Source organism: Ranitomeya variabilis, chromosome 1, assembly GCF_051348905.1.
Source record: "Ranitomeya variabilis isolate aRanVar5 chromosome 1, aRanVar5.hap1, whole genome shotgun sequence".
In the NCBI taxonomy this organism is placed as follows: Eukaryota; Metazoa; Chordata; class Amphibia; order Anura; family Dendrobatidae; genus Ranitomeya; species Ranitomeya variabilis.
In genome coordinates, this window is record NC_135232.1 from 1000281217 (window position 1) to 1000425395 (window position 144179).

Consider the following 144179-nt stretch of genomic DNA (forward strand, 5'->3'; position numbering starts at 1 on the left):
CATATGGGGTTTCCATTCTCCATGTTTTTTTAATATATTTTTATTCGAGATGAGAATAAAGTTTAATGTTTTTACGTTTTTCTGCTTTGAAACTTTTATTCTTTGCTAAGTCTACTTGAGGAGATTCAAGCATCGCTGAAGGAGAGACAAATTGCATTTCTCTTTGTGGCAGTGATTAGTGATGGGCAAAGCCCTGGATGTTCAGTTCTGGTAAGTTCGGTCGAACATTTAGAAAATGTCTGGTTTATGTACCAGAACAATACCCGAACCCAGACCTCATTCAGATGAATGGGGGCCTGAACATCAGTTGTTTGCCATGCTGTCATCTGCATAACAGTGTTGCAAACGCTTCAACTGATTGGCACTGATGGGGGTATTAACCCCTTCCCGACCTTTGACGCATACGCTGCGTCATGAAAGTCGGTGCCAATCCGACCTGTGACGCACCGTATGCGTCATGGAGGGATCGCGTCCCTGCAGATCGGGTGAAAGGGTTAACTCCAATTTCACCCGATCTGCAGGGACAGGGGGAGTTGTACTTTAGCCCAGGGGGGGTTGCTTTGCCCCCACGTGGCTACGATCGCTCTGATTGGCTGTTGAAAGTGCAACAGACAATCAGAGCAATTTGCAATATTTCACCTATGAAAATGGTGAAATATTGCAATCCAGCCATGGCCGATGCTGCAATATCATCGGCCATGGCTGGAAATCCTGATCTGCCCCCCCCACTGCCACCGATCTGCTCCCCGGTCCCCCGTTCAGTTCGGTACTCCCCTGCGTCCGCCTGTCAGCTCCCCCGTCCTAGTGTCCGCTCCCCCCTGTGCTCCGATCCACCCCCCTGTGCTCCGATTCACCCCCCCACCACCCCTTCATACTTACCGAAAAAAATAGTAAATGAACACCCCCCTTTATCACCCCCATAGGTAGGGACAATAATAAAATAAAGAAAATATTTTTATTTTTTTTTCCACTAGGGTTAGGGTTAGGGGTAGGGTTAGGGGTAGGGTTAGGGTTAGGGGTAGAGTTAGGGTTAGGGTTAGGGGTAGACTTAGGGGTAGAGTTAGGGGTAGGGGTAGGGGTAGGGGTAGGGTTAGGGCTAGGGTAAGGCTATGTGCACACGTATTCTGGTACTCTGCGGATTTTTCCTCAGCGGATTTGATAAATCCGCAGTGCAAAACCGCTGCGGATTTACCGTGGATTTACCACGGTTTTTCTGCAGTTTTTCTGCAGATTTCACTGCGGTTTTACAACTGCGTTTTCTATTGGAACAGTTGTAAAACCGCTGCGGAATCTGCAGAAAGAAGTGCACAGCGTTTTTTGTTTCCCACAGCTTTACATTCAACTGTAAACTCATGGGAAACGCTGCTGCGGACCAGCAGCTGCGGAAACGCTGCTGCGGACCCGCAGCTGCGGAAACGCTGCTGCGGACCCGCAGCTGCGGAAACGCTGCAGCGGACCCGCAGCTGCGGAAATGCTGCTGCGGACCCGCAGCTGCGGAAACGCTGCTGCGGATCCGCAGCGTGTTCCGCAGCGTTTTCCGCAGCGTGTGCACATACCCTTAGAATTAGGCTATGTGCACATGGTGCGGATTTGGCTGCGGATACGCAGCGGATCGGCCATTGCAGATTCGTAGCAGTGTTCCATCAGGTTTACAGTACCATGTAAACCTATGGAAAACCAAATCCGCTGTGCCCATGGTGCGGAAAATACCACGCAGAAATGCTGCGTTGTATTTTCCGCAGCATGTCAATTCTTTGTGTGGATTCCGCAGCGTTTTACACCTGTTCCTCAATAGCAATCCACAGGTGTAATCCGCACAAAAAACACTGGAAATCTGCGGTAAATCTGCATGTAAAACGCAGTGCCTTTTACCTGCGGATTTTTCAAAAATGGTGCGAAAAAAATCTCACACGAATCCGCAACGTGGGCACATAGCCTTAGGGTTAGGGTTGGAACTAGAGTTAGGGTTGGAATTAGGGCTAGGGTTGGAAATAGGGTTAAGATTAGGCTTGTGGTTAGGGTTATGGTTAGGGGTGTGTTGGGGTTAGGGTTGTGGTTAGGGTTAGGATTAGCGTTAGGGTTGGGATTAGGGTTAGGGGTGTGTTGGGGTTAGGGTTGTGGTTAGGGGTGTGTTGGGGTTAGGGTTGTGATTAGGGTTATGGCTAGAGTTGGCATTAGGGTTAGGGGTGTGTTGGGGATAGAATTGAGGGGTTTCCACTGTTTAGGCACATCAGGGGTCTCCAAACGCAACATGGCGCCACCATTGATTCCAGCCAATCTTGCGTTCAAAAAGTCAAATGGTGCTCCCTCCCTTCCGGGCCCTGACGTGCGCCCAAACAGTGATTTACCCCAACATATGGGGTACCAGCATACTCAGGACAAACTGGGCAACAACTATTGGGGTCCAATTTCTCCTGTTACCCTTGTGAAAATAAACAATTGCGGGCTAAAAAATCATTTTTGAGGAAAGAAAAATGATTTTTTATTTTCACAGCTCTGCGTTGTAAACTTCTGTGAAGCACTTGGGGGTTCAAAGTGCTCACCACATATCTAGATAAGTTCCTTGGGGGGTCTAGTTTCCAAAATGGGGTCACTTGTGGGGGGTTTCTACTGTTTAGGCACATCAGGGGCTCTGCAAACGTAACATGATGCCCGCAGGCCATTCCATCAAAGTCTGCAATACAAAGCGTCACTACTTCCCTTCCGAGCCCCGGCATGTGCCCAAACAGTGGTTTTTCCCCACATTTGGGGTATCAGCGTACTCAGGAGAAACTGGACAACAACTTTTGGGGTCCAATTTCTCCTGTTACCCTTGGAAAAATAAAAAATTGTGGGCTAAAAAATCATTTTTGAGGAAAGTAAAATTATTTTTTATTTTCATGGCTCTGCGTTATAAATTTCTGTGAAGCACTTGGAGGTTCAAAGTGCTCACCACAGATCTAGATTAGTTACTTGGGAGGTCTAGTTTCCAAAATGGGGTCACTTGTCAGGGAGCTCCAATGTTTAGGCACACAGGGGCTCTACAAACGCGACATGGTGTCCGCTAACGATTGGAGCTAATTTTCCATTCAAAAAGTCAAATGGTGCACCTTCCCTTCCGAGCCTTACCGTGCACCCAAACAGTGGTTTACCCCCACATATGGGGTATCATCGTACTCAGGAGAAACTGTACAACAAATTTTGGGGTCCAATTTCTCCTGTTACCCTTGGGAAAATAAAAAATTCCGGGCTAAAAATCATTTTTGAGGAAAGAAAAATTATTTTTTATTTTCACGGCTCTGCGGTATAAACTTCGGTAAAGCACCTGGGGGATTAAAGTGCTCACTATGCATCTAGATAAGTTCCTTGGGGAGTCTAGTTTCCAAAATGGGCTCACTTGTGGGGGAGCTCCAATATTTAGGCACACAGGGGCTTTCCAAACGTGACATGGTGTCCGCTAACGATGGAGATAATTTTTCATTCAAAAATTCAAATGGCGCTCCTTCCCTTCCGAGCCTTACCATGTGCCCAAACAGTGGTTTACCCCCACATGTGAGATATAGGTGTACTCAGGAGAAATTGCCCAACAAATTTTAGGATCCATTTTATCCTGTTGCCCATGTGAAAATGAAAAAATTGAGGCTAAAATAATTTTTTTGTGGAAAAAAAAGTACTTTTTCATTTTTACAGATCAATTTGTGAAGCACCTGGGGGTTTAAAGTGCTCACTATGCCTCTAGATAAGTTCCTTGTGGGGTCTAGTTTCCAAAATGGGGTCACTTGTGGGGGAGCTCCAATGTTTAGGCACACGGGGGATCTCCAAACGCAACATGGTGTCCGCTAAAGATTGGAGCCAATTTTTCCTTCAAAAAGTCAAATGGCGCTCCTTCCCTTCCGAGCCCTGCCGTGAGCCCAAACAGTGGTTTACCCCCACATATGAGGTATCAGCGTACTCAGGACAAATTGGACAATAACCTTGGTGGTCCAGTTTCTCCTTTTACCCTTGGGAAAATAAAAAAAATTGTTTCTAAAAGATCATTTTTGTGACTAAAAATTTAAATGTTCATTTTTTCCTTCCATGTTGCTTCTGCTGCTGTGAAGCACCTGAAGGGTTAATAAACTTCTTGAATGTGGTTTTGAGCACCTTGAGGGGTGCAGTTTTTAGAGTGGTGTCACTTTTGGGTATTTTCAGCCATATAGAACCCTCAAACTGACTTCAAATGTGAAGTGGTCCCTAAAAAAAATGGTTTTGTAAATTTTGTTGTAAAAATGAGAAATCACTGGTCAAATTTTAACCCTTATAACTTCCTAGCAAAAAAAAAAATTTGTTTCCAAAATTGTGCTGATGTAAAGTAGACATGTGGGAAATGTTATTTATTAACTAATTTGTGTCACATAACTCTCTGGTTTAACAGGATAAAAATTCAAAATGTGAAAATTGCGAAATTTTCAACATTTTTGCCAAATTTCTGTTTTTTTCACAAATAAACTCAGAAATTATCGACCTAAATTTACCACTATCATGAATCCCAATATGTCACGAAAAAACAATCTCAGAACCGCTAGGATCCGTTGAAGCGTTCCTGAGTTATTACCTCATAAAGGGACACTGGTCAGAATTGCAAAAAACTGCCAGGTGATTAAGGTCAAAATAGGCTGGGTCATGAAGGGGTTAATTATCCAGCACCTGCTCTATAAATAAATACATTTAAAAAGAAAATGATGTGGGGTATGTTTTATTTTTGATAACCAGCATGGAAAAACTAACAGCTGTGGGCTGCAAGCACTAGCTGGCTGCTTTAGCTTGGCTAGTTAAAAATTTTTTAATTATTTATTTAAATAATTTTAAACAATTGTGTGGGGACCCCTATATTCCTGGTAGCAAGCCATGATAAAGCTGACAGTTGAGAGTTGCAGCCCGAACCTCTCAATTTTGCCAGGGTGGTTATAAAAATAGAACAAGACTCTATGTAATTTTTTTTAAATGTATTTATTTACAGCACAGGTGCTGGCTGATTAATACTCCTATCAGTGGCACCTGCACTTACTGTTATCAGTGACTGCAGGGGTAGGCTGATGGGAGTAGTTCTCAGATCAGCTGATGCCTCTGTGGCCAGCATTTAACTTTTTACTGCCAGTCACGGCTGCTGGCTCATCCTGTCATCTGACAGCATGGCAACTTTAGCTCTTTGACCAGTGGTAATAATTTTAATGCCAGTCAGAACCGCCAGTGTTTATTGCGCTGTCATGCAGATGACAACATGGGAAACACCCGATATTCGCGGTACGAAAAACGAACAGTAACAAGGACTTCCTTGAGAAGTCCATGTTCGGGGTCAGTGTCTGAACACTGTGTTCGTTATGGAACTTAAACTTAATTGTTCAGGTTCACCCATCACTAGCAGTGATATGATACTTCACTATTTTGCTATGTCTCTTCACGACATTGAGCACTCAGACAAGTCAAACTCAAAGTCTGATGTGTAATTATCTGTTCTGCTATGCAAGTGAAATTAAATGTCACATAATAAATAAGGTGTCAAATAGTGTCTAAACAAACTTTCAGAAGACAGACATTGTGACATTGTGAACTTAAGCATGCATGCAGAGAGGAGTTATGGTCCTTAACAGAGCAAAAATGTATTGACTATGGTGAAGAAGTACAGATTTCAGCACACATATTGCAATTAAAAAGATGCAAGGCGTACCGGACAGGGAATGGTAGTAGCAGAGGAATTCAAGACAAAAGCTGTAATGTAAGTATGTTTTTATTTATTATTTTTAACCTTTTAATGCCACTGTATTTTTTAGCAAAATGGCAGCCATCTAGCTGCCATTTTGCTGGCAACAGAGAGAAGAATTATAATTTAAAGAATTATATTTAGCCTACAAAGAAAATATAAAATCTTGGTGGGAAACAAAGGGGTTGGAGAACTACATAAAAAATAAGATTGTCCCTAAGTATACAACCTTCACCTAGGACAGCTAATCATCACCTTTTGGCAGCGTGGACAAAGGAATCTGCGCAGGCATTGGTGCGATTTATGCAACTTCTTCTCATAGAGGAGAAAAAATTGTTTGAGGAATCAACTAAGAAACTGAACAATCTGACTGAGAAAGTTCAGAAACATAAATCAGATCCAGATTTTGTTAGGCGTGAGAACATACTGCAAACCTCTGTAGAAAAGTTTCAATCTAACTTGAAGGACCGGAAACACACACAGTTTACACGAGACTTAAGTGAATTTAAAGAAAATAGAGCGTATGACTATCAGAGTAATGCTCCTTCTGAGGTGTCATCATCAGATATAGATACATCGGATACAGAAAGGACAGAGAATTTCACCACATTTAGAGGTAGAGGCAGACAGTTAAAATGGCGTATGCCAAGGTATCAACACAGACAAAGGGGGAGTGTGTTGTGAATTTGGATTCTGGGCTCCCCCGGTGGCTACTGGTGGAATTGAACTGGTGTCTTCATCTTCTCTGTTCACCTGTTCCCATCAAGATGTGGGAGTCGCTATATAACCTTGCTGCTTTGTTAGTTGCTTGCCGGTCAGCAATGTTATCAGAAGCCTCTCTGTGCTTGTTCCTGCTCCTAGACTACTACTAGATAAGTTGGACTCTTGTCCATGTTTGTTTTTGCATTTTTGTTCCAGTTCACAGCTGTAGTTTCGTTACTGTGTCTGGAAAGCTCTTGTGAACAGGAATTGCCACTCTGGTGTTATGAGTTAATGCCAGAGTTTTAAAGTAATTTCTGGATGGTGTTTTGATAGGGTTTTCAGCTGACCATGAAAGTGTTCTTTCTGTCTTCTGCTATGTAGTAAGTGGACCTCAAATTTGCTAAACCTATTTTCATACTACGTTTGTTATTTCATCTTTATTCACCGCCAATACATGTGGAGGCCTCTGTCTCCTTTCGGGGTATTTCTCTAGAGGTGAGCTAGGACTAATATTTTCCTCTGCTAGCATTATTTAGTCCTCCGGCTGGTGCTGGGCATCTAGAATCAACGTAGGCATGCTACCCGGCCACTGCTAGTTGTGTGTTAGGTTTAGTTCATGGTCAGCTCAGTTCCCATCTTCCAAGAGCTAGTTCCTATATATGCTGATGCTATGTTCTCTTGCCATTGAGATCATGACAGTTTGACCGGCCCACAAAGTGTTTATTGTTTGGGCTGAAGCAGGAGATAGAGAAGTGTTTAAGGGAAATTTTTTTTTTTTTTTTCCCTTCAGAGTTTTGCTGCCTAGCCCTTAATTGCTGTCTAGCTGCTTCTTACCTCCTCTTAACCCTTGAATGGCTCTGTGTCCACCTGTTTGTAATGGATCTTCAGAGTGTAACTGCAGGTTTGAATAATCTCGCCACGAAGGTACAAAATTTGCAAGATTTTGTTTGTTATGCACCTGTATCTGAGCCGAGAATTCCTTTGCCGGAATTTTTCTCGGGGAATAGATCTGGGTTTCAGAATTTTCGAAATAATTGCAAATTATTTTTGTCCCTGAAATCTCGCTCTGCCGGAGACCCTGCACAGCAGGTCAGGATTGTGATTTCCTTGCTCCGGGGCGACCCTCAAGACTGGGCTTTTTCATTGACACCAGGGGATCCTGCGTTGCTCAATGTGGATGCGTTTTTTCTGGCCTTGGGGTTGCTTTATGACGAACCTCATTTGGAGCTTCAGGCAGAAAAAACTTTGATGTCCCTATCTCAGGGGCAAGATGAAGCGGAAATTTACTGCCAAAGATTCCGTAAATGGTCCGTGCTTACTCAGTGGAATGAGTGCGCCCTGGCGGCGACTTTCAGAGAGGGTCTCTCTGATGCCATTAAGGATGTTATGGTGGGGTTCCCTGTGCCTGCGGGTCTGAATGAGTCCATGACAATGGCTATTCAGATCGATAGGCGTTTGCGGGAGCGCAAACCAGTGCACCATCTGGCGGTGTCCACTGAGAAGTCGCCAGAGAGTATGCAGTGTGATAGAATTCTGTCCCGAAGCGAGCGGCAGAATTTTAGACGGAAAAATGGGTTGTGTTTCTATTGTGGTGATTCTACTCATGTTGTATCAGCATGCTCTAAACGCACTAAAAAGCTTGGTAAATCTGTTTCCATTTGCACCTCACCGTCTAAGTTTATTCTATCTGTGACCCTGATTTGCTCTTTGTCATCTATTACCACGGACGCCTATGTCGACTCTGGCGCCGCTTTGAGTCTTATGGATTGGTCCTTTGCCAAACGCTGTGGGTATGATTTAGAGCCTTTGGAGACTCCTATTCCTCTGAAGGGGATTGACTCCACCCCATTGGCTAATAATAAACCACAATACTGGACACAAGTAACTATGCGTACTAATCCGGATCACCAGGAGATTATTCGCTTTCTGGTGCTGTATAATCTACATGATGATTTGGTGCTAGGATTGCCTTGGCTGCAATCTCACAACCCAGTCCTCGACTGGAGAGCTATGTCTGTGTTGAGCTGGGGATGTAAGGGGGCTCATGGGGATGTACCTGTGGTTTCCATTTCATCATCTATTCCCTCTGAAATTCCTGAGTTCCTGTCTGACTATCGTGACGTCTTTGAAGAATCCAAGCTTGGTTCGTTACCTCCGCACCGAGAGTGCGATTGTGCCATAGATTTAATCCCGGGTAGTAAATACCCAAAGGGTCGTTTATTTAATCTGTCTGTGCCTGAACATGCTGCTATGCGAGAATATATAAAGGAGTCCTTGGAAAAGGGACATATTCGTCCATCGTCATCTCCCTTAGGAGCCGGTTTTTTCTTTGTGTCAAAAAAAGACGGCTCTTTGAGACCATGTATTGATTATCGGCTTTTGAATAAAATCACTGTTAAATATCAATACCCATTGCCGTTGCTGACTGATTTGTTTGCTCGCATAAAGGGGGCCAAGTGGTTCTCTAAGATTGACCTTCGTGGGGCGTATAATTTGGTGCGAATCAGGCAGGGGGATGAGTGGAAAACCGCATTTAATACGCCCGAGGGCCACTTTGAGTATTTAGTGATGCCTTTTGGTCTTTCAAATGCTCCGTCAGTTTTCCAGTCCTTTATGCATGATATTTTTCGCGATTATTTGGATAAATTTATGATTGTGTATCTGGATGATATTCTGATTTTTTCGGATGACTGGGACTCTCATGTCCAGCAAGTCAGGAGGGTTTTTCAGGTTTTGCGGTCTAATTCTTTGTGTGTGAAGGGTTCTAAGTGTGTTTTTGGGGTACAGAGGATTTCCTTTTTGGGATATATTTTTTCCCCCTCTTCCATTGAAATGGATCCTGTCAAGGTTCAAGCTATTTGTGATTGGACGCAGCCCTCTTCTCTTAAGAGTCTTCAGAAATTTTTGGGCTTTGCTAACTTTTATCGTCGATTTATTGCTGGTTTTTCGGATATTGCTAAGCCATTGACCGATTTGACTAAGAAGGGTGCTGATGTTGCTGATTGGTCCCCTGATGCTGTGGAGGCCTTTCGGGAGCTTAAGCGCCGTTTTTCCTCTGCCCCTGTGTTGCGTCAGCCTGATGTTGCTCTACCTTTTCAGGTTGAGGTCGACGCTTCTGAGATCGGAGCTGGGGCAGTGTTGTCGCAGAAAAGTTCTGACTGCTCCGTGATGAGGCCTTGTGCCTTCTTTTCCCGTAAATTTTCGCCCGCTGAGCGGAATTATGATGTTGGGAATCGGGAGCTTTTGGCCATGAAGTGGGCTTTTGAGGAGTGGCGCCATTGGCTTGAGGGGGCCAGACATCAGGTGGTGGTATTGACGGACCACAAAAATTTGATTTATCTTGAGACCGCCAGGCGCCTGAATCCTAGACAGGCGCGCTGGTCATTATTTTTCTCTCGGTTTAATTTTGTGGTGTCATACCTACCGGGTTCTAAGAATGTTAAGGCGGATGCCCTTTCTAGGAGTTTTGAGCCTGACTCGCCTGGTAACTCTGAGCCCACAGGTATCCTTAAGGATGGAGTGGTATTGTCAGCCGTTTCTCCAGACCTGCTGCGGGCCTTGCAGGAGTTTCAGGCGGATAGACCTGATCGTTGCCCACCTGATAAACTGTTTGTTCCTGATGATTGGACCAGTAGAGTAATCTCTGGGGTTCATTCTTCTGCGTTGGCAGGTCATCCTGGCATTTTTGGTACCAGGGATTTGGTGGCAAGGTCCTTCTGGTGGCCTTCCCTGTCACGAGATGTGCGAGGCTTTGTGCAGTCTTGTGACGTTTGTGCTCGGGCTAAGCCTTGTTGTTCTCGGGCTAGTGGATTATTGTTGCCCTTGCCTATTCCTAAGAGGCCTTGGACGCACATCTCGATGGATTTTATTTCTGATCTGCCTGTTTCTCAGAAGATGTCTGTCATCTGGGTGGTGTGTGACCGTTTCTCTAAGATGGTCCATTTGGTTCCTCTGCCCAAGTTGCCTTCTTCTTCCGAGTTGGTTCCTCTGTTTTTTCAAAATGTTGTTCGTTTGCATGGTATTCCTGAGAATATCGTTTCTGACAGAGGGACTCAATTCGTGTCTAGATTTTGGCGGGCATTCTGTGCTAGGATGGGCATAGATTTATCTTTTTCGTCCGCTTTCCATCCTCAGACGAATGGCCAGACCGAGCGGATTAATCAGACCCTGGAGACATATCTGAGGTGTTTTGTGTCTGCTGACCAGGATGATTGGGTTGCTTTTTTGCCATTGGCGGAGTTCGCTCTCAATAATCGGGCCAGCTCTGCCACTTTGGTGTCCCCGTTTTTCTGTAATTCGGGGTTTCATCCTCGATTTTCCTCTGGTCAGGTGGAATCTTCGGATTGTCCTGGAGTGGATGCTGTGGTGGAGAGATTGCATCAGATCTGGGGGCAGGTGGTGGACAATTTGAGGTTGTCCCAGGAGAAGACTCAGTTTTTTGCCAACTGCCACCGTCGTGTTGGTCCTCGGCTTTGTGTTGGGGATTTGGTGTGGTTGTCTTCTCGTTTTGTCCCTATGAGGGTCTCTTCTCCTAAGTTTAAGCCTCGGTTCATCGGCCCGTATAAGATATTGGAGATTCTTAACCCTGTTTCCTTCCGTTTGGACCTCCCAGCATCCTTTTCTATTCATAACGTTTTTCATCGGTCATTGTTGCGCAGGTATGAGGTACCGGTTGTGCCTTCCGTTGAGCCTCCTGCTCCGGTGTTGGTTGAGGGTGAGTTGGAGTACGTTGTGGAGAAAATCTTGGACTCTCGTGTTTCCAGACGGAGACTCCAGTATCTGGTCAAGTGGAAGGGATACGGCCAGGAGGATAATTCTTGGGTGAATGCATCTGATGTTCATGCCTCTGATCTGGTTCGTGCCTTTCATAGGGCCCATCCTGATCGCCCTGGTGGTTCTGGTGAGGGTTCGGTGCCCCCTCCTTGAGGGGGGGGTACTGTTGTGAATTTGGATTCTGGGCTCCCCCGGTGGCTACTGGTGGAATTGAACTGGTGTCTTCATCTTCTCTGTTCACCTGTTCCCATCAAGATGTGGGAGTCGCTATATAACCTTGCTGCTTTGTTAGTTGCTTGCCGGTCAGCAATGTTATCAGAAGCCTCTCTGTGCTTGTTCCTGCTCCTAGACTACTACTAGATAAGTTGGACTCTTGTCCATGTTTGTTTTTGCATTTTTGTTCCAGTTCACAGCTGTAGTTTCGTTACTGTGTCTGGAAAGCTCTTGTGAACAGGAATTGCCACTCTGGTGTTATGAGTTAATGCCAGAGTTTTAAAGTAATTTCTGGATGGTGTTTTGATAGGGTTTTCAGCTGACCATGAAAGTGTTCTTTCTGTCTTCTGCTATGTAGTAAGTGGACCTCAAATTTGCTAAACCTATTTTCATACTACGTTTTGTTATTTCATCTTTATTCACCGCCAATACATGTGGGGGCCTCTGTCTCCTTTCGGGGTATTTCTCTAGAGGTGAGCTAGGACTAATATTTTCCTCTGCTAGCATTATTTAGTCCTCCGGCTGGTGCTGGGCATCTAGAATCAACGTAGGCATGCTACCCGGCCACTGCTAGTTGTGTGTTAGGTTTAGTTCATGGTCAGCTCAGTTCCCATCTTCCAAGAGCTAGTTCCTATATATGCTGATGCTATGTTCTCTTGCCATTGAGATCATGACAGGAGTGGCAGAGAGCTCAGATCAAATCAGGCTACACCTTTATCATCTACGTCCTCATTAGTGCCTCAATCATCTTTTTTAGACCGGGGTCCAACAGGGGGGTACGACCTCAGGAGAAAAGCGGTCTAGGACAAGGAGAAATTATCAATCTTTCATCCTATGTATTGACAGAGGATTACTCTCTCTTGGGAAGAGGTTTGAACTTTATTCCTACAGGTTCATATGACTGTTTTAGATGGGTGAAGGACTTGAATTTATTTGGACGGAACCTAAAATGGAAACTGTTTTTTCAGCAAAATGACATTGAGCACTGCAAGAGGCTGGGCGAATCGGAGGATGATATTGATAGCTGGCGTACCCTGACAGATCTACTGAATGAGAATGATCAGGTACGGGGAAGGGGCCCCTTTACGAATTTGAAAAATAAGAGTACTAGGATGTCACCCATAAATGATGTCACCAGCATAGATATTTTTATGAAGCTGGTGGAGGCTGATCTATCTGGGATCAAAAGTGAGAATCATGAGTGGGCATCTAATTTGACCTACGGTGAGAAAACATCTTTAAAAAGGCTTGAAAAAAACAAGGACATTATTATAAAGGCCTCAGACAAAGGGGGAAACCTTGTTATTATGAACCATTCGGTATATCTGGGTATGTGCCATGCCCTATTGTATGAGCATGATACATATGAGATCTTGTTGAAAGACCCCACAAATGAATATAGGAAGGAATTGGAGACCATTTTGCATCAGGCAAACAAAGGAGGTTTAATATATGATAGTGAGTATAAATTTATGCTACCTGAAAAATCCATGATTCCAACTATTTACGCCTTGCTTAAGGTGCACAAGGGTCTGTTGCCCTTGTAACGGCATCCCATAGTGTCAGGGATTGACTCACTGACACAGAATAGTAGGGTATACCTGGATAGGGTACTGAGACCGTTTGTCACATTGCTTCCATCTTATGTAAGAGACACGTCCCATCTATCATCAATGCTGGAGGGGATTACTTTGGGGAATTATACACTGATAGCGTCAATAGAGGTGTTGTACAGTAGCATCCCACGCGAGTATGGGAAGAAGGCTGTTGCCCATTTCCTAAGGACAAGAGCGGTGGAATGTGGTGAACATAATAATTTTGTCCGGAAACTGTTGTAGTTTGTCCTGACCCACAATTACTTCCTGTTTAGTGGGAAGTACTTCCACCAGCTCAGGGGTACAGCGATGGGGAGCCCCTGTGCCCCCACATATGCTAATATCTTCCTGGGCTGGTGGGAGGAAACCCTTATTTTTGGGGATGAGGAAGCATGGTGGAGCCCGTTTATAAGTTTATGGGCCAGATATATCGACAATATTCTGATATTTTGGTCTGGCCCTGCAAGTGAGTTCTGTAGATTTGTTGAGAGCATTAACTAATACTTTTAGCTTGAGATTTACATCCGAGTACCATGAGCGTAGTATAAATTTTCTGGATTTGACCATTTCAAAAAAGCAGGATGGGGGATTTGATTCATGTACTTTTTGGAAACCAACTGCGGCCAATAATTTACTAAGATGGACCAGTCATCACCCTGTACCTTTAAAAAAAGGAATACCAAAAGGGCAGTTCCTATGTATTGGGAGGAACTGCTCTGATGTGGGGCTGTTTAGAAAACAGGCAGAGGACCTATATGGTAGATTCAGGGCAAGAGGGTACCCTAAAAATGTGGTGGATGGTCCATTTAGGGAGGCACTAACAGCTAATAGACAGTCCCTCCTGGTAAAAAGGGATTGGGAGGAAACAGAAAAAATAATTAGAATGATTGGTACATATGATGGACAGTCTGAAAGGGTGTTTCAGGTTTTTTGGAAGCACTGGGGAATCCTGCTTGCAGACTCTAATTTAAATAATTTGGTATCCTCTAAACCGAGTATTACGTACAGGAGAAGGAGGACTATTGGGGACACTCTGGTCCACAGTCTCTATGAAAAACCCAAAAAGGAAGGCACATGGCTTGACAGAAAACCAAATGTTTTTTTCAAATGTGGGAACTGCTCTAGATGCATAATGATGACACAATGTAAGACCTTTTGCAGTGCGGCGAATGGTAGAATGTACTACATCAGAGATTTTGGGAACTGTAAATCCACCGGTGTGGTATACAAAGCCACGTGCACCTGCCCAAAAGATTACATTGGCAAAACAATCAGGGAGCTAAGGGTAAGGGTAGGTGAGCACGTGGGTGATATGAAAATAAAAGAGACACCCCGGTTGCCCGTCACATCAATGAAGTACATGGAGGCAACCTGAAGGAAATCACCTTTAATATGGTGGAAATGATTAGACCTGAAATAAGGGGGGAGATCCAGATAAAGCCATTCAACAAAAGGAAACGGAATGGATGTATAGATTGCAATCATTATCCCCAACGGGGCTTAATGAATATATTTCGTATACCTGCTTTATCTAATAGTTCCTTTTCTCTGATGGAAATGGGGAGGTCCAGTTAGTGTGCTCTATAGAGGGGTTTTGGGGATACTTTTTCTGTTAAAACTGCATGTTATAGCATGTTTGTACATTCACCACATACATTGGTGGGACTGTTTATTAAAATCTATGTGTTTGCATTGGATATTCAATTTTTATTATTGATATTGCCACTGTCCTTTGATATACAGAAGCCAGAAGGGGGTTATATATGTAAATATATATATATATATATATATATATATATATATATACAGGTCCTTCTCAAAAAATTAGCATATAGTGTTAAATTTCATTATTTACCATAATGTAATGATTACAATTAAACTTTCATATACTATAGATTCATTATCCACCAACTGAAATTTGTCAGGTCTTTTATTGTTTTAATACTGATGATTTTGGCATACAACTCCTGATAACCCAAAAAACCTGTCTCAATAAATTAGCATATTTCACCCGACCAATCAAATAAAAGTGTTTTTTAATACCAAACAAAAAAACCATCAAATAACAATGTTCAGTTATGCACTCAATACTTGGTCGGGAATCCTTTGGCAGAAATGACTGCTTCAATGCGGCGTGGCATGGAGGCAATCAGCCTGTGACACTGCTGAGATGTTATGGAGGCCCAGGATGCTTCAATAGCGGCCTTAAGCTCATCCAGAGTGTTGGGTCTTGCGTCTCTCAACTTTCTCTTCACAATATCCCACAGATTCTCTATGGGGTTCAGGTCAGGAGAGTTGGCAGGCCAATTGAGCACAGTAATACCATGGTCAGTAAACCATTTACCAGTGGTTTTGGCACTGTGAGCAGGTGCCAGGTCGTGCTGAAAAATGAAATCTTCATCTCCATAAAGCATTTCAGCCGATGGAAGCATGAAGTGCTCCAAAATCTCCTGATAGCTAGCTGCATTGACCCTGCCCTTGATGAAACACAGTGGACCAACACCAGCAGCTGACATGGCACCCCACACCATCACTGACTGTGGGTACTTGACACTGGACTTCAGGCATTTTGGCATTTCCTTCTCCTCAGTCTTCCTCCAGACTCTGGCACCTTGATTTCCGAATGACATGCAAAATTTGCTTTCATCAGAAAAAAGTACTTGGGACCACTTAGCAACAGTCCAGTGCTGCTTCTCTGTAGCCCAGGTCAGGCGCTTCTGCCGCTGTTTATGGTTCAAAAGTGGCTTTACCTGGGGAATGTGGCACCTGTAGCCCATTTCCTGCACACGCCTGTGCACGGTGGCTCTGGATGTTTCCACACCAGACTCAGTCCACTGCTTCCTCAGGTTCTGGTCACCTCTTCTCGTTGTACAGCGTTTTCTGCCACATTGTTTCCTTCCAACAGACTTACCATTGAGGTGCCTTGATACAGCACTCTGGGAACAGCCTATTTGTTGGGAAATTTCTTTCTGGGTCTTACCCTCTTGCTTGAGGGTGTCAATGATGGCCTTCTTGACATCTGTCAGGTCGCTAGTCTTACCCATGATGGGGGTTTTGAGTAATGAACCAGGCAGGGAGTTTTTAAAAGCCTCAGGTATCTTTTGCATGTGTTTAGAGTTAATTAGTTGATTCAGAAGATTAGGGTAATAGGTCATTTAGAGAACCTTTTCTTGATATGCTAATTTATTGAGACAGGTTTTTTGGGTTATCAGGAGTTGTATGCCAAAATCATCAGTATTAAAACAATAAAAGACCTGACAAATTTCAGTTGGTGGATAATGAATCTATAGTATATGAAAGTTTAATTGTAATCATTACATTATGGTAAATAATGAAATTTAACACTATATGCTAATTTTTTGAGAAGGACCTGTATATATATATATATATATATATATATATATATATATATATACACTCACTGGCCACTTTATTAGGTACACCTGTCCAACTTCTTGTTAACACTTAATTTCTAATCAGCCAATCACATGGCGGCAACTCAGTGCATTTTGGGCTGGTCTGAGTATTTCAGAAACTGCTGATCTACTGGGATTTTCACGCACAACCATCTCTAGGGTTTACTGAGAATGGTCCGAAAAAGAAAAAAAATCCAGTGAGCGGCAGTTCTGTGGGCGGAAATGCCTTGTTGATGCCAGAGGTCAGAGGAGAATGGGCAGACTGGTTCGAGCTGATAGAAAGGCAACAGTGACTCAAATCGCCACCCGTTACAACCAAGGTAGGCCTAAGAGCATCTCTGAACGCACAGTGCGTCGAACTTTGAGGCAGATGGGCTACAGCAGCAGAAGACCACACCGGGTACCACTCCTTTCAGCTAAGAACAGGAAACTGAGGCTACAATTTGTACAAGCTCATCGAAATTGGACAGTAGAAGATTGGAAAAACGTTGCTTGGTCTGATGAGTCTCGATTTCTGCTGCGACATTCGGATGGTAGGGTCAGAATTTGGCGTAAACAACATGAAAGCATGGATCCATCCTGCCTTGTATGGAGCATCTTTGGGATGTGCAGCCGACAAATCTGCGGCAACTGTGTGATGCCATCATGTCAATATGGACCAAAATCTCTGAGGAATGCTTCCAGCACCTTGTTGAATCTATGCCACGAAGAATTGAGGCAGTTCTGAAGGCAAAAGGGGGTCCAACCCGTTACTAGCACGGTGTACCTAATAAAGTGGCCGGTGAGTGTATATATGTATGTATATAAAAGAACTTTGTTTAATGAATAGGATTAGTCTTTTAAAAGGACATCCTTTGACTAGAGCATCTATTATATAATCTAATCCAGCGTTCAGACGGTTAATTAAATGTGCATCAATAAGTATATGTTCGGCATCTGAACTTAAACCTGGCATTTTGTATTACTAGATCGTCCGGGGACCTTTTTGAACCGGGCACACCGGAAGTAGGAAAGTAGCAGGTGGGTTTCAGTATCAAACACCCATGATGTCGCAAGCAGACGGAGAGGAGATATTACTTCTGGTCTTGCGCATTAGACTGGAACGCACGCTGCAGCATGGAACACTCTAGGGACCTGTATTAGACGGAGGTAAGACTTCCGTAAATGCGCAGTTCCCTGGGACCCACGCCATAACAAGACAATCGCTTGGGACTTGGCAAGTAAATAATTTATTACCCAGTTTCTTCTGCCATCACTGATTAGCGATGGCGCTGATTGGAGCAATTGTATTCATGGGGGTATATAACTCCGCCCGTTGTGGACTGCCGGTTATGCTATTCATCCATGGCATCTGGTATCTGGTATATATGACGGGCCTCCTGATGAACCGCACCACAGGGAAACGCGTTGATGCGCAGCATATCTTGATAAGTGCCATCCATCATTATTTCTACTAAGGACACATCCTATATTGATGATTGACATTGTGGGCCCCATCTAAGGGCATAGTCTACACTGACAGATGATATATATTTATTTTTATGTCAGCTAGATGTTACAGAGGATGTAATGTTGTGTGAGGTGGGCACCTGATTTTTCTGACATTGTTTGATGCTGAATTGCCATGCATATGTGGCATATCTTGCAGCATATCCACTGCAATCTAGCAGCAATTAGTAACTATTGTAGTGCAAGGGCTGGAACCCTGAGACAACTGCATTATTTGTCCTGCTCCTGTCTTTTTGCTTATTTTGATTATATTGTGTTTTTTGAATTTTTTGTGACCATTATTTTGCTTTTCTTCATCTCTGTTCTTATATTATTGTTTTCCCACCTTTATAATAGGGTGAGAGAGGGCAATGAGGGTTAGTCTACGTTGAATGGGGGCGCCAAAAAATCGTTATCAAGGGTGCCAACCTCCACAGCAATGCAGGTGACAGAGAAGGATATTGCAGGGTATGCGCTAGACCTTGGTCATTTTAGCTATTTTTGGCAGATCTTTTTTTCTGCAGGGAGATCACTGGGGTGGTGTTATTTTTAAATATTGGTAAATAAAATTTGTTTTAAGGGAATTCATGCTCACTAAAAGTCTTTAAAGTTCCCAGTATGATATACTTATAGTACAACAGAGAGAAGGGAATTCCAAAAAAATAAATTTTGGGAATGCAGGTCTTTTTGTTTAGTTCAAGTAGAATTAATTTGCTCTTGAATAAATTATCTCATCTCTACTGATCACAGAATTTGGTTTTTAATTTCACTGGTTAAATGTCTCTCAGAATTTGTGTAATCACTAAAGAAGAATGACCTAAGATTTATAGCTTTATAGTTATATTTTAATATGTAACTTCTATGAAGTTATGCAGTTTGGGATTACTCATTGGTTGAAATATTCTGCTACATATTGCATCACATAAGTAACACAGGTACAGACTAGTGGTCCTTAGGATTTGGGTGCTCAGTAGTGTTGAGCATTCCGATACTGCAAGTATCGGGTATCGGCCGATACTTGCTGTATCGGAATTCCGATACCGAGATCCGATATTTTTGTGATATCGGGTATCGGTATCGAAACAACATTAATGTAAAAATGTGTAAAAGAGAGAATTAAAATAAAAAATATTGCTATACTCACCTCTCCGACGCAGCCTGCACCTTACCGAGGGAAGCGGCAGCGTTCTTTGTTTAAAATTCGCGCTTTTCTTTCCTTTACGTGAGTCCCGGCTTGTGATTGGTTGCGTGCCGCCCATGTGACCGGGACGCAACCAATCACAGCAAGCCGTGATGTAATTTCAGGTCCTTCAGGATTTTAAAATTACGTTCCGGCGTTGTGATTGGTTGCGTCGCAGTCACATGGGAGACGCAACCAATCACAGCAAGCCGTGACGTAATTTCAGGTCCTTAAGGATTTTAAAATTACGTCCCGGCTTTGTGATTGGTCCGCGTCCCGGCAACATGGCCGCCATTAACCAATCACAAGCCGTGACGTCACGGGAGGCTGGACACGCGCGCTTTTTAAAATGGGCGCGTGTCCAGCCTCCCGTGACGTCCCGGCTTGTGATTGGTTGCGCCGCGGTCAACCAATCACAAGCCGGGAGGCTGGACACGCGCCCATTTTAAAATTTTAAAATGCGCGCGTGTCCAGCCTCCCGGCTTGTGATTGGTTGACCGCGGCGCAACCAATCACAAGCCGGGACGTCACGGGAGGCTGGACACGCGCCCATTTTAAAAAGCGCGCGTGTCCAGCCTCCCGTGACGTCACGGCTTGTGATTGGTTAATGGCGGCCATGTTGCCGGGACGCGGACCAATCACAGCAAGCCGTGACGTAATTTCGTCACGGCTTGCTGTGATTGGTCCGCGTCCCGGCAGCATGGCGCCGTGACCAATCATAAGCCGGGACGTCACTGGAGGCTGGACACGCGCGCTTTTTAAAATGGGCGCGTGTCCAGCCTCCCGTGACGTCCCGGCTTGTGATTGGTTAATGGCGGCCATGTTGCCGGGACGCGGACCAATCACAGCAAGCCGTGACGTAATTTCGTCACGGCTTGCTGTGATTGGTCCGCGTCCCGGCAACATGGCCGCCCTGACCAATCACAAGCCGGGACTTCACGTAACCAAGTAAAAGCGCGAATTTTAAACAAACAACGCTGCCGGTTCCCTCGCTGAGGTCCAGGCTGCGTCGGACAGGTGAGTATAGCGATATTTTTTATTTTAATTCTTTCTTTTACACATTTATATGGATCCCAGGGCCTGAAGGAGAGTTTCCTCTCCTTCAGACCCTGGGAACCATCAGGAATACCGTCCGATACTTGAGTCCCATTGACTTGTATTGGTATCGGGTATCGGTATCGGATTGGATCCGATACTTTGCCGGTATCGGCCGATACTTTCCGATACCGATACTTTCAAGTATCGGACGGTATCGCTCAACACTAGTGCTCAGATGAACTGCATTCATCTGCTGGTTCTACACAAAGCTATGTATTTATTGAGAAATAGATTATTCCTTCTTGATCAAACACTTAAAATATGCTTAGTCTAATGGGTACAGTATTGGGTTTCTTTCATGCTCAATGCCAGTTCACCCACCTGCAACTTTTTCTATGAAAGAGTAACCATGATCTAACTTATTTTCATATATCAATAGTGCAAGTGAACATAAAAAAATTAGAAATTCTTTATCAAAGACACATTTTCCCATTACTGCGATAATAGATGACAGTTGTTGCTCATAAAGTTCTATGGAGAAGAAAGATATGAGGAGGAGCTAAATAAAGAAATAGACATTCTTTTAGAAGTTTTCCAAAAACCAGTTACCCCTTAAAAAGTTATTTTAATTTTTATTTGATAAATCAGTAATACACATGAAAAAAAGAAAACTGCTTATTTATCTAACAAAATGATCATTTATTATCAAATATCTCAATTCTGAGGTAAAATCTGTATTAATTGAAGGCAGAATTTCCCATTACTGAGATAGCAGCTGCTACTGATGAGATTCTAACCAGATAGGAGGGGGAGGATGAGGGAGGAGCTCACCTCCCATCTATAAATACATGTATCTGTCGCAGCTGTCATCTCCTGTCATCTCCAGAAAAACATGACAATTTTTTCCATCCACAATTTGTCTGCAGAGTTTACAACAACTACACATTTGACTTCCCACATTTCCTTCTCCTATCTGTTTCCAACTTTGCCCCTTATATAGTAATAATGCCTCCTTTGTGTCCTCCAGATGGTAAAATATCCCACTAGAAAATATTAGTGCCATGTGCAAGTGCCCACATTTTGAACCCTAAAAAGTAATAATGACCCCGTGCACCTTTGACAGTCAGTGTACTCTGAGTGCCCCTATAAGAATCATGCTTCTTAAGTGCCCACTTAACATTTAACAATGTCCTGAGTCCTCAAATATCCAGCTACTCTATACACAGTGTAGCTTAAGACCCCTCTGTGAGCATTCCTTTGTTGTGATCCTTTTGTCTATACACAGTGTGGTGGGCCCACAGCTCTTCTATACACAGTATGATGGGCCACAGCTCCTTTATGCACACTATGAAGTCCCCACAGCTGCACAATACACAGTTTAATGTCCCCACTGGACCCTAAAGCACAGTATAATAACCCCCATAGTAGCCCCCACATTGTATATTGGCCCCCACAGTAGAACCCTCATTGTATAATGGTCCCCGCACTGTATAATGAACCCACACTATATAGTGAACGCTACAGTACTCCCCACACTTTACAATAGCCCACACTGTTGCCCTCAAACTGTATAATGGCCCCCGCATTACCTCCCACACTGTGTAAAAAACCCACATTAGATTCCATGCTGTATAAAGCACTCCCACTCTTTATGATGACCCCCAACAGATGTCCCTATAGTGTAAGAGGGTCATAATTACAGTATGAGAGCCCTCCACACTGTGTGAATGCCCCCACACTGCATGAGGGCTCCATAGTACTCCCAAACTGTATAATGACCCCACATTAGTCCCCAAACTGTATTATAGCCTCCACATTAGCTCCCAAACTGTGTAATGGCCCCCTCATTTGCTTCTACACTGTATAATGGCCCCCACATTAACCCCCAAATTATATAGCGGCTCCCACATTAGCCCCCAAACTATATAATGGCCCCTACATTAGCCACAAAACTGTGTAATGGCCCACACATTACCCCTCAAACTGTATAATAGCACCCATAATAAACCCCAAAACTGTATAATGGCCCCCTCTGCTGTGCTACTGCACGTAGCCTAACTTAGCAAATAGGTGCAGAAATTCTCCAGAAAATCTGTAACATCAAAAACTCAACAAATACTCATATTCCAAATATAGCTTTAATTCCTGGATTTTGGAGAATATTCTTTTGAATTAAAAACCATTAATTTCCTCTTAAAAAGAAGTTTTGCACATGAAATATGACTCAGAAGCAAAAGATTTGTGACCGATATTGATTTTAGATACTTTTCTCTGTGGCGTGTTGCCTTTATACAGTCCCTTAAATTTGACTAATAATACAAGACATTATGGTGAAACCTGAGCAATCACACATTAAGTTATTTGAGCCTTCTTTGGCAGATACAATCTTTGGCTATGGCATTTCTCTGTTTTTTCATGCAAATCGATTGCAGATTCTACCAATTTCCTGAGACTTGTGAAATTCATAACATAAATTCAATTCGATTTTTTTATCTCTTTTTAGAATACATAAAAGCACTAAAAGCCTTGCTAAGAAATCATGGTTGACTCTATTGTCTTTTGCCATGTGACCTTTGTAAAATCACATGTACTCATTACCAGTAGAGATGAGCGAAAATTTCAATGTTCAGTTCAGATTACGATCGCCGAATTTGCAATATTTGCCGATATATTCATCGAATATTTGCCAAACACAGCTGAATGCCATTTAAGTCAATAAGAAGCAAAGGCAAACACATGCACAACACTTTCTAATGCCCCAAAAACTGCCAAAACAGAACAAATGAGGGACAGACATCAGGAAAGTGCCCTCAATTCACCCACAGTACAAATTGTTGCATGACACTGCGGCAATCAGCCATGCATGAGGTATCATGGGCCAACATTTACAGCTTTCAATTGAACATCAAAGTAAGATGAGGTGGGTGAAGGATCGGTGTAGGCCTGCTGTGCTGGGAGCCCTGATACTACATACAACAGCTCAACCTTCTTTCATGGTGGCACAAATATCAGATGGCACAAATATCAGTTTTGTAGATTACCAATGTCAAAAAAATCTATGGATAGTAGTAACACAGGTAGTTGAGTCCAAGGAAGTGGAGGCCTGATGGTCTCAGAGGCCTACTGCTACAAGTAACATACATGAAGGAAACTAAACCAGGAATCTACACGTTTACAAAAATTATTGGCAGACACCACCAAAGTGGCATCCATTTCACCACAGTATAAACAGTAGAATAGGGACCGATGTTACACCCGGTCCTGTAAATTCACGGGGTCCCCGTCAGGACTCCCACTCTGTGCTGGTCCCACACAATCCTGCTTCAGCCTCTGCTTCCTCTCTTCCCCCTGCTTCCTGGTGAACGGCCAGCAGGTTCTCGGGTAGAGTGCTTAGGTTGTGCGCAGTCCTGCTCTCTTAAAGAGACAGGGCTCATTTTTCAAAAAGTACTTCTGACCAATGGCTTGTTAGTAATTACTATTTCTAGCCCCTCCGCCATAGGGAGGGTGCTGGAGAAACAAGTATCCTCTGTTGCTAGCTTCCGGTTTCGGCTAGTGTGTTCTTTAGCTTCTGAAGTGTTTTGCCAGTGCTCCACTTACATCTGTTACTCGGCTATCCTGGACAATGACCGTTCTTTCTATGCCAGTTCCGTCACATCTCGCCATTCAACTATCCATACTTCTGGACTATGCCAGTACTACCTGTGTAAGCTCCACAACATCTGTTAACTCTGCTTGTCCATCTGTCCCGCTGGGACAGCTGCCACATGTCCAGGGTCTAACTGGAGATAGCACCCATGTCCCCCAGGCATTCCATTCTGACCCTGTTCAAGGGGACGTACCTTGTCTGGGGCTCACGTAGTCACTCCCCCTTCAGAGCCCCCAGACCGTGGTCCCGAGGTTACGCGAAAATATCAATAAAAAACGAATGTGAACTTCACCACCTGTGCCTCCGCTTCCATTCGTTAAAGATTGCTCCAGCCATGTATCCCAGGTACCTCCGGCTGTGGAGCTATGTCAAGAGGTTACCCCTCTGAGAGATCAACAGGACAAGATCACAACCTATCTGCGCAACTTGTCTACTCGCATTGATTCCCTGATTTCTTCGACTGTACCCGTCTCTGCTACTGGCATCCAGGTACCTATTTGCACAGCAAGTAAAAGTCCTCACCTGATGGCCCCCACCCGCTTTTATGGTGACCCCATTTAGTGTGGGGGGTTCATTAACCAGTGCACGCTGAACTTTGAACTCCTGGGGTATATGTTTGCTTCTGATCGGGCCAAGGTGGGCTTCAATATGTCTCACCTTGCTGGAGAGGCCCTCGCCTGGCTGAATCTGCTGTGGGAGAGAGGGGCTCCTCTGGTTACTAATCTTCAATCTTTTCTAGAAGCATTCTGCAGGACTTTTGATGAAACTGGTCGTGTTACGTCGACAGCTTCAGTTTTTCTTTGGCTACGCCATGAGGCTCTCACAGTGGCTCAGTATGCTGTACGGTTCCGTCCGTACTCTTTCGTCTGAGTTATCCTGGAACACCGAGGCCTTGGTGGTCACCTTCTGGGAAGGTCTTTCGAGAAGAGTAAAGGATGAGCTGGTGGGACAAGACATGCCTACAACTCTGGATAACCTGATTTCCCTGGCAGTCTGGATAGACCTATGGTTTCAGGAACGTTCCAAGGAAATCAAACGTGATAAGAGGCCATACTGCCTGCTTTCTAATTCACCAAAATCTGCGGTCTCCCTGACTTCATCCTCCTCTCATGAGGCTATGTAAGTGGATCAAATAAGCTTGGCTGTTGTGAATTAGACTTTTTTGGCTCCCTCTAGTGGTTACTAGTGATATGACTCTGGGATTTCCTTCCCTCTGTCTGCACCCAGCTGGGTCGTTACTTCAGGGGTGTTGCTATATAAACCTCCTGGAACCTTAGTCCAGTGCCTGGCATCGGTGTTATCAGACACATTCTGTTTGCTCCTGTTTGCTGGTCCTGGTTCGTGTTAAATTAAGCTAAGTCTTGCTTCTTTGTTTTTTGGGTTATTTGTTTGCTATCATTTTTGTCCAGCTTGTACTAAATGTGATTCCTGACCTTGCTGGAAGCTCTAGGGGGCTGGTGTTCTCCCCCCGGGCCATTAGACGGTTCGGGGGTTCTTGAATTTCCAGTGTGGATATTTTTGATAGGATTTTTTGCTGACCATATAAGTTATCTTTCTAAATTCTGCTATTAGCTAGTGGGCCTCTCTTTGCTAAATTCCTAGCTTATTCTTATGTTTGTCTTTTCCTCTTACCTCACCGTTATTATTTGTGGGGGGCTTCTATCCAACTTTTTGGGGTATTACCTCTGGAGGCAAGAAAGGTCTTTCTTTTCCCTTCTAGGGGTAGTTAGCTCTCCGGCTGGCGCGAGACGTCTAGGATCAATGTAGGAACGTTCCCCGGCTGCTGGTATTTGTGGTGCTAGGATTAGTTATATGGTCAGCCCAGTTACCACTGCCCTATGAGCTGGTTTTCTGTATTTACTGACTTAGCATTATTTCTGAGACCCTCTGCCATTGGGGTCATAACAATATGCCAGGCCAATATTGAATGTTTAAAGCATTGCAGAAGTGGGATAATAAGAAAGGAAATTCTGAGGTTTTTTTTTCCTTCCTTCTCTTCCTCCCCTTTACCTTTGAGTGGCGTGTGCTTGCTGCAGACATGAATGTGCAGACCTTGATTACAAGTGTTGACCAGCTGGCAGCTCGTGTGCAGGGTATACAAGATTTTGTTACCAGTAGTCCTATGTCTGAACCTAAAATACCTATTCCGGAATTGTTTTCTGGAGATCGATTTAGGTTTAGGAATTTCAAGAATAATTGTAAATTGTTTCTTTCTCTGAGACCCCGTTCATCTGGAGATTCTGCTCAGCAAGTTAAAATTGTTATTTCTTTTTTATGGGGCGACCCTCAGGATTGGGCTTTCTCGCTAGCGCCAGGAGATGCGGCATTGGCGAATATTGATGCGTTTTTTCTGGCCCTCGATTGCTTTACGAGGAACCCAATCTTGAAATTCAGGCAGAAAAAGCCTTGCTGGCTATTTCTCAGGGTCAGGATGAAGCTGAAGTGTATTGCCAAAAATTTCGGAAATGGTCCGTGCTTACTCAGTGGAATGAGTGTGCTCTGGCCGCAAATTTCAGAAATGGCCTTTCTGAAGCCATTAAGAATGTGTTGGTGGGTTTCCCCATTCCTACAAGTCTGAATGATTCTATGGCGCTTGCTATTCAAATTGACCGGCGTTTGCGGGAGCGCAAAACCGCTAATCCTCTGGTGGTGTTGTCTGAACAAACACCTGATTTAATGCAATGTGATAGAATTCAGACTAGAAATGAACGGAAAAATCATAGACGTCAGAATGGGTTGTGTTTTTACTGTGGTGATTCTACACATGTTATATCAGCATGCTCTAAACGCCTAACAAGGGTTGTTAGTCCTGTCGCCATTGGTAATTTGCAACCTAAATTTATTTTGTCTGTGACTTTAATTTGCTCTTTGTCTTCTTACCCTGTTATGGCGTTTGTGGATTCAGGTGCCGCCCTGAGTCTTATGGATCTGTCATTTGCCAAGCACTGTGGTTTTGTTCTTGAACCGTTAGTAAATCCTATTCCTCTTAGAGGTATTGATGCTACGCCATTGGCGGAAAATAAACCGCAGTTTTGGACGCAGGTGACCATGTGCATGACTCCTGAACATCGGGAGGTGATTCGTTTTCTTGTTCTGCATAAAATGCATGATTTGGTCGTTTTGGGTCTGCCATGGTTACAGACCCACAATCCAGTCCTGGATTGGAAGGCAATGTCTGTGTCAAGTTGGGGCTGTCAGGGAATTCATGCTGATTCCCCGCCGGTGTCTATTGCTTCCTCTACTCCTTCGGAAGTTCCTGAGTATTTGTCTGATTATCAGGATGTATTCAGCGAGCCAGATCCAGTGCTCTGCCTCCTCATAGGGACTGTGACTGCGCCATAGATTTGATTCCAGGTAGTAAATTTCCTAAGGCAAGATTATTTAATCTGTCAGTACCTGAGCATGCCGCAATGCGTTCATATATCAAGGAGTCTCTGGAGAAGGGGCATATCCGTCCATCCTCTTCCCCTCTTGGTGCGGGATTCTTTTTTGTGGCTAAGAAGGACGGATCTTTGAGACCTTGTATTGACTATCGGCTACTGAATAAAATCACTGTAAAATTTCAGTATCCTTTGCCTCTCTTGTCGGACTTGTTTGCCCGGATTAAGGGTGCTAAGTGGTTCACCAAGATAGATCTTCGTGGTGCATACAACCTTGTGCGCATTAAGCAAGGTGATGAATGGAAGACTGCATTTAATACGCCCGAAGGTCATTTTGAGTACTTGGTGATGCCTTTTGGGCTTTCTAATGCTCCCTCAGTATTTCAGTCCTTTATGCATGATATTTTCCGGAAGTATCTGGATAAATTTATGATTGTTTATCTGGACGATATTCTGGTTTTCTCTGAAGATTGGGACTCACATGTGGAGCAGGTCAGGATGGTGTTTCAGGTTTTGCGTGAGAATGCCTTGTTTGTTAAAGGCTCAAAGTGTCTCTTTGGAGTACAGAAAGTTCCCTTTTTGGGGTTTATTTTTTCCCCTTCTGCTGTGGAGATGGACCCAGTCAAGGTCCGAGCTATTCATGAGTGGACTCAACCCACGTCAGTTAAGAGTCTTCAGAAGTTCTTGGGTTTTGCTAACTTCTACCGTCGTTTTATCGCTAATTTTTCTAGCGTTGTTAAACCTTTGACGGATATGACCAAGAAAGGTTCTGATGTTGCTAATTGGGCTCCTGCAGCCGTGGAGGCGTTCCAGGAGTTGAAGCGCCAGTTTACTTCGGCGCCTGTTTTGTGCCAGCTTGATGTCTCACTTCCCTTTCAGGTCGAGGTGGATGCTTCTGAGATTGGGGCAGGGGCCGTTTTGTCACAGAGAGGCCCTGGTTGCTCGGTAATGAGACCATGTGCTTTCTTCTCTAGGACGTTTTCGCCTGCTGAGCGGAATTATGATGTGGGCAATCGGGAATTACTGGCCATGAAGTGGGCATTTGAGGAGTGGCGTCATTGGCTCGAGGGTGCTAAGCATCGTGTGGTGGTCTTGACTGATCACAAAAATTTGATGTATCTCGAGTCTGCTAAACGCTTGAATCCTAGACAGGCCCGCTGGTCATTGTTTTTCTCCCGTTTTGACTTTGTGGTCTCGTATTTACCAGGTTCAAAGAATGTGAAAGCTGATGCTCTTTCAAGGAGCTTTGTGCCTGACTCTCCTGGAGTCACAGAACCTGTTGGTATTCTTAAAGAAGGAGTTATTTTGTCAGCCATTTCTCCTGATTTGTGACGTGTGTTGCAGAGATTTCAAGCTGGTAGACCTGACTCTTGTCCACCTGACAGACTGTTTGTTCCTGATAAGTGGACCAGCAGAGTCATTTCCGAGGTTCATTCCTCGGTGTTGGCAGGTCATCCGGGAATTTTTGGCACCAGAGATCTGGTGGCTAGGTCATTTTGGTGGCCTTCCTTGTCACGGGATGTACGGTCATTTGTGCAGTCCTGTGGGACTTGTGCTCGAGCTAAGCCTTGCTGTTCCCGTGCCAGCGGGTTGCTCTTGCCCTTGCCTGTCCCGAAGAGGCCTTGGACACATATTTCCATGGATTTCATTTCTGATCTCCCGGTGTCTCAGGGTATGTCTGTCATCTGGGTGGTATGTGATCGCTTTTCAAAAATGGTCCATTTGGTGCCTTTGCCTAAGCTGCCTTCCTCTTCCGATCTGGTTCCTGTGTTCCTTCAGAATGTGGTTCGTTTACACGGCATTCCTGAGAATATTGTGTCTGACAGAGGATCCCAGTTTGTTTCCAGGTTCTGGCGATCCTTTTGTGCTAGGATGGGCATTGATTTATCGTTCTCGTCTGCCTTTCATCCTCAGACTAATGGACAAACTGAGCGAACTAATCAGACTCTGGAAGCTTACTTGAGGTGTTTTGTTTCGGCAGATCAGGATGATTGGGTGACCTTCTTGCCGTTGGCTGAGTTTGCCCTAAATAATCGGGCTAGTTCCGCTACTTTGGTTTCGCCATTTTTCTGCAACTCTGGTTTCCATCCTTGTTTTTCCTCGGGACATGTGGAGCCTTCTGACTCTCCTGGAGTAGATTCTGTGGTGGATAGGTTGCAGCAGATCTGGAATCATGTGGTGGACAACTTGAAGTTGTCACAGGAGAAGGCTCAGCGTTTTGCCAACCGCCGCCGCGGTGTGGGTCCCCGACTTCGTGTTGGGGATTTGGTGTGGCTGTCTTCTCGATTTGTTCCTATGAAGGTCTCCTCTCCTAAATTTAAGCCTCGCTTCATCGGTCCTTACAAGATATTGGAAATCCTTAATCCTGTGTCCTTTCGCTTGGATCTTCCGGTTTCGTTTGCCATTCACAACGTGTGCCATAGGTCTTTGTTACGACGCTACGTTGTGCCTGTGGTTCCTTCTGCTGAGCCTCCTGCTCCGGTGTTGGTTGAGGGCGAGTTGGAGTACGTGGTGGAGAAGATCTTGGATTCTCGTCTCTCCAGGCGGAGGCTTCAGTATTTGGTCAAGTGGAAAGGTTATGGTCAGGAGGATAATTCCTGGGTGGTTGCCTCTGATGTGCATGCGGCCGATTTGGTTCGTGCCTTTCACGCTGCTCATCCTGATCGCCCTGGTGGTCTTGGTGAGGGTTCGGTGACCCCTCCTTAAGGGGGGGTACTGTTGTGAATTAGACTTTTTTTGGCTCCCTCTAGTGGTTACTAGTGATATGACTCTGGGATTTCCTTCCCTCTGTCTGCACCCAGCTGGGTCGTTACTTCAGGGGTGTTGCTATATAAACCTCCTGGAACCTTAGTCCAGTGCCTGGCATCGGTGTTATCAGACACATTCTGTTTGCTCCTGTTTGCTGGTCCTGGTTCGTGTTAAATTAAGCTAAGTCTTGCTTCTTTGCTTTTTGGGTTATTTGTTTGCTATCATTTTTGTCCAGCTTGTACTAAATGTGATTCCTGACCTTGCTGGAAGCTCTAGGGGGCTGGTGTTCTCCCCCCGGGCCATTAGACGGTTCGGGGGTTCTTGAATTTCCAGTGTGGATATTTTTGATAGGATTTTTTGCTGACCATATAAGTTATCTTTCTAAATTCTGCTATTAGCTAGTGGGCCTCTCTTTGCTAAATTCCTAGCTTATTCTTATGTTTGTCTTTTCCTCTTACCTCACCGTTATTATTTGTGGGGGGCTTCTATCCAACTTTTTGGGGTATTACCTCTGGAGGCAAGAAAGGTCTTTCTTTTCCCTTCTAGGGGTAGTTAGCTCTCCGGCTGGCGCGAGACGTCTAGGATCAACGTAGGAACGTTCCCCGGCTGCTGGTATTTGTGGTGCTAGGATTAGTTATATGGTCAGCCCAGTTACCACTGCCCTATGAGCTGGTTTTCTGTATTTACTGACTTAGCATTATTCCTGAGACCCTCTGCCATTGGGGTCATAACACTTGGCCAATCACTTCCAGGAGGCGTGGCAGCTGGAGAGGAGCTGTTTCTACTTTGGTAGTTCTGAGTATCTGACCAACTCCTGCCCAAAGAAGTTGGGAAACTCCAGTGCCTACCCTAGATAAGAAACATCTCTCTCCTTCACTGCAAATAATGGTCTCCATGTCCTTCGGTACTGTAAAGTTTTCAGAACTCTGTCACCTGGACTCTGGAGCCACTGGGAATCTCATTCAGCAGGTGGTCATGGACTGATACCAGAAACCAGTCCAGCATCTTCCAGATCTGTTGCATGTGACATCCATGGATGGCAAACCCCTGACCGAGCCTGTTCGGTTCCAGACTGTGCCAGTGGAACTTCGGGTCGGTCTAATGCATATGGAAAGAATCAGCTTTTATGTGTTGCCTGGTTTGCCTCACCCCTTGCTTTTAGGTCTACCCTGGCTCTGGATGCATGAACCAGTCTGAAATTGGAAGACAGGAGAAGTTCTATACTGGGGGGACTCCTGCTCAGACTTGTGTATCATCCCTGTTCAACTTGTTCCACCTCCAGTCCAGCCAACAACCCTGCTGTGTCTACCTTCCTCTTACTGGGCCTCCACTGATGTCTTTGGGAAAAAGGAAGCAGAGAGACTACCTACGCACAGGCCGTATGATCTGCTTCCCAGAACATCTCCTCCTCGAAGGCAAATCTATCCTCTTTCTCAAGCAGAGACCCAGTCCATGTCTGACTACTTCCAGGAGAAACTGGCCAGAGGATTTATCCGGAAGTCATTTTCGCCGGCAGGGGCAGGATTCTTCTTCTTGAAGAAAAAAGACGTATCTCTATGGCCCTGTATTGATTACAGGGGGCTGAACCAGATCACGGTAAAGAACAGGTCCCATTACCTTTTATTTCAGAGCTGTTTGATCTTACCAGAGGGGCCAAGATCTTCACTAAATTGGATTTCAGAGGGGCCTAAAACCTGATTCATATACATAAAGGAGACAAGTGGAAAACAGCTTTTAACACCCGGGATGGACACTACGAAAACCTGGTAATGCCGTTCAGCCGAAGTAATGCACCCGCAGTTTTTCAGGAATTCGTAAATGACATATTCAGAGATCTTCTCTATTCTTGTGTTGTTGTTTACCTGGATGATATCCTGGTCTTCTCTGTAGACTTAGCCTCACATCGGAGGCAAGTATGACAGGTCTTACAATCCTCTCTGCCTTTCCTCGGTTATATAGTCTCGTCCATGGGGTTAAAGATGGGTTCAGAGAAGGTGTCCACCGTCCATAAGTGGCCTCGCCCATCCAGGCTGAAAGCCATACAATGGTTCCTGGGGGTTGCCAATTACTACCATCTATTAATTCCACACTTTTCCACCCAAGTGGCACCCATCTCGGCTTTGACCCGGAAAGGTGCAAACGCCAAGGATTGGACTCCCAAGGCAGAGGAAGCTTTTGTTTCTCTAAAACAGGCCTTCTCTTGCACCTGTTAGCCATCGACCCAACTCTGATAAGCAATTCTTGCTTGAGGTTGACTTTTCCTCCACAGGTGCTGGAGCGGTTCTCACCCAGAAGTCATCTACCGGTCATATGGTCACCTGTGGTTTTTTTCTCAACATTTTTTTCCACTTCTGAATGGAACTATTCGGTGGGAGAATTGTTGGCAATCAAGTTGGCTCTGCAAGAGTGGTGACATCTCCCTGAGGGTGCAGTCCATCAGGTTTTCATCTTCACAGATCATAAAAACCTCGCTTATCTCCAATCTGCTCAGAGGCTGAATCCTCATCAAGCCTGGTGGGCCTTGTTTTTTGCTACATTTAATTTTGTCCTTCATTTTCATCCAGCTGACAAAAATGTTAAAGCTGATGCACTCTCTAGAGCATTCCTGCCTCCTGATTCTGAGGAAGAACCACAACACATCAATGAGCCATCAAGGTTGGTGCCCGTAGGTAGCCTCAGTTAATATTGCTAGGCTTCCCCCGGGAAAGACTCTCGTGCCCACTTCGGACCAGAGTCTTGTCCTCTGGTGGGGTCACTCCTCCAAGTTGGCCAGCCATGCCGGTCAGAAAAAGACTCTGCAACTCATCTTCCTTTATTACTGGTGGCCTACCATGGGCAAATATTTCCATGAATATGTCGCAGCCTGTCCTTCGTGTGCCCGCAACAAGACTGCTAAACATCTGCCCTCCGGGCAGCTATTACCTCTTTCTGTTCCTTCAGTTCATTGGCAGCACATCGCGATGGACTTCGTTTCGGATCTTCCCATCTCTTCCGGCTGTTCCGTTATCTGGGTAGTGGTGAATCGCTTCTCGAAGATGGCCTACTTCATTCCGTTACCTGGTCTTCCGTCTGCTCCTGAGTTTGCTGACAATTTCATACAGCACATCTTCCGTCTTCATAGGTTTCCTCTCCGCATTGTGTCTGACAGGGGTGTCCAGTTCACTTCCAAGTTCTGGGGAGCGGTTTGTAAATAAGTGAAAGTGGAACTGGACTTTTTTTCTGCATACCACCCTCAATCAAAAAGGCAAGAAGACAGGACCAATCAAATCTTGACCAGATTCCTGCATCACTTCATCAGTGCGCATCATGATGACTGGGTCAAGTTGCTGCCTTGGGCGGAATTCTCATATATCAATCAAGTAAGTGAATTCTCAGGAAGATCTCCCTTTCAGATTATGTTTGGACTCCAACCAGAGATCCCTCTTCCCATCTCTGGGTCTTCATTCGTCTCTGCAGCTGACACCTTTACAGAGGAATTCTCGAAAGTGTTGAGCGACACCAAGGTCACCTTGAAGATAGCCTCACAACGTATGAAGAAGCATGCGGACAAAAGATGCCTGATCCTGCAATCTTTCGGCCCAGAGATAAGTTGTGGCTCTCCTCCCGGTACATCTGTCTGAAGGTGCCCTCCTACAAACTGGGTCCCCGCTTCATTGGTCCTTTTGAAGTCTTGAAACAGATCAATGCAGTCTCGTACAAATTAAAATTGCCTGCTTCCTTACGTGTGCCTAACTCTTTCCATGTTTCCCTCCTCAAACCAGTAGTTTTCAGCTCCTTCTTTAAAGACCCAGGTTCCTTTCCTGATCCCGTCAGAGAGGAGTATGTCTTTGTGGTTGAAAATATCTTGGCCACTAAGAGAGTAAGGGGTAAGACCTATTATTTGGTGGACTGGAGGGGCTTTGGTCCAGATGATAGGTCAATGGAGCCTAAAGAGAATATTGAGGCCCCTCTCCTACTGAAAAAATTATATGCAGGCTTGAAAAAGAGGGGGCATAAAGAGGGGGATACTGTTACACACGGCACTGGTCCCGTACCTTTGCGTGGTCCCTGTCGGAACTCCTGGTCTCTTAAAGAGACAGTGCCATTTTTCAAAAAGTACTTCTGACCAATGTTTTGTTAGTAATTACTATTTCGAGCCCCTCTGCCATAGGGAGGGTGCCAGAGAAACAAGTATCCTCTTTTGCTAGCTTCTGGTTTCGGCTGTTGTGTGCTATAGCTTCTGAAGTGTTCTGCCAGTGCTCCGCTTACACTGTTTGTCTCCGCACACAATCAGCTACCTGATCCGGCTATCCTGATTGATGACCATTCTGTTTTCACTAGTTCTGTCACGTCCCACCATTCAACCATCCGTACCTCTGGACAATGCCAGTACCACCTGTGTCAGCTCCACGACATCTGTTAACCCTGCTTGTCTGTCTGCCCACTGAGACAGCTGTCACATGTCCGGGGTCTAACTGAAGGTAGCATCCGTGTCCCCCAGGCATTCCATTCCGATCCTGTTCGAGGGAACTTACCACGGGTGTCTGGGGCTCACGTAGTCATGCCCCCTTTGGAGCCCCCGGACCGTGGTCCTGAGGTTCAACAAAAATATCACTAAAAAATTAATGTGAACTTCACCACCTGTGCCTCCACTTCCATTCATTACAACCGACAGGTCATCCACTACATCCTATCCTGCAGATGGACACCCAACCAGGAGTTTTCAAATAATTGAAGATCTGACACCACCTAAAATGCATAAATTTCACAAGAGAAATAGTGTAATAGGTAACAACACATCTTTCACTACAGTCAACCCATCAGATGTAGACCAACCAAGACTGTTCACATTTCCACAAATTTGTGTTAACATCTGCAGCAGCAGCAGCAACAGCAGGCACCGATGCCACACTAAAGATATCACAGAGTGCAGTTATGTGACATTAATGCAGCATACTAACAACTGCAACATTGCCTATTCTGTACAATCTGCAGTTATACACCTGGTTCTGGAGCTGCTCCCAGTTCTGGTCCCTCACCTGCTCCTGCTCCCGAGGCAGCCCCTGCACCTCTGTGAGGTCCCTGCCTGGATCCTTGCTCTCGGTCTGCTCCTCGGTGTCCTGCTGTTGCTTTTCTCTTCCCCACTTCCTGGCAGGCTGCCAGCAGGCCTCCAGGGAGAATGTTTTGGACATGCGTGCATGTACCTCCAATCTCTTAAAGGGACAGCGCTCATTTTTTTAAAAAAATAATTAACCAATGCCAGCATACTGATTACTACTTCTGGCCCCTCCATCATAGGGAGAGAGCCGGAGCAACGAGTATCTACTCTTGCTATTTCCAGTTCTGTTCCTGTTCTGACTGTGCTGTAATAGCATTCCATTTTGCACTTTGCTTATACTGTTTGTTTCCGCAGAATATCAGTGTCCAGTTGTTCGGCAATCCTAAGACGACTCCTGCACCTTTATACTCTAGTGCCATCCCGCTCCACCACCCGCCATCTGTACCCCTGGACTACGCTAAAGGTGCCAGAGCCAGCTTCCTCCCATATACTCGGAATCTGACTACATTCACCAGAGCCAGCTTCATATCTCATACCCTGTGTCCGTCGGTGTGCTCCACCATCTCTGTCATATTTGTTTACCTGTTTGTCCTGCTGGTACAGCTGCCATGTGTCCGGGGTCTAACTGAAGGTAGCACCTGTGTCCCCCAGGTATTCCACTCTGGTCCTGTTTGAGGGATCTTACTACGGATATCTGGGGCTCACTAGTCATGCCCCCTTCAGAGCCCCGCAGACCGTGGTCCTGAGATTCCACTCAAAAAATAAAAAAACAAATTTGAACTTCACCTGTGCCTCCTCTTCCATTCGTTACATACAGTGGGTGTGTAAAAGTCCTTGGAGATCCATGACTTGTTCATCTTGATGAAAGTTAGGCGGTCCACACTTTCAGGAGACTGCCAGCTGTGCTTATCCATCAAGATACCACCAGCAGTGCTGGAGACACATTCAGAGAGAACGGTGTCTGCCGGGCATGATAAAACCTCCATTGCATGTGAGGTAAGCTCAAGGCACGCATCCATTTAGGAAGACCAAAATTTGAAAGAGTCCAAACCCTCCCTGATGGTATTCATATTCAGTTCTAGATACTCCTGCACCATCCTCTCCATTCCTTCACCACATGTAAGACTTGGACTTTGTTGTGCTGATGCATGAGCTGGTTTAAAAAAAGTGTCAAGGGACTCACAGAAATTGCTTCTTACACCTACACTACTGAGGCTAATGTTTTGGCATTGACAAATTGACATGTTGGAAGTTGGAAGTCTAGAGCTGCGATGCGAACTGTGTGCTTCACTGCTGTCTTGGGGAAAAGCTATTTTAAGGTTGTGTAAAAGCATGTTTTGATACTCCAGCATTTGATGGTCCCTTTCCAGGATGGGAAGCATCAGGCAAAATTTTTTTTTTTAAATGACAAACAACTGACTGGCAAATTCAGACTAGTATGAATAGGTGCTTACCAGGAGGAGATACCTCCATATACAATATACAAAAAAGGTTGCACTCCATCATGCTAAAGGATGTCAATGAGTGAATGTGGACACCTCTCTCAGCAATGCCTGGATTTATGGGCAAGTAGTAACCTGCTGTAATTAAAATCACCAAATGATGAAGGGCAGAGTGCTTGGTTAGTAAACTAACATACAAATGACCAAAAAATGACGGGCACATCCAGACAAGTGTGAATAGGTGCATACCAGGAGGAGCTGTTCCTCCATATAAAATATGCAAAAAAAGGTTGCACTCTATCATGCTAAAGCATGTCAATGTGAAATATATGAAATATGAATAGCAATACGGCTTTTCAATATAAGGACAAAAATGAGACGCTTAGCATAAAATTTGGCCAAATTATATCAGCCCATCAACCATTGTCACGGTGGTCTCTAAAGACTGATGGGTCCCTATGTCTGTGAATACCTCTCTTATTCTGATGTCTGAATTCCTGGGTGAATGTGCACACCTCTCAGCAATGCCTGCATTATGGGTAAGTAGGAACATTACATACTGCGTAAAGGGCTCGTTGCTGCTGCCATAGTCACTGCAACTTGTGCAGAGTGGAATTCCACCATGTCAGCACATCGTAAATCAACCTGTTAACTGGCATAGACAAAGACTTCTGTAGCGATGCAAGTCAGTGACCTGAGGGGTGCGAATGGTGGAAGTGCGCACACAGCTTCCTTGCATTCTGCTGCAGCTCACCCAGGCCAGGATAGTGATGGATAAAATACTATACAACCAGTTTGAGGATGTGAGCCATGTAAGGCATGTGTGTGAGCTTGCCTCACCATGGGGCCACCACCGGGCTCCCACCATTATCAGACATGGCCTTCCCTGGATGCAGGTTCAGTGGAGACAGCCATTGATCAAACTCAGCCTGGAGAGCTGTCCACAACTCTTCATCTGTATGACTACGATCTCCAATGTATATTAATTTTAACACTTTGTGATTGTGGTGAGCCCTGGCTTTGCAGTACGGAGGTGGTGGGGATTCGCTCTACACTGTTGGAATGCATGCATCATTAAGGCAAAGGTTGAGGGCACAGGTGGGGGCCCTAGAGGAGATAGAGGAGACTGAAGCAATGAAGGACTTGCTATATATAAAGGTTTGTCCTGCAAGCCTTCGGGATTCCAAGACTTGTGGACCAGCGCCTGAACACACAGCCACCAGAGTCGCCTAGTGCCCAGTAAATAAGATGCAACGTCCTTGGCCATGCTTACTAGTCCAAGTGTCTGGGGTGAAATGCACCCTAGCAGACATATATTTAGTCAAAGAATGGGTGATGCTGTCTGTGACATGCTGGTGTAGCACAGGCATAGCTTTCTTCAAAATCTAATGGCAACTGGGCAACTGGGACTGGGGGAGTGCAATGACCATTAGCTTTTGGAAACTTTCAGCATCTACAAGATGGAAAGGCAGCACTTCCGTGACCAACAGATTGGAGATGGTGGAGTTCAACCACTTAGTTTTGTCATGTGTAGGGAGAAATAATCTTTTACGTGGCCATAACTGCGGTACCATGGGCTGGCTGCAATGCTGAGAGAGGGCGGAGTATGGTGAACTTGACAAATTGTTGAACCATGAGAGAGGTGCAGGCAGAGATATTAAGGTGGATTGAGAAAGTTGTGGTGTGCTCGTTCTTTGAAATTGGTCAAAAACAGCAGGCAAGTCTGAGAGCCCGCCATCAGCTGTAACGGAAGCAGTCAGCGTGACAGGAATGGGTCAGTTGTGGCTGAGGATGCATTGCTCATTGTGGCTGCATCACTACGTGTCTTCGATGTATGGCGCAATGTAACCTTCTCGTCTTCCTCTTCAGATGACCTACTCAGCTGTGTTCCTCTGTGTTCACGCCAACTAGGATCAACCACCTCATCATCAGCATCATCCTCTGTGTTATCACATTTCTCACCCTTGGAGTCTCCCTCTTCCTCTTCCTGCCCTGACAGCACAGTACAGTCCACGTGAGCCTCCGATATCTGAGTCTCATCAGGATCACCTCCTCCCCCGGTGGTTAATGTTTGGTGATGAGGGTCAGGATGCTGCTCGAACCCTACTTTGTCCTGCCCCAGATCCAAGCTAAAAAATGTTGGGCATCGGTGCAGATTTCCTCCTCTTGACTGAAGTCTGAAGCTTTTGAGTACACTTCTCATGACCATAGTATAGAATGTGTGAACAGCTTTTCAGACTCACCCATCTGTGGTTCTGTGCAGTCAGATATATAGTTGAAGAGTTGGGATCCAAGAGAAAGCAAGGGTACCACCTCTGTGAACTGCACTGGGTGCGATGTTGAGGTGGAGGAAGAGGAGGAGAGGCCACTTGAAGCTGTGCTTGTCATCCACTTTAGCACATGCTTTTTCTGGGTATCTTCTAGGCATATCCTTTGTGCTACTGCAAAATAAAGATAGTGATGCAGCCTTTCCAGTAACAGAAGTTGTCAGTTGTCTCTGCATAGGATGTGATGTTTTTGGCTCACTAGTGCTTTCACAAACATTACCACCTACCCAATGTACAACTTGAACACCAAGCCGGATTAATCCCCCTTCCACCACTGTCTCACGTTTTCCCAGTTATGTTGCTCAGATAGTGTGGTAGGAGCACAATATTATCAATAAAAAACAGATGTTAAACTCTGCACCAGCTCTGCAAACATCTGAATTTCAGTTGCAGTAAATGACAAGGTGAAATATGGCATGCTGAATCGCGTTATTCACAAAAGAACGTATTGTTTGATTGTGGATGAGGCCTGTATGACAAAGTAGACATGCACCAAACAATTTTAAGATTAGATCTCCCCTACTGTATTATGTTAGTAACAGAAGAATTGTTTTGGTGTCTGTGGATTAGGCCTCTATAACAGACTAGATATTACAAACAATTTGAAAGTGAGATGTTCCCTGCCATATGATGTTAGTAGCACAATAATTTTCTTGAGGCCTGTGGATTAGGCCTTTATAACAGACTGGATACTACAAACAATTTGAAAGTGAGATGTCCCCTACTTTACGATGTTCATAACAGAAGAGTTGTTTTGTGGCCTGTGGATAAGGCCCCTATAACAAACTAGATGCTACATATAATTTGAAAATGAGATGTCCCTTGCTGTACAATGTTACAAAGTGGGATATGGCATGCTGTTTCACATTTAGCTAGTGAAAAAATAAGATTTAGAATGGTATACTTGTGCATGGAGCACAATAGAAGCAGAGCACAACACACTTGTATGACATATGCACTGCTGTCTGTGTCTGTGAAACTCAGTAATGTCAAAGAAATAAAATTGCTGGAAGGTCGATTTCACCACAACACAGGACACTACCTAGCTAAACTATTTGAGTAAGAAGCAACCACCTAGCTATCTAGCTGCTAACACTGCTAGCATCACTCTACAGGAGAGGTTGAAGACCCTGCTGACCATAAGAGCTTACACTCTAGGGAAGAGAGATGATCCTGCTGACCATAGAAATTTACACACTATAGGAGAAAGAGACTTACACATTGACTCAGAAAATGGAAAACAACTCGACAACTGACCACCACTGTAGGAGGCATGATAATCTGTAAGATGCCATAGCTGCAGGGCATTATGGGGACGTTCACGGGGCAATGCAAAATTATATTAGCCTGCTCTCTCATGCTTCAGCAGTGTGGGAAATGATTCAGGGTAAGTTTTATTTATTTGCAAACAGTGAATTGCATCTCAAAATATTCAAATTCATGTGAAACAAATTTTCAGGAAGTTTCGCTCACTCGATTCTCTGCAGATCGATCCGCTCATCTCTAATTGTAAATATAATCAAACACAAAAGAGATATCTATAGATGTAGCAGCATCAAACAAGATATCCGTGGTATGTTACGTTTTAGGATGTCCATACTTCACAAATAGTGTGCAGCGGCATAGCACATTATGCTTTAATCTAGTGCAGCAGCTGTCATAGTGGAGATGACTATATTTGTCATGACATTACATAATTGCTGAATGAATTGTTATCTAAGTCTCCTGTGAATCATTGATATAGTGGGATCATTAACATATACTGAATAAAAAAAGCAATGCAATAGAACTATTATCACTGATTTGTACACACATCCTTTTTTCACAATATTAGCTTCATACTTTACATATGGCTATGTGGAGTCAGAATCTCAAAATATATAAGGAAAGATTTGCTGAAGGCTTATAATACTCAACATGGTTTGCATGCTTACTGAAGGCTAATTCTGAATATTCCAACTCTTCCCAAGGGAAAGACTTGAAGCAGCTTATTTCTCAAATGTACTCAGAAAGCAAGTATATAACCCAGAAGCTCATAAGAAAATATTTCAATTTTTTCTTAACCCTTTTGTGCCAGAGCCTGTTTTCGCCTTCTCGAAAGGGCCAATTTTTTCAATTTTGAGCAGTGTCACATTATGTGGTAATAACTCTGGAACGCTTCAACATATTCAGGTGATGTTTTTTCATGACATATTATACTTTATGATTGTGGTAAAATTTGTGTTTATTTCTGAAGATATAGGAAACTTTGGGAAATTTTCACAGTTTTATAACTTTTCATTTGTGTGCCCTTAAACAGGAAAGTTATGTCACACAACATAGCACATAAATAAATAACATTTACCACATGTCTACTTTACATCAGCAGAATTTTTGAAACATAATTTTTTTCATTACGAAGTTAGAAAAGTTAAAAGTTGACCTGTGATTTCATATTTTTCCATAAAATGAACAAAACCATTTTTTTATGGACCACATCACATTTGAAGAGACTTTGAGGGACATATATGACAGAAAATACCCAAAAGTTGACACCACTCTAAAAACTGCACCTTTTAAGGTGCTCAAAACCACATTTAAGAAATGTATTAACCCTTCAAGTGCTTCACAAAACTTAATGGAATTTGGAATGAAAAAATGAACATTTAACTTTTTCCCCAATCAATGCTACTTTAGCACGAATTTTTTAATTTTCACAATGGTAACAGGAAAAACTGCACATCAAATTAGTTGTATTATTTCCCCTGAGAACGCCAAAACCCCATATATGGTGGAAAACTACAGGGCCCCTGATGTGCATAAACAGTGGAAACCTCCCACAAATTACCCCATTTTGGAATCTATACCCCTCAATGAATTTTTCTAGATGGGTGGTGAGCACCTTGAAACCTCACAGACTTCATAGAATTTTATAACGCTGAGCCATGAAAAATAAAAAACAAATTTTTCCCACAAAAATGGTGTTAGGGCTAGCGGAACGCACCGAGTAAATATAGATGTTTATTATTATTGATGCGTTCGCAGCCCGGAGTCCACCGTGCAGGGAAACCTGCTGCTAGTAAATGGTGGCACTATTTGGCGGTATAGACTAGCTCTGTTACTTCACAGAGTAGCCGTGAAAGGAAAGCACTGCGCCCTGTTAGACTTCACAGGAGCACAGGCTAACTGCCCAACAGAGAGCAGTCAGTGGTCATGCATGCACACAATCTCCTCACCAGAGGTGCCGGTATTCTAAGGGCTTATTTCAGCCGGGTCCCTGAATACACTCAAACACACAATCTCCTCAATGGAAGTGCCAGTATTCTAGGGGCTTATTTCAGCCGGATCCTTGAATACAATCTCACATGACCACACTGGCGCAAAGCACATAACTCAGAAAGATACTAGAGCATGGCTGTGCGGTCATGAGCACCTTTTATAGCTGCAGCAACTACAGGACCTTCCAAAAAAGGACAAATGGGAAGCTGCCACAGAACTTGAGCAACTTCAGGACCTTCCTAGAGTACCAATGGGAATAGCTGCAGTACCTGAGCATGTGACCCTTGATATCCAATGAAAGATCTTACCCTGGGCATGATCAGAAGGGGAAAAGTAGGACTTAGTCCCAAAGACGTCTGCTTGCCGCTGACCTGTACTGGCTACAATGGCAGAAGCTGGAAAGGCAGCTGTAACCCTTCGCACAGTGTCAGACTGAGCACGATGCTGGGACTGATGCCTCCGCTGAGCAGGCTCCACTGCGGCAGGAGAAGAATGGGAGACCACATCGGAGATGGCTCGAGATTCCACCTGTGCAGAGGCAGCAACTTGACCCCTAACAAATGGTGTTTTAGCTCCATTTTTTTATTTTCACAACGGAGAAAATGAATGCCAAAATTTGTTGTGCAAATTTTCCTGAGTATGCTAATACCCCATATTTGTTGGAAAACAACTGCATGGGCGCATGGCAGGGCTTGGAAGGGAAGGAGTTCTATTTTGGCTGGAATAAGTTGTGGACACCATATCTCATTTGAAAAACCCTTGACATGCTAAAACCACAGAAATCCCCCAAATTGACCCCATTTTGTAAACTACACCTCTCAAGTAATTCATCTAGGTGTGCAGTGAGTAATTTTAATCTTCAGTAAATCCACAAACTTGTGTAACATTGGGCTTAGTTAGTGAAATATTACTATTTTTTCCACTAAAATGTTGCTTTGACCCCAAGTTTGCAATTTTCAAAAGAGGTAATGGGGAAAACAAAGAGTACAATTTGTTCCGTAATTTTTCCTGAGTACATCAATACACCATAAGTGGTCGAAAACTACTTTTGAAGCACAGTGCAAAGCTCAGAAGGGAAGGAGCGCCATATTTCAGTTCATATTTTGCTGTTATGGGTTACGGTGTAAATTATTCTAAGTAGGAAAATATTATATATCATTTATACTGTGCCAGTTGTAAGTCAAAAGCTTACAGACTTGGTTGGCTAGCAATAGCATCGCTATATTGTGCAAGCATTGAAACAAGTCCATTTGAGGTGGCAAATTTTCCTGTGATAGTTCTGCACAGTTTTGTCAGCAGGTAAATTTTATACTACACTAGTACTGCATCAAAGGCATACAACCAGACTTGGTTGGTTATTGATAGCATCACTATATTGCTCCTGCACTGTAACAAGTCCATCTGAGGTGTGCAAATTTCCCTGCAACACTAATCCTGCAAAGTTTTCTCAACAGTGATATATCAAACATAATTTAGAATGGGCAAGGTAATAATAATAATAATAATAATAATAGGGCAAGGTGCATGGTAAAGGACAGGGAAGTGGACATGAAAATGTGTACGGTGAAACTGTGCCTGCTGTGGGAGCACAGCAAACACAAACATCATGTCGACTTAGCTTCCTGTGCCATCGTATAAGGAGGTGTGGAACACCAATCTTGAAACCAGACCAGTGTGAAAAGGTTGTTTGATGGATAGCAGATAATGCTTCAACTTACTTTGCCAGCACCACCCTGTCTTCCATATGCTCCAGTTCCAGTAGCTGTGATTTTGGACCACATAACCCTCACCCTGATCCTACTTCCTCCGACCATGCCAATTGCCAGTAGACAATTGATCCCACACTTGGACACTCCAAAGAGCTGTTCATATTTCCATTTAGAGATTCTGGCCTCTGGCATTGCCCGTTTCAAGCGGGACATGAGGAGATCACATGTATTGATGCCCAAATATTTGAGCAGCAGCACTCACAAGAAGGCGATGGTAGTAAAATGCAATTGTTGCAAGAGGTGAATAATGATATGACACAATTGCCAACAACTGATGTTGTTAAGTCAGCAAGTCAAAAGTAGGACCAAGGTGTGGAAGTGGACGACAAGGTGGTGGATGATGAAGTCACGAATCCAACCTGGGAAGTTGACATGCAGAGCTAGGACAGCAAGACAAAGATGCAGGGATGCGCAGCACCATAAGATAAAAAAAATGCAAAAGCCATCTCATCACTTCACTCTAATTGAGACAGTACTAATATTACTAATATTAACCCCTTCTCGACATACGTCGTACTAGTACTGCGCATTTCGTGTCTCCCCTTTGATGGAGGCTTCGGGGCTGAGCCCACATTTTTCACAGCACTTGTCAGCTGTTTTGAACAGCTGACATGTGCCCAGAACAGCTGTGGGTGGAATTTTGATCCACCCCGGCTATTAACCCGTGAAATGCCGCTGTCAAACTCTGACAGTGTCATTTAATGCGTGCTTCTGGCCAGAAATCCGCCCATCGGTGATCCCCGTCACATGATTGCGGGTCACTGATGGGTTAGCATGACAACCAGAGCCTGATTTATCAATATAAAGAAAGAATTAACTTGATCACGTAACGAAAAAGTCAGAACATTAAAATTATGTTTTTTTGGTCGCCGCAACATTGCATTAAAATTCAACAACGGGCGATAAAAGTATTGTATCTGCATCAAAATGGTATCAATAAAAATGTCAGCTCGGTGCACAAAAATAAGCCCTCATCCAACCCGAGATCACAAAAAATGGAGATGCTAAAAAAGAATCTAGACGTGTTTGGTGTATATTAATTTGCAATGTGTTAGGCATCGGGATTCTCCTGCTGAGTGGGATAGATCCCAGGCCTTATCTGGTGCTGTGGTTTCCAATTCTGGCCAGGCTGTTGTGGTTGCTGCTCAGCACAGACATCAGACACAGTGTCTTGCTCAGGCTCGTGGTGTACATTTGGTTACTGCTGACTCTCCAGCCAAGTCTGTGGTAACCAGTGACATGCAGGTGAAGCCTGGCGCTCTGGAGTCTAAGTCCAGAGATTGCTTTACTGAGCATGTCCGTGATGTGGTGGCTTCTCATTGGTGGTCAGACATTAACTGCTCTGCTAATGTCGCGGCTTCAGATTGGCCCATGGGCGATGTAATGGCCAGCTTGGCGTGAGTGTTTGGGATGAGGCCTAGCATATAAAAGGCTCTCAGCGGCGCATGCAGGGGCACTAGTATCATTTATGTTTGGTGTATGTGGGTGGATACGCTGCCACTCTGCACGTTTGAGTGTGTCTGTCTATGCACAGAGTCTGTAAACATTGGCAGGCAGGTTGCACACTTATGCGGTTTCATACCTATGGCTCAAAGCCTGAGTCTTTAGTCTGCTACATGCTTTGGGAACCATTCAGTTACAGGTTCAGCAGTGTTCAGGATTGGGATAACTAGCCGCTTGGCTTCGCATCTGTTACATTCATGTGTGTGATTAGCACAGTTCAGTTACAGAGCAAGCTCAACCCTTATGCTATACTTCTCTGTGAAGGCAACAGGGTATTGTACCTAGCACCATTTGAGTTTTTTCTCTTGGCTTAGCATCTGCTTCATTCATGTGTGTGGTTAGCACAGTTTAGTTGCAGAGCTAGCTCTCTCCACGTGCTATCATCCCTGTGACGTTTAACAGTGTACAATATTTAGCAAACTGTGAGCTCTACCTCTCCGTGAACTTAACAGAGCTAGGTATTCTGCATCCTGTTCATATTGTGTGGAGTTAACACAGTGTGTTTAAGGTAACACTTGCTGTTTTGTTCAGTTATTGTTCACACTAGCAGCAGTTATACATTTCTGCACAGTGGACAACAGCTGCGATAGCACTTTAATTTATATTTTATTTAGTGCAATCCGCCAACTCTAACATAATGACCTGCAGAATTATACTGGCAGGTCAGCTTTAGCATTTGGTGAGCATGGTAAAAATCCAAAAAACATTGTGGAATATTTGAAATTTCACCTCACTTGGAATTTTTTTTCCCTTTTTTGAGTACACAATATGGTAAAGCCAACGGTGTCTTTCAAAAGCACAACTTGTCCTGCAAAAAACAAGCCCTCACATGGTCATATTGACAGAAGAAATAAAAAAAGGAATGGTTCTGGCAAGAAGGAGAGCGAAAAGCAGAAACGCAAAAATTTAAAAAGGGCTCTGTCCTTGAAGGAGTTAAAAACCTTATCGTTTGTCAAGTGACATGCATGTGGATAAGGGCTGAGAAGGACTGTGCCTACTTAGACGTAGACACACAGCCATGCGGAATTACATCATTATAATGTCCAGCTCAAAGAAAAGGCAGGTCAAATCTTTATATGCACAGAGTGCTAATATGTAGAGACATGCCCTCACCACTACAGTGATTGGACAGAGTGCGATGATGTAGAGACACGCACCCAAATTTCCAGTAATTGTACAGATAGCTAATATATAAAGACACCCCCCCAGAATTCCAGTGATTGGTTAGATGGATAATATGTGGAAACACTCTCCCAAATGTCTCCCCATGTGTTAATTGATTAGACAGTGTGAGAGATGGACTACAGCAGTCTGCACTTATGTAACCAACATACTCAGCCCAGCATCCTGGACGCAAAAGGTAACAAAAAATTATTTGCTCACCTCTATTTAAAAGTAATACACTTACATATTAAAACAGATATTTCAGGAGAGGCGACAGGAACAACTTTAACAATGCCTGTATGGTATTAAAAGTTTAAACATGGCAGAAGTATGTTAGTGGAAATATGGATAAATATTAGATTCATAGATAGATCAATGGACAGGGAGAAAGGTTGAGTTGAAACCAGAAGTTTACATATACTATATAAAAAGACACATATACATGTTTTCTCAATCTGACATGAAATGAGAATAAACCTTTCCCATTTTAGGTCAATTCGGATTACCATAATTATGAATATTTGCCAAATGCCTGAAAAATGGGAAAGAATGTTATAAGGCATTTTTATTACTTACTGCAAAGTCAAAAGTTTACATACACTATGGTTACTATGCCGTTAAACAATTCTGGACTGCACATATGATGGTTTCATGTGTTTGGAAGTTTCTTGTTTTTGGCAACATCTGAGTTAATTAGAGACACACCTGTGGTTGTATTTTAACGTACACCTGAAACATGATGTTTCTTTGAGTAGCATCATGGGAAAGTCTCAAGAGATCAGCCAAGATATCATGAAAAGAATTGTGGACTTGCACAAGTCTGGCTCATCCTTGGGTGCAATTTCAAGATACCCGAAGGTGCCTCGTTCATCTGTACAAATAATTATATGTAAGTACAAACAAGATGGGAATGTTCAGCCATCATATCGCTCAGGAAGGACACGGGTTCTGTGTCCCAGTGATTCAATGTGCTTTGGTACGACATGTGCATATCAACCCAAAGACAAAAGCAAAAGACCTTGTGAAGATGATGGCAGAAGCTGGTGAGATTGTGTCAATATCCACAGTGAAACAAGTACTGTATCAACATGAGCTGAACGGTCACTCTGCCAGGAAGAAGCCACTACTCCAAAAGAAACATAAAAAAGCCAGATTAATGTTTGCAAATGCACACGGAAACAAAGAAGTAAATTTTTGGAGACATGTCCTGTGGTCTAATCTAAAATTAAACTTTTTGGGTATAATGACCTTCTTTAAGTTTGGGAGTAAAAGGGAGAAGCTTGGAAGCCTATGAACACCATCCCAACTTTGAAACAGGGGGTGGGGTTGATTTTGCTTCTGAAGGGACTGGTACACTTTACAAAATAGATGGCATCTTGAGAAAAGGTTATGTGGCAATACTGAAACAACATCTCAAGACATCAGCCAGGAAGTTACAGCTTGGATGGAAATTTGACTTTGCAGTAAGTAATAAAAATACATTAAACCATTCTCTCTCTCATTCTGGTATTTGGCAAATATTAATAATTATAGTAATCCTAACTGACCTTAAGCGGGAAAGTTTTATTCTAATTTCATGTCTGATATTGAAAAAAACATGCATGTGTGTCTATTTATATATGGTATGTAAACTTCTGGTTTCAACTCTAGATGTATACATTGTTTATAAATAACAAATAATGTTATTACTTCTATTAATCATATTGCCTACAGTGGCATGTAAAACTTGGGCACCCCTGGCTGACAGATTACACATTTCTTTTGTATTTTAGGCAACAAAAATATATATATTTTGCCTAAAATAAAAAGTAAATGTGTATATATATTTTCATCTTTTACATTTTAAAAATTTCAAAAAGGAAAATGGGAAAATGCAAGACTTTGGGCACCCTGCATGATTACCTAAGTGTAACAATTGATACCCAAAACTATAGAAAAATATACATAACTCTTTTAATATTTATGAAAACACCAAAAGGTGAGAGTATAAGTACCGTAAAAATATCATTTTATTAAATACGTAATTAAAATAACCACATAGAATATACAAATATAATACCATAGGCTACAAAGGCCATATATTAGTCACATGAGACCAAATCACATGTATATTACCCAATTAGAGTCCTACCACATCTCCACATAAATAAGTATGAATCGTAATTATAATTAATGTAGATAAAAGTTCATATAGTACAAAATGCTGCCTAACAACATGCATACATACTATTAAATAATGATAAAGAGACTTACATTGGAAGGCAGGATATAGTGATGGTGCTCTTACCTCCCCAATGCATGTTTCATGTGGTCACTTCCTCAGGAGGCATGTGTTGGGGAGTGGAGTGACAGTGTATATAGAGCAGGTTGGCCAATAATGGTGTGAAATTTAAGTGATGCACTTAAATCTTGTTCACCGAAGTAATCATAGGCTGGTGACGTATCCGTATATGGCACATGCGCAGTGTATGTCCGTCGCCATGTAAAATGCTTCCACTAGCGGTCCAGTGGAACGCAAGTACAGGCGTATAGTCAGGACAATAATGTATACTGATATTGAGAAAGATATGGAAAAATGGGAAAGTGACATCAGTGATGGCAAATCTAAAAAATACCAAAGAGATGTTAATGATTATGATATGAAAAAAGTCTATAAATGGCAATGGAGAATAAAAAAATCCTGTAAGATTCCCACACAGGATTTTGTCTAATACTTCCCTATATTTGGTATCCAGCAGCAACTGTCAAATTTACAAATGACAATTTCAGTAGGAAGACCAGATTTGGTGGTTACAACAAGAGCAATTCAAATAGTACATATACTGTAATCACGGATGTAGAGAGGATCAACCCGAGGTACTTAATTTATCTACTCATTCATTGACTGCTGTACATTTAAGTATCCTTGAGAAGAGATTAACTTTTTCTCCTGTAAAATCTGTAGATACATTCACAGAGGTGAAGGATATCCATTTGTTTGCCCGTAAAATAATCCTCAAACATCATCATGAAAAACCTTGTATCAATATCACAACCCTGGGTGATGATGAACGCCAAGCATTAGAAATTTTGGAATCATTACCAGGAAAAAGTAATCCTCCTTTGGTAAGTGATCTTCCTGTAAAGAAAAAATCTAAGAAATTCCTCAGCCTCGAATCATGCCCTGCTGTTGACATCATTGCTAATCTAGTAACTAGTGTTGTTGAACAATTATCTAATGACACGAATGGTAGGACCAGACAAGAAATACAAGCCAATAATGAAATGCAATAGGAATGATGTCACTTTCAAGCCTGCTGACAAGGATAATTTGGCCCAATGTTCTCTGTGAGAAACAAGTCAGTAAATTACTTAATAATAAATTATGTTTCAAAAAAGTTAACGTCCAATCCAATTTCCATTTACTATCAGGAATTATGTGATATTGTCAGCAGTGCCTTTGATGATGGTATCATCCCTAAAAAAATGATGGATATGTTCATCAATTTTAAACCACGTCTACCGACATTTATTTACTACCCAAAATTCACAAAAACAATATCGATCCACCAGGCTAGCCCATACTTTATGGTAATGAGGGCTGATGTGAACTCGCCTGCCAGATTTTGAACCATTATCTCAAACCTCTAGTAACTACCATGACTTCTTATTTAAAAGATACAATGACTGCTTTGGGCCATCTAGATGGGTTACAACTTCAGGTAAAACATGATATTAGTGACTGCAGACATTGACAGTTTATATACCTCAATTAGGCATACTGATGGGATTGAGGCCTTAACCTGTTTTCTGGAGTCAAGCAATTTGGCTAAACCATTTATTGATTTTTTACTTACAATTTTGAAATTTATCCTTGCCCATAGTTGCTTTATCTTCAAAACCAGATACACCTTCAGATCCAGGGTATAGCTATGGGGGCTTCCTGTGCTCCGTCGTATGCTGATATGTTCTTGGGGGCATGGGAGAGAGCCATTTTTCGGAACAACCCAGCAGATCAAATTGAAAAAGTCAACCACTGGATCAGATACATAGATGATGGCGTTTTTATCTGGGAGGGTTCAATTGAAGATCTAAATATATTCATAACATCATTAAACAATAGTGATAGTAACATTAAACTGACTTTCTCTTATGGTCGCCAACAGAACTTTTTGAACATTAATATGCGAGGGTCCTTATTCACTGACACCTACTGAAAATCAAAGTCTACCAATATATTACCTCATACAAGGTCTTCTCATCCACAGTCTACAATCAGGTCTTTAAACATCAGTCAACATCTATGTCTAAAACAAATATGTTCCTTTGAGATTGCTTTTAACAAACAGGCCCATATCCTGTACCAATGATTTCGAGAAAGAGGATATAGAAACATAGCAACATTGTTAGCAAGGCTGAAAAAAGACATTTGTCCATCTAGTTCAGCCTATATTTCATTAGAAGAAATCCCCAGATCTACGTCCTTCTAAAGAACCTAATAACTGTAAGATAATATATTGTTATGCTCCAGGAAGACATCCAGGCCCCTCTTGAACACCTCGACTGAGTTCGCAATCACCACCTCCTCAGGCAAGGAATTCCAGATTCTCACTGCCCTAACAGTAAAGAATCCTCTTCCATGTAGGTGGAAAAACCTTCTTTCCTCCAGACACAGAGAATGCCCCCTTGTGACCGTCACCTTCCTTGGTATAAACAGATCCTCGGAGAGATATTTGTATTGTTCCCTTATATACTTATACATGATTATTAGATCGCCCCTCAGTCGTCTTTTTTCTAGACTAAATAATCCTAATTTTGCTAATCTCTCTGGGTATTGTAGTTCCCTCATTCCATCAATTTTGTTGCCCTCCTTTGTACCCTTCCTAAGCACTGGTGCTGAAAACTGTACACAGTACTCCATGTGCGGTGTAACCAGGGATTTGTACAGAGGCAGTATAATGCTCTCACCTCTTTTAATGCACCCCATGATCCTGTTTGCCTTGGCAGCCGCTGCCTGACACTGGCTGCTCCAGGTAAGTTTATCATTAACTAGGATCCCCAAGAACTTCTCCATGTCAGATTTACCCAGTGGTTTCCTGTTCAGTGTGTAATGGTGATATTGATTCCTTCTTCCCATGTGTATAACCTTACATTTCTCATTGTTAAACTGCATCTGCCACCTCTTTGCCCTAGTTTCCAACTTATTTATTTCCGTCTTTTGCAGAATACTATTCTCTTGTATTGACGGCTTTACATAGTTTGCATCATCTGCAAATATCGATATTTTACTGTGTAAACCTTCTACCAGATCGTTAATAAATATGTTGAAGAGAATAGGTCTCAACACCGACCCCTACGGTACCCCACTGGTCACAGCGACCCAGTTAGAGAATATACCATTTAGAACCACCCTCTACTTCATATCACTAAGCCAGTTACTTACCCATTTACACACATTTTCCCCCCAACCCAGCATTCTCATTTTCTGTACCAACATCTTGTGTGGCATGGTATCAAACGCTTTGGAAAAATCAAGATATAGGACATCCAATGACTCACCTTGGTCCAGTCTATAGCTTACCTCTGCATAAAAATGGATTTATAGCCACCGTCAAATTAGGCCAAGGTTCCTCGGGATCAGATGCTGGATAAGAAATCATCTCCTCCCAGGGACATTACAACTCAACATATTCTCCTAATTACACCATATAACAAACAATGGGACCAGCCTACTCAGATCATAAATAAACATTGGAACATCCTTCAAACTCACCCCATTTTAAAATATATTCTACCTCCTCATTCCTCATCCATCGATTATGGCTAAAAGATCACAGAAACTTGGCGTCATGCTTGTTATTAGCCATTACTCACCTGACTCTAGGACTTTGACTGATTTTGCTGCAAGCATTAGGGACTTTTTTCATGCACTTTTTGGAAAGCTTGCCAAAATATGATAAAAACTAAATAATTCACCTCTTGGGGGGCCACCAGCCAGCCTCTTAAATATTTCAGGCACCTGGTGGTGCAGCATCACAGGGGGTGGGTGTTGTGGATTCTGTTTGTGGGCTCCCTCTGGTGGTTACTGCTGGTACTGGGTGACTTTGGTGGGTTGCGGCCTTTGGTTTCCACCTGTCCATCAGTGGCTGGGTGTTTCCTATTTTACCTGGCCTTTCTGTCATTTCCCTTGCCGGCTATCAATGTATTCAGATGTGCTCTGTTTGGTTCCTGCCTACCTGCTCCCAGATCTTTCAGGATAAGCTAAGTGCTGATTTTCAGTTGTTTGGTTTTTTGTCCAGCTTGCTTATTATGTCTCTATGCTAGCTGGTAGCTCTAGTGGACTGAGGTTCTCCCCATGTGCCATGAGTTGGCACATGGGTTCTTGTAATCTCAGGATGGTTTTTTTGATTAGGGTTTTTTGCTGACCGCTCAGTCCCCTTTTGTATCATTCTGCTTTCTAGTTTACAGCGGGCCTCAATTTGCTAAAACTATATATATCATCTCTATGTGTGTGCCTTCCTCTCATTTCACCGTCAATACATGTGGGGGGCAACTATATCTTTTGGGGTTCATTCCGCTGGAGGCAAGTGAGGTCTTTATTTTCTCTGCAGTGCTAGTTAGCTCTTAGGCTGGTGCGTGGCGTCTAGAACCAACGTAGGCACGCTCCCTGGCTATCTCTAGTTGCGTTTGTCAGGCGTAGGGCAGCGGTCAGCCCAGGTTCCATCACCCTAGAGCTCGTCCGTAATATATTTGTACTTTGCTTGTCCTGTGCTATCCCTAGCCATTGGGATTCATGACAGTATAGCCGGCCCACAAAGTGTTAATTGTTTGGGCTGAAGCAGGAGAAAGGGAAGTGTTTAAGGGAAATTTTTTTTTTTTTTTTTTTTTCCCTTCAGAGTTTTGCTGCCTAGCCCTTAATTGCTGTCTAGCTGCTTCTTACCTCCTCTTAACCCTTGAATGGCTCTGATCTTAGCTGTTTAACATGGATGTCCAGAGTTTGGCTTCCAGCCTGAGTAATCTCGCGGCAAAAGTTCAAAACATACAGGATTTTGTTGTTCACACTCCCATGTCTGAACCTAGAATTCCTATTCCAGAGTTCTTTTCTGGAGATAGATCTACCTTCCTGAATTTCAGGAACAATTATAAATTGTTTCTTTCTTTAAGATCTCGCTCCTCTGGAGACCCTGCTCAACAGGTCAAGATTGTAATATCTTTCCTGCGGGGCGACCCTCAGAATTGGGCATTTGCATTGGCACCAGGGGATCCTGCATTGCTCAGTGTGGATGCGTTTTTTCTGGCATTGGGATTGCTCTATGAGGAACCTAACCTGGAGATTCAGGCTGAAAAGGCTTTATTAGCCCTCTCTCAGGGGCATGATGAAGCGGAGATATATTGTCAGAAGTTTCGGAAATGGTCGGTGCTTACTCAGTGGAATGAGTGCGCCCTGGCTGCAAACTTCAGAAATGGTCTTTCTGAGGCCATTAAGGATATTATGGTGGGGTTCCCTACGCCTACAGGTCTGAATGAGTCTATGGCTATGGCCATTCAGATTGATCGGCGTTTACGGGAGCGCAAACCCGTGCACCAGTTGGCGGTGTCTTCTGAACAGGCACCTGAGACTATGCAATGTGATAGAATTCAGTCCAGAAGTGAACGGCAAAATTATAGGCGGAAAAATGGTTTGTGTTTCTATTGTGGTGATTCAGCTCATGTTATATCAGCATGCTCTAAACGCACAAAAAGGGTTGATAAATCTTTTGCCATTGGTACTCTGCAGCCTAAGTTCATTTTGTCTGTGACTCTGATTTTTTCACTGTCTTCCATTTCCGTCGATGCCTATGTGGATTCGGGCGTTGCCCTGAGTCTTATGGATTGGTCATTTGCTAAACGCTGCGGTTTTAGTCTGGAACCTCTGGAAGTTCCTATTCCTCTGAAGGGAATTGACTCTACACCATTGGCTATGAATAAACCGCAGTATTGGACACAAGTGACCATGCGCATGACTCCCGTCCATCAGGAGGTGATTCGCTTCCTTGTACTTTATAATTTACATGATGTACTAGTGCTTGGTCTGCCATGGTTACAAACTCATAATCCTGTCCTGGACTGGAAAACAATGTCTGTGTTAAGCTGGGGATGTCAGGGGGTTCATGATGATGCACCTCCGATTTCAATCGCTTCATCTACTCCTTCTGAGATCCCTGCGTTTTTGTCTGACTATAGGGATGTTTTTGAGGAGCCTAAGCTCAATTCGCTCCCTCCGCATAGAGATTGTGACTGTGCTATAGAATTGATTCCTGGCAGTAAGTTCCCTAAGGGTCGTTTATTTAATCTGTCACTGCCAGAGCATACTGCTATGCGGAATTATATTAAGGAGTCCTTGGAAAAGGGACATATTCGTCCATCTTCATCCCCTCTGGGAGCAGGTTTTTTTTTTGTGGCAAAAAAAAGATGGTTCCCTGAGGCCTTGTATAGATTATCGCCTTCTGAATAAGATTACAGTCAAGTATCAGTATCCATTGCCATTATTGACTGATTTGTTTGCTCGCATTAAGGGGGCTAGGTGGTTCACTAAGATAGATCTTCGCGGTGCGTATAATCTGGTGCGGATAAAACAGGGTGATGAGTGGAAAACCGCATTTAATACGCCTGAGGGCCATTTTGAGTATTTGGTAATGCCTTTTGGACTCTCCAATGCTCCATCAGTCTTTCAGTCCTTTATGCACAATATTTTCCGTGAATATCTGGATAAGTTTATGATTGTGTATTTGGATGATATTTTGGTGTTTTCTGATGACTGGGAGTCTCATGTTCTACAGGTCAGGAAGGTGTTTCAGGTTCTGCGGGCCAATTCTCTGTTTGTGAAGGGCTCAAAGTGTCTCTTCGGAGTCCAGAAGATTTCTTTTTTGGGGTACATTTTTTCTCCTTCTACTATTGAGATGGATCCCGTCAAGGTTCAGGCGATTTGTGACTGGACACAACCTACATCTGTTAAGAGCCTTCAGAAGTTCTTGGGGTTTGCTAATTTTTATCGTCGGTTCATTGCTGGTTTTTCCAGTATTGCTAAACCTTTGACTGATTTGACTAAAAAGGGTGCTGATGTTGCTGATTGGTCTCCTGCGGCCGTGGAGGCCTTTCAGGAACTTAAGCGCCGGTTTTCTTCTGCTCCTGTGTTGTGTCAACCAGATGTTTCACTTCCTTTTCAGGTTGAGGTTGATGCTTCCGAGATTGGAGCGGGGGCGGTTTTGTCACAGAGAAGTTCTAATGGCTCGGTGATGAAGCCATGTGCATTCTTCTCTAGAAAATTCTCGCCCGCCGAGCGCAATTATGATGTGGGTAATCGGGAGCTTTTGGCCATGAAGTGGGCATTTGAGGAGTGGCGTCATTGGCTTGAGGGTGCTAAACATCGTGTGGTGGTCTTGACTGATCACAAGAATCTCATTTACCTTGAGTCTGCCAGGCGTTTGAATCCTAGACAGGCTCGTTGGTCGTTGTTTTTTTCTCGTTTCAATTTCGTGGTTTCATACCTGCCAGGTTCAAAGAATGTGAAGGCAGATGCTCTTTCCAGGAGTTTTGTGCCTGACTCTCCTGGAGACTCTGGGCCTACTGGTATCCTTAGGGATGGGGTAATATTGTCCGCCGTATCCCCAGACTTGCGACGTGCATTGCAGGAGTTTCAGGTGGATAAACCGGATCGTTGTCCACCAGAAAGACTGTTTGTTCCGGATGATTGGACCAGTAGAGTCATCTCCGAGGTCCATTCTTCTGTGTTGGCTGGTCATCCTGGAATATTTGGTACTAGAGACTTGGTGGCCAGGTCTTTTTGGTGGCCTTCCTTGTCTAGGGATGTGCGTACCTTTGTGCAGTCTTGTGAAGTGTGTGCTCGAGCTAAGCCTTGCTGTTCTTGGGCCAGTGGGTTGTTGTTATCCTTGCCCATCCCGAAGAGGCCTTGGACGCACATTTCCATGGATTTTATTTCTGATCTCCCGGTTTCACAGAAAATGTCCGTTATCTGGGTTGTGTGTGACCGCTTTTCTAAGATGGTTCATTTGGTGCCCTTGCCTAAGTTGCCTTCCTCCTCTGAGTTGGTCCCTTTATTTTTTCAGAACGTGGTTCGTTTGCATGGGATTCCGGAGAATATCGTTTCTGACAGGGGATCCCAGTTTGTGTCTAGATTTTGGCGGACGTTTTGTGCCAAGATGGGCATTGATTTGTCTTTCTCGTCTGCATTCCATCCTCAGACGAATGGCCAGACGGAGCGAACTAATCAGACCTTGGAAACTTATTTGAGGTGTTTTGTTTCTGCTGATCAAGATGACTGGGTTGCTTTTTTGCCACTGGCCGAATTTGCTCTTAATAATCGGGCTAGTTCGGCCACGTTGGTCTCTCCTTTTTTTTGTAATTCGGGGTTTCATCCTCGTTTTTCCTCTGGTCAGGTGGAGCCTTCGGATTGTCCTGGAGTGGACGTGGTGGTGGACAGGCTACATCAGATTTGGAATCAGGTGGTGGACAATTTGAGGTTATCTCAGGAGAAGACTCAGCAGTTTGCTAATCGCCGTCGCCGCGTGGGTCCCCGACTTCTTGTTGGGGATTTGGTGTGGTTGTCTTCTCGTTTTGTCCCTATGAAGGTCTCTTCTCCTAAGTTCAAGCCTCGGTTCATCGGTCCTTATAGGATCTCGGAGATTCTTAACCCTGTATCTTTTTGTTTGGATCTCCCAGCATCGTTTGCTATTCATAATGTGTTCCATCGGTCGTTGTTGTGGAGGTATGAGGTGCCCGTTGTTCCTTCGGTTGAGCCTCCTGCTCCGGTGCTGGTGGAGGGAGAATTGGAGTATGTTGTTGAGAAGATCTTGGATTCTCGTGTTTCCAGACGCAAACTCCAGTATTTGGTTAAGTGGAAGGGTTATGGTCAGGAGGATAATTCCTGGGTGGTCGCCTCCGATGTTCATGTGACTGATTTGGTCCGCGCCTTCCATAGAGCTCACCCTGATCGCCCTGGGGGTTCTCGTGAGGGTTCGGTGACCCCTCCTCAAGGGGGGGGTACTGTTGTGGATTCTGTTTGTGGGCTCCCTCTGGTGGTTACTGCTGGTACTGGGTGACTTTGGTGGGTTGCGGCCTTTGGTTTCCACCTGTCCATCAGTGGCTGGGTGTTTCCTATTTTACCTGGCCTTTCTGTCATTTCCCTTGCCGGCTATCAATGTATTCAGATGTGCTCTGTTTGGTTCCTGCCTACCTGCTCCCAGATCTTTCAGGATAAGCTAAGTGCTGATTTTCAGTTGTTTGGTTTTTTGTCCAGCTTGCTTATTATGTCTCTATGCTAGCTGGTAGCTCTAGTGGACTGAGGTTCTCCCCATGTGCCATGAGTTGGCACATGGGTTCTTGTAATCTCAGGATGGTTTTTTTGATTAGGGTTTTTTGCTGACCGCTCAGTCCCCTTTTGTATCATTCTGCTTTCTAGTTTACAGCGGGCCTCAATTTGCTAAAACTATATATATCATCTCTATGTGTGTGCCTTCCTCTCATTTCACCGTCAATACATGTGGGGGGCAACTATATCTTTTGGGGTTAATTCCGCTGGAGGCAAGTGAGGTCTTTATTTTCTCTGCAGTGCTAGTTAGCTCTTAGGCTGGTGCGTGGCGTCTAGAACCAACGTAGGCACGCTCCCTGGCTATCTCTAGTTGCGTTTGTCAGGCATAGGGCAGCGGTCAGCCCAGGTTCCATCACCCTAGAGCTCGTCTGTAATATATTTGTACTTTGCTTGTCCTGTGCTATCCCTAGCCATTGGGATTCATGACAGGTGGGGCACACAGCATGCACATGTGACTGGAGCCATGGTAGGCATTAGCAATATGCATGCTGTGGTGAGAGGGAGCTACCTGGCATGCAACTAAAAAATGAAGAAAAGAGAAGGATGCGTTACTTACATCATGATCGCATGCAGCACCCTTCTTTTCTCTGTGCGCAGATCTGCCTCCGATATCTGATCAGTCAGGACTAGGAGGGGGAGGGGCATCAAAGTGCAGAGCATAAGCACAGGACAGCAAGATGGGAGATAACTGCCCTAAGCGTGCATATGTGTCTTTTGTAATGTGTGTGAGCATGCATGTTTCTTTTGCAATGTGTGTGAGCATGCATGTGTGAGTCTTTTGAAATGTGCATATCTTTCTGTATATTTTACTGCATGCATTTTCCTGTGTGTCATCTTATATTTGCATAAGCAAATGTGTATTCACCTGTGTGTATGAGCGTGCATATGCATTTTGTGGGATTGGCCAATAGCCACGGTGACGTCACGGTGACGTTGCGGCTTGTGATTGGTCGCGCGAGCGGTCACATGGGTGGCCGCGCGACCAATCACAAGCCGCGACGTCCCCGCGATGTCACCGCAAGGTCCTGGAAGGCTGATTCTAAGGAAGGAAGGTTCCCGCTTAGTACCAGGGCGCATCAGAGTGTAAGTATAGCGATATTTTTTATTTTAATTCTTTATTTTACACTTAAATCTGAATTCCGATACCAATTCCCGATATATTAAACATATCGGGAATCGGTATCGGAATTCCGATTCCAGATTCAGAAGATCGCCGACTTCATGGCCGACCCCACACAGGGGTCGGGTCGGGTTTCATGAAACCCGACTTTGCCAAAAGTCGGCGACTTCTGAAAATTGCCGACCCGTTTCGCTCAACCCTAGTGAACAGTGGACATTATCCATTGCGGGCATCCCATAATTTCACTTTCATGTTAAATATATCACATACGTAATGTATATATATCAGTCCCAGCGTATCCCGTGTGAGGGATACTCGTCAGCCACAACACAACACATAGAAAAAACTCAGAAAAAATACATACCAAGAGATACAGCCTTCCTAATACCCTGTCTGATGACAAATGCACACTTAGCAGGATGCAGCAGGCCTCCACTGATAATGGCTAGGGGCGGCACGAGTGCAAACTACTTGATAAAAGCAACCACCCCCATCCTCCAAGCATTGCAGGGGTTGGCTGCCTAGTAGAAAAAAATGCACATTGATATGACTCACATAGGACGCCAGTCACACTGATAGGTGTGGTGCACAGTGTCTGGTATGCAACCTATTAATGACGCCCCTTGTATTAACAGGCGGGCTGCCCAGCACTATAATATGCAGCACACGGTGACAGACGCCCCAAAAAAATACCTAACCAACATAAAGAGGCCTGGCCACATCCTGCATAAAGATGTGTTTATCATATGCATACATTTTTTTGCACTATATCATATCCTTTTTGCAGGATGTGGCCAGGCCTCTTTATGTTGGTTAGGTATTTTTTTGGGGCGTCTGTCACCGTGTGCTGCATATTATAGTGCTGGGCAGCCCGCCTGTTAATACAAGGGGCGTCATTAATAGGTTGCATACCAGACACTGTGCACCACACCTATCAGTGTGACTGGCGTCCTATGTGAGTCATATCAATGTGCATTTTTTTCTACTAGGCAGCCAACCCCTGCAATGCTTGGAGGATGGGGGTGGTTGCTTTTATCAAGTAGTTTGCACTCGTGCCGCCCCTAGCCATTATCAGTGGAGGCCTGCTGCATCCTGCTAAGTGTGCATTTGTCATCAGACAGGGTATTAGGAAGGCTGTATCTCTTGGTATGTATTTTTTCTGAGTTTTTTCTATGTTAGTTGTTTTATGATATTAGTGGTAGGACCCGCAATGCTATGAGGACCCTTGACGTTGGGTTGCAGCTTACTTTGTTTTGGCCAAAATAATAAACCAATACCTCATATAGTGTATGTGTTTATCATATGCATACATTTTTTTGCACTATATCATATCCTTTTTGCAGGATGTGGCCAGGCCTCTTTATGTTGGTTAGGTATTTTTTTGGGGCGTCTGTCACCGTGTGCTGCATATTATAGTGCTGGGCAGCCCGCCTGTTAATACAAGGGGCGTCATTAATAGGTTGCATACCAGACACTGTGCACCACACCTATCAGTGTGACTGGCGTCCTATGTGAGTCATATCAATGTGCATTTTTTTCTACTAGGCAGCCAACCCCTGCAATGCTTGGAGGATGGGGGTGGTTGCTTTTATCAAGTAGTTTGCACTCGTGCCGCCCCTAGCTATTATCAGTGGAGGCCTGCTGCATCCTGCTAAGTGTGCATTTGTCATCAGACAGGGTATTAGGAAGGCTGTATCTCTTGGTATGTATTTTTTCCGGATACTCGTCAGCCCCAGCGTGTCCCATGTGATGAATACATATCAGCCCCAGTGTGTCCCATTTGGTGGATACCCATCGGCCCCACTACACCCACAAACACACTGCACACTACTACTTCTCTTGACCTGTATAGTGGGTGTAAATCTTAATATTTGCGTTAAGGCCACATTCACATGCTCAGTATTTGGTCAGTATTTTACCTTCTGAATTTGTAAGTCAACAATCAGTAGTGGAACAATGAGAGGAAAAGTATAATAGTAACACATCACCACTTCTGCATTTCTCACCCACTCCTAGTTTTAGCTTACAAATACTGATATGAAATAGTGACCAAATACTGAACATGCGAAAGTGGCCTTATTATGTATACAGCAGATTACCGTGAGAATTTCTCACCGTCATCTGCGGTGAAGTCACTGAGCTTGAACTGCGGTGATGTCATCACTGGCTTTTCTCCCCATGATGCTGAGGTCACCGCAGTTCAGCCCGACTGGGAACACAGCCTCAGTGATTGGAGGTAACCTCAATGACATCAGCGCTAGTCACTGAGTTTGTGCTCCCAGCAGCTCATATACCAGTGGTTCTCAGCCTGGACAGATGCATCTTGGATTCCCCCAGACATGGATTACGGTGTGTTACAAAATGATGGAGAGGTGAGGGATATTGTTGTTTTTCATTTTTGTTTTTTTACAGGAGACGACGGATTCAGTGGAATTAGGCGTTAGGTGAGTATAACTGTGTTTGTTATTTTAAAATAAAAATGGAAAAGTATGTTTTGTTTTATGTCTAATAAAGGACTTTATTCAGGCTGTGTCTTTATTTACCAAACAACTATAGGATTAGTAATGAATTGGTGTCTTATAAACACCAATTCATTACTAATCCGTGGGCTTGATGTCACCGGACAATACAAAGGTAACTTTTTAATTTTTCTGTCAAAATGGACATGTGATTTTTTTGTGGGACAAGTTGTATTTTTGAAAGACACCATTAGTTTAAACATAATATGAACTGGAAACAGGAAAACGATTCCAAGTGCAGTGAAATTGCAAAAAAGTGCAATCCCACAGTTGTTTGTTTTTTTACCATGTTCACTAAATGCTAAAAACTGACCTGCCATTATGATTCTCCAGGTCAATACAAGTTCATAGACACCAAATATGTCTAGGTTCTTTTTTATTTAAGTGGTAAAAAAAATCCAAACTTTGGTGAAAACAAAAATGGCACCATTTTCTGAGACCTGTAGCGTCTCCATTTTTCGTGATTCTGGGCTGTTGAGGGCTTATCTTTTTGTTTGCTTATTTGACGTTTTTATTAATACCATTTCTGTGTAGATACGATCTTTTGATTGCCCATTATTGCATTTTATTGCAATGTAGCAGCAAACAAAAAAAGTAATTCTGGCATTTTTTATTTTTTTCTCCTTTCACAGTTTAGTGATCGGGTTAATTTTTTTAATATTGATAGATCAGGCGATTCTGAACATGGAGATTCAAAATATGTGTATGTTTGATTCTTGTATTGTTTTATTTTGAATGGGGCAAAAAGGTGGGTGATTTGAACTTTTACATTTTTTATTTTTTTAACTATTTTTAAAAACTTTATTTTACTTTTTGCATGCTTCAATAGTCTCCATGGGAGCGTAAAGCTGCAGTTGTCTGATCTCCTCTGCTACACACAGGCGATGATCAGGAGGGATTCCGATTTGGGCAAGGGATTCCCAATGTTGGAAAAGGGTTAATTACATTTTGAACTGAGGAAAGGACAACTTGAAAATTCTTTGCAACCTTTTTTTAGCCTTTTCCTGCTTTGTGGGACTTCACCATTTTGATTTTCAGAGCGCTAGAGCTGCATAGAAGAACCCATGGCTGCTGTTTTTTGACACAAGGTAAGTGGAGGCTGGATTTTTATTAAGCTTGGAAATTTGCATCACCTGGCCTTTTGTAATGATGATAGTGAATAAGTCTTAACCCTTATAGGCTAATTAAGGTCTGTAACCTTCTTCAAAATGATCTGAGCACACATATCTCCAAGGGTGCCCAAACATTTGCATCGGCCCATTTTCATTTTTGTAATTTTTAAAATTGAATCAATGACTATATATACTAGATGGTGGCCCAATTCTAACGTATCGGGTATTCTAGAATAGGTAGGTAGTATATAGCACAGGCTACGTACTATATTGCACAGTGACGTAGTATATAACACAACCGACGTAGTATATAACTTAGCTACGTAGTATATAACAGAGCAACGTAGTATGTAACACAGCGTACGTAGTATATAGCAGAGCTACGTAGTATATAACACAGCCACGTAGTACATAACATAGCCACATAGTGTATTGCACAGGTATGTAGTATATTGGTCAGCCACATAGTATATAGCAGAGCCACGTAGTATATAACATAGCCAATTAGTATATTGCACAGCCACGTAGTATATAACACAGGCACGTAGTATATTGCACAGACACATAGTATATAACACAGTCATGTAGTGTATTGCACAGCTACACAGTGTATTGCACAGCTACGTAGTGTATTGCACAGCTATGTAGTATATTGGTCAGCGACATAGTATATAGCAGAGCCACGTAGTATATTGCATAGCTACGTAGTATATTGCACAGTCGACATAGTATATGACAGAACCGACACAGCCACATAGTATATTGCACAGCCACATAGTATATTGGACAGTCACGTTGTATATTGGCCAGCTACATAGTATATAGCACAGAGATGTAGCATAAAACAGAGCCCACGCAGTATGTAACACAGCCCACGTAGTATATAGCAATGTGGGCACTATATCTGTGGTTAAAAAAAGAGTTAAAATAAAAAATAAACATATATTCACCTTCCGAAGGCCCCTTGAAGTCCTGGCGCCGGTGTGCAGTGCACACGGCAGCTTCCGGTCCCAGAGTTGGTATGAGCGCAGGACGTGAGATGACATCATGGCAGGTACTTCTCGCACAGCATCCTTGGCACCGGAACCTGCCGCTTGCACTGCCGAGGACAGCCGCAACATCGGAAGGTAAGAGTAACCTTTTTTTATTATTATTTGTAACATTAGATCTTTTTACTATTGATGCTGCATACACAGCATCAATAGTAAAAAGTTGATCACACAGGGTTAATAGCTGCGTTAACGCGGTCCGTTAACGCTGCCATTAACCCTGTGTGAGGGCTGACTGGAGGGGATTATGGAGCGGACATTGACTGCGGGGAGGAAGGAGAGGCCATTTTGCCGCCGGACTGTGCCCGTCACTGATTGGTCGTGGCAATGGTCATGGGCGTTTTGCCATGACTAGGGTTGAGCGAAACGGGTTGGCAATTTTCAGAAGTCGCCGACTTTTGGCAAAGTCGGGTTTCATGAAACCCGACCCGACCCCTGTGTGGGGTTGGCCATGAAGTCGGCGATCTTCTGAATCTGGAATCGGAATTCCGATACCGATTCCCGATATGTTGCTCGCGCGACCAATCACAAGCCGCGACGTCACCGTGACGTCACCGAAGGTCCTGGAAGGGCTGATTCTTAGGAAGGAAGGCTGCTGGAACGAAGCCGAGGGTGAGTATATTCCTATTAGGCCGGAGACACACTGGTGCGAGATACGGCCGAGTCTCGGTGGTTAAAAGCAAGCTGTGGCACCGGCACTCCGGAGCGGAGCGTGAGGCTCCATGTATTGCTATGCAGCTGCACGCTCCGCTCCGGAGTGCAGGTGCCACAGCTTGCTTTTAACCACCGAGACTCGGCCGTATCTCGCACCAGTGTGTCTCCGGCCTTAGGTATATACTCACCCTCGGACACGCCCTGCTTCTTTCCGGCAGCCTTCCTTCCTAAGAATCAGCCCTTCCAGGACCTTCGGTGACGTCACGTTGATGTCGCGGCTTGTGATTGGTCGCGCGAGCGGTCACATGGGCGGCCGCGCGACCAATCACAAGCCGCGAAGTCACCGTGACATCACCGCAAGGTCCTGGAAGGCTGATTCTAAGGAAGGAAGGTTCCCGGTTAGTACCAGGGCCCGTCAGAGGGTAAGTATAGCGATATTTTTTATTTTAATTCTTTATTTTACACTTAGATATGGATCCCAGGGCCTGAAGGAGAGTTTCCGCTCCTTCAGACCCTGGGAACCATTGGAAACCCAATGCACTGCATTGGGTTTCGAGTTTCGGCCGACCTCGACCCCAACTTTTTTATAGGATCGGCCGATTTCACTCGACCCGACTTTTGAAAAAGTCGGGTTTCGTGAAACCCGACCCGATCCTATAAAGTAAAGGTCGCTCAACCCTAGCCATGACCAATCAGCGACTTGGATTTCCATGACAGACAGAGGCCGCGACCAATGAATATCCGTGACAGACAGAAAGAAAGAAAGACAGAATTACAGACAGAAAGACGGAAGTGACCCGTAGACAATTGTATAGTAGATATATATATATATATATATATATTCAACTTTCTTAGCTCTTCACAATAAGTAATTTTGATCAGAGGTGCCCAAACTTTTGCATTCCACCATAAGTTACATTGCCACTGATGTTTATCCAACAAATAATTGGTGTCAAGATTTCATTTATGGAAAGGGCTTATAGATTGTTTATAACAGTGGTTGGCTGCTTTTTCTGGCAACGCACCTTTGGTTAATGCAAACTGGTATATGAAATCACTTGCATGTAAATAAGCCTAGTGTATATCCTTTGTACATGAGCAAAGATATGAATATTGATGAAACTTCAAACATTCTACTAACAAAGCTTTTCATTTTGACACCTACTCCTTTCACTTTTCTATTTCTGATGCATGTGAACAGTATGTTAATCATCTACAATGAGTGTTTTATTAATTAGTTTTCACAGAAATCTACACAAGTGAAGGGTTATTTCTGCATACTTGAATCATGAATTTTATCACCTGCATTATAAGGTTTATCGTTTAATATTGATTATCTGGTCCTCTGAAACACTACAGTAAGCATTTAATATATTAAACATAACGAAGACTGCTTTACTTTACTTTATAGCATTACAAGATAAAAGATATAACATAAAAAGCATGCAAGATTCCAATATCACTGATATTAAAATATATATATATATATATATATATATATATATATATATATGTATGTATATTAATATACCCCTTAAAACACAAAGAGATTTTGCATAATGTTATTTTTTTAACCCCTTAGTGATGGTGCCAAATTTTTGAAATCTGACCAGTGTCACTTTATGTGGTAATAACTCTGGAACACTTCAACAAATCCCTGTGAATTTGATATTATTTTTTTGTGACACATTATACTTTATGATAATGGTAAATTTAGGTCGATGTGTTTTGTGTTTATTTATAAAAAATATCAGAAATTTGAGAAAAAACGTTAAAAAATTAGCAATTTTCAAAATTTGAATGATTATGCCTTTAATCCAGTTAGTCATGCCATAGCAAAACATTAATAAATAATATTTCCCTCATGTCTGCTTTACATCAGCACTATTTGTAAAATGTTCTTTTATATTGTTAGCATTTTAGGAGGTTTAAAAATGTAGCAGTAATTTTTCATTTTTTTGAAGGAAATTTACATAATTTATTTTTTTAGGGACTTAGCCATGTTTGAAGTGCCTTTAGGGGTCCCATATATTTGGAAACCCCCAAAAGTGATACCATTTATCAACCCTTCAGTTGCTTTTCAGGAATTAATGCAAAGAGACATGACAGAAATGAAAATGTGCAGTTTTACCACCTAAATGCCTCTAACTTCTGAACAGGTTACAACAGCTGGCAGACTCTTAGGCCAGAGTTCGGTCATGAATTGCCAATTGCAAACATCAGGACCACAAAATCATGATCTGAGGGCACCAATTGGGATTAGGAGGAAGCCCCCACAGTCTGTTATCCATTTATAATGATGTAGTCGCTATTCAAAGCAGCATCTAAGGGGTTAAACAGATTTGGACGGGGCAAACACTGATCGTGGCTGATGCAGAAAATTGTCAGCTATAGTGTACAGCCGACAGCTGCGGGATTGTCACCTGTATGGGGAGGCTATTCTCTTATATCTCAGGTCAGTTAAAAGACGTATTGGCGGTCATTAAGGGGTTAAAGTTTGTAGAGTAAAAGCAAATTATCACCTATCCCCTGGATGGAGATAGGACATGGGCATTTTGTTGCCTGTGAGCATGGAGAGGCAGTGTGCACATTCGACTGTGCCTCTATTAATTTCCTTTGGGGTCGCTGAGTGCTACCTTTAACTTTTTTGGCAGCACCATAATGGAATGGTTGTCAGGTGTCTGACCAGCTTCTCCATTTTGTAATTGAAAAATGGAAAAATGCCTCATCATGAATAAAAATGTCCTCTTTTGCCAATCAGTGTGATGGTCAGCAGTCAGACCCCTACAGATCAGATCAGATATGACCTATCTTTTACGAAGGTGACAACTTACATTTGCTAGACAATCCCTTAAACTCCTTCATGACATCCACCGTACATTTACGGTACAAGTTGGAAGTAGGTGTATGAATCGGGCTCAGTGGGTTTTATAGCCAGGACCTGCCTCTAACAATCAGGTAGAACAGAGCTTCGCCCACAGTTGTTAACCTGTTAAATTCTGCTGTCAATTTCTAATATCAGAATTTAACATGCGCTGTCATGGAGGCGCGTCATTCACCTGTGGCGTGAGAGCTGGGGGTCTATTAAAGACATCCGTGCTTGTCATTACAGAGATACTTTAAAACTCAGCTAGTGGTTTCACAATTGACCATAATTTCTGCTATATACAAATGTGCTTTGGCATTGCTGTGTATAGCACAAGCGATCATACGATCACTGCTTCAAGTGCCCTAAGGGGACTATTAAGAACAGTGAAAAGTAAAGAACCAAAATGTTTTAAAAAATGTGAAAAAAACCCATAAAATTCCATTCACCCCCCCTTTAAAAATAAATGCATAAAAAAATTAAGGTAACAAGGTATCGTCGCCTCGTTTGATCTATCAAAATATAAAACTAATTAATCCAATCGGCAAACCCCGTAAACGCACAAAATTTCTGAACGACAAAATTACGTTTTTTTGTCATCTGCCATTACACCAAAAATGCTATAAAAAGCAGCCCGAACCTGTGAGTTTTTCCAGGTTGGTTTAACAACATAGGGGGACCCCCACATCAGGTTTTTCATTCATTCATTGTCCCCTGCATGCGCTGCTCACCGGCAGAACAGGGGGCAATGGATGAAAGCCATGTTCAGGACCACACACAGGGGAACAGCGCTTAAAGTGGACTAGTAAACTACTTTTCCGGTGGCCATCCGTGCACACGGAGGACAGTGTGCACTGTTCTCCGTGTGCACATGTGTGGCATATCTTGCGGTCCGTGTGCCTGGGTAAAAATGGACATGTCTGCGTGTTATGCACACATACACACGGTACGTGAAGACACTCTGACATGTGCATAATGATTGGGTCTACGTGTGTCAGTGTCTCCGGTACATGAGAAAACTGTCACCACACATCTTTTTTTTACCACATAAGTGCAAAAGAACCTATACATATCTGGTATCTGTGAACTCGTAATAACCTGGAGAATGATAATGACAGGTCAGTTTTAACATTTAGAGAACATGGTAAAAAAAAAACAATTGTCCAATTGCACTTTTGTTTTTGCAATTTCGCTGCACTTGGGATTTTTTACTGTTTTCCGGTACATTACATGGTAAAATCAATGCATTGTAACATTCAAAATTGCAATTTGTCTCACAAAATACAAGCCCTCACATGGCGCCCTCATATTGCCAGGAAAAAAAAAAGTGGAAAACAAAAAATAAAACAAGCGGAAAAAGTCCCGGAGTTAAGGTGTTAAAAAATGAACAGACTACACAATTTATATTTCTTTTAAATTAGACAAAATAAGGGAAACAGAACTTTTGATGTTGTTGAAAATACTTCTATTAACATCCAAAATGCAATGCTTTGGCCACATTTCAGTCTACTCCAATCGGTAAGTGGAAATGTAGCCAAAATCTTGCACCTTGAATAATAATAGAATCATTTTATAATTACTCCAGAGGAAGCACTGTTTTCTAAATTCAGATCACTGCTACAAAAGTGAGAAAATGTGCAGAGCTGACTTCACCGAATTTCACACACACACGCACACACACACATTGACGTATCATATTTACTATTTTGCTCAGGGATTCATGCAGGAGAACAAATGCAAAGAGATTCTTGGTCCAGCAAACCTGTAGAAGAAATCACAGCTTCAGTATAAGGACTACAGAATTTCTGACTTCCAAGGCAACATTCATACACTCAGTATTTGGTCAGTAATTTACCTCAGTATTTGTAACCAAACACCAGAAGTGGGTGATAAATACAGAAGTGGTGACTTGTTTCTATTACAACTTTTCCTCTGATTGTTCCTCTCTTGGTTTTGGGTTACAAATACTGATGCAAAATACTGATCAAATACTGAACATGTGAATGTGGCCTAAGTGTCATGCTGCTGCACTGCAGTATAATGCAACCTCCACTAGAGGAAGCTAGGGAGGGAAGTGAGACTGCGTACACAGAGAAGCAATGCAGATCAGCAGCACAGGTGCCACCAAGTGGTGAGAGAGTGGTCAAACAATATCAAAATACAATCGGAAGCAGAAGTACAGGAAAGGATAAGAAATAAACATGGTGAGACAAGGAGGTTCAGTAGCGGTCAGAAGCGGATAAGACAAACTCAGAAAACAGAAGAGAGTCCGAAATACGAGCCAAGTAAGGTACCAGAAAATCAAACAGACATACAGACAAACAGAGAAATGCTGTAATAAACTACGGGCCATGCGAGAATCCACAATCTGTTCCACTTCATACTCGGTCTGACAATCCACAGAGACAGGAGGAGGAGGGGATGGAGGCCCAGCAGAGGATGGTACAAATGACTTAAGAAGGGACTTATGGAACACATTGGGGATCTTTAGCGACGGAGGAAGCCTTAAGCGAAAGGCAACTGGATTGACCACCTCAATGATCTCGTAAGGACCAATAAACCTGGGACCTAGCTTAGCAGAAGGAACCTTCAGGGTATGTGCACACGTTCAGGATTTCTTGCAGAAATTTCCTGAAGAAAACCGGAAATTTTCTGCAAGAAATCCGCATTTTTTTTTTTTTGCGGTTTTTTTCTGTTTTTTTCGCGTTTTTTTAGCATTCTGCAAGCGTAATTAGCTTGCAGAATGCTAAAGTTTTCCAAGCGATCTGTAGCATCGCTTGGAAAACTGACTGACAGGTTGGTCACATTTGTCAAACATAGTGTTTGACAAGTGTGACCAACTTTTTACTATAGATGCTGCTTTTGCAGCATCTATAGTAAAAGATAGAATGTTTAAAAATAATAAAAAAATAAAAAAATGCTTATACTCACTCAGACATCTCCTCAGCGGCGTCCGTTCCTCTTCCTATAGCTGGTGTGTGCGCACAGGACCTTCCGTGACGTCACGGTCACGTGAGCGGTCACATGACCGCTCACGACCAATCACAGGACAGTGACGTCATCGGCAGGTCTTTCACCGCACACCAGCTACAGGAACCGAAGCGACAGCATGCAGTGGAGGCGTGAAGACATCGAGGGTGAGTATAGGACTATTTTTTATTTTAATTCTTATTTTTTGACCACTTATATGGTGCCTAGTGCGTGGAGGAGAGTCTCCTCTCCTCCACCCTGGGTACCAACCGCACATAATCTGCTTACTTCCCGCATCGTGGGCACAGCCCGTGCGGGAAGTAAGCAGATCAATGGACCCCTAGGTGTGCGGAATCCCCTGCAATTCCGCATTTTAATGAACATGTTGCTTTTTTTTCCGCGATGCGATTTTTTCGCGGAAAAAAAGGCTACATTTGCACAAAAAATGCGGAATACACTTAAAATAATAGGAGGCATATGTAAGCGTTTTTTCGCGTTTTTATCACGTTTTTATAGCGAAAAAACGCGAAAAAAACGCGAAAAATACTTAACGTGTGCACATGGCCTAAGACGAATGTTCCTGGTAGACAATCACACTTTATCTCCTACCAGGATTATAGGTCCCACAGACCGTTGCTTATCTGCAAAAAGTTTGTTTGCCCTGAACCTCCTCAATGTTCTTCTGAACCTCCGTACACACCTCCCCCAATCATTGCACTGCCATATCAGCCCCTGGACATCTTGAATCCATGACATAAGGAGAAAATTACAGAGCAATGATTTATAAAACAAACTTTAATTGCCATAAATAGTACAAAAATATATCAAACACATTACATTATTTAATGACTAAAGCACAGGATGAGTGTCCCAGGAATGCTGAAACAGCGTCCATCCCCCCCACTCCCCCAGATGTAAATACCCTTGTAATGGTATGCATAAGGACAAGCACCTACACTCTCCAGCCAAAGTCTCCCCAAAACAGTGGGATTCTATAGTAATACCATTAAGTATGGTGGTGGAAAAAAGGTTGCTAGCACTTACCACTACTCAGAGGTGGGAGGGGGCGGTCGGGCGATGGACCATGCTTTGAGAAACAATCCAAAGAATTGTGTCAGCGTTTACGAGCAAGGGGGTACCCAGAGGGGGTTTTGAAGAGCGCGGTTGAAAGGGTTAATTTGAAGTCCAATACGGAGGTAAAGGATCCTCCAAGAGATGTACAACAAGGGTTTGCTTTTTGCTTTCAATATAGCTCAATGGATAGAGAAATTAGGGCAACTATAAGAAAACATTGGCATGTTTTAGAAAGAGATAGGGATCTCAGTAATAGAGTTGCAGCTGGCCCTTTAATTTCTAATAGACGAGGCAAAAGATTGAGAGATATCTTAGTACACAATCGGATAGAGAAAGAAAAATCGAATTGGTTGGATCAGGCGGCCCCAATAGGGTACTATCGTTGTGGGCATTGTAATTACTGCCGTTTTCATATCCAGGAGCCAACGTTGAATATTGGCCCATGTAGACATACGGTTAGGCAACTGATTACATGCAAAACAGATTATGTAGTTTATGTTCTCTTTTGCCCGTGTAAGAGATTCTATATTGGGAAGACGATACGGAAATTGTTCATTCGGTTTAGGGAACATCAGAGATCTGTCCGTTCAGGGAAAGGTGTCCCTAGACTAATTCAGCATATCAGAGAGTGCCACGATAATAATCCTGATGTATTAACCTTTGCAGGTATTGAGAAGGTTACATTAACGAAAAAAGGAGGAGATCTGCAGAGATTACTCCTGCAGAGAGAGGCCATTTGGATCATGAAGACGCGAGCAACAGGTCCAGCAGGTCTGAACGATAAAATAGACATGGCTGTTTTACTGTGAGGGGCCTCATATGCTTTGTTCTGAGTCTAGTAGCCCACTGCTCATAGTGAGTTAATCTGAGTGGTGGGTATGGACCCGCGCTGGTGCGGGGGCCCATTGTTGGAGAAATGAAGGGTAAGAGAATAGACTACATTGAGAGATAAGGTACTGTGGGATTAATGTGGGTGGTTCTTTCTATGCCGGGAACCGAGGTGTTGCAGCTTGGCACTTCACGCTCGGCTTGCCGGCTATAGATGATTGGGGAACCAGGCACAATTTCTCGATATCTCTGTGTGCGATATACTGTGAAATACGCATAAGATGGTTGTTTATATTTTTATTTGCAGTTTTTCTGATATTGTTTTTAAGTATGTTTTAATGCACCTGTCACTTTACTATGCTGATTGGGTCTGTCGCAGGAGGAGTTGGTTCTTTTTTCCTTCATATTCCTGCCATCACTTCCTATCAGCATGGACCCGTAGAAGCGCCAATTGGGCGTGAAACGGCCGTCTTCCCCGTCTGTTCACCTCTCACTCCTTCGTACTCCCCCGTGCCGTGAAGATTATGTTTTACAAGCTTCAATAAAGAAAAGCTTTGCACCACAGGATCGGTGAGTGTTGCCGTGGTTACTTCTTGGTTTTATTGGACATTTTCATTGCTTTCTTACACACGAGCACCTCCTGTGAATGCTGGGTCCCGGTCATATCGACACGTGAGTGGCTTAGTCTCTACAGTGGCTCTGCGGCTTATTTTTTCTTTTGTTTTGGATAAAATACTTTTTTAATGTAATAAATGCTTCAACTGCCAAGGATGACAAACTTTGAGATCAGCCCCCTTGCGAGTGAGATAGGTGAGTGGCTTGACTACCTGAGAAAACCCCTTAATGAATTTCAGATAATAAATGGCGAAACCCAGAAACCGCTGCAACCCCTTGAGGTCTCTGGGTTGCACCCAATCAATAATGGCCTGTACCTTTCTGGGATCCATCCCAAACCCATTGGCAAAAGGGATGATCCCCAGAAAGGAAAGCTCCTGCAAACAAAATAAACATTTCTCGGGTTTAGCAAACAGAGAATTTCCCACTAAACTGTGCAGAACAGCACGTAAATGACCAATGTGGGATTCCTTGTCAGGCGAGAAAACAAGGATATCATCCAGATATACAGCCATAAAGCACCCAATAAAATCAGAAAACACATCATTCATGAAGTTCTGAAACACCGCGGGTGCGTTAGTGAAACCGAAGGGCATGACCAAATTTTCAAACAGACCCTCGGAGGTGAGAAATGCCGTTTTCCACTCATCCGCTTCCTGAATGCAGATAAGGTTATATGCTCCCCTAAGATCGAGTTTGGAAAACCACTTAGCCCCAGACAATTGGTTATAGAGATCAGGAAAAAGTGGGAGAGGGTAGGTATTTTTCATCGTAATTTTATTTAGTTCCCGGAAATCGAGGCATGGGCGTAAACCACCATCTTTTTTCTTGACAAAAAAAATCCCGCAGCCACAGGTGAGACAGAGGGACGGATGTGACCTTTGATTAGACTATCAGAGATATAGTTTTTCACAGCAGTACGTTCCGGGCCAGAAAGATTGTACAAACGGGCTTTGGGCAATTTAGAACCTGGAATAAGATTGAGGGTACAATCATAAGGACGATGTGGTGGTAAGACCTCAGCCTCTTTTTAGGAGAATACGTCCCCAAAGTCCTTTAGGTTCTCCGTAATACCCTCCGGACTAATGGCGGACACAAAAACAGCAGAAAAAGAACCATTGGAAAAATTAGGGCCCCATTCAACAATATCATGAGCTCCCCAGTCTATAACAGGATTATGCCTCTGCAACCAGGGAAACCCCAACACCAGTCCCGCAGGAAGATTATTCATAACATAATATGAAATTAGTTCCTGGTGTAAGGAACCCACCTTGAGGAGGAACTCCTCAGAGACAAATTTAAGGACATTTTGATCCAACGGTGTCTTATCAATGGCAACTAGTGTTGAGCATTCCGATACTGCAAATATCGGGTATCGGCCGATATTCACTGTATCGGAATTCTGATACCGAGTTCCGATATTTTTGTGATATCGGAAATCGGAATCGGAAGTTCCTATAAACTCCCAGGTGTGTGCGGTGCATATGGTTCCCAGGGACTGGAGGAGAGGAGACTCTCTTTCAGGCCCTGGGATCCATATTCATGTAAAAAATAAAGAATAAAAATAAAAAATATGGATATACTCACCCTCGGACGGCCCCTGGACCTCAGCGGTGCAACCGGCAGCCTCCGTTCCTAAGAATGCAGTGAGTGTAGGACCTGCAATGATGTCGCAGCTTGTGATTGGTCGCATGAGCAATCACATGAGCGGTCACGTGACCAATCACAAGCCGAAACGTCATCGAAGGTCCTTCACTCTGCATTCTTAGGAACGGAGGCAGACGCTTGCAGCTGTGACAGCCAGGGCTCGTCCGAGGGTGAGTATATCCATATTTTTTATTTTTATTCTTTATTTTTTACATGAATATGGATCCCAGGGCCTGAAGGAGAGTTTCCTCTCCTTCAGACCCTGGGAACCATCCAGGATCACTTCCGATATTTGTGTCCCATTGACTTGTATTGGTATCGGGTATCGGTATCGGCGATATCCGATATTTTTTGGATATCGGCTGATCCAATCCGATACCGATACTTTCAAATATCGGAAGGTATCGCTCAATACTAATGGCAACGATATGGATGGCACCAGACTAGAGTCAATGAAATTCATGGAAGATCCACAGTCCATAAATGCTGAAGTGGATGCAAAACCACTTCCATAACACAGTTACACCTCTAACAAAACTCTTTGAAATGACGAAAATGGTACCTGGGAGTCTGGATGACCTCCTAGACCATCATCCAGACTTGGCAGCTTGTTACTCGATGGACTAGTGGGGCAGTCCTTCCAATGTCCCGGATCTCCAGGAATAAAAACATAATTTCCCATCACGTTGCTATTTCCTCTCCTCCTCCTTGAATTGGTGGCACCAACTTCCATAGTCTCCTTGAATGACATCACCTCAGACTTGGCAGGCAAAACAGGAATGTCACACTGGATAATTCTTCTCCCCATAACCTCCAGTCCATATGAATGGCCTGGATCATGGCAGCCACCAGGGAACTGGGTGGCATATGAAGCGCCAGGATGTCATTGAGATGATCAGAAAGTCCTTTCTCAAACAGGCATCTCAGAGCAGAGTCACCCCTTGACACCTCAACGGACCACCGCCTAAACTCAGAACAATACTGTTCAGCAGTGAGTTCATTCTGGGAGGGACTCATGATCATGTCCTCTGCTACCCTGACCCGGTCTGGAGCATCATAAATCAGTCCCAAAGCCTCAAAGAATCTGTCCACATACACATGTTCAGGGGCAGAAGCAGGTAAAGAGAAAGCCCACGACTGAGGTCCCTCCCGCAGTAAGGAAATGATTACCCCCACCCGCTGACTCTCATCTCCAGAAGATCGGGGACTAAAAGAAAAAAAAAGCTTGCAACTCTCCTTAAAAGTATGAAATCTCTCTCTCTCCCCAGAGAAGGTATCTGGGAGCTTGACTGTAGGTTCAGGATATTGTAAAGAGACATCAACAGTGTCAGAGTGCTTACAGTCTGTCTGCAATGATTTATCTGTCTCAGAAAGCTCCCTTTGCAGGTGGTTATGAGATGAGGACAAGGCCCTCTGTTCCACAATCAGGTCTTTTATCATAACTGTCAAACTGTCCTTTCGATCCACCAAGGTATGGAGTGGATCCATAGCAAAAAGAGAAGAGAAAAAATGCAAAAATCCCTTTAAATGACCTTTAAATGAAAGGTCAGTAGTGATGAGCGAATACACTCGTTACTCGAGATTTCTCGAGCATGCTCGGGGGTCCTTCAAGTATTTTTTAGTGCTTGGAGATTTAGTTTAGCTGTTAGCCAGCATGAGTACATGTGGTGGTTGCTGCTAGGGAATCCCCACGTGTACTTATGCTGGCTAACAGATGTAAATCATTCAGCTGTGGCAAGAAAAACTAAATCTCCAAGCACTAAAAAATACTCGGGAGGACCCCCGAGCAAGCTCGAGAAATCTCGAGTAATGAGTATATTCGCTCATCACTAATGGTCAGCTATAATGTCATGCAGCTTCAATGCAGTATAACGCAACCTCAACCGGAGGGAGCTTGAGAGGGAAGTGAGACTGCGTACACAGAGAAGCATCGCAGATCAGCAGCACAGGCACCACCATGTGGCGAGAGAGTGGTCAGACAAGCCGGATCAAAATACAATCGGAAGCAGAAGTACAAGAAAGGATAAGAAGTAAACATGCTAAGACCAGCCAGGAGGTTCATCAGCGGTCAGACGCAGATAAGACAAAGTCAGAAAACAGAAGTGAGTCTGTACGAGCCAAGTCAAGTACCAGAGAATCAAACATACATACAGGCAAACAGAGAAATGCTGAGAAAAGGGCAGACAGAGTGAGTTAACAGACATGGGACAAGTCAGGGTTCACAGCAGGACAAATCAAGAGCCACCAGAGTCAGGTTCACTCGTCGAAGGCAGAACTATAGCTGACACTGCCAGCAAGATAAATGGGAGCTAAATAGCAAACCTGAACCGAGAATGAGGCAGAGCAAAGTTAACCCTTGACATGATCCGCCCGGAGAAAGGTCAGAGAGGAATAAACCCTGGAATGGATCATGACACTAAGGCTATGTTTTCAAACAAAAAAGTCCAACGTGGGGATTGCCTGGTTGCTAGGGAATCCCCACATGTACTTATGCTGGCTAACAGATGTAAATCATTCAGCTGCGGCAATAAAAACTAAATCTCGGAGCATTAAAAAATACTCGGAGGTATATAACGAGTATATTCGCTCATCACTAGTCACAATCCATCCCAAAGTATCTGTGATTAAAGTGAGAGGTGTAGATTAGGGTTGAGCGACTTTCATTTTTTTAAGATCGAGTAGGGTTTTGGGAAACCCGATTTTGTCCAGAGTCGAGTCGAGTGCAGTCGGCCGATTATCGCTAAAAGTCGGGGATCGACCGAAACACGAAACCCAATGCAAGTCAATGGGGAAGCATAGTCGGCAGTGAGTGGAGGCCAGGAAAACACCTACAGTGCCCATTTTAATGCCAAAAACATCCATTCTTGTTTCTGAAGCTTGCCAATCTTAATTAACTGTATAATAATAGTTGGGCATAGGGAATTGGGGGAAAGTTGTGGGGGGAGTAGGGCTGGCTCAAGTTTTTCGTGGGCCCAGGAAATGCGGACTACGTCACGGCGGTGTTGCAGGGAAAGGTAAGTATTTAAAAGTTGCAAGTGCTGTGATCCTGAGCAAGCAGGGGGGGGGCCCACTCGTTCGCATTGCCACTGGCACAGGGCCCCTCAAAGTACGGCGGTGTGTTTGCATGGCGGGGGCGCCTCCCACCAGCAGCGACACTTTTGCGTACTCTGAGGGGCCCTGTGCCAGTGACGTCGCCAACGAGTATGCCCCCCCACCTGATGAAGGAACCTGCACTTTCATCTGCACCTTCCTCTTTGTCCCTGTGTAAGGTGGTATAACATGCGGGAAGGGGAACCTTACTTTCAGCAGGGACAGATTCTGGCTGTGTAGAGTACAAGGGGAATGTAGTGGTCTAGGTCAATGTACCAGCAGACTCATTTAGCAGTGGCTGGGCAATGGGCAGGATGAGGAGGAAACAGATATAGGGCCAAAGAATAAAGTAGGCTACATGCAGTTCAAAATTGGTAACAGGACTAAACAGGCGGCATTGCTTTGTTCAGTGGAGTAGCAAACCCAAGAGCAGCAGACACTGTTTCAAGGGCCTAACCACACTAGTAGGCCAAATGCAGTTTAATATCTGATAGTATAGGGCGAAAGCCAGAATGTGGAAGCTCAGCTTTGTTCAGTTGAGGACAACACCAGGGAGGGGCAGACACCTTTAGTAGGCCGGAAAAGCCTATTGCATTTTTTAAAATGGTAATTTGGAGCAGAAGGTTGAAGCTCAGCTTTATTTAGTTGAGGGCAACACCAGGCAGGGGCACACAGACAGACACCTTTAGTAGGCCGGAAAAGCCTATTGCATTTTTCAAAATGGTAATTTGGAGCAGAAGGTTGAAGCTCAGCTTTATTTAGTTGAGGGCAACACCAGGGAGGGGCAGAAGCCGTTAGTAGGCCCTAACCACCATTTTTTTTTTTAAAACCACTTAATGAGAGCCGGAAGGTTGAAGCTCAGCTTTATTTAGTTGAGGACAACACCAGGGAGGGGCAGAAGCCGTTAGTAGGCCCTAACCACCATTTTTTTTTTTAAAACCACTTAATGAGAGCCGGAAGGTTGAAGCTCAGCTTTATTTAGTTGAGGACAACACCAGGGAGGGGCAGAAGCCGTTAGTAGGCCCTAACCACCATTTTTTTTTTTAAAACCACTTAATGAGAGCCGGAAGGTTGAAGCTCAGCTTTATTTAGTTGAGGACAACACCAGGGAGGGGCAGAAGCCGTTAGTAGGCCCTAACCACCATTTTTTTTTTTTAAAACCACTTAATGAGAGCCGGAAGGTTGAAGCTCAGCTTTATTTAGTTGAGGACAACACCAGGGAGGGGCAGAAGCCGTTAGTAGGCCCTAACCACCATTTTTTTTTTTAAAACCACATAATGAGAGCCGGAAGGTTGAAGCTCAGCTTTATTTAGTTGAGGACAACACCAGGGAGGGGCACACAGACAGACACCTTTAGTAGGCCGGAAAAGCCTATTGCATTTTTCAAAATGGTAATTTGGAGCAGAAGGTTGAAGCTCAGCTTTATTTAGTTGAGGGCAACACCAGGGAGGGGCAGAAGCCGTTAGTAGGCCCTAACCACCATTTTTTTTTTTAAAACCACTTAATGAGAGCCGGAAGGTTGAAGCTCAGCTTTATTTAGTTGAGGACAACACCAGGGAGGGGCAGAAGCCGTTAGTAGGCCCTAACCACCATTTTTTTTTTTAAAACCACTTAATGAGAGCCGGAAGGTTGAAGCTCAGCTTTATTTAGTTGAGGACAACACCAGGGAGGGGCAGAAGCCGTTAGTAGGCCCTAACCACCATTTTTTTTTTTAAAACCACTTAATGAGAGCCGGAAGGTTGAAGCTCAGCTTTATTTAGTTGAGGACAACACCAGGGAGGGGCAGAAGCCGTTAGTAGGCCCTAACCACCATTTTTTTTTTTTAAAACCACTTAATGAGAGCTGGAAGGTTGAAGCTCAGCTTTATTTAGTTGAGGACAACACCAGGGAGGGGCAGAAGCCGTTAGTAGGCCCTAACCACCATTTTTTTTTTTAAAACCACATAATGAGAGCCGGAAGGTTGAAGCTCAGCTTTATTTAGTTGAGGACAACACCAGGGAGGGGCACACAGACAGACACCTTTAGTAGGCCGGAAAAGCCTATTGCATTTTTCAAAATGGTAATTTGGAGCAGAAGGTTGAAGCTCAGCTTTATTTAGTTGAGGGCAACACCAGGGAGGGGCAGAAGCCGTTAGTAGGCCCTAACCACCATTTTTTTTTTTAAAACCACTTAATGAGAGCCGGAAGGTTGAAGCTCAGCTTTATTTAGTTGAGGACAACACCAGGGAGGGGCAGAAGCCGTTAGTAGGCCCTAACCACCATTTTTTTTTTTAAAACCACTTAATGAGAGCCGGAAGGTTGAAGCTCAGCTTTATTTAGTTGAGGACAACACCAGGGAGGGGCAGAAGCCGTTAGTAGGCCCTAACCACCATTTTTTTTTTTAAAACCACTTAATGAGAGCCGGAAGGTTGAAGCTCAGCTTTATTTAGTTGAGGACAACACCAGGGAGGGGCAGAAGCCGTTAGTAGGCCCTAACCACCATTTTTTTTTTAAAACCACTTAATGAGAGCCGGAAGGTTGAAGCTCAGCTTTATTTAGTTGAGGACAACACCAGGGAGGGGCAGAAGCCGTTAGTAGGCCCTAACCACCATTTTTTTTTTTTAAAACCACTTAATGAGAGCCGGAAGGTTGAAGCTCAGCTTTATTTAGTTGAGGACAACACCAGGGAGGGGCAGAAGCCGTTAGTAGGCCCTAACCACCATTTTTTTTTTTAAAACCACATAATGAGAGCCGGAAGGTTGAAGCTCAGCTTTATTTAGTTGAGGACAACACCAGGGAGGGGCACACAGACAGACACCTTTAGTAGGCCGGAAAAGCCTATTGCATTTTTCAAAATGGTAATTTGGAGCAGAAGGTTGAAGCTCAGCTTTATTTAGTTGAGGGCAACACCAGGGAGGGGCAGAAGCCGTTAGTAGGCCCTAACCACCATTTTTTTTTTTAAAACCACTTAATGAGAGCCGGAAGGTTGAAGCTCAGCTTTATTTAGTTGAGGACAACACCAGGGAGGGGCAGAAGCCGTTAGTAGGCCCTAACCACCATTTTTTTTTTTAAAACCACTTAATGAGAGCCGGAAGGTTGAAGCTCAGCTTTATTTAGTTGAGGACAACACCAGGGAGGGGCAGAAGCCGTTAGTAGGCCCTAACCACCATTTTTTTTTTTTAAACCACTTAATGAGAGCCGGAAGGTTGAAGCTCAGCTTTATTTAGTTGAGGACAACACCAGGGAGGGGCAGAAGCCGTTAGTAGGCCCTAACCACCATTTTTTTTTTTAAAACCACATAATGAGAGCCGGAAGGTTGAAGCTCAGCTTTATTTAGTTGAGGACAACACCAGGGAGGGGCACACAGACAGACACCTTTAGTAGGCCGGAAAAGCCTATTGCATTTTTCAAAATGGTAATTTGGAGCAGAAGGTTGAAGCTCAGCTTTATTTAGTTGAGGGCAACACCAGGGAGGGGCAGAAGCCGTTAGTAGGCCCTAACCACCATTTTTTTTTTTAAAACCACTTAATGAGAGCCGGAAGGTTGAAGCTCAGCTTTATTTAGTTGAGGACAACACCAGGGAGGGGCAGAAGCCGTTAGTAGGCCCTAACCACCATTTTTTTTTTTAAAACCACTTAATGAGAGCCGGAAGGTTGAAGCTCAGCTTTATTTAGTTGAGGACAACACCAGGGAGGGGCAGAAGCCGTTAGTAGGCCCTAACCACCATTTTTTTTTTTAAAACCACTTAATGAGAGCCGGAAGGTTGAAGCTCAGCTTTATTTAGTTGAGGACAACACCAGGGAGGGGCAGAAGCCGTTAGTAGGCCCTAACCACCATTTTTTTTTTTAAAACCACTTAATGAGAGCCGGAAGGTTGAAGCTCAGCTTTATTTAGTTGAGGACAACACCAGGGAGGGGCAGAAGCCGTTAGTAGGCCCTAACCACCATTTTTTTTTTTTAAAACCACTTAATGAGAGCCGGAAGGTTGAAGCTCAGCTTTATTTAGTTGAGGACAACACCAGGGAGGGGCAGAAGCCGTTAGTAGGCCCTAACCACCATTTTTTTTTTTAAAACCACATAATGAGAGCCGGAAGGTTGAAGCTCAGCTTTATTTAGTTGAGGACAACACCAGGGAGGGGCACACAGACAGACACCTTTAGTAGGCCGGAAAAGCCTATTGCATTTTTCAAAATGGTAATTTGGAGCAGAAGGTTGAAGCTCAGCTTTATTTAGTTGAGGGCAACACCAGGGAGGGGCAGAAGCCGTTAGTAGGCCCTAACCACCATTTTTTTTTTTAAAACCACTTAATGAGAGCCGGAAGGTTGAAGCTCAGCTTTATTTAGTTGAGGACAACACCAGGGAGGGGCAGAAGCCGTTAGTAGGCCCTAACCACCATTTTTTTTTTTTAAAACCACTTAATGAGAGCCGGAAGGTTGAAGCTCAGCTTTATTTAGTTGAGGACAACACCAGGGAGGGGCAGAAGCCGTTAGTAGGCCCTAACCACCATTTTTTTTTTTAAAACCACTTAATGAGAGCCGGAAGGTTGAAGCTCAGCTTTATTTAGTTGAGGACAACACCAGGGAGGGGCACACAGACAGACACCTTTAGTAGGCCGGAAAAGCCTATTGCATTTTTCAAAATGGTAAGTTGGAGCAGAAGGTTGAAGCTCAGCTTTATTTAGTTGAGGGCAACACCAGGGAGGGGCAGAAGCCGTTAGTAGGCCCTAACCACCATTTTTTTTTTTTAAAACCACTTAATGAGAGCCGGAAGGTTGAAGCTCAGCTTTATTTAGTTGAGGACAACACCAGGCAGGGGCACACAGACAGACACCTTTAGTAGGCCGGAAAAGCCTATTGCATTTTTCAAAATGGTAATTTGGAGCAGAAGGTTGAAGCTCAGCTTTATTTAGTTGAGGGCAACACCAGGGAGGGGCAGAAGCCGTTAGTAGGCCCTAACCAAAGTTGAAGGCCAAATGCAGTTTAATTTCTGATACTATAGGCCGAAAGCCAGAAGGTGGAAGTTCCGATTTAGACAGTGGAGGACAATTTGAATTAGGGACTGCAGACAGACTTAGTAGGCTGTCCCCTGTGGACCATGCATCCACCACATTAACCCATTGCGCCGTAATGGACACGTAATCTTCCGTGGCCATGCCTACAGGTCCATGCGTCTGTTGTCAGGTGCACCTTTGTACTCACAGATTGCCAGAGTGCATGGACAATGCGGTCTTCTACATGCTGGTGGAGGGTTGGGATGGCTTTTCTCGCAAAAGAAGTGTCGACTGGTTAGCTTGTAGCGTGGTACAGCGTAGTCCATCATGGCCTTATTAATAGTAAATAAAATATATAACTAGGCTCTATGAACTTTTAAATAGGTTCCAGGGGTACACGGGCAGCATTGGTGTGGTCAGTGGAGGAGTATTGCAAGTAGGGGCTGCAGACAGGCTATCAAAGGCCTAAAATAACAAACAGTAGGCAGTCATGGCAGTTTTACATCGGTTACATGGATACACAGGCAGGCACTCCAGGCAGCATTGTGGTCAGTGGAGGAGTATTGCAAGTAGGGGCCGCAGACAGGCTATCAAAGGCCTAAAATAACAAACAATAGGCTCATGGCAGTTTTACAGCGGTTACATGGATACACGGGCAGGCAACTTGGTGGTGGTGAGTGGAGGAGTATTTAAAGTAGGGACCGCAGACAGGCTATCAAAGGCCTAAAATAACAAACAATAGGCTTATGGCAGTTTTACAGCGGTTACATGGATACACGGGCAGGCAGCTTGGTGGTCAGTGGAGGAGTATTTAAAGTAGGGACCGCAGACAGGCTATCAAAGGCCTAACATAACAAACAATAGGCTCATGGCAGTTTCACAGCGGTTACATGGATACACGGGCAGGCAGCTTGGTGGTGGTGAGTGGAGGAGTATTTAAAGTAGGGACCGCAGACAGGCTATCAAAGGCCTAAAATAACAAACAATAGGCTTATGGCAGTTTTACAGCGGTTACATGGATACACGGGCAGGCAGCTTGGTGGTGGTGAGTGGAGGAGTATTTAAAGTAGGGACCGCAGACAGGCTATCAAAGGCCTAAAATAACAAACAATAGGCTCATGGCAGTTTTACAGCGGTTACATGGATACACGGGCAGGCAGCTTGGTGGTCAGTGGAGGAGTATTTAAAGTAGGGACCGCAGACAGGCTTCAAAGGCCTAACATAAGAAAATGGGCTGGCTGTAGGCACTTTATAATTGGTTCCAGGGGTACACGGGCAGCAGTGGTCTGGTCAGTGGAGGAGTATTTAAAGTAGGGACCGCAGACAGGCTATCAAAGGCCTAAAATAACAAACAATAGGCTCATGGCAGTTTTACAGCGGTTACATGGATACACGGGCAGGCAGCTTGGTGGTCAGTGGAGGAGTATTTAAAGTAGGGACCGCAGACAGGCTTCAAAGGCCTAACATAAGAAAATGGGCTGGCTGTAGGCACTTTATAATTGGTTCCAGGGGTACACGGGCAGCAGTGGTCTGGTCAGTGGAGGAGTATTTAAAGTAGGGACCGCAGACAGGCTATCAAAGGCCTAAAATAACAAACAATAGGCTTATGGCAGTTTTACAGTGGTTACATGGATACACGGGCAGGCAGCTTGGTGGTGGTGAGTGGAGGAGTATTTAAAGTAGGGACCGCAGACAGGCTATCAAAGGCCTAAAATAACAAACAATAGGCTTATGGCAGTTTTACAGCGGTTACATGGATACACGGGCAGGCAGCTTGGTGGTCAGTGGAGGAGTATTTAAAGTAGGGACCGCAGACAGGCTTCAAAGGCCTAACATAAGAAAATGGGCTGGCTGTAGGCACTTTATAATTGGTTCCAGGGGTACACGGGCAGCAGTGGTCTGGTCAGTGGAGGAGTATTTAAAGTAGGGACCGCAGACAGGCTATCAAAGGCCTAAAATAACAAACAATAGGCTTATGGCAGTTTTACAGCGGTTACATGGATACACGGGCAGGCAGCTTGGTGGTGGTGAGTGGAGGAGTATTTAAAGTAGGGACCGCAGACAGGCTATCAAAGGCCTAAAATAACAAACAATAGGCTTATGGCAGTTTTACAGCGGTTACATGGATACACGGGCAGGCAGCTTGGTGGTGGTGAGTGGAGGAGTATTTAAAGTAGGGACCGCAGACAGGCTATCAAAGGCCTAAAATAACAAACAATAGGCTTATGGCAGTTTTACAGCGGTTACATGGATACACGGGCAGGCAGCTTGGTGGTGGTGAGTGGAGGAGTATTTAAAGTAGGGACCGCAGACAGGCTTCAAAGGCCTAACATAAGAAAATGGGCTGGCTGTAGGCACTTTATAATTGGTTCCAGGGGTACACGGGCAGCAGTGGTCTGGTCAGTGGAGGAGTATTTAAAGTAGGGACCGCAGACAGGCTATCAAAGGCCTAAAATAACAAACAATAGGCTCATGGCAGCTTTACAGCGGTTACATGGATACACAGGCAGCTTGGTGGTGAGTGGAGGAGTATTTAAAGTAGGGACCGCAGACAGGCTATCAAAGGCCTAAAATAACAAACAATAGGCTCATGGCAGCTTTACAGCGGTTACATGGATACACGGGCAGGCAGCTTGGTGGTCAGTGGAGGAGTATTTAAAGTAGGGACCGCAGACAGGCTTCAAAGGCCTAACATAAGAAAATGGGCTGGCTGTAGGCACTTTATAATTGGTTCCAGGGGTACACGGGCAGCAGTGGTCTGGTCAGTGGAGGAGTATTTAAAGTAGGGACCGCAGACAGGCTATCAAAGGCCTAAAATAACAAACAATAGGCTTATGGCAGTTTTACAGCGGTTACATGGATACACGGGCAGGCAGCTTGGTGGTGGTGAGTGGAGGAGTATTTAAAGTAGGGACCGCAGACAGGCTATCAAAGGCCTAAAATAACAAACAATAGGCTTATGGCAGTTTTACAGCGGTTACATGGATACACGGGCAGGCAGCTTGGTGGTGGTGAGTGGAGGAGTATTTAAAGTAGGGACCGCAGACAGGCTTCAAAGGCCTAACATAAGAAAATGGGCTGGCTGTAGGCACTTTATAATTGGTTCCAGGGGTACACGGGCAGCAGTGGTCTGGTCAGTGGAGGAGTATTTAAAGTAGGGACCGCAGACAGGCTATCAAAGGCCTAAAATAACAAACAATAGGCTCATGGCAGCTTTACAGCGGTTACATGGATACACAGGCAGCTTGGTGGTGAGTGGAGGAGTAGTGCAAGGAGTGTCTGTCCCAGTACTCCCAAAATATAAATAGATGTTAATGTCTCGCAAAACAACCAAAACAAAAAAAAAGGTGGCATACTTAGGTACAGGGGTGGGCTCATCTACTGAGTTTCTGACATAGTAATTTGGCAGTAACTATTTAATGGTGCCAATATAGGACACAGACACAGACTACTTTAAGTTGCATCATAGATGTCTACAAATTTGTATTGTCAGTGCCAGACATTGAATGATGTCAGCGAATAGACTAAAGATTGGTGGAGCTGTGCGACATAATTTTGCACGTGGTAGAGCACATTTTGAGCTGGGGTAGGGGGGAACTCTCTTGAGGCCGGCGGGACCGCCCCAGGGCCCCTCATGTTACAACGGTGTGTCTGACTTTGGGTGCGCACCACCACCGCCAGAGACACTACATTGTACTATGAGGGACCCAGTAGCAATGCCGTCAACCAAAAGCGAGCACACCCACCTCTTCAGACAAACAGCAGTCTCACGGGTGCTTGCGCCAAGTCGCGATACCACGGCCCCGTGTGGGGAGTTTTGCCATTTAGGGAGGTGTAAACATGTCGTATGCTGTACAATCAGCTGCAGCAAATTAGACATTAGAAAAGTAATTCACAGGCAAGAGCTTTTCATAGGAAAGCTAGGTGTCGGCCGGGCAAGGTGGGGCAAAAGATTTCGAAATCCAGTTGTGGTTCATTTTAATGAATGTTAGATCGTCAACATTTTGGGTAGCCAGACGAGTCCTTTTTTCGGTTAATATTGAACCTGCAGCACTGAATACTCTTTCTGATAGGACACTTGCTGCCGGGCAAGCAAGCTCCTGCAATGCATATTCTGCCAATTCTGGCCAGGTGTCTAATTTGGAGGCCCAGTAATCAAATGGGAATGACGGTTGAGGGAGAACATCGATAAGGGATGAAAAATAGTTAGTAACCATACTGGACAAATGTTGTCTCCTGTCACTTTCAATTGATGCAGCAGTACCTGTCCTGTCTGCGGTCATAGCAAAATCACTCCACAACCTGGTCAGAAAACCCCTCTGTCCAACGCCACTTCTGATGTGTGCACCCCTAACACTCCTAGTCTGCTGCCCCCTGGAGCTCGTGTGAGAACGATCACGTGCGCTGTGTGCTGGGAATGCCTGAAGCAAACGGTCAACAAGAGTTGATTGTTTGGTTGCTAATATTAGTTCCAAGTTCTCATGTGGCATAATATTTTGCAATTTGCCTTTATAGCGTGGATCAAGGAGGCAGGCCAACCAGTAATCGTCATCGTTCATCATTTTCGTAATGCGTGTGTCCCTTTTTAGGATACGTAAGGCATAATCCGCCATGTGGGCCAAAGTTCCAGTTGTCAAATCTCCGGTTGTGATTGGTTGAGGGGCAGTTGCAGGCAAATCTACGTCACTTGTGTCCCTCAAAAAACCAGAACCCGGCCGTGACACGCAACCAAATTCCTGTGCCCCCGGGAAAGGTTCGGCATTAAAAATATACTCATCCCCATCATCCTCCTCATCCTCCACCTCCTCTTCACCCGCTACCTCGTCCTGTACACTGCCCTGACCAGACAATGGCTGACTGTCATCAAGGCTTTCCTCTTCCTCTGGTGCAGACACCTGCTCCTTTATGTGCGTCAAACTTTGCATCAGCAGACGCATTAGGGGGATGCTCATGCTTATTACGGCGTTGTCTGCACTAACCAGCCGTGTGCATTCCTCAAAACACTGAAGGACTTGACACATGTCTTGTATCTTAGACCACTGCACACCTGACAACTCCATGTCTGCCATCCTACTGCCTGCCCGTGTATCCTCCCACAAATAAATAACAGCACGCCTCTGTTCGCACAGTCTCTGAAGCATGTGCAGTGTTGAGTTCCACCTTGTTGCAACGTCTATGATTAGGCGATGCTGGGGAAGGTTCAAAGACCGCTGATAGGTCTGCATACGGCTGGCGTGTACAGGCGAACGTCGGATATGTGAGCAAAGTGCACGCACTTTGAGGAGCAGGTCGGAGAACCCAGGATAAGTTTTCAATAAGCACTGCACCACCAGGTTTAAGGTGTGAGCCAGGCAAGGAATGTGTTTCAGTTGGGAAAGGGAGATGGCAGCCATGAAATTCCTTCCGTTATCACTCACTACCTTGCCTGCCTCAAGATCTACTGTGCCCAGCCACGACTGCGTTTCTTGTTGCAAGAACTCGGACAGAACTTCCGCGGTGTGTCTGTTGTCGCCCAAGCACTTCATAGCCAATACAGCCTGCTGACGCTTGGCAGTAGCTGGCCCATAATGGGACAACTGGTGTGCAACAGTGTCATCTGCCGATGGAGTGGTTGGCAGACTGCGTTCTGTGGAAGAGCTGTAGCTTCTGCAGGAGGACGAGGAGGAGGAGGAGGAGGGGGTGCGAACGCCTACAGCCAACTGTTTCCTAGACCGTGGGCTAGGCACAACTGTCCCTAAATTGATGTCGCCTGTGGACCCTGCATCCACCACATTCACCCAGTGTGCCGTGATGGACACATAACGTCCCTGGCCATGCCTACTGGTCCATGCATCTGTAGTCAGGTGCACCTTTGTACTCACAGATTGCCTGAGTGCATGGACGATGCGCTGTTTAACATGCTGGTGCAGGGCTGGGATGGCTTTTCTGGAAAAAAAGTGTCGACTGGGTAGCTCGTATCGTGGTTCAGCGTACTCCATCAGGGCTTTGAAAGCTTCGCTTTCAACTAACCGCTAGGGCATCATCTCTAACGAGATTAGTCTAGCTATGTGGGCGTTAAAACCCTGTGTACGCGGATGCGAGGATAAGTACTTCCTTTTTCTAACCAGAGTCTCATGTAGGGTGAGCTGGACTGGAGAGCTGGAGATCGTGGAACTTTCGGGTGTGCCGGTGTACATGGCAGACTGAGAGACGGTTGGAGATGGTATTGTTTCCGCCCGTGCCCTAGATGCAATATTTCCTCCTACAAAACTGGTGATTCCCTGACCCTGACTGCTTTTGGCTGGCAAAGAAACCTGCACAGATACTGCCGGTGGTGCGGAAAATGGTGGCCTTACAGTGACGGAAGGGATGTTGCGTTGCTGACTAGCTTCATTGGCCGAGGGTGCTACAACCTTGAGGGACGTTTGGTAGTTAGTCCAGGCTTGAAAATGCATGGTGGTTAAGTGTCTATGCATGCAACTAGTATTTAGACTTTTCAGATTCTGACCTCTGCTTAAGCTAGTTGAACATTTTTGACAGATGACTTTGCGCTGATCAGTTGGATGTTGTTTAAAAAAATGCCAGACTGCACTCTTCCTAGACTCGGATCCCTTTTCAGGGATTGCAGACTGAGCTTTAACCGGATGGCAACGCTGTGCTCCAACAGGTTTTGGCTTTGACACGCGTTTTGGGCCAGATACGGGCCCGGCAGATGGAACCTGTTGCGATGTTGATGCCTGCTGCGGCCCCTCCTCCACCTCCGCTTCTGAACTACTGCCGCCTGCACCCTGTTCCCCCAATGGCTGCCAATCGGGGTCAATAACTGGGTCATCTATTACCTCCTCTTCGAGCTCGTGTGCAACTTCGTCTGTGTCACTGTGTCGGTCGGTGGTATAGCGTTCGTGGCGGGGCAACATAGTCTCATCAGGGTCTGATTGTGGATCTGTACCCTGAGAGGGCAATGTGGTGGTCTGAGTCAAAGGAGCAGCATAGTACTCTGGCTGTGGCTGTGCATCAGTGCACTCCATGTCAGAATATACTTGTAATGGGCATGGCCTGTTAAATGTTTCACTTTCTAAGCCAGGGACGGTATGTGTAAAGAGCTCCATGGAGTGACCCGTTGTGTCGCCTGCTGCATCCTTCTCTCTTGTTGTAGTTTTTGCTGAGGAGGACAAGGAAGCGACTTGTCCCTGACCGTGAACATCCACAAGCGACGCGCTGCTTTTACATTTACCAGTTTCGGAAGAGGAGGCAAAAGAGCTAGAGGCTGAGTCTGCAATGTAAGCCAAAACTTGCTGTTGCTGCTCCGCCTTTAAAAGCGGTTTTCCTACTCCCAGAAAAGAGAGCGTTCGAGGCCTTGTGTAGCCTGACGACGAAACTGGCTCCACAGCTCCAGACTTAGGTGGAATATTTTTATCCCCACGACCACCTGATGCTCCACTACCACTACCATCATTACCAGCTGACAATGAACGCCCATGACGACCTCTTGCACCAGACTTCCTCATTGTTTTAAAATCTTAACCAAAGTAACTTTATTTGTTGCTGTCAAACAACTTACACGGTGAGCTATAACTTCAGTATGATTTCAATATCCCTTAACAGGTTGGTGAGACCACAAGGAAAATCAGGCACAATGTTACACACTCTGTTTTCTGTGGCACAAAATCACAGAGATGACACACACGCAGGACTGTCACTCAAGCACTAATGTCAATATTAATCTCCCACCTAATTTATGTTTGTTTTTTTTTTCAGGGAGACTTTAGAAACCAAATAATATAAAAAAAAAAAAAAAAAAAAAAAAAAAGGCTTTCTATGGCCCACAATTAGAGAGAGAGAGGTGGCACACCCAGGAGTCAAGACTGGCACACAAGCTGAAAGGGCAATATTACTCTCCCACTGTTTTTTTAGGTTTTTTTTTTTTTCAGGGAGACTTTAGAAACCAAATAATATTAAAAAAAAAAAAAAAAAATAGGCTTGCTATAGCCCACTGAATGAGAGATAGCACACACAGCAGTGGCACACAAGCCCTGACTGAGGCCAATATTTTTCTCCCACTGATTGATGTAGTGTTTTTGTGTTGAGGTAGAATTTAGAACACAAATCACGGAAAAAATAAATAGGCTTTCTATGGCCCACTGAATGAAAGGGAGAGAGGTGGCACACCCAGGAGTCAAGACTGGCACACAAGCTGAAAGGGCAATATTACTCTCCCACTGTTTTTTTATGTATTTTTTGTTTTTTCAGGGAGACTTTAGAAACCCAATAATATTTAAAAAAAAAAATAAATAGGCTTTCTATGGCCCACTGAATGAGAGGGAGAGAGGTGGCACACCCAGGAGTCAAGACTGGCACACAAGCTGAAAGGGCAATATTACTCTCCCACTGTTTTTTTAGGTTTTTTTTTTTTTCAGGGAGACTTTAGAAACCAAATAATATTAAAAAAAAAAAAAAAAAAAAATAGGCTTGCTATAGCCCACTGAATGAGAGATAGCACACACAGCAGTGGCACACAAGCCCTGACTGAGGCCAATATTTTTCTCCCACTGATTGATGTAGTGTTTTTGTGTTGAGGTAGAATTTAGAACACAAATCACGGAAAAAATAAATAGGCTTTCTATGGCCCACTGAATGAAAGGGAGAGAGGTGGCACACCCAGGAGTCAAGACTGGCACACAAGCTGAAAGGGCAATATTACTCTCCCACTGTTTTTTTATGTATTTTTTGTTTTTTCAGGGAGACTTTAGAAACCCAATAATATTTAAAAAAAAAAATAAATAGGCTTTCTATGGCCCACTGAATGAGAGGGAGAGAGGTGGCACACCCAGGAGTCAAGACTGGCACACAAGCTGAAAGGGCAATATTACTCTCCCACTGTTTTTTTAGGTTTTTTTTTTTTCAGGGAGACTTTAGAAACCAAATAATATTAAAAAAAAAATAAATAAATAGGCTTGCTATAGCCCACTGAATGAGAGATAGCACACACAGCAGTGGCACACAAGCCCTGACTGAGGCCAATATTTTTCTCCCACTGATTGATGTAGTGTTTTTGTGTTGAGGTAGAATTTAGAACACAAATCACGGAAAAAATAAATAGGCTTTCTATGGCCCACTGAATGAAAGGGAGAGAGGTGGCACACCCAGGAGTCAAGACTGGCACACAAGCTGAAAGGGCAATATTACTCTCCCACTGTTTTTTTATGTATTTTTTGTTTTTTAAGGGAGACTTTAGAAACCCAATAATATTTAAAAAAATAAATAAATAGGCTTTCTATGGCCCACTGAATGAGAGGGAGAGAGGTGGCACACCCAGGAGTCAAGACTGGCACACAAGCTGAAAGGGCAATATTACTCTCCCACTGTTTTTTTAGGTTTTTTTTTTTTTTTCAGGGAGACTTTAGAAACCAAATAATATTAAAAAAAAAAAAAAAAAAATAGGCTTGCTATAGCCCACTGAATGAGAGATAGCACACACAGCAGTGGCACACAAGCCCTGACTGAGGCCAATATTTTTCTCCCACTGATTGATGTAGTGTTTTTGTGTTGAGGTAGATTTTAGAACACAAATCACGGAAAAAATAAATAGGCTTTCTATGGCCCACTCAGTGAGAGATGGCACACACAGGGATGGCACTGTAGCAGAAATGCCAATCTTAATCTCCCACAAAAAAAAAACAAAAAAAAACAAAAAACTGTCCTACAATTACTATCTCCCTGCAGTAATGTAAGCCAGGTATGGCAGGCAGCAATAGGAGTGGACTGATGCACAAATTAAATAAAAAGTGTGGACAAACAAAAAAGATAGCTGTGCAGAAAGGAAGGAACAAGAGGATATGTGCTTTGAAAAAAGCAGTTGGTTTCCACAGTGGCGTACACACAGCAATACAGCTATCACGGAGCCTTCTAGGGCAGCCCAATGAGCTACAGCGCTGAGGGGAAAAAAAAAAAAAAATAGCTTCCACAGTCCCTGCACACCGAAGGTGGTGTTGGACAGTGGAAATCGCTGCAGCACAAGCGGTTTGGTGGTTAGTGGACCCTGCCTAACGCTCTCCCTGCTTCTGACGAAGCGGCAGCAACCTGTCCCTAAGCTCAGATCAGCAGCAGTAAGATGGCGGTCGGCGGGAACGCCCCTTTATAGCCCCTGTGACGCCGCAGACAGCAAGCCAATCACTGCAATGCCCTTCTCTAAGATGGTGGGGACCAGGATCTATGTCATCACGCTGCCCACACTCTGCGTTCACCTTCATTGGCTGAGAAATGGCGCTTTTCGCGTCATTGAAACGCGACTTTGGCGCGAAAGTCGCGTACCGCATGGCCGACAAGCACAGGGGTCGGATCGGGTTTCATGAGACGCCGACTTAGCCAAAAGTCGGCGACTTTTGAAAATGATCGACCCGTTTCGCTCAACCCTAGTGTAGATGCCTGCAGCTCACATTTACAACACTCACTGTAACCTGTCATATTTCTGGCAAGGTTGTGAATAGTGTTGAGCGATACCGTACGATACTTGAAAGTATCGGTATCGGAAAGTATCGGCCGATACCGGCAAAGTATCGGATCCAATCCGATACCGATACCCGATACCAATACAAGTCAATGGGACTCAAGTATCGGACGGTATTCCTGATGGTTCCCAGGGTCTGAAGGAGAGGAAACTCTCCTTCAGGCCCTGGGATCCATATTAATGTGTAAAATAAAGAATTAAAATAAAAAATATTGCTATACTCACCTCTCCGACGCAGCCTGAACCTCAGCGAGGGAACCGGCAGCGTTGTTTGCTTAAAATTCGCGCTTTTCTTTCCTTACGTGAGGTGCCGGCTTGTGATTGGTCGCGTGCCGCCCATGTGACCACAACGCAACCAATCACAGCAAGCCGTGACGTAATTTCAGGTCATTCAGTATTTTAAAATTACGCTCCGGCTTTGTGATTGGTTGCGTCGCAGTCACATGGGCGACGCAACCAATCACAGCAAGCCGTGACATAATTTCAGGTCCTTAAGGATTTTAAAATTACGTCCCGGCTTTGTGATTGGTTGCGTCGCAGTCACATGGGCGACCCAACCAATCACAAGCCGTGACGTCACGGGAGGCTGGACACGCGCGCATTTTAAAATGCGCGCGAGTCCAGCCTCCCGTGACGTCCCGGCTTGTGATTGGTTGCGTCGCTGTCAACCAATCACAAGCCGGGAAGCCATTTTAAAATGCGCGCGTGTCCAGCCTCCCGGCTTATGATTGGTTGACCGCGACGCAACCAATCACAAGCCGGGACGTCACGGGAGGCTGGACTCGCGCGCATTTTAAAATGCGCGCGTGTCCAGCCTCCCGGCTTGTGATTGGTTGACCGCGACGCAACCAATCACAAGCCGGGACGTCACGGGAGGCTGGACACGCGCGCATTTTAAAATGCGCGCGTGTCCAGCCTCCCGTGACGTCACGGCTTGTGATTGGTTGCGTCGCCCATGTGACTGCGACGCAACCAATCACAAAGCCGGGACGTAATTTTAAAATCCTTAAGGACCTGAAATTACGTCACGGCTTGCTGTGATTGGTTGCGTCGCCCATGTGACTGCGACGCAACCAATCACAAAGCCGGAGCGTAATTTTAAAATACTGAATGACCTGAAATTACGTCACGGCTTGCTGTGATTGGTTGCGTTGCGGTCACATGGGCGGCACGCGACCAATCACAAGCCGGGACCTCACGTAAGGAAAGAAAAGCGCGAATTTTAAACAAAGAACGCTGCCGCTTCCCTCGGTAAGGTGCAGGCTGCGTCGGAGAGGTGAGTATAGCAATACTTTTTATTTTAATTCTCTCTTTTACACATTTTTACATTAATGTTGTTTCGATACCGATACCCGATACCACAAAAGTATCGGATCTCGGTATCGGAATTCCGATACCCGCAAGTATCGGCCGATACCCGATACTTGCGGTATCGGAATGCTCAACACTAGTTGTGAATACAGCAATAGTTCTGGTTTCAAAATGAGCCATGTGTTGCTCCTATAGATGTGATCCAGGCTGAAATACAGCAGTTTTAATGCAGCCCCTCAACCCACCATCTTCAGCCAGTTTGCAGCAAGAGAGGAAGTTAAAGAGAACCTGTCATCTGGGTTTTGCTATGTAAACTACAGACACTGTCAGGTTGGTGCTGATATACTGATTAAAATTATACCTAGGTGGATGAAATCCATCTTGTGGTTGTTTAATCTTTATTTGTAGTTTTCGGTTAATCAGATTGTCTTGCTTTGCGGCAGCCTGTGGGTCATTGTGGGCTTAAATGACAGGTCACTGAATCTTCAGTGGCCTGCCTCCCATTTTAAGCACTGTGCTTGCGCAGTTTACATTCTGTTCTTTACAAAAAAATATTAACTCCATTAAATCTGTGCTTGTTTGTGCAGGCCTTTGCACTGATTAAGAGCATCTCTTGCAGATAAATGCTACTATGCAGGATCTGCCACTGACACCATTTTGTTGGGGAAAAAAAATTGGCTGCAGCAAAATGGCAGCGCATGCACAGCAGCATCTGTCGGCAAGCAATAGATGCTACAATGCAGGCACTGCTGACATCAACATTTTTGCTGAAGTTAATTTACTGGGTACCAACAGGACCTGTAGGAGCACAGGGGAGCGCGGTACAGCCGTCATCCGATTTTTTCCTCCCATTCTACACCCCCCCTGCTGAAGATGTTTTAAATCATCACAGTAAAGATTGGATTTTAGAAACGGTGAGTGCCACCCTTTTTTCTCTTCAGTATAGTGATTTATGCAATTGTTTATAGGGTTTGGCACCCATGACTCCGAAAGAGCGGTGTATTTGATGTGGTAATCACGCACAGTGGATATTTGGGCTCAGGTGTTGCAGCGGTGCAGGATTCTTTCTTCTATAGTATTGATTCTGCCAACCTGACAATGCCTGTAGTTTACTTAGCAAAATTCTGATGACAGGTTTGCTTTAAGAAAAAAGAAAATCATATAAAGAAAGAATAAACTTCACTGTGGAAAGAAACAACAAAAATTAAATCCAAACCAAAGACAGCTCAAATAATGACACTTAGCTTGTCACTTTGCTCTCCTAGTGAATGGCATTAAAAAAATAAGAAAAAACAAAGCCAGTATTGCAGTTTTATGATCATTTTACTTAAAGAATTTGAAAGTCAACCCCAAAACAGTACTAAGAGATACTACATTTTGTCACGCAAGAAAAAAGGTGTCAAACAGCTTCATCAATGGGAAAAATAAGGGAAGTTATGGCTAGATTATGGCGACACATAAAATGTTTTATCTTGACATATCAGATTTTATTGTAAAAAAGTAACATATTAATAAACTGTACATACAGTATTTGGTATCATCAAGTCCATATCAACCAAAGCTATAAAATGAGCATGCTATTTGTTTAGTACACAACATAAACAAAGGAGCATGCTATTTGTTTAGTAAACAACATAAACAAAAGAAGAATTGCTTTTTCGTCACATTATTTCAAAAAAGATGAAATTAAAAACATTCAAAAAGTCATATAACCTGAATTAATACCAATAAACACTGCACAAATTTTTTTTTATTGCATTTTAAAAAGTATTTGTATTGTGCAAACGTAAAAAGACAAAAAAATAGATAAATTTGTTATTTCATTAACTGTATTGACCCACAGAATAAAGTAATATGTCACTTACGCCAGTCAGTCTTTAAAACAAAACAAAAAGACAAAACTTGGCAAAACATTAGCAATTTTCACTTTTGTCCATCTGCTGCACATTAACTTCTTGAAGACATTTGTGGAATAAAAATAGTAACTTGTACATCCCTCAATAAATGCCTTGACGGTTAAATATTTTACAATGGGGTCACTCCTGGGGTCAATGGGGTCACTCCTGGTGTTCTCCTCTGCACTATTTCCTGAGGCCTATGCAAATGGAATATGTTGAATCAAACATGTCCAGCAAAATTTGCTTCCTTGCTTAGTCAGGCCATGTGCCCAAACAGCAGTCCCCACATGTTAGGTATTACTATACTCAGCAAATGTTGGGTAACAAATGATGTGATGTTTTTTCTGTCACTATACCTGGTAAAAATCACACTTTTTTTTTTCTGGAAAAGTTTTTATTTTCGTATCATTATTTTCCGCGCTGTCGCTAGGCCTCGGGGGTCTCTCATGTTTTGCCACTCCCACCTCGTATTCTGTTTGTGATTTGAATACAGATTTGTAGAAGAAGCCGTCGCTCTAAGTCCTGCTCCCTGGCTCTTTCTCTCGGTGCACCCTGATATAGAAGTTCCCCTCCTGGTTGGCGTCATATGTGGACGGTACAATCACGTATTCTCCTGGGGTCAGAGATGCCCTCATTGTCACCCCATGGCTGTTCTGTGCTGTGCCAGTGTCCGCCACTGGCCGGCTCCTCATGAAGAATCTGCGATCAAGATGTGGACGGGGAACCAGCTCTTCAGGAACCCTGTACAGGTGACACATCAGGTGGAGTTTTGCGGCTCTTCTGTCCGTCTGCCGCAGTTCCGCTAACACCGTCCAGCGCTCCTCATTCCCCAGCTCACTGACTGAACCTCCAGAAAGAACCTCCAGAAAGAAGATGGCGAGTTCTGGATGCTCTGTGAGGATTTCTGCAGCCTCTTTTCATAGATCGTCATTTGTGAACACCAGGACTCGTCTCAGTACCAGATCACTGAAGTGCTGGGCCGCTGGGAGCATGGGATCAATGCAGGAGGAGGATGCAGACTGAAATCTTTCTTCACCAACCCACAATTCTGGATCCGCTTGGGTGTCACCTCAGACCCGGAGGAGGAGTCAGTCAGTGAGCCGGGGAATGAGGAGCGCTAGACGGTGTTAGTGGAGCTGCTGCAGACACTTTTAACTTTTTATACTTTATCAATTTTTAAGCATTTTTATAAAAAAAAATAACTTTTATGCAACTTTGCATGAAGGTGCTTGCATATTAAAGTGCTGAGTGGCATTTTGCCAATGTGCAAAGTGTTTATTTTTAGAAGATATATAAGTATGGAGCATCTTATATCAACATGCTTCGAGGTGGCCTGTTGGGGGGCGCTTCATATGGTGCCCTGCTAAGATATTCAGGCCCACCGCAAAGCACAAGAATATCATTAACTCAAATCTGAAAATAAAGATTAAACAACAACCACAAGATGGATTTCATCAACCAAGGTATCATTTTAATCAGCATAACAACGCCGACCTGACATTCTCTGTAGGTTACTCAGCACAATCCTGCTGACAGATTCCCTTTAATAAGGCACCATTTAGATTCTTCTTGTAAGGGTATGTTCACATGATTGTATTTTGTTATGGCTGCGGTTATCCCAGTTGCTTGTGCACCTTCTTCTACTACAGTTTTTCCTTCCACTCAGCTTTCCATTAATATGATTGGATGCAGCACTCTGTGACCAGCCAGCTTCTATAGCTATGACCTTTTATGGTGCACCCTCCTTGTGGAATGTGTCAATGACTGCCTACTGGACATCTGTCAAGTCAGCAGTCTTCCCCATGATTGTGGAGCTTAATGAAACAGACTTGAGACCTTTTAAACACTTAGGAAGCCTTTGCAGGGGTGTTTTTGTTAATTCTAATTTACTGAGATATTGACTTTTGAGTTTTCATTGGCTGTAAGCCACAATCATCAATATTAACAAAAATAAACACTTGAAATAGATCACACTGTTTGTAATGACTCTATATAATATATGAGTTTCACTCTTTGTATTGTAAAACTATAATAAAGTAGCTTTTTGATGATATTCTAATGTAGTGAGAACCACTTGTATCTATAACATTCCTGAAGATCCTTCCAGTTGGATTAGCTCTTTTCAACTAAAGTAAGATGTGTGCAGTGAATTGAACAGTCTAGTGTAAATATACAGTTTATGTAGCTGATAAAATTCATCTATACACTATATACTAAATGCTAAGTATTTTGTGGAGTTAAGCTTTCCCATAAGGCTGCAAGCATGTTGCAACCACAGCTAAGAAGTTGAGACATTTACTGGGAAAAAGTCATCGGGCAATAACATGAGGGATTAAGTTTCAATTATGTGGCTAGTAAGTATAGGTTTCTTTACATTCCTGGATAAAAAAAAATATATGTTAGTGGCATCTGACACGTTAAGTACAGGCATGGTGAATATATATGTATATCTAATGTAGTGTATCAGGTGTGAACTTCAATAGTAAAGCCTGCAAATTCTCTTACCGGTCAGAAGCACTGGATTCATGCAGTGTATTTTAATCCATTATGGTTAAATGTATCCCTTGCTGAGTATAAGGAATAGAGACTGTCACATATATTTCTTACCTCCGCACAGAAGACTGATACATTTTTCCCTGGGCATTTTCCATTGTGGGCACTCTGTATGTTATTGCATTTCTGCTTATAATGAGAAGGCCATCCTATTGTAGTTTGCATTACACACTCCTCTGAGCAGACATGGGTCTGCATGCCTCACTGAGATCCAGATGTCAGAGAAGGAACCTTTATGTGCTAAGCATGCTTGCATCATCCCCTTCACTAACTTACAAATGCAGTCAAGCCACAAGAGTTCTGTGAATTTTTTATCAGTTTCATAATGATGGACATTACCAAAGCAGCTTCATTTGAATAATGCAGAAAATATTTAAACCACATGGGAAAGAGCATAATTTTTTTCAGAACCTGTGACATAATGCCGTGTTTGCAACTTAAAAAAATGTCACTTGGATAGGTATTAGAGTGAGGGTATGTCGTCTAGGAACCATGCCAACGTCTGTCCTCCTGTAAACAGAGGAGATGCCAACCTTCTAACACTGCTGGATCCTGTTTTGCAGAGTGCAGTGTTTATGCTGGTCTGCATTATTGGTTCTAATGTATAAAAATGCTTGGTGCCAAAGAGCTGTATCTTCCCTCTATCCAGGAAAGAGCAGAATGTAGTGGAGAAAGTGACATGTGATACAGGATGGTGCAAATGAAAGACATGATTGATCCTGTGAAAGAATGATGCTGGTTGGAATTGGGGATGCTGGATATTTATAGAGAGGAGTGCAAATGTGTTGTGGGAGTGAAAGGGGTTGTCTCTACACCATGTTCCAAATTATTATGCAAACTGGATTTAAGTGTCATAAAGATTTAATTGTTTTGTTTTTCAAATAAACTCATGGATGGTATTGTGTCTCAGGGCTCAATGGATCACTGAAATCAATATTAAACACATGTGATAATTAGTTTTCCAGGTGATTCTAATTAAAGGAAAACTACTGAAAAATGATGTTCCACATTATTAAGCAGGCCACAGGTTCAGGGCCGGCTCCAGTTTTTTGAGGGCCCCAGGCAAAAAGTCTCACTGCCCCCCCCCTTTAACACATACCACAATTCATGAATCACAGATACAGCAGAGAAATATAGGTATAGTCCAATGCCAGAATTCACTTCTTACATGAGTGATAGCTATTGTAAATTCTACAATACCATACAGCAGAGGGGCTTTATACAAGTCAATGCCAATTTTTGTGGAAAACTTTTTAGGCTATGTGCACATGTTGCAGAATTGCTGCGGAAATTTCCACGGTAATTCCGCAACTCCTGCTGCGGATATATCGCATGCGGAATTGGCATGCGTTTTCCTGCTAAACACTAGCGTTTTACAAGCATAATTAGCTTGCGGAATGCTAGCGTTTTCCAAGCGATCTGTAGCATCGCTTGGAAAACTGATTGACAGGTTGGTCACACTTGTCAGACATTGTTTGACAAGTGTGACCAACTTTTTACTATTGATGCTGCCTATCCCCGACAGCCTTCCTGCTCCTCGCGATGCTCCGGTCCCAATAATGCATTGCAACAATGACCCCAGATGAAGTAGAAGTCTCGCGAGACCGACATCATCACAGGTCATTTTCGCAATGCATTATTGGGAATGAAAGCATCGCGAGGAGCGGGAATGCTGTCAGGGACGCCGGAAGGTGAGAATATCATGATTTTTTATTTTAATTCTTGTTTTCTAAGAATTATATGGCTCCCAGGGCCTGGAGGAAAGTCTCCTCTCCTCCACCCTGGGTACCAACCGCACATGATCCGCTTACTTCCTGCATGGTGTGGTGGGCATAGCCACATGCGGAAAGTAAGCGGATCAATGCTTTCCTATGTGTGCGGAATCCCTGCGATTCTGCACAAAGAATGAACATGCTGTGTTTTTTTCCAGAATGCGATTCCGCCGCGGAAAGAAAACGCAGCATGTGCACAAAAATTGCAGATTGCATTCTAATAATAGGATGCTTAATGTATGCTTTTTTTGCGTTTTTATAGAGAAAAAATTAGGAAAAAAAGCAAAAAATCCTGAATGAGTGCACTTAAAGTAAACATTAGAAAGTATTAGGCTGGCGTCACACTCAGCGTATGTAAATACGATCCGTTTTTTACTGCCGTAATACGCAGAAAAGTCCCCAAAATAGTGATCCATATGTCATCCGTAGGCAGGGTGTGTCAGCGTATTTTGCGCATGGCATCCTCCATATGTAATCCGTATGGCATCCGTACTGCGAGATTATCTCGCAGGCTTGCAAAACCAACATCTAATGGATTTATGGGCTCAAATGTTTAAAACATATATACAGTATATATAATATATATATATATATATATATATATATATATATAGTCATTGAGACACATATATACTGTATATATATATATATATATTCTGTATTTATATTTAATTCAGCGCGATATATGTGAAAAGCCGGTAATTCAATTGCCGGCTTTTCATTTCTCCTTCACAAACCCGACAGGATATGAGACATGGTTTACATACAGTAAACCATCCCATATCCCTTTTTTTTTTGCATATTCCACACTACTAATATTAGAAGTGTGTATGTGCAAAATTTGGCCGCTGTAGCTTGTAAAATAAAGGGTTAAATCGCGGAAAAAATTGGCGTGGGCTCCCGCGCAATTTTCTCTGCCAGAGTGGTAAAGCCAGTGACTGAGGGCAGATATTAATAGCCTAGAGAGGGTCCATGTTAATTAACCCCCCTGGCTACAAACATCTGCCCCCAGCCACTCCAGAAGATGCGCCTATTCTGGCACTTGGCCTCTCTATTTCCATTCCCGTGTAGCGGTGGGATATGGGGTAATGAAGGGTTAATGTCACCTTGCTACTGTAAGGTGACATTAAGCCAGATTAATAATGGAGAGGCGTCAATTATGACACCTATCCATTATTAATCCAATAGTACGAAATGGTTAATAAAACACACACACATTTTTAAAATTTTAATGAAATAAAGACACAGGGTGGTGAGGCGCCCTCTGCTGGATGTCCTCATATGAACTCGAGCGTGGGAACTTTTCCAAGGCTCCAGTTCATGAGGACATCCAGCAGGGGGCGCCTCACTGCGACTCAAGGTAACTACAGATCACCCAGCTTTCCATTCAGTACCCGGGGTTTTACAGGCAGGAGCGAGTGCATTAGCACAGCTCCTGGCTGTAAAATGATTTAACCCCTTCAGATAGATTTGCAGCTCCCCAGAGCCCTGGTCGTTGCAGTACTGTGGCTCCGCCGCTATGGGGAGCTACGGTGCGTCCGATGGCACTGAAGGAGTTCATCTGATCAGGTATCACAGACACCAATACATTTCACAGCTGGGCCTCCGGGGGGAGCTAAGGGTGCTATTCATTAGGCCACTCCCCACCATAGTGGGTAAACTGGGGGTCAGGCAGGAAGTTAGATCAGAAAGCTGACTGGATTGGATGAAGCAACACCTGGTGGCAGAGGGTGTTGTGGAGGAAGAGACAGTAGGGTCTCTGTCAGGGGTGGGATCCTGACAGAGGCTTGGCATTGGAAAGAACGTAACGGGTCCGCGCCAGCTCCGGGAAGCGGCGGGGCCCAAGAAAGGACTAGAAGCGAGATAGATTGTGCTGAGTGAGAAACGAGATCAAGCAATAGGAGAATACCAGTAGGGGTCGTGCTGTAAGACCGGAGCAACACCCTACTGAGGCGCACTACCGGTGGCCGGAACGCCGAGGGAGTATCATAACATTCAGCTTCAAGCAATACTCTAAACAGCGGCAGGACAGTCAGTCTAAGGCGGGCTGTCTCACACAAATCACCTATGAAGTCTTGGGGGGCACCTTGTGGAGAGGGGCGACTCTAGGGTCCTGGAAGAGCTCCGAGCCTACCCGTCAAACGGGTGCCGTCCCAACCAGAACAACAGGGAGGGACGGAGGATTAGAAGAACATCATTTAATCGAGTTGTGAGGGAACTTAAGAAACAGACACAACGGTTGTGGGGACTTTCCGTAAGCACAGCAGGGGAGGACCACAACACATAGCGCTAGAAGGAAGGCACCGATTTCCACCCATGAAGAGAGCTCTGGAGGTGCCATCGGACCGGCCGGACTTGCGCAGCCTGGTGAAACGTGTTCTGGACTGAGGACCCAGAGATCTTCAGTAAAGAGGTAAAGAGACTGCAACCTGGTGTCCTCGTTATTTACTGCACCGCACCACCACCACTGTCATCTACACGTATTATAGACTGTGCACCCCAAGGCAGGGTCACGGACCGGGGCCTAGCTGCCGTGACAACCCCAGAGCAGAGACTCAGAGGCCCGGTACCGGGTAACCCCTCGGCCCTGCGGCGGTGGGGGCGCTACAACTTGGCGTCACGAACAGGATCTACTTAAGCCTGAAGAATCAGGTCATGTGTGCCTTGGAACTGTGATTTACTGTGCTTGGACTGTACTTTATTGCAAAGACTGTGGATTGTCACTTGCCGCCAAAAGTTCGCGCCAAAACCGCCGCCATTACAGCGCTAAGGAGAGCGTAGGAGAAGAAGAAGGGCGTGGAAGTGGGCGTGAACAAGCTGAAGAGCGCGAAAGACAATGGCCGCCCAGTCTAAATATCTCGGCCCCTTGAGGACGTGTCCGTCAGCAGCCGAGATCCGCCTCCTGATCCTCAATGGTGGGCAGAGACAGAGAAAACGAAACCGCCCACGAAGGAGAGAGCGGGAAAAGGACCAGGAAGAAGAAGTCAGTGACATGGAGGACGTCATGGCGAGCCGCCCGGAGCCGGAGCGTGGGGTCGGAGCAGAGGACTCCCCCAGCCACCCGGAGGGGCATCGCAACCAGGCCTCCACCGCTGATGCTGAATTCCTGCAGGCCGGAGTGGACGAGCTCAGCGACCGACCCCGGCGGACGCAGCTGAGCACTGAGGCCGGGTGGAAGAAGGCCATCATCAGGAGCCTCACCAGACATCTGTCGGCAGCCTCATCTGGTCCGGAGCAGGAAAGAAGTTCCAGCGCTCCGAAGCCAGAAGGCAAGGCCCTGCCGGAAAGCGAGATGCTGCAAACGGAGATGACAACGCCGCAGCGCAAGGCCCTGCAACCAGTGTTCCAGATCCCAGCGGAGGCAGAGCAGACCGGCACCGGAGGGACCACGTCTGAAGCAGGTATGAAGGACGACCCTGTCCTGACGACCGACACCACTCCAGAGACTGCTAGTGCCACAGCTGCTGATTCCATTCCAGTGACTGATCTTGCAGCAGCCGCTACCTCTGCTGCAGCAAATGCCCATACTCAAGCTGCGCAGACCTCCATCACTGTGCATGATTTAACTGTACATGAAAGATGGATTAACAGCGTTTGTCCAGCACTGGGTGTAACCCTGGACCTCAATTTGCCCAGGCCGGGAAGGGTTAAGTGCCGGGTGCAGCCCTGGAAGCCGTCCCACTAAACCTCGGAAACCTGAAACTGTACATAGTTAACTGTTTGTTTCCCTGCTTTTTGCTACTTTAAACCCGACCTGGGTTATTCTTAAAGGGATCCCTTTGTTTACCCGGGATCCCTTCTTCTGCTTTTTGTTTTGTTTCCTGTTTATTCATCCCTGAAAGAACTGCTGAAATCATGAACAGTGCATGATCCGAACTTTTTGTATATAGTTTGCACCTTATTAAAGGCGCTCCCTACTGGTTTTACTTAAAGAAGGACTCTTTGCGAAGATACCGCACTGGAACCTTTGCTGAGTATGGACTGGTAGCTTGAGAAGATACGCTACCTCACAGAGACTTGGTCCCCTCTTGAAGGGGATGTTCATTTGCCGCACTTCGATAGTAATATTGCTTAAGACAAGTAGCAATAATGTTGATGAGAGAAAAGTGATGATAATGTTTGTACGAGAAAGTTATATGTGTTCAGCTGGTTAATTGTGAAGAAATGTTAATGATGTTATCTGAGAAGAAAAAGGTGAAAGATGGAAGAAGGATGCAGTGGACCCGTAGGGATAGATGTGGTGTCCAGCATGCAAGAAAGAAAGATAATGAGAAGGCTTAATGTTCAGAAGAAAATGCTTGATAATGTTGATAGATAGTTAGGATAGAAGGTAAACCCTGAGTCCTCATAGGAGACATGTAGAGATGGCTCAGTGCTCTTGAACTGAAAGTAATGTTATGTTCTATACTGTGTATAGTAGTTGAAAAGGCAGAAGGCCCTGGCTGAACGGGGCGGTCCTGTAACAGAAAGGAGAGGCAGTAGGTCTGGTGCCGATAGGACAGGCGGTCCTGCAGATCCAAAGTAGGAGAATGTAAAAGTTAAATTGCCTTATAATGTGATTATAGGAAGGTCTTTAGTGGATGCAGAGTGTATGTCCTTAAAGGCAACGTTAAATTATTGTTCAACAATTTTGTACTTAGTAGAATACCCCGTTGGGTAAGAGAAGCTAATTATAGCATGTGGCTATGATATTTAACCATGTTTGTAACGTTCAAGTGTCCTCACCTCCCATAAAGGGAAGCCTGTTCAAGTATACTTATTGTTATTACACTCAACAAAATTGTATGTCTTTTTGCTAACTTGTATTGTTGTTTTCTTCCCAGTCCCGGAGTACTGTGTTTAACCAGGGGGGAGTGCAGCGCCCCAGAGCCCTGGTCGTTGCAGTACTGTGGCTCTGCCGCTATGGGGAGCTACGGTGCGTCCGATGGCACTGAAGGAGTTCATCTGATCAGGTATCACAGACACCAATACATTTCACAGCTGGGCCTCCGGGGGGAGCTAAGGGTGCTATTCATTAGGCCACTCCCCACCATAGTGGGTAAACTGGGGGTCAGGCAGGAAGTTAGATCAGAAAGCTGACTGGATTGGACGAAGCAACACCTGGTGGCAGAGGGTGTTGTGGAGGAAGAGACAGTAGGGTCTCTGTCAGGGGTGGGATCCTGACAGAGGCTTGGCATTGGAAAGAACGTAACGGGTCCGCGCCAGCTCCGGGAAGCGGCGGGGCCCAAGAAAGGACTAGAAGCGAGATAGATTGTGCTGAGTGAGAAACGAGATCAAGCAATAGGAGAATACCAGTAGGGGTCGTGCTGTAAGACCGGAGCAACACCCTACTGAGGCGCACTACCGGTGGCCGGAACGCCGAGGGAGTATCATAACATTCAGCTTCAAGCAATACTCTAAACAGCGGCAGGACAGTCAGTCTAAGGCGGGCTGTCTCACACAAATCACCTATGAAGTCTTGGGGGGCACCTTGTGGAGAGGGGCGACTCTAGGGTCCTGGAAGAGCTCCGAGCCTACCCGTCAAACGGGTGCCGTCCCAACCAGAACAACAGGGAGGGACGGAGGATTAGAAGAACATCATTTAATCGAGTTGTGAGGGAACTTAAGAAACAGACACAACGGTTGTGGGGACTTTCCGTAAGCACAGCAGGGGAGGACCGCAACACATAGCGCTAGAAGGAAGGCACCGATTTCCACCCGTGAAGAGAGCTCTGGAGGTGCCATCGGACCGGCCGGACTTGCGCAGCCTGGTGAACCGTGTTCTGGACTCAGGACCCAGAGATCTTCAGTAAAGAGGTAAAGAGACTGCAACCTGGTGTCCTCGTTATTTACTGCACCGCACCACCACCACTGTCATCTACACGTATTATAGACTGTGCGCCCCACGGCAGGGTCACGGACCGGGGCCTAGCCGCCGTGACAACCCCAGAGCAGAGACTCAGAGGCCCGGTACCGGGTAACCCCTCGGCCCTGCGGCGGTGGGGGCGCTACAGATTTACATCGTGGGATATAACGACGGAAGGTATGGAATATTGTTGTTTGTTATTTTAACTTTGTTTCAGGATGATGGTCTTCAGGTGGATTAAGAGTCTAATAAAATATTACAACAACATGTGTCTTTATTTCATTAAAATACTTTGCAATAATGTGTGTGTGTTTTATTAACAATTTCGTACTATTGGATTAATAATGGATAGGTGTCATAATTGACGCCTCTCCATTATTAACCTGGCTTAATGTCACCTTACAATATCAAGGCGACATTAACCCTTCATTACCCCATATCCCACCGCTACACGGGAATGGGAAGAGAGAGGCCAAATGCCAGAATAGGCACATCTTCCAGATGTGCCTTTTCTGGGGTGGCTGGGGGCAGATGTTTGTAGCCAGGGGGGTCCTATAACCATGGTACCTCTCTAGGCTATTAATATCTGCCCTCAGTCACTGGCTTTACCACTCTGGCGGAGAAAATTGCGCGGGAGCCCACGCCAATTTTTTCCGCGATTTAACCCTTTATTTTACAAGCTACAGCGGCCAAATTTTGCACATGCACACTACTAATATTAGTAGTGTGGAATATGCAAAAAAAAAGGGATATGAGATGGTTTACTGTATGTAACCATGTCTCATATCCTGTCGGGTTTGTGAAGGAGAAATGAAAAGCCGGCAATTGAATTACCGGCTTTTCACTACCACCGCTGCGTATTTCTCGCAAGTCTCACTGCTGGTCCATGTGGAATCCGTATTTTTCTTGCCCCCATAGACTTTCATTGGCAATTTTTTTGCGCAATACGGTGACAAACGCAGCATGCTGCGATTTTCTACGGCCGTACAAGACCGTATAATACGGATCAGTAAAATACGGCTGATAGGAGCTGGGCCATAGAGAATCATTGGGCCGTGTGTTATGCGTATTTTATGGGTGTATTTTCTGCGCTCATACGTCCGTAAAACTCGCCAGTGTGACGCCGGCCTTAACGTAGAACATTTGTATAAGGGCAAAATGGGTTGCAGGCTGCAGCATCACAACACATCAGTATTTGTTGTCCCATTGTTTTGAATTCACTGTCGATTTGTAGTGCTGATGACTGACCCCAATAAGTGACATGTGCAAAAATGTATACATACAGTACATGTACATGACACACACACATACATGGCACACACATACATACAGTACATATACACGGCGCACACACATACATACAGTACATGTACATATCGCACACACGTACATGGTACACACATATACATGGTACATACATACAGTACATGGAACATACGTATATGGAACACACATGTACATGGCACACACACATACATACATGGCACACACAAACATACATGGCACACACATACATACATGGCACACACGACAAATACATACATGACACACACACATACATGGCACACACACATACATACATGGCATACACATACATGCATGGCACACACGACACATACATACATGGCACACACACATACATACATGGCAGACATATGCTGCACAACAAATGCTCATTTGATACATGTGATTCATATAAACACATACACATAGCTCACAGACAGCACACACTACACATACCACACACTATACACACATCAATTACACACACCTCACATACACTGCTTTATGCTGTAGGGAATGAGATGTTCCATAGTATCAGATGCAGCCCTCCTGCTCCCAGCAACACTATCCCAGCAAACACCTCCCTTCCCTCTCCTCTGCTGGGACTGCCGACAAGAGCAGGAGGAGCTGACAGGAGCCATCATCACAGGAGCAGTACACACAAAGGGTGCTGCACGACTTATACTTATGGTACCTCACATCACAGCTCAGGTATGTAGGTGCTGGCCCGGGTATTAGCTCTCCCTCCCCTCAGAAGCTCCATGCAGGAGGACAGGAGGTGCACTGGCCTATGAATACATGGCCTGTGGTGACATCACGGTCACATGGCAGGACACATGATCGTGATGTCACTACAGGTCCTCAACCAGTCTCTACATCGGAAGCTTCACTGATTATGATTATCAGTGGAGCTTCTCCTGTAGTGGCTGTATTCCAGACAGCATGAGTGGGCCCCCCTGTCTCGCCAGGGCCCCGACACTTGCCCAGGTGCGCTGGGTGCTGACGCCGGCCCTGCACAGGTTTCAAGCAATATGGGAAATAAAAAGGATCTCTCTGCTGCTGAAAAGCATCAAATAGTGCAATGCCTTGGTCAAGGGATGAAAAATTAGATATTTTTTTTGAAAACTTAAGCGTGATCATCATACTGTTAAGAGATTTGTGGCTGATTGTGAGCACAGATGTACTCGTGCTGATAAAGGCAGAATGAGGAAGGTTTCTGCCAGGCAAGTTCATCGGATTAATAGAGCAGCTGCTAAAAAGCCATTACAAACCAGCAGACAGATATTTGAAGCTGCTGGTGCCTCAGGAGTCCCTCAAACCTCAAGGTGAAGGATCCTTCAAAGGCTTGCTGTGGTTCATAAACCTACTATTCGGCCACCCATAAACAGTGTTCACAAGCAGAAACGGTTGCAGTGGGCCCAGACATACATGAAGACTAATTTTCAAACAGTCTTGTTTACTGATGAGTGTCGAGCAACCCTGGATGGTCCAGATGGATGGAGTAGTGGATGGTTGGTGGATGGCCACCGTGTCCCAACAAGGCTGCAACGTCAGCAAGGAGGTGGAGGAGTCATGTTTTGGGACGGAATCATGGGGAAACAGCTGGTAGGGCCCTTTAAGGTTCCTGAAGGTGTGAAAATGACCTCTGCAATTTATATAGAGTTAATAATAATAATAATAATAATAATTTCTGACTGACAACTTTCTTCCATGGTATAAAAAGCAGAAACGTGCCTTCAGGAGCAAAATCATCTTTATGCATGACAATGCACCATCTCATGCTACAAAGAATACCTCTGAGTCATTGGCTGCTATGGGCATAAAAGTAGATAAATTCATGGTGTGGCCACCATCTTCCCCTGACCTCAACCCTATAGAGAACCTTTGGAGTATCATCAAGAAAAAGATCTATGAGGGTGGGAGGCAGTTCACATCAAAACAGCAGCTCTGAAAGGCTATTCTGACTTCATGCAAAGAAATACAAGCAGAAACTCTCCAAAAACTCACAAGTTCAATGGATGCAAGAATTGTGAAGGTGATATCAAAGAAGGGTTCCTATGTTAACATGTAACTTGGCCTGTTAGGATGTTTTGGAGTTAAATAGCTTTTTTGTTCACTGAATGTGACCTCCTAATGCTGCAAATTCAACAAATGAGCTTTTCAGTTCTTTAAAACATATCAAATGTTTAGAAATTCTACTGTGCCTAATAATTTGGAACAGTGCATTTTGAGTTTGTATTCGTTTTGGAGATTATACTGTTACCATTGGGAGGTTTCTTCAATAAAATTTGATGTATTCTCTAAGGGGTGATGACTTTTATTAGACTGTCATTTGCATGGACCATTTAGGAAAATCCAAGAAAAATATAATTTGCCTAATAATTTGGAACATGGTATACTAATGGGCGGACTCGTGGATGTTCGGGTCCATCAGGTTCAGTCGTACTTTAAAATAAAGTTTGATTCTGGTAGCAGAACGGTGCACAAACTCAATCCCAAACCCTGACCCCATTCCAATTAATGGGGGCCTGAACACCTGGAGATTCCCACACTGTCATCTGTGTGACAGCGTGAGAAACACTGGCCCTGATTGGCAGCAACTTTAAACCTTACCGCCTGTCACAGCACTGTGATCCCCATGCCATCATGCCATGGAGATCCAGTAGATGTGATACCTGACAGCAGAGTAAAGGTTACCACCGGTCAGGTGTCGGCTGATGAATACTACATCTCATCAGCCTGAACTTGCTGATAGCCGGCGCCTGTCCATAACAATAAACATGTCAGTGAGATAATTAGTGCAGTGCATATGCATTTTACTGTACATGTATGTAGCTAATAAAAGAAAAAAATGGTGTGATTTTCCCCTCTATTCTTGATTACCAACACAGGTAAAGCTGGCCACAGCAGGCTGCAGCTATCAGCTGTCAGCTGTATCTTGGCTGGATACAAAAAATAGAGGGGTCCCCATTCCATTTTTTTCAAATTAATTAAATAATTAAGAAAAAGGCATGCGGCCCCCCTATTTTTGATAACCAGCCAAGCTAAAGCAGACAGCTTGGGTCTGGTAGTCTCAAACTGCGAAGGAACCATCTATATTGACCTTCCCCAGCTTTAAAATAGCATGCCACAGCAGCCCCACAAAAGGCGCATCCATTAGATGCAGCTATTTTGGAGCTTTGCCCAGCTCTTACCACTTACCCTTGTGCAGTGGCATGTGGGTAATAGTTTTGGGGTTGATATCAGCTGTTTAATGTACACTGACTCTAAGTCCAGTGGTTAGTAATGGAGAGGCATCTATCAGGCACCTGCATTACTAATCTTATAATGAAAAGTAAGAAAGACACACTCAGAAAAAGTCCTTTAACCCCTTAGTGACAGAGCCAATTTGGTACTTAATGACCGAGCCAATTTTTACAATTTTGACCACTGTCACTTTATGAGGTTATAACTCTGGAACGCTTTAACAGATCTTGCTGATTCTGAGATTGTTTTCTCGAGACATATTATACTTCATGATAGTGGTAATATTTCTTCGATATTACTTGCGATTATTTATGAAAAAAATGGAAATATGGCAAAAAATTTTAACATTTTGCAATTTTCAAACTTTGTATTTTTATGCCCTTAAATCAGAGAGATATGTCACAAAAAATAGATAATAAATAACATTTCCCACATGTCTACTTTACATCAGCACAATTTTGAAAGCAACATTTTTTTTTTGTTAGGGAACTATAAGGGTTAAAAGTTGACCAGTAATTTCTCATTTTTACAACACCATTTTATTTTTAGGGACCACATCACATTTGAAGTCATTTTGAGGGGTCTATATGATAGAAAATAACCAAGTGTGACACCTTTCTAAAAACTGCACCCCTCAAGGTGCTCAAAACCACATTCAAGAAGTTTATTAACCCTTTACGTGCTTCACAGGAACTGAAACAATGTGGAAGGAAAAAATGAAGATTTAACTTTTTATTGCAAACATTTTAATTCAGAACCAATTTTTTTATTTTCACAAGTGTAAAAACAGAAAGTTAACCATAAATTTTGTTGTGAAATTTCTCCTGAATATGCCAATACCCAATATGTGGGGGTAAACCACTGTTTGGGCGCACCGCAGAGCTTGGAAGAGAAGGAGTGCCGTTTTACTTTTTCAATGTAGAATTGGCTGGAATTGAGATCAGACGCCATGTCGCTTTTGGACAGCCCCTGATGTGCCTAAACAGTGGAAATGCTCCACAATTGACACCATTTTGGAAACTAGACCCCTTAAGGAACTTATCTAGATGTGTGTTGAGCACTTTTAGCCCCTAAGTGCTTCACAGACGTTTATAAAGTAGAGCCGTGAAAATAAAAAATCGCATTTGTTTACACAAAAATGATCTTTTTGCCCACAAATTCTTATTTTCACAAGGGTAACAGGGGAAATTAGACCATAAAGGTTGTTGTTGTGTAATTTCTCCTGAGTACGTTGATACCCCATATGTGGGGATACACCACTGTTTGGGCGCACCACAGAGCTTGGAAGAAAAGGAGTGCCGTTTTACTTTTTCATTGTAGAATAATTGGCTGGAATTGAGATCGGACGCCATGTCACATTTGGAGCGCCCCTGATGTGCCTAAACAGTGGAAACCCCCACAAGTGACAGCATTTTGGAAACTAGACCCCTTAAGGAACTTAACTAGATGTGTGGTGAGCACTTTAAACCATCAGGTGCTTCACAGAAGTTTATAACGTAGAGCCATGAAAATAAAAAATCTAATTATTTCTACAAAAATGAAATTTTTGCCCCCAAATTTTCATTTTCACAAAGGTAACAGGAGAAATTAGACTATAGAAGTTGTTGTGCAATTTCACCTGAGTACGTCGATACCCCATATGTGGGGGTAAACCACTGTTTGGGCGCACTGCAGAGCTTGGAAGAGAAGGAGTGCCGTTTTACTTTTTCAATGTAGAATTGGCTGGAATTGAGATCGGACGCCATGTCACGTTTGGAGAGCCCCTGATGTGCCTAAACAGTGTAAACCCCCTACAAGTGACTCCATTTTGGAAACTAGACCCCTTAAGGAACTAATCTAGATGTGTGGTGAGCACTTTAAACCACCAGGTGCTTCACGGAAGTTTATAACGTAGAGCCGTGAAAATAAAAAAATCCTTCTTCTTTTTCCTCAAAAATTATTTTTTTAGCCTGCAATTTTTTATCTGCTCAAGGGTAACAGGAGACATTGGACCACAAAATCTGTTGACCAGTTTGTCCTGAGTATGCTGATACCCCATATGTGGGGGGGCACTGTTTGGGCACCCATCGGGGCTCGGAAGGGAAGGAGCGCCGCTTGGAATGCAGACTTTGATGGGATGGTCTTCGGGCGCCATGTTGCATTTGCAGAGCTCCTGATGTACCTAAACAGTAGAAACCCCCACAAGTGACCCCATTTTGGAAACTAGACCCCCTAAAGAGCTTATCTAGATGTGTGGTGAGCACTATGAACCCCCAACTGCTTCACGGAAGTTTATAATGTAGAGCCATGAAAATAAAAAAAATATTTTTTCCACAAAAATTATTTTTTCACCCCCAAATTTTTACTTTCACAAGGGTAACAGGAGAAATTGGACCACAAAATGTATTGTGTAATTTATGCTGAGTAAGCTGATACCCCATATGTGGGGGTAAACCACTGTTTGGGTGCATGGCAGAGCTCGGAAGGGTAGGAGCGCCGTTTTGGAATGCAGACTTTGATAGAATGGTCTGCGGGCGTTATGTTGCGTTTGCAGAGCCCCTGATGTACATAAACAGTAGAAACCCCCACAAGTGACCCCATTTTGGAAACTAGACCCCCCCAAGAAACTTATCTAGATGTGTGGTGAGAACTTTGAATGCCCAAGTGCTTCACAGAAGTTTATAATGCAGAGTTGTGAAAATAAAAAAATACTTTTTTTCCACAAAAAAGATTTTTAGCCCCCAAGTTTTTATTTTCACAAGGGTAATAGGAGAAATTGGACCCCAAAAGTTGTTGTCCAATTTATCCTGAGTATGCTGATGCCCCAAATGCAGGTGTAAACCACTGCATGGCAGAGCTCAGAATGGAGGGAGCACCATTTGACTTTTTGAGCTCAAAATTGGCTGTGGTGTTTGGAGACCCCCTGATGTACCTAAACAGTGGAAACCCCCCAATTCTAACTCCAACCCTAACCCCAACACACCCCTAACCCTAATCCCAACCCGATCCATAATCCTAATCACAACCCTAACGATAATCACAACCCTAACCCCAAAACAACCCTAATCCCAACCATAACCATAACCTTAATCAGAACCCTAAATCCAACACACCCCTAACCCTAACCTCAAACCTAACCCTAATCCCAATACACCCCTAACCCTAATCCCAACCCTAACCTTAACCCTAATCCCAAACCTAACCCTAATCCCAAACGTAACCCTAATGCCAACCCTTATCCAAACCCTAACCCTAATCCAAACATTAACCCTAACTTTAGCCACAACCCTAGCCCTAACTTTAGCCCCAACCCTAACCCTAACTTTAGCCCCAACCCTAACCCTAGCCCTAACCCTAAATTTAGCCCCAACCCTAACCCTAACTTTAGCCCCAACTCTAACCCTAACCCTAGCCCTAACTTTAGCCCCAACCCTAACCCTAAATTTAGCCCCAACCCTAACACTAACCCTAAATTTAGCCCCAACCCTAACCCTAACCCTAAATTTAGCCACAACCCTAACCCTAACCCTAAATTTAGCCCCAACCCAAACCCTAACCCTAAGTTTTGCCCCAACTCTAACCCTAACCCTAAATTCAGCCCCAACCCTAACCCTAAACCTAATTTTAGCCCCAACTCCTCTAGCTGCCGGCTGGCAGATCATGTCGGGCGCACTGTGCATGCGCCCACCATTTTCTTACTGGATGAAGAAGCCAGCAGGCAGGAGGGGATGCAGGAGGACCCAGGGACACCGGTAAGTATAACAGGGTCCCTGAATCCCCCTATTTCTCTGTCGTCTGATGTGCGATCACATCAGAGGACAGAGAATTACACATCGCTTTTTTTTTGCGGTCGGTAAAAACCGGCCCCGATCATGTTCTTTGGGGTCTCGGCTACCCCGGCAGCCGAGACCCAAAGATTTTCTGGGTACCGGCCGGCGGGCGCACTGTGCATGCGCCCACCATTTTTTGGCCAGAACAAGATGGCGGCACCCATCGGGAGCCATGAGGAGCACCGAAAGAGACAGGGGAGTATCGGGGGTGATCGGGGACCCTATTTCTCTGTCCTCTGATGTGCGATCACATCGGAGGACAGAGAAATTAAATGGGAAATCCCTTTTTTTTTTGCGACCGCCGGTAAACGGTTAATTACCGGCGATCGCAACCCGGGGGTCGGTAAAAAAAACCCGAATCATGTTCTCTGGGGTCTCGGCTACCCCTGGAAACTGAGACCCCAGAGAAAATCTGACTCTGGGGGGCGCTATTCACTTTTTCCACAGCGCCGTTAATTAACGGCGCTGTGGTTTAAGTACCCTTAACTGCCGCCGTTAAAAGGTGTATCGGCGGTCGTTAAGAGGTTAATTGAACAAAACACTCCTGCACAATCCTACAGAACTTTACCATTGGGTACGCAGAGGAATTTAGTAAGAAAGAGATTGTAAGGTTACTTCTTTGTACAAGCACTTTGTAATTCAACCCATATAATGGGATGAGACAACTAGTGATGGTCGAACCTAAACAGTAAAGTTAGATGAATGGTGTTGGCAGGGCATGCGACCCCCTCACTGATTGACTGGGCTGTGGGCGGTGTTTCACCACACGTCACAGCCCAGTAACTAACAAGCACTTTCCCTCTCTCCTCTGCTTTAATTAGTTGCAAGCGTGTGGTGGATACTGGGCTGTTACATGTGAAATGCCGTCCACAGCCCAGTCAATCAGGATGGGTGCGTGTGACTGGGTCACACCTGGGTGAATCCAGGAAATTTTGAAGTTGACGTGACATCAGCGGATGTCAGTAGTAGCTGAGGCAAGGGTCACTTGATGCAGACTGAGTAAGTAGCACCACTCACACGCACATAAAGTAGCATAAGGTATTTACAAAAATGCTTAGTTAAAAGGTGTAAATCGATGGGTGCATTATACAATCTAGTGGACCACCTTTTTAAGTGAAAAATGGGCTTCAGCTGTCACTGCCAGAAACAGTGCCACACCACCCCAGGCTACTTAACTCCCTGAGTCCCATCATTAATCACAGCAATTAGAAGGCAGGAAGAGGGAGGGGGCTTCTTCCTCCAAATCGGCACCACCACAATGTCACTGCAAGGGTCCGATCGTTGCCTTGAGAACCTATGGTTGTCATGAAGACATCTGTTCCCACAGCTAAGGTAAGCATGTTAGACTATGCTTTTTCTTCATATCACCAAAAAATAAGGGAAAAAAAACAACCAAAAGTAAAAAAAAAATAGAAATAAAAATGGTATGAAAAAGTCATCTTGTTCTGCAAAAAAACAAGGCATCATACAGCTCCGTCAGTGGAGAAATAAAAAAGTTATAGCTCTCAGAATATACAATTTTTAAATCTGGCTGTTCTGTAGTGGCCAAAAAAGCACATTCGCTGGCAAATCAACTTTCTCCCAGGTTTTTTTCCAGATCTAAATCTGCAGGTACTTGGCTTAATTGTAAAGATTTTTTCACCAACCCGAGTATTTTTTAGTGCTTGGAGATTTAGTTATTCTTGCCACAGCTGAATGATTTACATTTGTTAGCCAGCATAAGTACATGTGGGAATTGTCTGGTTGCTAGGGAATCCCCACATGTACTTATGCTGGCTAACAGATGTATATCATTCAGCTGTGGCAAGAAAAACTAAATCTCTGAGCACTAAAAAATACTCGGAGGACCCTGAGCATGCTCAAGAAATCTCGAGCAGCGAGTATATTCGCTCATCACTAGTAATTAATAAATCAGAACTTGATATAATTTTTCCCAGTTTTCCTGTAACAGCCACTTTTTACTGCCTGCCCAAGATTCACCAGAGCCTGCATCCCTCAAAGGCAGGCCCATTGTGTCAGGGGTAGGCAGTCTTTGGCAAAACGCTGGTATCTACTTGGATCACATATTTGTTTCCTCATTGCAATCTTTTGTGCCGGATACACCTGACCTTCTCCATCATCTAGATGGTCTAACTGATTATATGCATGAAACTGACACTCTTGCACCCCTGAGGAGACAGTGGTTTATGGCATGATGGAAACTGATGTCCTGGAAATTTGGACACAATATCAGAGTGTCAGAGTGTCAGATCACGATATCAGGGTGTCAGATCTTCAGTCCTGTCTTGCCAGTATAGATGTGGAAGCTATATACTCTTCAATCCCTCATGACAAAGGGTTGGAGGCTGTAAAGTATTTTCTTGACATGCAAGGGTGTCAGTGTCATGCATAAAATCAATTCATATTGAAACTCCTACGTTTTTGTCTATCTAGAATTTTTTTTACTTTTAAGCACAGGATCTACCACCAGCTGGGGGGGACCGCCATGGGCAGCCCTTGTGCCCCGGCATATGCCAAGCTCTTCCTCGGCTGGTGGGAGGAGACTGTGGTTTATGGCATAATGGAAACTGATGTCCTGGAAATTTGGACACGCTATATAGATGACAATTTTGGTTGTATGGAGGTGTTCAATTGATTATTTTAACAACTTTGTTGTGAAGATTGAATCAGAATGACATTGGTTTGTTCTTCACATCAACAACTGTACCCTCTTCTTTGCCCTTCCCGGATATTCTCATTGAGAAAGGGAACAGTGGTGAGCTGATTACTTCTATATATAGAAAACCTACAGCCACCAACACACTACTACATTGGAGCAGCCACCATCCTAAACATCTTAAAAAAATATATTTCCCAAATGTCAATACCTCAGGGTGCGTAGGAACTGCTCCACTGATGCTCTTTTTTAGACACAGGCTAGGGAATTGAAGAGTAAATTTATGACAAGAGGATATCCCCAATGTATCCTCACACAAGAATATCATGATGTTAAGAAGAAAAACCGAATGGATCTACTAAATCCTGCACCTAAAAAACAGAACAGTGAATTTTCTAGATTCATTATCACTTTTGACAATGGCGCAGATTATGTGCGAGACATTCTAAAAAAACACTGTCCTATCCTTGTATGGACACAGATATTGGCACAAATCTAAGCAAGGAACCACAAATAATGTATAAAAAAGCCTGGTCTTTGAATGACAGATTAGGGCACAGTCATTTCATCAGACCTACAACAAAGACTTTGCTTAACAGTGATTCAAAAGGTTGCTATAGGTTTGGTCATTGTACAGTGTGTACTGTATATTGACATGGGCAGTAATTTTGTGAGCAACGTGACTGGTAAACAATATTGGATCAAACAATTTGCCAACTGTAGCACTAAGGGTATTATTTATAAGATCACTTGTTCCAGTGGAGTAGAATATACTGGCAAAACAATTAGAGAATTCAAAAGGAGAGTTGGCGAGCACATTGGAGATGTTGAACATAAAAGAGACACTTCCATTTCCCGCCACATTAACAACCATCATACTGGCCAAATTAGCAATCTTAAGTTAATGGCAATAGAAAAAGTGTCTAGACCAGTAAGAGGGTGTAATTTGGGATCAATTGTAATTGCAGAAAGAAGCCAAGTGGATTTTTTACCTGAATACTGTGATACCTAGTGGTCTTAATGACCAAATCAATTATGGATGTTTCATCTGAATACTTTTTTGTGTCTTCCAAACCATATCTTTGTATTTTGCAGACAAGGCTATTTTTACCCATTGTTCCATAAACCTTATCCTTATGCTACCATCTCATAGGATTATTATATATATATATATATATATATATACAGTATATATTTGTCATTCTTTAATTCCCGTCAATGTGTAATTTCCTCAATTATAATATCTTTTTCAGGGGCCACAAACATTAATACATTTGTATTTTTCACAAACAGTGGTATTACATCTATATATGCGGTTCATGACAAATATTATATCCGGTATTTTTTTTTGGCTTGAGTTCCAGGGACCGGAGCTTCTTTTTTGATGTCAGCACTTATGCGCCACCCTTTTATTCATCACGGCCTTTGCTGCATTGCGTTGATCTGCTTTCTGGCAACCAGAGTGTCTGGTCATGCACTTATGATGTTAGTATTCATACGCCATTCATTGCCTTTGCGTTCTACAGACTGGAAGTTTTGGCCGTGTCTACATAATGACGGTTCTTTACACTCAGTATTTGTGGGGTGTAACATTTGAGGCAGCCAGCCCTACATCTGGCACCTCATGCGCTTCACAAAAACGTAAGCATTACAAATATTAACGCGCTTCAAATGCACCAGAGGCATGGTCTTAGGCTGTTCAACTACCCAGAGTCATCATAGCATGCGTTCCACCAACCGGAACTATCAAACATGAACCTTGTGGTTGCATTCCACCACATTCTTACTGCATGGATGAGTGTATTTACACATAACAGGAAGCAATGAGCTTTCTATTTGTTCATCATAATTTAAACTGGCCCTTTCTTTCTTTCCATTCTCTGCAGAACAGCATAGAGAGTGTAGGGACTACATGCCTTCTACAAGCTAGTCCCCTGATGATTATGCTTGAATGAAACATGTTGGGACAAAAACCTAGGGAGAGTGCAGGGTATGTTTAGCGCAGGGGTAGTTGTGGACTGCTCTTGTCAGGGCGGGAGTTTTGATGGATAGACTACCGCTATCCCCATAGGGTTTGACACGATATTGCCGATTCCTGTAATTGCCTGATGACACAAGACTTCTCTCCCCACACAGCCATCTAGTTGGTGAAGTAATTCTCTTTTTTTCACTCTTATTAAGATTGAATCTCTATACCAATTGATTACCATGAGCGTTTATGTTTTTCATCAAAAACATTTCAATGATATATATATATATATATATATATATATATATATATATATATATATATATATATATATATATATATATATATATATATAAACAGGATGGTTCAGTTGTATTTTGAATATATCTACCATAATATAATCATTTATATTTTTATGCAGTGCATCCTGTGTTCATATAGATTCTGTCTCAGCTACTGCATGAGGAATCTTTTTATGCTATAGGAGGAGTCACTCTCTTTGGTTTTCTTTGGGTTTTTTTGCTAACCAGAGAAACACCTCACACACATGGTGGCACATATTTATTTATTTTTTTATTTTAATTGACCAATTAAAAGTTACATTATAATTGTGACTTTGGTGCTGTTTAACACATTTTCTCTAATGAGATTCCTACTTGTGTATTGGTGTAATTCAATCCATCATAGCTTTTTTCACACACGAGTAGTCGGCTCCTGGTTGCGTTCATGCTGGACTTCTATAAACTTCAACGGTGAGCTGGCATTATCTTTTTCTGTTGTTTTGCAGAAATATAAAAAGACAATAGCTCTCAAACTAAGGCAATGTATAAACATTATTTTTCAAAACAAGGTGTTTTTTATTGACCGCAGCCAAACATAACAAAAAAATCGAAATCTGGTATAGTTGTAATTGCACCAATCCAAAGTAAAAATTTGTCTAGTCACTTATAAAGCACGATAAATGCCATAAAAAATAAATAAAACCAATTACTGACCTGCTGATCATTTGTTCATTCTGTCTTTCAAAGTTCATAGGAAGGCTCAGCACAGATTTATACTGCACTCTATGCTGAGCACATACACCGGGGTTTCCTTTTAAATCTCTAAAATATATAATTCAGACGGAATGCCAGGAGGAAGATTCACTATAATGAGGCAGATGAAGACTCTGTATACTCTGTTTGACTTATGACCATGCTACGTCTGGCTTTCTAAGAGTGCAGAAAAGTGCTGAGTACAGAGTACCTCGGTTGCCTCTTTATAGTGAATAGATCCCTCTGGGTTTTAATCTGAATCACATCATTTGGAGATTTAAATGGAAATCCCCCCATGTAAGTGCTCATCGTAAAGTACAGAGTACAGGATATATGTAATCCAAGATATTATGTAAAATGTTCCCAACTAAAGCTTCAACTCAATGCACTCAAGTTCCCAGTCAGGTCCGTCATCTGTTATTGGAAATATAAGGGGCTTCCACATTAATGGAGGCATAAAGGCTCTATAAAGGCACAATAGCTTTTCGCCAAAAGAAATCCAATGAATTCTGCTCTCCCAAATTCAAATGACTTGTTCCCTTCTGAGCTCCACAGTGAGCCTAAATCATATTTAGTGTGCACATTTGGCATTTCTATAGTGACGATAGCCCACTTAATTTACAGGTGCATGTCTCCAGAAGCAGGAGCAGGGCATAATGTACGGGAACTAAAATGTATTGGGCACTGCAATGTTCTGGGCACTACACTGGCAGATTTGCAATTTTCACTAGGCAATATCCGCTGCTGATTGTTTCTGGAAAACACCCATGGAGTCAAAATCGTCACTACAGCTTTCAAAAAATTCCTAAAGGAGTGTAATCTCCAAAATGGAGTCACTAGAGAGTGTATTCTGCTCTTCTAGCAAATAAGAACTCTATATATGGAGTTCACAAACGATTCTATTTAATTTTCTCTCCAAGAGTTAAATAGTGCTCCTTCAAGCCAGATTTTCGCATTGGACTCTGCGCATGTATGCAGCGTCCAACCCGTAGCATTTACTGACCATAGGGAACGTACCCCAACATATTTTTGTGCCATTTCTACCCATTTCTCCTTATCAAAATATAACCTTTAAGGCTACAAAAAGTTTTGTGGCAAAAATGTAATAATTTTTTCATCCTTGCCCAATGATATAAAATTCTATGACACATTTGTGATTTCAATATGATCACTGCACCCATAGATTAATTCATTGAGAGCTGTAGTTTGTAAAATGGGATCACTTATTATGATGTTCTGCTGTTCTCATACTTCAGGAGCTCTTCCAGTAGATCATGGTACCCGCAAACCACAACAATAAAATCTGCACTATATGTCTCTCCTTCCATTCTGAGCTTTCCACTGTATCTGAAAAGTATACAGCTCTGGCAAAAATTAAGAGACCACCACATTAAAACTCTGTCATGAGAAGCCCAATCTCCAGACCCTAACCCCATTGAAAACCTCTGTAATGTAATCAAGAGGATGATGAATAGTCACAAGCCATCAAACAATGAAGAACTGCTTACATTTTTGCGCCAGAAGCAGTATGAAAGACTGGTGGAAAGCATGCCAAGACATATGAAAGCTGTGATTAAAAATACCGTATTTTTCGGACTATATGACGCACCGTACCATAAGACACACCCCAAATTTGGGGTGAAAATTGCAGAAAAAAAGATTTTTTATAAGATGGGGGTCCCTCTTATTGTCCGAATTTAAGATCTCTTACCTGAGGGCAGGCAGTGGCAGAGCAGGGTCACAGGAGGCATGGTGGTGGCAGAGGTGAGGTGATGCTGAGGTGCGGTGGGCGGAACGGCGTGCACCTGCTTAGGTGGGCGACGCCATGGCCTGGTGTCCATGGGGAGGTTGCGGCAGTGCTGTGGTGACGGCCGATGTGCGGTCACTTCCTCAGGTGGCGGCGGCCAGGGTCCCTTCCACATTTGAGGTGACGCCACGGCAGTATTGAAGGAGAGCAGCAGAGCTGGGTGAGTCACGGTTTTCCTGGTGGCGGCGGGCTTACCGGCATTGTGGCGGCGACAGAGGTGCGGGGATGATGTGGCGCGGTCAGCGGTATGGCGTGAGCAGGGTCCCGTCCACATTTGAGGTGAATCCGCAGCCCGGTATTGAAGGAGAGCAGCAGAGCTGGGTGAGTTACGGTTTTCCGGGTGGCGGCGGCCATCTTTCTGAGGCCGCGCGTGCGCAGATTCAGTACTCTGCTTCCCAGGGCTTCAGGAAAATGGCCACGGGAGGCCGCTCGTGCGCAGATGGATATCGCGGTGGCCATTTTCCTGAAGCCGAGATCTCAATCTGCGAACTCGGCTTCAGGAAAATGGCCACCTCAATCTCCATTTGCGCACGCGCGGCCTCCCCCGGCCATTTTCCTGAAGCCCCAGGAAGCAGAAAACTCAATCTGCACACGCGTGGCCTCAGGAAGATGGCCGCTGCCACCGGGAAAACCGTAATTCACCCAGCTCTGCTGCTCTCCTTCAATACCGGGCCACGGATTCACCTCAAATGTGGACGGGACCCTGCTCACGCCATACCGCTGACCGCGCCACATCATCCCCGCACCTCTGTCGCCGCCACAATGCCGGTAAGCCTGCGTTCCAACTATAAGATGCATCCCCCATTTTCCTCACAATTTTGGGGGGGAAAAAGTGCGTCTTATAGTCGGAAAAATACGGTAATGATTATTCCACAAAATATCGATTTCTGAACTCTTCCTGAGTTAAAACATTAGTATTGTTGTTCTAAATGATTATTAACTTTTTTCTTTGCATTGTTGGAGGTCTGAAAGCACTGTTTTTTTTTTATTTTGACCATTTCTCATTTTCAGAAAAAAAATACTAAATGTTTTACTTGGAAATTCGGAGACATGTTGTCAGAAGTTTATAGAATAAAAGAACAATTTACAATTTACTAAAAAATATACCTATAAAGAAAAAAATCAGACAAACTGAACATTTTGCAGTGTTCTCTCAATTTTTGCCAGAGCTGTATATCGATTGCATGTAAGGAATTAGAACATTAGGTGCAAATTGCACAGCAAACTGTGACATCCATTTTTTCCTGCTAGCTTTCAAAACATTCCAGCAAAGTCTGAACTCCAATATGGCACGTCTTCCTTTCTGAACTTGCAACTGTACCGAAAAAGTAGTTTTCTACCACATATGGAGTATTGGTGTATGCATGAGTAGTTGCGATGCAAATTGTACCCTTCATTTTCTCCTATTTCCTTTTTGAAAATTAAAAATTTCTGGCCAAGCAACATTTTGGTCCAAGAAAATAGTAATTTTCCATGTTCTCTGCCTAATTTTATGCAATTCTGTGAATGGCCAGAAGGGTAAAAATTATCACAACACCCCTAAATTAATTCTGAAAGAGGTGTAGTTTCCAAAACGGGGTCACTTGTAGAGGGGTTTCTGCTGTTTTGGAATGTCAGGGGCTCTTCAAATGTGACATGGCATCCACAAACTATTCCATCCCAAATTGAGCTCCAGAATTCAGCATTCGCTTCTGAGCCCTGCCATGCACCTAAAAAGTAATTTTCCACCACATTTTTTGGTACTGAGATACGCAAGAGAAATTGCACAACATATTGTTTGGTCCATTTTCTCCTTTTACCTTTGTAAAAATTTTGAGCAAAGCCAATATTTTTCCTGGAAAAATGTATTTTTTTCATTTTCATAGCTCAACATTATAAAATTCTGTAAAGCATCTGTGGAATCAAGGTGCTCGTCATACATCTATATAGATTTCTTGAGAAGTGTACTATTCAAAATGGGGTCATTTTTTGGGGTTTCACTGTTAAAGCACATCAGGGGCTCCTCAAACGCGACATGGCATCTGCTATTTTTAACAGGCAATTTTGAGCTCCAAAAGTCAAATGTTCTCTTTCCCTTCTGAGCCTTGCCACGCACCTAAGCAGCAGTTTTCCACCACATGTGGGGTATCAGTGTACTCTGGAGAAATTGCACAACAAATTGTAATGTTCTGTTTATTCCTGTTACCATTGTAAAAATGAGAAATTTGGGGCAAAACCAACATTTTTACCGGAGTAAAATTTTCATTTTATTCTTTCACATTGCTTTAATTCTGAAGAGTTAATAAACTTAATGAATGTGGGTTTGAGCACATTAAGGGGTATCATTTTTAAAATGGAGTCACTGTTGGTTAGATATATGATGTGGTGTTGGGCGCTGGGCTTCTCCCACTGCACGGGGTAGATCCCAAGCCTTGTCTAACTCTGCGGGCTCCCATTCTGCTTCGGTTGCAGTGGGAGCTGCTTAGCAAAGACGTTTGTCTCAGTGTCTTACCCAGACTCATGCTGTTCGCTTGGTTACTGCTGGCTCTCCAGCCAAAGCTATAGTAACTTACAATAGGCAGTGGCAAACAGGCATTCCAGAGGCTAAGTCCAGAAATCAATTACTGAGCATGCTCATGAGGTGGTGACTAGGGTTGAGCGACTTTTATTTTTATAGGATCGGGTCGGGTTTCACGAAACCCGACTTTCTCAAAAGTCGGGTCGAGCGAAATCATCCGATCCTATAAAAAAGTCGGGGTCGGGGTCGGCCGAAACACGAAACCCAATGCAGTGCAATGGGATACTATGGTTCCCAGGGTCTGAAGGAGAGGAAACTCTCCTTCAGGCCCTGGGATCCATATTAATGTGTAAAATAAAGAATTAAAATAAAAAATATTGATATACTCACCTCTCCTACGCAGCCTGGACCTTACCGCTGGTAACCGGCAGCCTTCTTTGCTTAAAATGAGCGTGTTCAGGGCCTTCCATGACGTCATGGCTTCTGCTTGGTCGCGGCCACCCATGTGACCGCCACGCAATCAATCACAAGCCGTGACGTAATTCTCAGGTCCTAAATTCCTAATTCTAGGAATTTAGGACCTGAGAATTACGTCACGGCTTGTGATTGGTCGCGTGGCGGTCACATGGGCGGCCTCGACCAATCACAAGCCGTGACATCATCTAAGACCCTGAACGCACTCATTCTTAGGAAGGAAGGCTGCCGGAAAGAAGCCGAGGGTGAGTATATTCCTATTAGGTATATACTCACCCTCGGACGCCCCCTGCTTCTTTCCGGCAGCCTTCCTTCTTAAGAATGAGCGCGTTCAGGGCCTTAGATGACGTTACGGCTTGTGATTGGTCGTGGCCGCCCATGTGACCGCCACGCGACCAATCACAAGCCGTGACGTAATTCTCAGGTCCTAAATTCCTAGAATTAGGAATTTAGGACCTGAGAATTACGTCACAGCTTGTGATTGGTCGCGTGGCGGTCACATGGGCGGCCGCGACCAATCAGAAGCCGTGACGTCATGGAAGGCCCTGAACGTGCTCATTTTAAGCAAAGAAGGCTGCCGGTTACCAGCGGCGATGTCCAGGGGCCTCCGGAGAGGTGAGTATATCAATATTTTTTATTTTAATTCTTTATTTTACACTTAAATGTGGATTCCGATACCGATTTCCGATATCGCAAACATATCGGAACTCGGTATCGGAATTCCGATACCAGATTCAGAAGATCGCCGACCTCATGGCCGACCCCACACAGGGGTCGGGTCGGGTTTCATGAAACCCGACTTTGCCAAAAGTCGTCGACTTCTGAAAATGGCCGACCCGTTTCGCTCAACCCTACTGTAGACTTTTCTGTATCAAACAGGTGTCTCTTGCCAGCAAAAAAAAAGCTTTAAAAAACTGCATATTGCATTGTTTTTGATGCATGTTTTTCATTAGTTTTTTTTTTTTCATTGATTGGAATAGGTGAAAAAAGCGCTGCAAAAATATTGAAAGAATTGACTTGTTCAGATTTAAAACTGCTTCAAATCTGCAAGGAAAAAAAGCAGCATATACAGCTGCTATGTAAAGAACGGTATCATAGCTCTACTGAAGTCAACTGTGTTACAATTCCCTATTCAGTGGCTTCACTGTGCAGGGAATATCTACTGTATGTGAGTACAGATTCACCCATATTTTTTGACCATTGTGACCTCTTTTGATTACATTATGGTTTGTTTAGAATGTGTTGGAGAATAGTGGTGGGAAAACCCCTGTAGTTTACTTGCGCAACTTTTCCAAAGTTTTGTTTGCAAATAGTTGAAAAATAATAAAAGATAATTTTGTTAGATGCTTTCAGACTTCACTTTGTGACCTTATTTTCGTTACAGCATTGATACCTTCTTTTCCAATCCCCATCTCACAAGGTGATGTTTGATGGTGGCAATCTGATATCAAGTCGAGTATAATGATGTACGGTAATTTGCATGCTAAAACTTGCAGAAACTAAATCTAGAGACCCCATATCAGCACCTATTCCCAGACTCGTACAGATATCTTTAACCTCATGAGTCAATTACATCCAAATATTAAAGAGGTGATCCAAAACTAACATGTCTTTTAATCTTAAATGTCTGTCTATTTAATGTCATTATCTAGTCTCTTTTCTAATATTATTTAATAAAAAAGTCCCTATTGTTCTCTGATTATGCTCATCATAACTTCACTTGCAGGGAAGGGCTGGGCTGGTCTCTACTTGCCAGGTAATCTCCTTTTGATGCGCACTGACAGTTCTCTCTCTTGCTGGCTTGTCGCTTCTCATCAGAGACGTCAAAGGAGCGCACTGTCACTGTGCATTGAAAATAATATTGTACAGTAACTGAGTATACTTTGAAATTGACAACATAAGCATGCTCAGTGGAGCATGGACTAGTCCAGACCCTGAAATGGATGTTCCTGAGGATGCTTCATTTCAGGATGGGTGCAGAGGATGCGGCAGTGACCTACCCCCTGATGACATCTTGTTTTTCATATCGCAGCATTCACTGCGGGTTCTCAAATTAAGCATCATCAAATACGAAGTACGTAAAAAAATAGAGCAGTTAGAGTAGTGAGTGAATGATAGGGACTTTTCTAATATACTAAAATTAAAAAGAGATCAGATTATGACATTGAATAGATAAACATTTAGGACCATCCCTTTAACCCCTTAACGACCGCCGATACGCCTTTTAACGGCGGCCGCTAAGGGTACTTAAACCACAGCGCCGTTAATTAACGGCGCTGTGGAAAAAGTGAATAGCGCCCCCCAGAGTCGGATTTTCTCTGGGGTCTCGGTTGCCGAGGGTAGCCGAGACCCCAGAGAACATGATTCGGGGGGTTTTTACCGACCCCTGAGTTGCGATCGCCGGTAATTAACCGTTTACCGGCGGTCGCAACAAAAAAAAAAAACGCGATTTGCCGTTTAATTTCTCTGTCCTCCGATGTGATCGCACATCGGAGGACAGAGAAATGTGGTCCCCGATGGCCCCCAATAGCCCCCCAATACTTCTGTCTTCTCCTGCCAGCCGGCTTTTTCATCATGGCGGGCGCATGCGCAGTGCGCCCGCCATCTGCTGCCATCTGCCGGCCGGCAGGAGAAGACAAGTTGGGGCTAAAATTAGGGTTAGGGTTAGGGTTAGGGTTAGGGTTAGGGTTAGAGTTAGGGTTAGGGTTAGGGTTAGAGTTAGGGTTAGGGTTGGGGCTAAATTTAGGGTTAGGGTTAGGGCTAGGGTTAGGGTTAGGCTACTTTCACACTAGCGTTTTTTGGCTTCCGTCGCAATGCGTCGTTGGAGAAAAAACGCATCCTGCAAAAGTGCTTGCAGGATGCGTTTTTTCTCCATTGGCTTGCATTAGCGACGCATTGCGACGGATTGCCACATGTCGCATCCGTCGTGCGACGGATGCGTCATGCTTCGGCGGACCGTCGACACAAAAAAAACTACATGTAACTTTTTTGTGCGACGTGTCCCACATATTTCAGTGCCACGTGCCACGTATTTAAGTGACACGTGCCACGTATCAAAGTGCCACGTGCCACGTATCAAAGTGCCACGTGCCACGTATCAAAGTGCCACGTGCCACGTATCAAAGTGCCACGTGCCACGTATCAAAGTGCCACGTGCCACATATTTCAGTGCCACGTGCCACGTATCAAAGTGCCACGTGCCACGTATCAAAGTGCCACGTGCCACATCTTTCAGTGCCACGTGCCACGTATTTAAGTGACACGTGCCACGTATCAAAGTGCCACGTATCACGTATTTCAGTGCCACGTATTTAAGTGACACGTATCACGTATAAGTGCCACGTGTCACGTATTTAATTGCCACATATTTAAGTGCCACGTATCAAGATTTTCCATGGAGAACAGACACATCCAGAGATATGTCTGCTCTCCACGGCTGCAGCAACACACTGACAGGAGCCATAGTTCCTGTCGGTGTGTCACTGCGCATGCGCGAGCGAGTTTACCGGCGGTCATTGACCCCGGCACTCTCGCTTAACGGCAGTGCTGCGTGGGAAAGTTCAACGCAGCTGTACTGCTGTTAACCGAGACGCCGGAGTCATTGAACTCCGGAACAGTACGCGATACACTGCTAGGAGCTTCGCTCCTGGCAGTGTATCGCCGGAGAGCAGCCGATCGGCGTGGGACACTCGTTTTATGGATTCTGCGGACAGGGAGTATGAATTTGGTTTATTATTTTTGGATTTTTTCCTGGAGGATCGAGGGCTTCGCCTACAAGTGTGCTGTTGGTGAGTATATACTCTGTGTTATATGTTGTATGTACTGTGTGTCATGTATGTGTATTGTGTGTAGGTGTTTTGTGTAACTTTACAATTGTGCTAAGTCGCCGGACACAGGGACAACTCTCCCATCCTAATACCGGATGGGAGTAGTAGTCCCATACGGCGACTTAGCACAATGGTGGCACTAGCGTCGCATGGGGACACACACACGCACACACACGCACACACACGCACACACACACACACAGAAGGACTCCATGCTGCTTCACTGGGGGGCGGGGGCTTCCCTCTTCCTGTCCGACGTCACGTCCGGTCCTGGGTGTCAACCCCTCCGTACAAAGACGCCGACACCCAGGACAAAGGCGCTGTGTGTGGAAGGTAATATGGGGCCCTAGGGGGATACGCAGACACGCCGCTGCGTAAAGAATTGACATGTCAATTCTTTTTACGCCGGCGTGTTTGCAGACAAAAGCGCCGCGTTTTTTTGCGGTGTGTCTGAACGGCAAAGTGAATTTCTCATTCACTTTGCCGGCAGACGAAAATGACATTGCGCATTTTTGAAAAGCGCCCGCAAAATAGCGCTCAAAAATGTGCTATGTCTGAAAGTAGGCTAAGGCTTCTTTCACACTTGCGTCGGTACGGGGCGGTCGCAATGCGTCGGCCCGATGTACCGACGCACGTTGTGAAAATTGTGCACAACGTGGGCAGCGGATGCAGTTTTTCAACGCATCCGCTGCCCAGTCTATGTCCTGGGGAGGAGGGGGCAGAGTTACGGCCACGCATCCGCGGAAATGGCGGACGCGACGTACAAAAAAAAGGTTACATTTAACTTTTTTTGTGACGACGGGGGCTAAAGTTATGGTTAGGGTTGGGGCTAAAGTTAGGGTTGGGGCTAAAGTTAGGGTTAGAGTTGGGATTAGGGTTAGGGTTTGGATTAGGGTTGGGATTAGTGTTACATTTGGGATTAGGGTTGGGATTAGGGTTAGGGTTGGGATTAGGGTTAGGGGTGTGTTGGATTTAGGGTTTTGATTAGGGTTATGGTTAGGGTTGAGATTAGGGCTGTTTTGGGGTTAGGGTTGTGATTATCGTTAGGGTTGTGATTAGGATTATGGATCGGGTTGAGATTAGGGTTAGGGCTGTGTTGGGGTTAGGGTTGGAGTTAGAATTGGGGGGTTTCCACTGTTTAGGTACATCAGGGGGTCTCCAAACACGACAGCCAATTTTGCGCTAAAAAAGTCAAATGGTACTCCCTCCCTTCTGAGCTCTGCCGTGCGCCCAAACAGTGGTTTACCCCCACATATGGGGCATCAGCGTACTCGGGATAAATTGGACAACAACTTTTGGGGTCCAATTTCTCCTGTTACCCTTGTGAAAATAAAAACTTGGGGGCTAAAAATCTTTTTTGTTGGAAAAAAATATATTTTTTTATTTTCACTACTCTGCATTATAAATTTCTGTGAAGCACTTGAGCTTTCAAAGTTCTCACCACATATCTAGATAAGTTCCTTAGGGGGTCTAGTTTCCAAAATTTGGTCACTTGTGGGGGTTTCTACTGTTTAGGTACATTAGGGGTCTGCAAACGCAACATAACGCCCGCAGACAATTCTATCAAAGTCTGCATTGCAAAATGGCGCTCCTTCCCTTCCGAGCTCTGCCGTGCGCCCAAACAGTGGTTTACCCCCACATATGGGGTACCAGCATACTCAGGACAAATTGGACAACAACTTTTGGGGTCCAATTTCTCTTGTTACCCTTGTGAAAATAAAAATTTGGGGGCTAAAAAAATCTTTTTTGTGGGAAAAAAAATATTTTTTATTTTCACTACTCTGCATTATAAACTTCTGTGAAGCACTTGGGCATTCAAAGTTCTCACCACATATCTAGATAAGTTCCTTGGGGGGTCTATTTTCCAAAATGGGGTCACTTGTTGGGGGTTTCTACTGTTTAGGTACATTAGGGGTCTGCAAAGGCAACATAACGCCCGCAGACAATTCTATCAAAGTCTGCATTCCAAAATGGCACTCCTTCCCTTCCGAGCTCTGCCATGCGCCCAAACAGTGGTTTACCCCCACATATGGGGTACCAGCATACTCAGGACAAATTGGACAACAACTTTTGGGGTCCAATTTCTCTTGTTACCCTTGTGAAAATAAAAACTTGGGGGCTAAAAAATCTTTATTGTTAAAAAATATATATTTTTTATTTTCACGACTCTGCATTATAAACTTCTGTGATGCACTTGGGCATTCAAAGTTCTCACTACACATCTAGATAAGTTCCATGGGGGGTCTAGTTTCCAAAATGGGGTCACTTTTGGGGGGTTTCTGCTGTTTAGGCACATCAGGGGCTCTCCAAACGCGACATGGCGTCCGATCTCAATTCCAGTCAATTTTGCATTGAAAAGTCAAATGGCGCTCCTTTGCTTCCGAGCTCAGCCATGCGCCCAAACAGTGGTTTACCCCCACATATGGGGTGTCGGCGTACTCAAGACAAATTGTACAACAGCTTCTGGGGTCCATTTTCTCCTGTTACCCTTGGTAAAATAAAAATTTGGAGGCAAAAAGATCATTTTTGTAGAAAAAATGCGATTTTTTTATTTTCACGGCTCTACGTTATAAACTTCTGTGAAGCACCTGGGGGTTTAAAGTGCTCACCACACATCTAGATAAGTTCCTTAAGGGGTCTAGTTTCCAAAATGGTGTCATATGTGGGGGGTCTCTACTGTTTAGGCACATCAGCGGCTCTCCAAACGTGACATGGCGTCCGATCTCAATTCCAGCCAATTCTACATTGAAAAAGTAAAACGACACTCCTTCTCTTCCAAGCTCTGCGGTGCGCCCAAACAGTGGTTTACCCCCATATATGGGGTATCGACGTACTCAGGAGAAATTGCACAACAACTTTTGTGGTCTAATTTCTCCTGTTACCCTTGTGAAAATAAAAATTTGGGGGCAAAAAGATCATTTTTGTAGAAAAAATGCGATTTTTTATTTTCACGGCTCTACGTTATAAACTTCTGTGAAGCACTTGGGGGTTCAAAGTGCTCACCACACATCTAGATAAGTTCCTTGGGGGGTCTAGTTTCCAAAATGGTATCACTTGTGGGGGGTTTCCACTGTTTAGGCACATCAGGGACTCTCCAAACGCGACATGGCATCCGATCTCAATTCCAGCCAATTCTGCATTGAAAAAGTCAAACGGTGCTCCTTCACTTCCAAGCTCTGCGGTGCGCCCAAACAGTGGTTTACCTCCACATATGGGGTATCGACGTACTCAGGAGAAATTGCACAACAACTTTTGTGGTCTAATTTCTCCTGTTACCCTTGTGAAAATAAGAATTTGTGGGCAAAAAAATCATTTTTGTGAAAACAAATGCGATTTTTTATTTTCACGGCTCTACGTTATAAACTTCTGTGAAGCACTTGGGGGTTCAAAGTGCTCACCACACATCTAGATAAGTTCCTTGGGGGGTCTAGTTTCCAAAATGGTGTCACTTGTGGGGGGTTTCCACTGTTTAGGCACATTAGGGGCTCTCCAAACGCGACATGGCGTCCGATCTCAATTCCAGCCAATTCTGCATTGAAACAGTCAAACGGTGCTCCTTCACTTCCAAGCTCTGCGGTGCGCCCAAACAGTGGTTTACCTCCACATATGGGGTATCGGCGTACTCAGGAAAAATTGCACAACAAAATTTGTGGTTAAATTTCTGTTTTTACACTTGTGAAAATTAAAAAAAATGGTTCTGAAGTAAAATGTTTGCAAAAAAAAGTAAAATGTTAATTTTTTTCTTCCACATTGTTTTAGTTCCTGTGAAGTACGTAAAGGGTTAATAAACTTCTTGAATGTGGTTTTGAGCAGCTTGAGGGGTGCAGTTTTTAGAATGGTGTCACACTTGGTTATTTTCTATCATATAGACCCCTCAAAATCACTTCAAAGGTGATGTGGTCCCTAAAAAAAACATGGTGTTGTAAAAATGAGAAATTGCTGGTCAACTTTTAACCCTTATAACTCCCTAACAAAAAAAAAAATTGTTTCCAAAATTGTGCTGATGTAAAGTAGACATGTGAGAAATGTTATTTATTAACTATTTTTTGTGACATATCTCTCTGATTTAAGGGCATAAAAATACAAAGTTTGAAAATTGCAAAATTTTAAAAATTTTCGCCATATTTCCATTTTTTTCATAAATAATCGCAAGTAATATCGAAGAAATGTTACCACTAACTTGAAGTACAACATGTCACGAAAAAACAATCTCAGAATCAGCGGGATCCGATAAAGCGTTCCAGAGTTATAACCTCATAAAGTGACACTGGTCAGAATTGTAAAAATTGGCTCGGTCATTAAGTACCAAATTGGCTCTGTCACTAAGGGGTTAATATTCTTGTCTGTTATAGTATCAACGTGCTCCAGAAATATACATAATAACAATTATCTATGTGGCCTTTTGTGACTGATAAAGATGGCGATTAACGTGTCTATAGCACAGATACTATTATGAAAACTAGAAGTATTTGTGGTGAATTGTGTAATGCTGTTACCTCCACAAGTTCCTCTAGAAATTTTTTTTGACACATCTAGTTTTAAAAGATTGCTAAACTAAACCAAAACTATTGTTGCTTTTATTGCTTGTTAAACTGTAGCATTTCTTCATGTTTCTAATCAGTTTACTCTTTGGCAAGTCACCAAATGAAGCCCCCCACTTTATTAAATTATTAATTATTGGGTGGGTCTTAGCAATCTTTAGATCTACTATAGATAGGGCACAGCAGGAGGCTTCAGCTGTGGTCAGTTATCCTACAGCTAAACAAAGAACAGTGAGGCAGGACAGGGGGGCACGGCTGAGCGTCTAAAAGAAGGCTGGGAAGATTTATACACTTCTCAGTTTATTTTAATGTGAGAAAAATGTGATTAAAAGAAAAGAGAAGATAAGAGGAAGAAGTGCTGGATTTTTTTATTTGTGCATATCCAAAATTCATCATTTTTTTCTGATTGTACATTGTTTTAATATTGATAACTCTAGGTTTAGGATATTCCAGAGCAATGTCCAATCACGTTAGGGAGATGAGTGAAGAATATATATGTCATCAATGATACCTGAATGTGAATAAAATGATTGCTTTTTTCTTACTGCTGTCTAAGGGTTATATTAGATCACTTGCAATTTTTGTTAGTAATAGTGATGATTGTCACCATGACTTAACACTGGTATCTTGAATAAAGCAATGAGCAACATAGATCCATTAACATTTCAGTGTCCATCACTGTGCCCCTATAGTGCTGTGATTGTCTAGCAGTGCAGTGGCTGAGATAAGAAAATTCCTAAAGCACCCACATACACATCAGATGACTGTTGGCCAAACTACCATCCGATTGAACTTTTAGCCAGCAGCCATATTGTTTATTTCTCTGTTTTGCCGAATGCTCCTGGGTTTTCTGTGAGAGAGCTGCTGCCAGACATGTCTGGCATAGGCGTATCTCAAGGAGAACAAAACGATCAGCGGTCCAAAGTCAGATATGCAGGATCCATTACCCCCACTCCCCCCTCCCGCAAGCAATATTCTGGGGCTCCCAGAGATTAGATTATTCCTAAGCAAAAAACCAAATGCGTAAATAAGTAAATAGTAATAGCGACAGAGGATCCTTGGTTGACACTGGTTTAATAAGAAAAAAAAGTAAAATCCATCCCACTACGACAATGTGTACCCAATCGGGTTGGTCATATCGTTAATATCTCACCCTGTGACAGGCGACCTCTACGGAGCTGGGGACAGAAAAGGACTAATACAGCAGAAAAGGGGCAGCAATACTTACCTGCTCAGGTCTCCGAACAAATGCTCTGTCAGGATGTAGCAAGCCCAAGTAGCAAAAATGGCAGCAACACAGGTACAAAATACTAATAAGACAATGACTGACAGCCTACAAAATCATGGAGGGGTGATTGCTCAGTATATGATTGCACAAAAGATGCTTGTACAGAGTACTGTTCACATGCAGGTAATGCACAGTGACTGGTTTACAGCATAATAGTCACAGCCATACTATTTGATCAGGCAGGCTACCCATTTAAATGCATCCCATGTGGATACCCCAATATACAATGCCTAACATGCTGGGCCTGGCTGCACCCTGAAAAATAAAGTGCAAAAAAATATATAAATATTGCTGCATCCTGATAGGTCTTGTATATTGGGGTGTCCACATGGGATGCATTTAGATAGTGCTGGGCAGTCTGCCTGATCGAATAGTAGGGGAGTGACTAACAGGCTGTTAACCAGACACTGTGCACTACCTGCATGTGAACAGCGCTCTATACAAGCCTCTTTTGTGCAATCATATACTATTACTGACCAATCACCGCCTCCATGAATTGGTAGGCTGTGAGTGGTTGTTTTATTAGTATCTTGCACATGTGTTGCCGCCATCTTTGCTACATGGATTTTTCTGCATTTGTTCGGAGACCTGGGCAAGTATGTACTGCTGCACCTTTTCTACTGTATTAATTCTTGAATTTTTGAGTATTTTTAGTCCTTTTTTGTTGCTTTGCTATTAAGGACAGAGAAGGACCTAGACATAACTATTCAGGCACTTTCCCATTGAAAGTTATATATAGACACAATGCCCAACCAAAAAGGTGGGGACCCACTCCCATGTTTGTACAAAGTGCAAAAAAAAAAAAAGAACAAAACCAAAAGAAATGAACATATGCTCGGTACATATTCACACTGTGACCACCTAACAGATAAACCTAAGATAAAAATGAAATGAGAAAATACCCTGCAGTAAGTAAATGAAAAGTAATAGTAAATGTAAATAACATAGTGAACCTAGTTGACACTGTTTTGATTAAACCCAGATTCAGAGCAGAGCTTGCAAAGGCTATAAAGAGGTTGTACGTAGAGATAAATGAATCCGTACTGTAAAGTTCGGGATTTGTACCAGAAACCTACTGTCCGGTGATGAAATTTGAACACAGACTTCTCCCGTTAGTCCATTTTAGTGTTCGCAACTCTATTGGAGAAAGAGAGAAATAGAGAGAGATTCTGTACTCGATCAACACTAACTGGCACACCACGTGACCCTACCTGTTTAATAGCCTTATCACTAATGGCGCTGCCATTCTGCTGTGACTGGCATAGGCACAGGACATGGTGCTCTGCAAAACAGCCTCTGTGGGGGTGCTCTGCAAAACAGCCTGTGTAAGTGTACTCTGCAGAACAGCCTTTGTAAGGGGACTCTTTGGGTATACTCTGCAAAAACGCCTCTGTGGGAGGACTGTGCCAAACAGCCTTGTTGGGGGGACTCTGCTAAACAGCTTCTACACAGTACATAAAAATATGCAGAGTTAAAATTAACTCACCATTCATATACAGTTGTGTGAAAAAGCGTTTGCCCTGATTTACTATTTTTTGCATGTTTGTCACACTTAAATGTTTCAGATCATACAAATTTAAATATTAGACAAAGATAACATAAATGATCACAATATGAACTCTTTAAATGAAGGTGTTTATTATTAAGGAATAAAAATACCAAACCTACAGGGCGCTATGTGAAAAAGTGATTGCCCCACCACCTTAAAACATAAATTAAGTGGAGTTTATCCCATCTTTTGGAAGCTGAGTTCATATTCCCTAGTTCCCTAGCCACACCCAGGCCTGATTACTGCCAACCCTGTTCTCAATCTAGAATTCACTTAAATAGGACCTGCCTGACAAAGTGAAGTAGACTATAAAAGTTCCTGAAAAGCTAGATATCATGCTGCGATCCAAAGAAATACTAAAACAAAGGGGAAACAAAGTAATTGAGATCTATCAGTCAGCAAAAGGTTATAAAGCCATTTCTAAAGTTTTGGGACTCTACTGAACCAAAGTGAGAGGCATTATCCACAAATGGCAAAAACATGGAACAGTGTTAAACCTTCCCAGAAGTGGACGGCCAACCAAAATTGCCCCAAGAGCGCAGCGACAACTCATTTAAGTGGTCACAAAAAAACCCACAACAGGAGCTAAAAAAATGTAGGTCTCACTTGCTGTCATGTCGGACGCTGTTCAGACCAGGTCGTCCTACAGACAGCGGTAATTCCGCTTTTGACCACTATTTGCTCATTGGCGTCTGCTAGATTTTATCTAGCTGTTCCGGGGTTAATTTACCTAATTCTCGGATTGGAAGCTGGGACATTCCCATGGCCTTTAAATAGTTCTCCTGATCATTGGGAGTCGCCAATTATAGCTTCTGTCTTGTGCGTTGTTATCTCGGTCTGGAGTGGAGAGCTGGTTGTTGGAGATTCGTTGCTGGTGGTGTATTTTCCTCTGTCTTATTTACTCCTTCCTATATTTGTATTTATTTTGCCCTGCACATTTATAGTGTATTCCTGAGTGACTGCGGCGTGGTGTATATTTTCCTTTTTCCTTGTCTGTGCTAACTGTGGGTATTGGAATATTACCTCTTCACTGGGTGGAGGGCGGAGGTATCAGCCTAGGGTTAAAACAGGAAACAGGGTGAGGTTCGAGGCCTGGACATACACACCATCAGTGTAAACTCCAGGTAGAGGGTCAGTCAGGACTTCCCTAGTCTGAGGGAAACTGCAGGGGCCCGGGTTATTAGCTCTCGCTCACCTAGTCTCCCCATGACATTATAATCGGCCCAACAAAAAAAAACAAAATAAAGGGATTTCTTTTTTTTTGTGTTTTGTCATGGATCCCATGACTTCCATAACCCGCCAGTTGAGGGCGCTGTCCCTACAGGTCACTGAATTGAGGGGGCAGTGCAGCAACAGGGACTAGCAGTATCTAATGTGCAGGCTGGAGCGACAGGAAGAGTTGCTGAGCCTAAATTTCCTTTGCCTGAAAGATTTACTGGGAATGCAGTAAATTTGTTTCTTTTCGTGAAGCTTGCAAACTATATTTCCACATGCGCCCGATCTCCTCCGGTAATGAGGCTCAGCGTGTGGGCCTGGTGTTGTCATTGTTAAGCGGGGATCCCCAAGCATGGGCGTTTTCTTTTCCATCTGATTCTGTTGCATTTGACTCTGTGGAGAGTTTTTTTTCCTCTCTTGGGAAAATCTACGATGAACCTGACAGAATGGCTCTAGCAGAATCTAAGATACGCACTATTCACCAGGGGGAGCAAGTTGCAGAGGATTACTGTTCTGAATTTCGTCGCTGGGCGATCGATACACAATGGAATGATCCAGCATTGCAGAGTCAGTTTATTCATGGGATTTCTGGAAGGGTTAAAAAAGCCCTTCTGATGTACGAGACTCCTGCCTCTCTAGATTCCGCCATGAGTCTGGTTGTCCGCATAGATCGCCGTTTGCGTCAGGGGGAGCATGAGACACCGCCTATGGGAGAGGTTTAGGTTCAGGTGAGGCTGCTGCAGGTGAGCCCACGGAGCCTATGCAAATCGCAGGGGTGTCACATGTCAAGCGTCAAGCCCCTGAGCTCAGGAAGCTTTACTGTGGTAAAACTGGTCATTTTATTAACATCTGTCCTCTGCTGTCTAAGAAAAACGCAACGGCGGAAAACTTCTAAGCTCAGAGGGTGTGGAGGAGACCAATCTGAGCTTATGTATATCCTCCATGGTGGTTTCTCAATGCATGCTCCCTGCTAAGGTTTTTATTTCTGGCAGTGAGCTGCCAATTACTATTTTTGTGGATAGTGGTTCAGCCACAAATCTCATTGATGAGGAGTTTGCGTGCACAGCAGGTTTTAGGATTGAAAAACTGTCTCATCCTATCCGTGTGGTCACCATCAATGCTGCTCCTCTCTCTCAGGGGGAGATTACTGAATTTGTGGCTGAGGTGAAACTCCACATAGGAGTTCTACATTCCGAGCGGGTTACATGTAAGGTGCTCAGGAATCTTCCTGCTCAGGTGGTTTTGGGTTTTCCTTGGTTGTCTATGCACAACCCGGTAATTGACTGGAAAACTCAGGACATAATTCGGTGGAGCGAGTTCTGCCAGGAGAATTGCCTGGCCACATGTGTGGCTGCGGTGACTTCAAGCATTCCGAAATCACTTCTGGATTTTGTGGATGTGTTCTCTGAGAAGGGTTGTTCAGAGTTGCCGCCACATCGTCCTTATGACTGTTCTATCAGGTTTAAACCAGGGGCCAAATTGCCTAAAGGCCCCGTCTCACATAGCGAGATCGCTAGCGAGATCGCTGCTGAGTCACAAGTTTTGTGACGCAACAGCGACCTCCATAGCGATCTCGCTATGTGTGACACGTACCAGCGATCAGGCCCCTGCTGCGAGATCGCTGGTCGTGTCGGAATGGCCTGGACCTTTTTTTGGTCGTTGAGGCCCCGCTGACATCGCTGAATTGGTGTGTGTGACACCGATCCAGCGATGTCTTCACTGGTAACCAGGGTAAACATCGGGTTACTAAGCGCAGGGCCGCGCTTAGTAACCCGATGTTTACCCTGGTTACCAGCGTAAATGTAAAAAAAACCAAACAATACATACTCGCCTTCTGATGTCCGTCAGGTCCCTTGCCGTCTGCTTCCTGCTCTCACTGACTGCCGGCCGTACAGTGAGAAGTGAGAGCACAGCAGTGACGTCACCGCTGCGCTCTGCTCTCACTGTACGGCCGGATCTCAGTCAGAGCAGGAAGCAGACGGCAAGGGACCTGGACACTGAAAGGCGAGTATGTACTGTTTGTTTTTTTTGGTAACCAGGGTAAACATCGGGTTACTAAGCGCGGCCCTGCGCTTAGTAACCCAATGTTTACCCTGGTTACCCGGGTGCTGCAGGGGGACTTCGGCATCGTTGAAGACAGTTTCAACGATGCCGAAGTCGTTCCCCTGATCGTTGGTCGCTGGAGAGAGCTGTCTGTGTGACAGCTCCCCAGCGACCACACAGCGACTTACCAACGATCACGGCCAGGTCGTATCGCTGGTCGTGATCGTTGGTAAATCGCTTAGTGAGACGGGGCCTTAAAGCAAGGATGTTTAACATATCCGGTCCGGAGAGACAAGCGTTAAAAGATTACATTGCTGAAAGCTTGAGCAAAGGGCACAGCAGGCCATCATCCTCGCTGGTGGCAGCAGGGTTCTTCTTCGTGAAGAAGAAAGATGGCGGATTACACCCGTGTTTGGATTTCAGGGAGTTGAACCAGATTACGGTTCGTGATCCATACCCTATGCCTCTGATACCAGATTTGTTCAACCAGGTGGCAGGTGCTAAGTGGTTTACCAAGCTTGACCTCAGGGGGGCGTACAACCTCATAAGAGTCCATCAAGGTGATGAGTGGAAGACGGCTTTTAATACCCCTGAGGGTCATTTTGAAAATTTGGTGATGCCGTTTGGGTTGACTAAAACACCTGCAGTGTTCCAACATTTCATCAATGATGTGTTCTCGCATGTTTTGGGGAAATTCATTATCGTGTATCTAGATGACATTCTCATATATTCTTGCGACCGTGATGCTCATTTAGATCATGTCAGAAAGGTGTTACAGCTTCTCAGAGAGAATAAGCTGTATGCTAAACTTGAGAAATGTGTATTTTCTGTTCAAGAGTTGCCTTTCTTGGGTTATATTGTGTCTGCTTCTGGGTTTAAAATGGACGCCGCTAAGGTGCAGGCGGTGCTGCATTGGGAACGTCCTGATAACCTGAAAGCACTTCAGCGGTTCCTTGGGTTTTTTAACTACTATAGGAAATTTATCAAGAATTTTTCCATCATTGATAAACCGCTAACTGACATGACTAAAAAGGGTACCAATTTCTCCGTTTGGCCTGAGGCTGCTGTGCGCGCATTTGAATTTCTTAAGAACAGTTTTGTTTCAGCCCCCATTCTTGTGCAGCCAGACGTATCTAAACCCTTTGTTGTGGAAGTCGATGCGTCTGAGGTTGGTGTGGGGGCGACACTATCTCAAGGCTCATCTTTGAGTGGTTTACGTTCGTGCGCCTATTTCTCCAAGAAACTGTCGTCCGCCGAACGTAACTACGATATCAGCAACAGGGAGTTGTTGGCTATTAAGTTGGCCTTTGAGGAATGGCGACACTTCTTGGAGGGGTCGGTACATCAGGTTACTGTTATTACCGATCATAAGAATCTGCTGTATTTGGAGTCAGCCAAGCGTCTGTCCCCCAGGCAGGCTCGCTGGGCATTGTTTTTCACGCGGTTCAATTTTGTGGTCACTTACAGATCGGGGTCTAAAAACACTAAGGCAGATGCTCTGTCCAGGTGTTTTCCGGGGGGAGAACCTCGGGAGGATCCAGTACCCATCCTCCAAAAGGGTGTTGTGGTTTTGGCTCTCACTACCGAGGTTGAGGCTGAGATTGCCGTGGCTCAGGAGGAGGTACCATCTGAGCTTCCCATCAACAAATCTTTTGTACCGCTTCATCTCCGCCTAAAGGTTTTGGCGGAGCATCATGATGCTGTCCTGGCTGGCCACCCAGGGGTTAGAGGTACCTTGGACTTGGTGTCACATCAGTTTTGGTGGCCCAAGATCCGACAGGACGTGGTCTCATACTTGTCAGCTTGTACCACGTGCGCTAGGGCTAAGACGCCTCGCTCCCGTCCTGTTGGCACACTACTTCCTCTTGAGGTACCTAGTAAGCCATGGACAGAAATCTCCATGGATTTTATCACTGATTTGCCCTCATCAGCTGGGAACACGGTCATCTTGGTGATTGTTGATCGGTTTTCTAAAATGTCGCACTTTGTGTCTTTGCCTTCGTTGCCTAACGCTAAGACTCTGGCTCAGGTATTTGTGCAGGAGGTGGTCAGACTTCATGGGGTTCCATCTGACATCGTGTCTGATAGGGGGTCTCATTTTGTGGGAAAATTTCGGAGAGCATTTTGCTCACGGCTGGGGATCAAGTTATCTCATTCTTCTGCGTTTCATCCTCTGTCAAATGGTCAGACTGAGCGTATGAACCAAAATTTGGAACAGTACTTACGCTGCTTTGTCTCTGATAACCAGGAGGAGTGGTCTACCTTTCTTCCTTTTGCTGAGTTTGCCATCAATAGTCACCGCCAGGAGTCATCTGGGGAGTCTCCGTTTTTTTGTGTTTACGGGCTACATCCTCAATTTTGTACCTTGAGTCAGAGGGGCTCTTCCGGCGTTCCGGAGGAGGACCAGTTAGGAACACAATTGTCATCAGTCTGGAGGAGAGTTAAACAGCTCCTGTTGAGTGTGGGTGCTAGGTACAAGCGTGTGGCTGACAGTAGGCATGTGCCAGGTCCGGACCTGAGTGTGGATGACTGGGTGTGGTTATCCACAAAAAACATAAGACTCAAAATACCGTCCCTTAAATTGGGTCCACGGTTTATTGGTCCATTTAGGGTCACCACCATCATTAACCCAGTAGCGTACCGATTGGAGCTCCCTACGGTGTATAAGATACACAACGTGTTCCACAGGTCTCTTCTAAAGAAGGTGGTGGGTTCTGTGGACATAGCGCCTATGCCACCTCCAGTCTTGGTGGATGGTAATTTGGAGTTTGAAGTTTCCAAAGTGGTTGACTCTCATGTAGTGCGTCGCACTTTACAGTACTTGGTACACTGGCGTGGTTATGGGCCTGAGGAGAGGTCCTGGGTACCAGCCTCGGACATTCATGTGGATCGGCTGGTCAGGTTTTTTCATCGTCGCCATCCAGACAAGCCGGGTCCTATAAGCCGTGAGGGCCCTGGGGTCCCTCGTAGAAGGCGGGGTACTGTCATGTCGGACGCTATTCAGACCAGGTCGTCCGACAGACAGCGGTAATTCCGCTTTTGACCACTATTTGCTCATTGGCGTCTGCTAGATTTTATCTAGCTGTTCCGGGGTTAATTTACCTAATCCTTGGATTGGAAGCTGGGCCATTCCCATGGCCTTTAAATAGTTCTCCTGTTTATTGGACGTCGCCGATTATAGCTTCTGTCTTGTGCGTTGTTATCTCGGTCTGGAGTGGAGAGCTGGTTGTTGGAGATTCGTTGCTGGTGGTGTATTTTCCTCTGTCTTACTTACTCCTTCCTATATTTGTATTTATTTTGCCCTGCACATTTATAGTGTATTCCTGAGTGACTGCGGCGTGGTGTATATTTTCCTTTATCCTTGTCTGTGCTAACTGTGGGTATTGGAATATTACCTCTTCACTGGGTGGAGGGCGAAGGTATCAGCCTAGGGTTAAAACAGGAGACAGGGTGAGGTTCGAGGCCTGGACATGCACACCATCAGTGTAAACTCCAGGTAGAGGGTCAGTCGGGACTTCCCTAGTCTGAGGGAAACAGCAGGGGCCCGGGTTATTAGCTCTCAATCACCTAGTCTCCCCGTGACACTTGCTCAGTTAAGGTCAATGTTTATTACTCCATCATAAGAAAACACTGGGCAAAAAATGGCATGCATGGCAGAGTTCCAAGATGAAAACCACTGATGAGCAATAAGAACTAAAAGTCTTGTCTCAGTTTTGCCAGAAACATCTTGATAATCCCATAGAGTTTTTGGACAATACTCTGTGGACTGACGAGACTAAAGTTGATTTTTGGCAGGCCTATGTCCCATTACATCTGGCATAGAAGTAACACAGCATTTCAGAAAAGGAACATCATACCAACGTTAGCAGTATGATGGTCTTGAGCTGTTTTACTGCTTCAGGACCTGGAAGACTTGCTGCGGTAAATGGAACCATGAATTCTGCTGTCTACTAAAAAATCCTGAAGGAGACTGTCTGGCAATCTGTTCATGATTTCAAGCTGAAACGCTCTTGGATTATGCAGCAGGACAATTATCAAAAGCACATCAGTAAGTCAACATCTGAATGGCTTACAAAATACAAAATTAAGACTTTGGAGTGGCCTAGTCAAACGCCTGACCTTAGTTCGATTGAGATGCTGTAGAATGACCTTAAAAATGGCGTTTCATGCTCGGAAACCCTCCAATGTGGTTCAAGTACATCAATTCTGAAAAAATGAGTTGGCCAAAATTCCTTGAGAGCGTTATAAAAGACTCAATGCTTTTTATCACAAACGTTTGATTGCAGTTGTTGCTAAGGGTGGTCCAACCAATTATTAGGTTTAGGGGCCAATCACTTTTTCACGGGATGGATATCAGAGCATCATGTGTATTAGTATTTTTTAGTATGTCCTTCCTTTGGGGTTATCATCTTGTTTTTCTGTATGTTCCTGTGCCTTTCATTTATGAGTTATCCGTTAGGAATCGGATCTTTTTGGTCAGATCTAAATCCCTGCTGTTTAACCTTTGGGCGTATGCTAATGATAGAACAATTGCATAATAAATGTGCAGATCTTATTCTATATCCCAGAATGTGCCCATGATATCTAATTCACTTGTGGCCATTGGTCATGTGCAATATATGTATATATGTTATTGAATATCAGTATCATAATATAGACTTTGCCTATGGTATGATAAGTTAAAGCACTTTTCTCCATGCTTATTTTTTATCAAGTAAGGAATAGTTTTCCAGACTCACAAGAATATCTCTGGGGTATTGTTATGCCGTTGGGTATGTGCAATATACCTCCATTTCTTGGGTATGATACAGGAACAGA